This window comes from Heptranchias perlo, chromosome 19 (genome assembly GCF_035084215.1).
Source record: "Heptranchias perlo isolate sHepPer1 chromosome 19, sHepPer1.hap1, whole genome shotgun sequence".
NCBI classification, from domain to species: Eukaryota; Metazoa; Chordata; class Chondrichthyes; order Hexanchiformes; family Hexanchidae; genus Heptranchias; species Heptranchias perlo.
Genome location: NC_090343.1, coordinates 39357558 through 39501736, shown reverse-complemented (window position 1 = coordinate 39501736; position 144179 = coordinate 39357558). Strand labels below are relative to the sequence as shown.

General features: G+C 42.7%; 2 protein-coding genes, 2 long non-coding RNA genes and 1 other non-coding gene across 7 annotated transcripts; 2 read left to right on the top strand and 3 right to left on the bottom strand.

The window, feature by feature from the left end:
- The first annotated feature begins 23450 nt into the window (after nt 1-23450).
- On the top strand, nt 23451-26846 carry LOC137335491 (iroquois-class homeodomain protein irx-1-B-like). Its single transcript, XM_068000834.1, has 2 exons — nt 23451-23759; nt 25291-26846. The coding sequence occupies exons 1-2, from the start codon at nt 23517-23519 to the stop codon at nt 26143-26145; spliced, it is 1098 nt and encodes a 365-aa protein (XP_067856935.1). The 5' UTR covers nt 23451-23516; the 3' UTR covers nt 26146-26846.
- A 40322-nt stretch (nt 26847-67168) lies between these two features.
- LOC137335318 (uncharacterized) lies at nt 67169-78242 on the bottom strand. Of its 3 annotated transcripts, none has more exons than XR_010966391.1 (4): nt 78108-78242; nt 77883-77983; nt 73822-73931; nt 67169-69266 (listed from the first exon to the last, which is right to left on the bottom strand). It is a non-coding gene; the product is annotated as an uncharacterized lncRNA (long non-coding RNA). The 3 variants fall into 3 exon arrangements; XR_010966390.1 differs by having other exon boundaries at nt 78112-78242; XR_010966389.1 differs by lacking the exon at nt 78108-78242 and having other exon boundaries at nt 77883-78051.
- Nucleotides 78243-86181: 7939 nt separating this feature from the next.
- Nucleotides 86182-136223, bottom strand: LOC137335316 (bactericidal permeability-increasing protein-like). Its single transcript, XM_068000633.1, has 16 exons — nt 136151-136223; nt 135491-135638; nt 130601-130709; nt 123880-124008; nt 116988-117140; nt 114613-114676; nt 110275-110335; nt 110089-110180; nt 106249-106425; nt 104110-104169; nt 102048-102215; nt 98826-98893; nt 94833-94875; nt 94504-94567; nt 90709-90785; nt 86182-87238 (listed from the first exon to the last, which is right to left on the bottom strand). Exons 2-16 carry the CDS (start codon nt 135612-135614, stop codon nt 87197-87199), a joined length of 1431 nt encoding a protein of 476 aa, XP_067856734.1. The 5' UTR covers nt 135615-135638; nt 136151-136223; the 3' UTR covers nt 86182-87196.
- Nucleotides 132879-132952, top strand: trnan-guu (transfer RNA asparagine (anticodon GUU)). The gene has a single exon. It is a non-coding gene; the product is annotated as a tRNA-Asn (tRNA).
- Nucleotides 136224-136228: 5 nt separating the features above from the next.
- LOC137335317 (uncharacterized) lies at nt 136229-138981 on the bottom strand. The gene is made up of 3 exons (XR_010966388.1): nt 138887-138981; nt 137589-137706; nt 136229-136340 (listed from the first exon to the last, which is right to left on the bottom strand). It is a non-coding gene; the product is annotated as an uncharacterized lncRNA (long non-coding RNA).
- Nucleotides 138982-144179: the final 5198 nt, after the last annotated feature.

Genomic DNA, 144179 nt, shown 5'->3' with positions numbered 1-144179 from the left:
TGGCCATCGCTACATGCCATTATTCGGAGCCACCCTGCTGTGTCTGTAATGTAAAAGAGACAAATTCAATTGATTATCCCAGCAGCAGCAGCGGTGAGAACTTTACCAGAGTCACAGCAGATATTTATGCACATATAATAATATCTGTACTTTAACAGATAATCTACATGTATTTGTCATATTTTAATGGAATATTATACTATGTAAAAAGTGCTGCAAACAAGAACAGTTGGACTAAGTGGAGTACACATTACAACAGTGACTACACTTCAAAAGTACTTCATTGGCTATAAAGCACTTTGGGATGTCCTGAGGTCGTGAAAGGCGCTATATAAATGCAAGTCTTTCTTTTATATATCATGATGTGGAGATGCCGGTGATGGACTGGGGTTGACAATTGTAAACAATTTTACAACACCAAGTTATAGTCCAACAATTTTATTTTAAAATCCACAAGCTTTCGGAGGCTTCCTCCTTCCTCAGGTGAATGTCAAGAAATCCTTCTTGACGTTCACCTGAGGAAGGAGGAAGCCTCCGAAAGCTTGTGGATTTTAAAATAAAATTGTTGGACTATAACTTGGTGTTGTAAAATTGTTTACAATTTATATATCATGGCAGAGTTAGCTTTATAGCATTGACGGTTAGGGATGGTCAGAGGTTTCTCGGGTCCACCGAGGCATTTACTGGTGCTCCATGAGCCCAATGTGGGAACTATAGGGCTTTACCCCAGTTAGCTAAAAGCGGCTTTTGTAGCCGCCCATTCTATCATCAGTAGTTCCGGACGCATAGGCCTCACAAGCCCCAATGCGTTAGGAGCCAGAGGTGCTAGCACAGGTCTTGCATAGTCTAAAAGCAGACAAAAAAACAAGTGTTGATTCAGAAAAGAAAACTCAACTCTCCAGCTCTTTTTATACTCAAAGCTGGTTAAGTAAGCGGACAATGTAGAGGACGGTGTAGGTATTCAGCATAGCACACACCCAGCTGATCCTGACTTCACATAGCTTCAAAGCCAAGCTCCACACCTTTACCATAAACCAAACCCATTGTCCATTGCCCCTCACTCACAGCATCCTGCTGCTGTGAAGTGTTTGAAGCTGCTAATAACCTGACTGTTGCATTGTCCATGCCTATTCAGCTGGGAGAAGTGCTTAGCAGCTTTGCTTCACATAACAGGCCTTTCATCACCCAGCCTGTTGCTGCAGCACATCAACTAAGTGGTGAATGGCTGGGGCGGGGGAGGGGAGGGACTGATTTGACATCTCCCTTTATCACTGATAATAAAAGCAGTGATTGCTTTTCAGTAGAGTAACCAGTGCAAGCACTGCCTCTATCAGCATCTAATCTGTGCCCAGCCATTAGCCTTGTTTATTGGGATGTTGCTAATTCCAATAAAGCTCCATTACATGGGAATCAGATCAAGTTCAGCTCAACCTGTTGTACTTTTGAGAGTTTTGTCCACTTGACAGATGATAGTGAAAACTAATGCATGTGATGCCAACAGGTCGCACTTATATTATGGATGATTATGGAGCACTGGTTATGAGACGCTCACAGAACTTGTGGAGCCAGTGATATCAATGTGCAGTCTCTATTACCTGAAATATACACAACAACAACTTGCATTTATATAGCGCCTTTAATGTAATAAAACATCCCAAGGCGCTTCACAGGAGCGATTATCAAACAAAAATTTGACACTGAGCCACATAAGGAGATATTTGGACACTTGATCAAAGTGCTAGGTTTTAAGGAGCGTCTTAAAGGAGAGAGAGGCGGAGAGATTTAGGGAGGAAATTCCAGAGTTTAGGGCCTAGGCAGCTGAAGGCACGGCTGCCAATGGTAGGGCGATGGAAATTGGGGATGCGCGCAGCATATTTAAAGGTGGTGTTACATTGGTGTTGGCTAAGATCAGGTAATTCAACACAGGCCAGGGTTTGAACTTGGTTTGGATGTGTGGCTAAGTATAACATGACATGTGGCATTTACCCGCTGACCCTTCAGGGTCGCAGATGGAATATCTTATGCAAGAGGAGAAGAAGAGTTAAGCTTCATCACGGTTTGACTAAAAATACCTCCAGCCCTACATTCCACCTTATTTAGGACTGAACTGCTGCTTGCCTTTTTGCGCAGTGAGAATGTTTTACAGCTGTGCCACATTTGAGGGATGCATGCAACAGATGCTGTGCAGTAAACAGTATAACAGAGTTATTTCAAATACCAGCCAAATAATAAACAAAATCTAACTTCAAACATTGGTTTACAACAACCAGAACTTATTGTCGTATTAAGAGGTTCCAATGGGTACAACGTAGCCGGGTTAGAAAAGATCCTGTTTATTTATTGGCCCTGGGTGAGCCAGAATGCAGAAAAATGTGGCTAGTTTCTTTTACTGTTTCATCTCTTCAGTCCTCTCTGTCTTGTATCAATTTTTGAAAAGCTGCTATGTGTGTATATGCTGCTGGGACATTTGTGTTTTTTTTGTAAAGTAGTAAAGCCAAAATCCAATAATGAATTCCTCGGTTTTCCCAGTGCCTTGGTGAGCAGATGCGTCATGCGGTGTGGTACTGCCAGGCAGACTTGATTCAGGCCTGTGCTGAGATAACTGATCTCAGTAGGAGCTATGGTTGGGAGTGCAAGAATTGGCCTCAGTACCCACCAGGCCAGGCAGGGAAAAGTCAGCCAGTGTTCCCATTGCTGAAAGCTATTCAGTGCCACGCCCCTCCTTTCCCCTCTCCCCCCCCCATCTTTGCTGGTAGTGCTCGTGCGTGCACGTCAGGTTTGACTGTGATGGTTCCCAACGTTCACTTTCTTGTTGAATACTCACTGCCCAAGCTTTCACATATAAGTAACTGCCGTATAAAGGGGTAGTGAATTGTTCGCATTCGCTGTAGAACCAAAACCCAGCATGAATCACTGCCTTCAAGAAAGGAACGGTCAGCAGAAAAAAATGAATGAAAAATTGAACTAATTAAATTAAATCCAGGGTAGCATAAGCATACTTACCCATAATTTCCCATAGGTCATGTTCTGCCATACCAAATGGGGAGCTTCTGACCCCATATCCACTCCATCACCAAGACCGCCTAATTCCACCTCCGTAACATCGCCTGTCTCTACCCCTGCCTCCGCTCATCTGCTGATGAAACCCTCATCCATGCCTTTGTTATTGCTAGACTTGACTATTCCAATGCTCTCCTGACCGGCCTCCTATCTCCCACCCTCCATAAACTTGAGCTCATCCAAAACTCTGCTACCCGTATCCTAACTTGTACCAAGTCCCGTTCACCCATCACCTCTGTGCTCGCTGACCTACATTGGCTCCCGGTCCAGGAACGCCTCGATTTTAAAATTCTCATCCTTGTTTTCAAATCCCTCCATGGCCTCGCCCTTCCCTATCTCTGTAGCCTCCTCCAGCCCTACAACTCTCTGAGATCTCTGCACTCCTCCAATTCTGCTCTCTGGTGCATCCCTGATTTTAATCGCTCCACCATTGGCGGCCGTGCCTTCAGCTGCCTAGCCCCCAAGCTCTGGAATTCCCTCCCTAAACCTCTCTGCCTCTCTACCTCTCTTCCTTTAAGACGCTCCAAAAACCTACCTCTTTGACCAAGCTTTTGGTTACCTGTCCTAATATCTTCTTATGTGGCTTGGCATCAAATTTTGTTTGATAACGCTCCTGTGAAGTGGCTTGGGATATTTTACCACGTTAAAGGCACTATATAAATGGAAGTTGCCGTTGTTGTTATGTTAAACAGAGGCGGTCAGCAGGAAAAGAAAAAGATGAAGGGAAACTCAACCTGGGCTGCATTCAAGAACCTTCCAGTAGCTGGTAAAATAATCTTATTGATAGAGGTCTGGGAATACCAACCTACCCAAGCTCTCAGAGTTCAAGGGTTAAGTTACGAGGAGAGATTACACAAATTGGGGTTATATTCTCTGGAGTTTAGAAGGTTAAGGGGTGATCTGATCGAAGTTTATAAGATATTAAGGGGAACAGATAGGGTGGATAGAGAGAAACTATTTCCACTGGTTGGGGATTCTAGGAGTAGGGGGCACAGTCTAAAAATTAGAGCCAGACCTTTCAGGAGCGAGATTAGAAAACATTTCTACACACAAAGGGTGGTAGAAATTTGGAACTCTCTTCCGCAAACGGCAATTGATACTAGCTCAATTGCTAAATTTAAATGTGAGATAGATAGCTTTTTGGCAATCAAAGGTATTAAGGGATATGGGCCAAAGGCGGGTATATGGAGTTAGATCACAGATCAGCCATGATCTTATCAAATGGCGGAGCAGGCACGAGGGGCTGAATGGCCTACTCCTGTTCCTATGTTCCTATGGTCATAGAAAAAACAGCAAAAAATGTGCAGGGGAGAAAATATGAAAGAGAGAATCTCACCTTCTACCCAAATTGATAGATGTAAATAAACAAACATTAATAATTGTTCTGGTGGTAATTTTAACATCCACTAACACCACATAGATGCTGAGTGACAAGGTAAAAGAGCAGCTAGGCAATAATGATGATGATTTGCAATTCCCACATGGCTTTCCCCCAGTTTTATTTTTTTCCCTAATTTCTCCCTTCCTCTCCCGAAGCCGCTGACTCCTTGCATTGGGGTGATGAGAGGTAAGGGGAGGCAACAACATGTTAAATGACAAAATAAAAAGTGAAATCTGCAAGTGCTGGCAATCTGAAGTCAAAACATAAAGATGCAGCAGGTCAGTCAGCATCTGTAAAGAGAATAGAAAGATTATGAAGTTTTGGTGTGCTTGCCCTTCATCGAGTGTTGAATAACAGTCATTACTGGAGATTCAGAGGCTGAGCACAATAAACTGCTTAAATTAGTTTATTTTATATGAGATGGAGAAGTGATACTCTATATGTTGATTTGCTCCTTGTGAAATAAAACAGCTTAACAATTCATATCAGGCCTTGTCTTACTAAATGTTTCAGTCCACTCTCAGAAAGTTTGGAGAAGTGCATATGAGGGCACATGGACAAGACACGATATACAGTTCAGAGCACAAGGGGATCCTATTGTTATACCAAAGGGTTACACTATTGTTTGATTAGATGTTGGGCAGTATGGGCACACTTGTAAGCACATGAAGCTTAGACCTTTTACAGGAGTGACTAGCAACTCTGTACCCAAGAGAATGAAAGAAAGACTTGCATTTATACAGCACCTTTCATGACCTCAGGACACCCCAAAGTACTTTACAGCCAATTAGGTACTTTTTTGAAGTGTAGTCACTGTTGTAATGTAAAAAATGCCAAATTGGGCGCAGCAAGGTCCCACAATCAGCAATGTGATAATGACCAGATAATCTGTTCTAGTCATGTTGGTTGAGTGATAAATATTGGCTTGGACAGTGGGGAGAACTCCCCTACTATGAGGAACATAGGAACAGGAGCAGGCCATTCAGCCCCTTGTGCCTGCTCCGCCATTTGATAAGATCATGGCTGATCTGTGATCTAACTCCATATACCCACCTTTGGCCCATATCCCTTAATACCTTTGATTGCCAAAAAGCTATCTATCTCACATTTAAATTTAGCAATTGAGCTAGCATCAATTGCCATTTGTGGAAGAGAGTTCCAAACTTCTACCACCCTTTGTGTGTAGAAATGTTTTCTAATCTCGCTCCTGAAAGGTCTGGCTCTAATTTTTAGACTGTGCCCCCTACTCCTAGAATCCCCAACCAGCGGAAATAGTTTCTCTCTATCCACCCTATCCATTCCCCTTAATATCTTATAAACTTCGATCAGATCACCCCTTAACCTTCTAAACTCCAGAGAATATAACCCCAATTTGTGTAATCTCTCCTTGTAACTTAACCCTTGAAGTCCGGGTATCATTCTAGTAAACCTACGCTGCACTCCCTCCAAGGCCAATATGTCCTTCCGGTGCCCAGAACTGCTCACAGTACTCTTCTTCTAAATAGTGCCATGGGATCTTTTCCATCCACCTGAGAGGGCAGATGGGGCCTCGGTTTAACATCTCACCCAAAAGACGGCACCTCCAATAGTGCAGCACTCGCTCAGTACTGTGCTGGAGTGTCAGCCTAGATTTTGTGCTCAAGTCTGTGGCATGGGAGTGAACCCATAACCTTCTAGCTCCGAGGAGAGAGTGCTACCGCTAAGCCACGGCTGACACCTAATCTAATGTCTAAGGCAAGCCACTAAACTTGTAACTGTGGTCTTTCTTTATGTGTGATTCTGGACAGTAGGCACTTTTGCATTTAGAAATTACAACCGACAACAGATGGCCGATTTCCCCCATTGCCGGCTGCAAGAAGTGCTGACTTGTTTTGTTTCACCGGCAATGGAGATTTCCTTTCTCCTGAATGTTAGGGACTACTGCCAGTGTTGCCAACTTTGGAAAATGCTAGAATTTACTATAAAGGATGTGATAACAGGACACTTAGAAAATAATAATAGGATTTGGCAGAGTCAACGTGGATTTATGAAAGGGAAATCATGTTTGACAAACCTATTGGATGTTCTTTGAGGATGTAACTAGTTGAATAGATAAGAGGGAACCAGTGGATGTGGTGTATTTGGATTTTCAGAAGGCTTTCGATAAGGTCCCACACAGGAGGTTGGTGAGCAAAGTTAGAGCACAAGGAATTGGGGTAATATACTGGCATGGATTGAAAATTGGTTAACAGACAGAAAACAGAGAGTAGGAATAAACGGGTCTTTTTCAGGTTGGCAGACTGTGACTAGTGGGGTACCGCAGGGATTGGTACTTGGGCCCCAGCTATTCACAATCTATATCAATGATTTGGATGAGGGGACCAATTGTAAAGTTTTCAAGTTTGCTGATGACACAAAACTAGGTGGGAATGTGAGTTGTGAAGAGGATGCGAAGAGGCTTCAAGGGGATTTAGACAGGTTAAGTGAGTGGGCAAGAACATGGCAGATGGAATATAATGTGGAAAAATGTGAAGTTATCCACTTTGGTAGGAAAAACAGAAATGCAGAGTACTTTTTAAATGGTGAGCGGTTGGGAAATATTGATGATCAAAAGGACCTGGGTGTCCTTGTACATGAGTCACTGAAAGCTAACATACGGGTGCAACAAGCAATTAGGAAGGCAAATGGTATGATGGCCTTTATTACAAGAGGATTTGAGTACAGGAGTAAAGATGTCTTATTGCAATTATATAGGGCCTTGGTGAGACCGCACCTGGAGTATTGTGTACAATTTTGGTCTCCTTACCTAAGAAAGGATATACTTGCCATAGAGGGAGTGCAACAAAGGTTCACCAGACTGATTCCTAGGATGGCAGGATTGTCGTATGAGGGGAGATTGAGTAGACTAGGCCTGTATTCTCTAGAGTTTAGAAGAATGAGAGGTGATCTCATTGAAACACACAAAATTCTTACAGGGCTCGACAGGAATGATTCAGGGAAGATGTTTCCCCTGGCTGGGGAGTCTAGAATCAGGGGTCACAGAATAAGGGGTAGGCTGTTTAAGACTGAGGTGAGGAGAAATTTCTTCACTCAGGCTGGTGATTCTTTGGAATTCTCTACCCTAGAGGGCTGTGGAGGCTCAGTCATTGAGTACATCCAAACAGAGATCGATAGGTTTCAGATATTAAAGGCATCAAGAGATATGGGGATAGTGCAGGATAATGGCATTGAGGTAGAAGATCCGCCATGATCTTGTTGAATGGCGGAGCAGGCTCGAGGTGCCGGATGACCTACTCCTGCTCCTATTTCTTATGTTCTTATGTTCTGCCTAGAGCCTTGTGGAGAATTGCAGTGGGCGGGAGTGTTGTCAGGAGACAGCAGCACTAGGAGGCTGGTACAGTACAGCATTGCTCTCCCGATACCGGTGCTGAAATATAAACATGCTACAATAACAACTTGCATTCAACAACAGCGCCTTTAACATAGTAAAATGTCCCAAGGCGCGTCACAGGAGCGTTATCAAACAAAATATGACACCAAGCCATATAAGAAGATATTAAGACAGGTGACCAAAAGCTTGGTCAAAGAGGTAGGTTTTAAGGAGCGCCTTAAAGGAAGAGAGAGAGGCAGAGAGGTTTAAGGAGGTATTTCCAGAGCTTAGGCAGCTGAAGGCACGGCCGCCAATGGTGGAGCAATTACAATTGGGGGTGGGCAAGAGGCAAGAATTGGAGGAGCGAAGAGATCTTGAAGGGTTGTAGGGCTAGTGGAGGTTACAGAGATAGAGAGGGGCAAGACCACGGAGGGATTTGAAAACAAGGATGAGAATTTTAAAATAGAGGTGTTGCCGGACCAGGAGCCAACATAGATCAGCGAGCACAGGGTTAATGGGTGACCAGAACTTGGTACGAGTTATGATATGGCCACCAGAGTTTTGGGAGGCCAATTGAGTTTGGACATATCGCAACTAAACGAGATTCTATCCTCACCTGATGACCATCCATGCACAATTTGCCAGCAGGGGGCATTAGGTAGTGATCAGGAATAGAAACCTTGGCTGCTGTTTTTTTCCCCCTCTCCCTAGTTCAGGGGGCAGGGACAGCTGAGGTCAATTGTACCAACCTGTGGCTGAGAGCAGGTAACTCAGCTACACACTTCCTTTGCCAACTGAGCTGTGGAGGGAATCTAGTGTCTGAATGAACTGACTAGCAAATCTCAGTAATCAATTTCACAAATCATATACTTCATCCATAAAGCCTGATTTTAAGTTTTGCATTAACTCGAGACAACTCTGATCATCACTGAGGGGGTGAGACTAATTTGTGGGAGTGTGAGCAAGGATCTAGTTGATGAATTTAGAAACAGTAGCTCTTGCATGGGGTTAGGAAAGGGAAAAATCAGCCAGGGTTCCCACTCCCGTGGTGTGCGCAGACATTGGGTGAGGACAGGATTGGGTTCAGCTGGCAGCCTGCCAGCGCTCACCGTCAAACAGGAACAATGGCCACTTGAGTGAGGCATCAGGTGATGCCCGCTGTGGAATGGTAACCTCTTGTGAGGAGGGGAGAGGAAAATAACAGCAAGCTACAGGTGGCAAACTAAACACTATTAAACATTCTCGGAGACTGTAAAGCAGTTACTATGGGATTAATGGGACCATTAGTAAGTGTTTTCATGAAAGTTTCAAGGTTAACAGTTGTTTCAGGCATGCCAAGTCTCGTTGTTGGCGAATCTCACTTTTTTTTTTGAAGGGACAGCTGTTGTCACAATCTCACTAATTCTTAACATTTCTAAATTCTACACTTTCTCTGTTCCCATCAAGTGTTACTTTCTCACGTGATTACCATATGCTTCTACACATTCTTGCTGAGTCACCAATTTGCACCAGGTTTACTAACTGCCACTTTTATTCACTTAAATTGTTAGCCGTGGCTCAGTGGTCGCACTCTTGCTTCTGAGCCTGAAGGTCGTGGGTTCAAGCCCTACCCCAGTGATTTGAGCACATAATCTAGGCTCTCACTCCAGTGCATTACTGAGGGAGTGCTGGACTGTCGGAGGTGCCGACTTTCGGATGAGGTGCTAAACCGAGATCCCGCTGCCCTCTCAGGTGGACGTAAAGGATCCCACAGCAAAAAAAAAAATTGAGAATGTTCTTAAAGGTGGAGAAAGAATAAGGGGAACTGAGGGGTTTAGGGATGGAGTTACAGAGAATGGCCAAGGCAGCTGATAGCTGTACCACCAATATTGCAGAGGAAATTCACAAAAGGTCAGAGTTGGAAAATCAAATGATGTGGGGGGGATGTCAGACTGAAGGAGTTTGCAGAGAGATAGTTTGGAGCAAGGGTGTGGAGAGATTTGAAGATGAAGATTTTTAATTACTACACTGGGGAGCGGGGAACTAATATAGGACAGTGAGGATGGGAGTGATGGCTGAGTGGGAGTGAACATAGCTGAATTTTGGAGTCGTTGGAGGTTATGGAGATGGGGGATGGGAGTCCAGTGGGGAGAAATTGAGTTTAAAATGACAAAAGCATGGATAAGGGTTTCAGTGATAGAGGAATTGAGGTATGGACAGAAGAGGGCAATGTTGCAGAGGTGAGATAAGTGATCTTGGTGATAGAAAGGATTTGGGGTTTGAAGCTTAGTTCTGGGTCAAACAGGATGCCAAAGTTTTGCCTGTTCTGGTTCAATCTGAGGGAGCAGCTAGGTTGGCGGTTTGGAATCATTAGCAAGGGGGTCAAAAATGATGGCTTTGGCCTTCCCAAAGTTCAGCTGGGAAAGTTATGATTAATCAATGATTTGATGTTGGACAGGCAATCTGGACAGCAGAAATAAAAACAGAAGATGCTGGAAACACTAAGAAGGTCAGGCAGCATTTGTGGAGAGAGAAACAGAATTAATGTTTCAGGAACTTTTCCGATGAAAGGTCATTGACCAGAAACGTTAACTCTGTTTCTCTCTCCATAGATGCTGCCTGACCTGCTGAGTTTTTCCAACATTTTCTGTTTTTATTTTAGATTTCCAGTATCCGCAATATTTTGCTTTTGTTTTAGTCTGATAGCAGAGATGTGGCCGCGGAGGTCGGAGAGGTAGGGTTGGATGTCATCCACAAACATATGGAAGCTGAGCCCATGTCTGTACATGTTGCCTCTGGGGGCAGCATGTAATTAGATAGAGGAGTGAGCCCAAGGATAGATCCTTGTGGGTCTCTGGAGGTGATGGTGTGGGAGCAGGAAGAGAAGCCAATGCTGGAGATTCTCTGGGTCTGATCAGACAAGTAGAAGTCGGGAAATTAGGCAAATCTTAACTCGCTGGTCTGACCAAATGTATTGCCTGATATGGTATTAAGCCATACTGAGCAGCACATCAGAAGCTTGACTCGTGTTCTGTGTCAAGACACCCAATTTCAGCTGGCCCTGTGATAAGAAAACCAGTCAGAGTTGTGCATCTGTTTACTCTCCTTGAAAATGCATTTGTATGGACAGCAACAACTTGCATTTATATAGCGCCTTTAATGTAATAAAACATCTGAAGGCACTTCATAGGAGTGCTTTCAAACAGACTTTGACATTGAGCCACATAAGGAGACATTAGAACAGGTGACCAAAAGCTTGTTCAAAGAGGTAGGTTTTAAGGAGTGTCTTAAAGGAGGTAGAGAGGCAGAGAGGTTTAGGGAGGGAATTCCAGAGCTTAGGGCTTAGGGCTTAGGGCTTATGCAGCTGAAGGCACGGCCATCAATGGTTGAGCCATTAAAATCGGGGATGTGCAAGAGACCAGAATTGGAGGAGCGCAAAGATCTCGGAGGGTGGTAGGTTTGGAGGAGCTAACAACGATAGGGAGGGGCAAGACCATGGAGGGATTTGAAAGAAAGGATGAGAATTTTAAAATTGAGGCGTTCCTGAACTGGGAGCCAATATAGATAAGTGAGCACAGGGGTGATGGAAGAACAGGACTTGGGGCAAATTAGGGCACGAGCAGCAGAGTTTTGGATGAGCTCAAGTTTATGGAGGGTGGAAGATGGAAGGCCAGTCAGGAGCGCATTGGAATAGTCAAGTCTGGAGGTAACAACGGCATGGATGAGGGTTTCAGCAGCAGATGAGCTGAGGAAGGGGCGGAGACGGGCGATGTTACGGAGGTGGAAGATTGGGGTTGGCTATGATGCACCTTATGCTAAATTGGTACTTTCCAAGCTCACGTGTGAAGAATGGCTACTTGGTGCGGTATTTCATTTTGAATTCACTAATGTATCTGCCAGTACTAGCCCCCTAACAGATTAATTGAAATATCGATCACTCTTTTAGGTTAGTGTACGCAACTGCAATAACTACACTTCAAAGTAATTGATTGATTGTGTAGCACCTTAGGATATCCCAAGGATGTGATAATAACTATGTAAATACCTACTATTTTGAGTAAAGAAACTGTTTCCAGTAACTGTTTTAAACCTATTTCCCACTATTTTAAATTTATGTCCTCTGGTACTGCTTTTCTGGCTTCATTTTGTTGCATATTCAAAGTTTATCCGATCTCTACCACTTAATTGTGTAGAATGAGGTCATCACAGCCTCCTTTCTGGACTCTCATAAACTTCTTTAATCTTTCCTCATAGCTCATCCCATTCACACTCAGGATCATTCCTGTCGCTGTTCTCTGCACGCTCTCCAGTGCTTGTATATGCTTTTTGTGGCCTGGTGAATAGAATACTGGAGGTTATGCTCTGGTCCGATCAATTCACAGGAAATCACCAGCATAACCTCCAGAGACTTGTACTCTATTGTTCTGGTTCTATATCCCAGCATTCTATTTGCTCTTTTAATTGTTGCAGGCATAGAAAATTATGAGTCTTTTATCATTTCCAGGTTCTTTTCTAAGTCTCCATCTGCCAATTCAATTCCATTCATTGTATACTTATAATGCTCACTCTTACAATGAACATGCAACACTTTGCATTTATCAGTGTTGAATTGTATCTGTTATTTCTCCCTGCCTAAATAATCTCTAAATCTTTGCTGCATCTTCTGTCCCTGCTTCTCTCCCTATTTTGCTGTTGTCGTCTAATCTGACAATTTTATGGTTAGTTTCAATACTTAGGTCATTAATTAGAAGATTAGAAGCAACAGGGGTCCCAGCATCAACCCCCGTGGGACCCCATTCAACACCAGCCTCCCATTCTGGCAGTACTCTTCTCACTAGTACTCTCTGCTTCCTGTTTATTAACCAAATTCTGAACCAGTCCCATGGCCGACTTGGATTGTTTTGGTTTTTAGTTTAATTAGCAGTCTTTCAAGTGGCACTTTTGTCAACAGCTGTCTGAAAGTCCGGATAATAGGGAGTTCTGCAATCTACTTTATCTGTAACATCTTCAAAGAGGTCAAGGAGTTTTCCCTAGGCATGATACTCCCCCTTCTAAATCCATGGTGACTGTTTCTTATTAAGCACCTATTATACAGGAACTCTTCCAGACTACCCTCAAGAATAGTTTCCCTTATTTTACCTGTTATTGATGTAAAGCTAATAGGGCATAAGTTGCCTGGGTCGGATATGTTGGTCTTTTTGAATGTACAAACCTCATTAGCTTGTTCCAAACTAGCAGAAGCTCCCCAGTGCCCAATGATTCCTTTGTGCCTAAAGCTAATGCTCCACAGATTTCTTCCCCGGTCTCGCTCAGAGCCTTAGGATTCATGCCAGTTAGCCCAGGATATTTGTTAGTAACTTTAGGGACAGGAGTAGGCCATTCAGCCCCTCGGGCTTGCTCCCTTATTCAATTAGATCATGGCTGAAGTCCTTGTCAAATAGCTCTTCTTCATTGGCCTGAAAGTCCTGCAGGATATCGGGTGTACTACACAAATTGGACAGTGTATTAGTGTTAACTTCTTCGACGAATATTGCTAGGAAACTTTTGTTTAGTGTTTTAACTGGTTTATGTTCTTCAGTTTCAGAGCCACCATTAAGTTTCTAAATTTTAACTTGCTCCCTAATTACTCTGCAGTTGCCATGTTTGGGACTGTCATCCGAGATAAGCCGTCAGTGTAAGTAGAGTATTAGACTCTGCAAAGAAAAGAAACTTGAAGCCGGCCTGAAAAATTTCACTCCATGCGTCATAATACAGCTCACACAAAATACAACTAAATTCAGGATTTCTGTCCTTGCTCTCAGTACAATGAAGCAGAAAGATAACGTTTACTGTTGACAGTAATTGAGGTTTTGCACCAAAGCTTTATGAATTCATTGCATGGCTATGACTTATCAATCGATAGAAACTGAGACTCGTGGTCAGTTGTTATTGTGAATGTTTTGTACAACTCAATTGCTTTCAAAATGTTTTTGCTTTATGTGATGGTTATTCTAAGCTGGAAATTGTTACGAGCAAATTAAATGGATGGCTGATATTTAAGGGAACAGTATTTTTTTATAAAGACCAAAGCAGCCCTTTATGAGGCAGTAGTTAATGAGTTGAAAGTCATCTGGTTTCTGCTATGGTTCAGTAGGTTAATGCACCATGTGCTGAGCCATACAGGTCAAGGATATCCTAGGTTTCATTTCTGCTCCATGGTAAGTTAGTTAGTCTACGCAACCAAACTACGTCTGGAGATAGAGGATACTGTCTCACGAGGTGACGTCAGCAGGGACATTTAATGCGAAGGTCACCATTTTATTCTGGCCATGAGCAGGCTGAGCTCTTTCTGGCTGGCAGAGTGTATTATTTTTACATGGCTGGCTTGTATGGGCCTCCCTGTCACCATATGCAGCCAGCACAATAAATTTGCAAACTACACGTGCAGTTGTTCATGATTAGTTGAGTAGTTAATTAATTAATTACATGTGTAGTTGAGGCGAATAGCCAGCTCGTATGGTGGGCGCTGAATCTCTGCACGCCTTCAAGGGGGAGTTGAATTGTTTACTGACTGGGACACAGATCGCATCATATAGAAGGTAAGTATCTCTATAGATAACACTTGGTCCATGTGATCTCCTGGACTGAGGGGGCCGGCAAGGAATTTTCCAGAGTATTTTTTCCCTTATTAGCCCTGGGTTTTTTTCTCTGATTTTTTGCCTCTCCCAGGAGATTACATGGCTGCAGGGGTGCGGGGAGGGGATAAGTAGGAAGAGTCTAGTCATGATTCTCCAGCCATCATGAAGTGTGGGGCAGGCTTGATGGACCAGTTGGTCTTTTTCTGCCCATCAATTTCGTATGCTGGTAAAAGCATCTTTGTGTGATCCCTACTGGAAAGCAAAATTGTGCGGATATTGGGTGAGAACAGGTCTGGACTCAGCTGCGATGCCTCCCACAGTTTAACAGCCTGCTGACATTTACTGTTTGGACTCATACTTGGAGCTGGATGCTGTATCAGATGCTGCCAGAAGCAGTGGACCATACTTCAAAGCAGTCACTGCCCTTCGGAGCGAGGGAGAGAAGGTTGCAGATAAAAAGTCCCTCTAGATGAGGTCTGTGTAACTGTATCGCTGTGTGAGTCACCATCTGCAGAAAAGAGGGAGATCAACTGGAAAAAAAGAAGTGGCATTTTAACCAGCTAATTGTTGTGTGGTCCTTTTCTGTCTTTTATTTGTATTAAAATGTGTTAAAGCCGTTTACTTGTCAGACAACAGCCTCATTGAATTAAAAACCTACAATTAGTGTTCAAATGAGATGTGAGGACCAACACAATGAACAGAAATTAGAGGAGCTAGCTGGGGGGTAGGGTGGGGGGAAGGACTTTGGGCAGCCTTGCGTCACACCTTAGGAAAGAACAAGAAAGTGTGAGGAGGAGGAGGGACCAAACACAATTAAATACAGATTTATTAATTATGCACGTTTTCCATTTACTCATTGGCTGGACTAATGCTTCTCTCCACTAAAGCCCCAATTACAGTATGGCAAGTGGATTTGTATTGAATTGGAATCAAAAGAACCCCCCCCCACAAATCTGAAATAAAAACAGAAAACGCTAGAAATATACGGCAGGTTTGTCAGCATCCAAGGATACTGCTGCTAGAGGGAGTGAGAGTGAGGGAGAGGTCCAAATAAGTGAATCTAGAGACCAGGTGGAGATGGAGAAACCAGCTCCACCACCATACTCACGACGGCCAATTCTGCGTGATTGCTGTCCACCTGTCCCCAGTGTTGAGAAGGATGGGCCTTGCCACGCTGTCACGGAACGCTCCATCCAGTTGGACCATTCCGCCCCACCTGTCATTCGTGGAAACGTTTGTGCAGAAAAACACCTTTGACCACAAGGCGATCAGCAAGTGGTCCGCACATAACATCCACGAGACCCTGCGGGAAAAGGAGATGGTGGATCCTGTCGGTTGGTTCCCTGAGCAGACTGTCAATGTCATTTGGCAGAATGCCTCATTGCCAGAGCTTTCAAGAAGCACCAAGACCTGGCTTGGCTGGTGGTGAGAAGGGCCCTTCCCGTCAGATCCTTCATGCACTCCTGGAGTCTCAGCGCCACCGCGCACTGTCTCCGAGGAGGCTGTGGTGAAGACGAGACCGTCACCCATCTCCTTCTGGAATGTGCCTTTGCAAAGAAGATCTGGAGAGAGATGCAGTGGTATCTGTCCAGGTTCATCCCGAGCAGTTCCGTAACACAGGATTCTGTGCTCTATGGGCTGTTCCCGGGGACGCACACTGAGACGGACATCAACTGCTGCTGGAAGACCATCAACTAGGTGAAAGACGCCCTTTGGTCTGCCCGAAACTTGCTGGTCTTCCAGTGCAAGGAGCTGTCCTCGACCGAGTGTTGCAGACTGGCACATTCCAAGGTCCAGGACTACGTGCTCAGGGACGCACTGAGGGTGGGTGCGGCCGCCGCAAAGGCTCTGTGGGGAAAGGCAACCGTTTAGATCCTTCCCGCCACTGTATACCAAGGGGCTGAAATCAGGGAAAAATCCCTTGGGCAGAATGTAAAATTCAAATTGATGTAATGAAATGTAATGTACCTGTAATGAATCACCTGTATTGATTGTGATGCAATGAGGCACCCTAGAGTGTCATGAACTGTAATTATGTCCAATGTATTCATTGAACTGTACTTGATGTAACCTGCAAATAATCTGTATTGTGTAAGTTTGGAATGAGATATGACAACTGTATTGTTTGTCTTGTTGCAAATTTTATGAATAAAGTATATTTTTTGAAAAAAAATTCTGCGTGATTGCTGAGGGAGCAGTTGGCCACTAAGCCAAGTGCCCCGATGTAATTTTTCTCTGCACCAAATACTTTGTGGACGAACGTGCTGTGGGCAGGAAGCAAATCGCACAATCATAGAGTATTTTGTGAAATGACTGAACTTACCTTTGCAGAGCTTAGATTGTATACTCTAGAATTCCCTCCCTAAACCTCTCCACCTCTCCACTTCTCTCTCCTCCTTTAAGACCCTCCTTAAAACCCATCTCTTTGACCAAGCTTTTGGTCACCTCTCCTGATCTTTCTTTGGTTCAGAGTTGGGATTTTTTTGCTCACCGTTCTGTTAAGTATCATAAAGCATTTTTCTATGTTAAAGGGACTAAATCAATGCAAATTGTTGTTGTTGTATGTAGATTTATACCTATTACGCTAGATGATATCTAGCTGTGATCTGGATTAAAATCTCCTTATCTCATTTCATTCCCTGATGACAATCTAACCTGATTTATTTTGCTCATGTTATGAACTGGGACAAATATGAGGTGCTGCATTAAAGAGCATTTCAGCTATGGGAACAGCTGATGATGTTGTGGCCTTTGACCAAATCCCTTGGCCATTTACCTACTTCCACACCTGCTCCTAGTGCTGACTGATGGCGCAAGGCATCTGAAGAGAATAGCACCAGGAAAATCTAGCATTGAAAGAATTTCCTAATAACGGAAATGGAGTCACAGAGTGAAATGGAGCAACTGGTATATTCTTGGGCAACATTGTTAGCAAAGTAAAATCACCTTAGATTTTGTGGCTGCTGGCTTCTGTCACTGACACCAAGGTTTGCCAGGGTTTTCAAGATAGTACTGTGATTTGCCAGAGAGGAGCCTGGCCATTCACATGAAAAACAGCACTACACGTACATGGCATGTGCACACGTAACATGGGAAATGGAGACTTAATAATATAACACTTCAATTTTACTTATTCATCTATCCATATCTATCTATATCTATTTGTCTGTCTGTCGCTCTATCTAGATAAATCTATATATAGAGATATAAATAGATATATATCTCTATATAGAGATATAGAAAAAAAATTAAAGAACAATCCTGGGTTAGGGAGGAAGTGGAGGTCTTCAAGTGGGGGTAAATGTTTAATATTGTGCATGCATTAGGAAAATGATACAGAGATGCGAACTGCAGTTAGATCTTGGTGGGTTGTCCCATTTGGAGTTCTCATGTATTGGATGGCACTGGGGAGACTTTTGGGAGCAGACTCCTGAGGACAGTGGTTTGAAATCATGTCTGAAACAGCAGTATAAGTGGTTACCCCTCATCCTCTCTCTTTCTCTCTCCACCTCTAAAAGCCTTTTTACAACCCATTTCTGTCACTGATCCTAACTCTCCCACCCATTGGTCATTGTCCATATCTTTTTTTTCCCTCTGTGAAACACCTTGGGATTTTTTTTTAATGTTAAAGGTGATCTAAAAATGTAAGTTGCTGATTTGATCACCTGGAAATTCTGAACCATGAAAGAAAATTATTTGGACACATGCCTTGTACACCATGAGCTTAATTTAAATGGTCAATGCAGAAAGACAAGAAATGCCAAAATGCCCTTTGTTCCTTCTCAGAGTGATCCTGAAGGCCTGTGTCCAGACCAAAGTCAACAACCACCAGGATCCCCAGCTATTAATATGAATCAACAGTTGGAATGAATACTCATTGTATCTGCTAATTAATACCTTCAAGATTCCCTCTGGAGCCATGCAAAGCCATAATGCAGCACTTAGGACACTTACCATCATACCCCACCGGTTAGCCCATTGTACGAGATGGTGAAAGATTACACCAAATCCCCAACAGCACAATGGGCCAGCATTTACTGTAGCCAGTGAACGAAATGTGCCCGACATACGTTAGACTTGCCCTTGCCTGTTTAAATTCCATGAGACTTTGCACTGCAAATTGCTGTAAGTGGGAGATCGAAAAGGTGTTGTGCCCGCTACAGGGCATCTAGGACCTGTATGAACAGGGCAAGCAACTGTGTATCTCCTTAACCAATCAGATTGAAGGATTCAGGATTGCACAGAGCAGAGGTGGAACCAGGAAGTGTAAGTTAGAATATTGAATTTCATGTCAAATCAAGTACAGAAAGTGAAATAAAGAGAGGGAAAGAAAGATAGGATTAAGAGAGAGAAAAAAGAAGACCAAAAGAAAAAGTAAAACAACTATGTAATTTAAATTTAAAAAAAATCTCCAACAGCAATTAAAAGTTGAAGGATTGAGACTCCACACTTGTAATAGTTCATTTTCAATGCCAGAGAGGTTGTTTGGCAGTAATTAACACATCACCGTGTTATAAAGGGTACTTAGACTGGAGTGGACAAGCCCTAACTTTTGGTGGCGAGTTTAGTCCATGTCTACCTAAAAGTACAGGAATTTCACGGTGCTCAATGTATTTGAATGGGGAGCAAGACGGCGAGATGTTGTTTTCGTGAAGCTAACGGCGGAGTGGCACATCTCAGTCAGCAACTTCCGTATTTTCACGTTTAACCATGCATCTGCCCTTGCCTGAAGTTGCTGTGTGATTTGCGCATAAATAACGGTGAGTGCCATTAGCGTCACTCTTATTTTGACAGTAGAGTCTGGCCCAATATCATCTGTGAAAAGGAATGCTGCAATATTTTGAGATCTGTCTCGAGCAGACACTCTGAGACCTTCCCTTATGATGCCATCCAACAAATCAATGATAAAGACATTGAATAGGATGGAGCGCACCACATTTGTTGTAGTCCACAGGAATCTTTTCAAATATGATTGATAATAGATTTTCGGTAACACAAAAGCCACTTGTCCTTCCTCTTCTGTTTGCAAAAGTACTTTAAAGTCCACTACCATCATAGTTACCACTAAGTCCTACACAGATATTTCAGTGTGTTGCAATAGTTGCCACACCCTTTTATAATGATATCTTCCGCCCATTCCTCCCATCCTTGCTCTTCCAGTCAAGTCTTGCTAAGTCACCTAATCACTACTTTCTATTTATCTCATATCTTTTTAACCTCAGTGTTATCCTGCACCATGGGCCTTCATAAACAGGAGGTGCCACTGTCTGATGTGCCAGAGTGCCAGAGTGCAGCACTAACTCTGAGCATTGGGAAGGTCAATGGAAATGGTGAAATGTGACTTTTCCTTGTAAATTAGAGAGTAAAGGAGGTGATTGGCATTTAATTGTGGTCTTATCCAGATTTTCAAGAGTGATTTTGAATGACTTAATAAAATGATTTGTGGTGCGCTTTTACAGCTTGTTGATGCTTCAGTCATGTCATGGAATAATGGGAGAAATTGTACTGCAGTTCCCCACATATCAAATGCCTGATTTCAGCTGCACTTCAAGAAAAAATGATGCCCCAAGGAACGGGCAAATCAAAGGGAGAGTTCCCCATCCCCTTTCCCCGACTGCTTTCTTCCATCATTGTAGAATCAACTCAAGGATATCATGTACAGAGGCCTAGCAGCAGTCTCCTTGTGCTCTTTCTTGATTAAGGATCAGCGTGAAGCCTCTGAATGTGCTGGAGTACAGTTCCACAGGCACCAGCAGTCCTCCAGTACCCCGACCGAAAAGGCTATCATTCACGTGTGAACCTGGACAGTGAGTGTCAGCAGCATATTCAACCACAGAGGGCATCACAACTAAGCCGGATCCTGTTCTCATCTGATCTCCACATATGCACTTTTGAACAAAAGCACTAGATAGTGATCAAAAGCAGCAACCTGGCTGCATTTCCCTCCCTATTCAAGGGACACTGGGCCAGTGGAAGTGCCCCAACTGCTTTGCTGGCTGAGATCAGCTAATGTAGCACAGAATGGGACTGCCAGCTCTATGTGGTTTAGTACTATCACTGCTAAATACAGGGCGTTAACCACCTAGGCCATTGGTAGAGTATACTGAGATTTCTAATTTAGGTGACAGTTGAGAGAAGATTTGGGGCAGAGAAAGCCTTTGATAGAAAGCAGGGTTTTTCTTTTTGTGTTTGTCTTCTTAAACTGGTAAATAAAGAATGTTGGAGATGGGATTGGGATTATTGTACTGGATACTCTTACATGAATATAGGAAATCTGTATAACGTGACACAAACAACAGGAGTCCTTAATACCATAGCGAATGTGCACACCGGATCTTATTGTTTAATATGCTATAAGACATCTTTTGATACTTTACATACACATAATTTGCTATTAAAAGGGCTATGCAACCTACTTTGGTGGACCCCAATCCCTGTGTGTTGTAGTGAAGTCTTTATTTTGGAGTAGTTACAGAGAATCTTTCCAAGACCCTTATTCCTTTGTAAAGCCAGCACAGAATTTGATCCCAGAAATTATTGGAATGGCCCCAGATTCGCCCTGGATTGCTGGCAGCCTAATCACAGATCTGGTCTGCTGGCCTTGAGAGCTTCTAGGCATTAGGCAAATGGTGTATGTCTCACCTTCATGGTTTATTGTGTTTGTGTGCAGTCCTGCTGGTGGTAAACTCTACTAACTAATTCATGATACCACTGGAGCTGATAACTGACCAGAAAAGCCCTAGGTTTCATCCCCAGTCTGTGTTGTGTTAGCTGGGGTGGGGGTATGCTGCTACCATTGGCCTCAGTACCTCTGGGCCCGGGAGAGCAAAATGAACTGGGGTTCTTGCTTCTGGTTGTTAACCAATGAGCCATGCCCTCTCAGAGCTCACCTTGTCCATGAGACACATTTCCTGCTCCTTTGGCCCCATTCCCACTAACTGCTGACCACCCAACTTCCCTTCCTAAGGCTCTAAGAGCTGAAACACCAACTTCAGTTGCTCCACAGATGCTGCCAACTTTTTCTGTTTTCGTTTCCAAATTTTCAGCATCTGCGGTATTTCGCTTTTTGGCTGCTCGCCCGTCTCATGGCAGTTTGTGAGATCTTGGACTTGACAACGGTCACTGTGCTTCCAGGTAAGTTGAGTACGTGAAGCACTCTGAGGGTGGGAGACTGATAAGGTGCTATATTATTGCAAGCTTATCTTTCTAATAGCACAATCTGCAATTTTCAACTCAGAATCACCAGAATAAGGAAAATTTAGTTTGTCATGGGCAAAAGCCAGACCTGGAAGTGAACCACTTAAATACACTTTTCCTTCCTGGTCACTAGTTATTATCAGTCCTCAATGAGGAGACTGCATCACAATCAGTGTTCACATTTCAATAAAATACAATGAAAGGACCACTGAGGTGGGAGATGGGTAGTAGAATAGACTCAGGTAGAGAAATTACCCATCCACAGCAAAATAGAAAGGGGGGGGGGATTACACCTTGATTACAGGAAACTCGACAGCAATTCTTAATAACGATTGTCAGGGTGAACGAAGCGTCACAATTCATGGCTCACAATAGAAGAGGCGACGCTGTGGGCAATATTTGTACATTATCGACTCCTTTCACCCAGCGGTGATGGAGTGCAGTTAATAAATCCCAACAGAAAGCCCGGGGGAAAGCTTTTCCAATAATCAAATGCAATGGTTTTTACAGCCCACTCAGGCAAAGAAAATAACTCAGACGCAAAACGTGGAGAGCAACTGCAACTGAGAGATTTCAAACAAATCTCACTTAGTAAAACAATATTAAGTCTAGCCGCTTCTTGTGTCCTGAGCACTTTGCAGTGCTCCCCTCCTCTACTCACGACATCAATCCAGGCTGAAATATTAACGCATAAAGGATGTAATTAATTGTTTTAACATGGAGTCAGACGGATTAATAGTCCCTAACTTTAAATTTGCTGCATTTTAATGGAACTATAATTGATATTATTAATAATAAACGACATTGAAGCAATTCTGCCACATAGTAGGCATTTAATTTTGACTGGCACTGTATTTCATAATTATTCAGTTAAACTCAACGGTGTGAAGTAAGCTGATTCCCTGATCGCCCTTTTTAAACGTCCAACTAAACATTATTCGATTGGAATCGATCTTCTTGATTAGTGATTTATCAAGAGAATACTTATAACCGATTAGCAATGCTACTTGTACACAGTTATCAGAGGGTTTATAGTTAGACATACTTTATCAAAGCTTCTGTTTTAGAATGATTTGCCCTGATAATATTGTAACATACTGACATTAATTTCAGGTTGCGTGTGGAGTTTCACGCGTTTCCCTGAAATCTGACAGCCAGTCCCAGCGAATTCACTCCCCGCTTCGTGCTGTTTAAATGGCTACAAGTTCCACTCGTTGACAGCACTCGTTCACTGTTGTTAGTTTCTGCTCAGAACCGGTCGGATTCTCTGTTCGAAATTCAGTTTCCACTTATTTCAGTAGCGTTTTTATTATTAGATCAGAAAAACGAGGAAAAAATGGTTGATTGGCCACAAAAATTAAAGTCAAAATAATTTGAAAACAAATACAGTAAATTAGGATTACCAAACAATTTGTGTGGCTGAAGTTGGAGGACAATAAATACCTTTAATATATGTCGGTGTCTGGGCCATTTCTTTACATCCAACAGTTTTAACTAGTTCAGGACATTTGCATTTGAAAACACTATGAAAACGCTTCCTTTTTTAAGAGAATATTCCCATTGATTTTACTTTCGTGTTGTCCGATTTAAATCTGTTTAAATGTGCATTCAAATATGAAAGATCAGATTAATTTGCTTCCGAGATTAACATATAGAATTGCCCTTGGCGTTATGTTCTTTAGACCGTGTTTAAAGCCATTGCTTCGTTACATAAAATACGTCCATGTGTGTTTGTAAACTCTGAAGTGATTACAGTATTCTTTGCCTATTGGGAGTTTGGTTTTTCGATGGTTAAAGCTCACTAATCGTATGTAAATATCATTTACAAGGATCCCGTCAATCAGACCAGCGCTCTCCAATGGAGTGGACAGAAGGGGATATATAGAGACAGAAGGTGGATTAGTTTGGCAGTGTTTTTAGGCTGAGTCGCATTATGGCTATGCCTCAGCTGGGATATGGAGACGTGGTCACGGCCGGGAAGGGGTCTGCAATGACCGGTCTGCAGGCTGTGTTTGTGGAGAGACAGGCGGCGATGCTGGGCTCTCCCGGAGCCGCTCTCAGTCTAGGGGTACCCCCGCCTCTCCATGCACTCCTGGCTCGGTACCCCGGCACATATCCGATTCCACAAGGATACAGCCTCCAGCCCTATCCTGATCTCAGGCATCTGTCTCATCTGGTAAGGAAGCACTTTTTGTTTTATTTGTATTTTTAAAAGTTTGAAAATTCCTCGTTTGTTTTTAAAAAAGTAATTTTAAAAGACCGACCCCGGCACTGTATTGGTTTAACCTGCGCTGCTAACAAGACGGTTCACTTTCAGAGTGGAGCAACTCTTTGCTCCTGAGGTAACCCTTTTTCTGTTTAAAGATTCTTCTCTAAACAGATTGCTGTTGACTGACTGCAGCAAGCTCGTCTGTCCACCAGTGAGATTTACTCCACCTCGATTCATTTTTTAAAGTCCAAACCTTGGGTTGTCGGCTGAACTTGATGAATACTTAAAGCACATCTTAGGGTCGCAAGTTTAAAAAAAAAACAAATAACCATGTTAATATGTGAATATGAGGTTAAGTGTTCGCAGAACTGATTTTATTATACCGAATAACTATATCACAATGCTATTTATTATAGTATACAACTATTCAATATAGTAAACAATGATTTAATATACAATACGGTTTAATATAATATACATCAGCATTTAATATAATACACAATACAATTTAATACAATATGCAGTGCAATTTGGAACACCTGCTTTAGTTCTGAACTTACTTTAAATGGAACTTTCACATTTTCAAGATTGAAAAAAGTTTGCTTAAAACGTTGCGTGTTCACTCCTAATTTTAATTACAAGTTCGAATATTACTGCACGTTTTACTCTGTTCGGTTTTAAACTCCTTAACATAGGCATCTCTTTTTTTTTACATATACTGAGGTATGAAGCGATGTTCAGTACAGTGTCAATGCTAGTCTGTAGCAGGGTGTTTACGTGATTAGAAAGCAGAGCGCCTCTGTGGCCTACTATAGGTATTAGACAGCTTTAAAGCAATGTCTGTTAACCTGTGATGATGAACTGTGTTGAGCCTGTTACAAGTTTCAAAAGAGGGTCGCAGCTCAGAGCCGTTTCATAAATAATCTTAGTCTAGAGTATCTCTGCCGAATGTTCGCTGGTAAATTCAAGCGTTTGGCTTCAGACCTGATGTAAGATTCTAAATATGTTTATTTTAATTTCAGCTTGTCAGACTACAAAGCTCGCTCCTGGCTCTGACACTGTATAAGGAGTTGCATTCGTGTATTTATATAATAAATCAAATAGAGATTTGTGGGAACTATTCGGATATAATTTTATGGAAAAGTCCAAATACAACATTCTGAATAAAAATATTATAAAAAAAACGACGCCATTCACTCAATGCCAAGCATTTTGGGATGTTTCTGATTGGCGTGATAAATGCGCTAAATACATAAAAGTTCTTTGTAGAAAAATTGAAATAAATCGTATTATATACTGTTATTAGATACCATTGTGTATTATATTAGTATAGTGTTGTGTATTCTATTAGATAGCATTGTGTATTATTTGATAGTATTGTGTATTCTATTAAAACGTAGATAATGTGTATTGTATACTAAAATATTAAACAATCTTGTGTATTATAAATTTTAGTGCATCTATTATTATATAACCTCAGATTTCCCTCTGATTTCAGGGGTCCCCCTACGATCTGAAGGCTGGATGCGTCTATTCCCAGGCTGGTTTCTCCCCAGCAGGGGCTCTGTATTCTCCTTACCGGCCTGTGCAACACGGGGATCCAGGCCGAGCCAAGAATGCCACCCGGGAGAGCACTAGCACCCTGAAAGCCTGGCTGAACGAACACCTGAAGAATCCCTACCCGACCAAAGGGGAGAAGATCATGCTAGCAATCGTCACCAAGATGACCCTGACCCAGGTCTCCACTTGGTTCGCGAATGCCAGGAGACGACTGAAGAAAGAGAATAAAATGACTTGGGTCCCCAAAACGAAATCCGACGAGGAGGAAAGCGAAAGCGACGACGAAGAAGACAAGAAGGAGGAGGAAGATCTTCAAAAGCACGAGGAGCAAAAGGGCAAAGGCGATGGCAACCAGCTTGGAGGGCACGAAGGCAATGGGGATTTGGGGACATCTTGCCCTGGACATGGAGACAGATCATTAGTCAAAGATGTCACAGACAGTGAAAAGGAACCAGACAAGGATCTGAGGACAAACTTGGAGAGAAATGAGATGAAAAAATCAGAATGGGGAACATCTGAGGAGGAACGCGCTGTAAAAAAGACAGTCAGTACTGAGTCTAAAGACAGTGGTCCAGTACTCAAACCCAAGATCTGGTCCCTGGCGGAAACGGCTACCTCAGACCACGGGAAAAGCAATCGGCCAAGTCTGATCAGTGACCAGTCGGTCCATACTCCTGCAGTCGGCCACTACCAGATCTGGGCCGGTGCCTGCTTTACAGAGGGACAGCTCGTGTTAAACAGCCATTCCAGGATGGAGTCAAAAAAAAGAGACCTTGCAGGTACTGACCAATGAGGAGAGACAAATACTGCCCGCAATCCAATTTACAAAGTGAAAGTTTTGTCGGTTTAACAATTCCCTGATATTCTGCACTTTCATTTGGCTGCTTGGGATATCTCTCGTGGACGATGATGCATTCGTCCTGTTAGTGCTGTGAATGAGAGCGAACCTACAAATGTACTGTTCTCAATACCTGTGGTTTAAATGAAGCGGACTGTGTTTCAAAGGATTAATTTATAGCAATTATCGCGATTTTAATACAAGAATCGAAAATTAATACAACGCCGTACAACTGGCTTTTTATTTTAGAAATGTTCCTTACTCATCGTACGATTAAACCCCAAGCCACAAGCTGGACAGAGTGGACAATTTGGTAAAAATGTGTAAATATTATAAATGTGATCCCAAGCAAATCACTTAAAAAAAAATCTCCTAAATATATATCTATATCTATACACACACACACATGATTACCAGACTGGTCCGTTTACATGCATTAATACTCGGTCTATAGACCCACTGGTTGAATAATATTGTATTGCGGATGTAACTTGTTCACACTTGACACAGTGACCTGGTCAAACGAGCAACAGTATGGAAGAGGAAATAAATTCCCCACGTACACTTGAAGGGTCACCGAAAGACAATGTATGTAATGTTTTCCAAACAGTGTCGTGATGTACTTCGTGGTTTTTTTTAAAGGAATTTTAAATATATATCTCGATGCTTTTTACTTGTTGCTGAATCCCAGTTCCAATGAAATCCATACAGACAGGACCTAATCAGGAGATGTTGACAAGGTAGATATCATTTCACGATGAAAGGGTCTAATTCTACAGCGGGTGTTTGTACTTTTTTTTACTTTCCATGGGTCGGGTGAGAGCTTTTTATGAAAACCCATCTCGATAGCCTTTGATCAGTGTTAAATTACTCCAGCTTGCTCTTTATGAAGCTGTAAGAGCGAGCACTGAAACAATTACCTTATAAAAACTGCGCTCTTGAAAACTATCTCCAGGTGTTTAAACTCCCAAGACTTTTTTTTCAAACACAAGATGAACGGTTCTAATGATCTATTTATCAACACCACAGTTTTAAGGGATGAAAACTAATTTGAGAAGGGACACTAGATTAGGAACATACACATATATGGGAAAATCAATTCAATCTAGTACCCGGGTAATTGAGAATAGCCATGCAGTTTGCATCTTAAAGCTGTGAAATAGAACCAATTATTTCGATGTTGCAGGAGTATACATTCATAGTTGATATTTTAAAAAAATCTTCGCAGAAAAATAAAACTAGCGAGAAGACAATGAAAAGTGTCTTTTATCCATTTGAAGGTAAGTTTCATTAGCTCTATTTGGAGCGCCTCTACCCCGCTCCTAACAACATCTTAAGTATATTTATTGGTGTGTCCTTACATATTTTTAAAAGCTTCTTCAGATTTAATCCTTTTAAGTAACAATTACTGGACAGCTCGTTAACTTCCCCCCCCCCCCACCCCCCCCAAATTCCTTTCCAGCAAAAAACCTGATGATTGTCGCTGGCAAAATTACTCACCATGGTCCAGATTTCATAAACGAATGTGGAGCGAGCATCTTTAACATAAATCAGAGGTTTTCTTATCTTCTGTCATAGTTTATACAGTATGTTTTATATATAAAATGTTCATACAAAAAATAAAACTGTAAATAAACATTGGGATATAAATACTTTATATTTTGCCTAATAAACTAAGCAGGGGTTTCTCCTCAGTTGTGCCGTTTAATTGTGACCATGTCGCCTTCTCTTTGATGGGATCTGTTCATGAGGGAGTTAGACAAAAAGCGACCTCTGGTGGTGACGAGTACTTCAGCAGATAAGTGAATTAGCTGAGGCCACCACCGTTTTAATAACCCAACTGTTTCACTAATGTTCTTTAGGGAAGGAAACCTTCCGTCCTTACCTGGTCTGGTGACTCCAATCCCGTACTAACGTGACTGATTATTAACTGCCCTCTGAAGTGGCCCAGCAAGCCACTTATTTGTATCAAACCACTACTAGCGGTTCAGGAAGAAGGTCCCACCGCCTTCTCAGGGCAATGAGGGATGGGCAATAAATGCCGGCCTTGCCAGTAACACCCACAGACTGAGAATGAATCATTTTTAAAAACTGAAATAAAGCCCTTGAAATTACAGGTGGTATACCAGTGTATGGACAATGCTCTGCAATTCCTCTTTCCCATAGTTTAGCAGAGGCATTGGCCTGTTTAAAATAAATGGATTGAGACCTCTACTGAAATACCCCGGGGAAGAATTTCGGGACCAACCCGCTCAAGCATTTCTATGCTAGTGTCCCACCCTCTTTATTTCACTACCATAGTCTCTCTCTCTCTCTTCCCACCCCCCCCCCCCCCATCCACCCACCCTCCCGGTGGTTTTGTGTTGAGATGCATCACATGGGATAGTGCCAGTCAGGAAGGTGCCAGGTTTGATCTCTAATTCGTGCTGAGCCAATATCGGTTATAGGGTGATGGTCTCAGCATTCCCAAGCTAGAAATGGGATAATCGGTAGGATTCCTACAGTGGGTAACCTCCAGGGGAAGTGTGTAGGTGAGGGGAGGATGTGGTTGCTGTGATTTTAACTATGGTTGAATGAACGTTCAAGCCTAGATGTTACAATACATAATTCTGATAAGAAAATCCAGGCTCTCTGTCTGGGCTCCCCATGAAGAATGGTCACTTGGGTGGGATACCAGAGGGCCGATAGTCTCTGTTGAATCTTTACTCCAGTATGAGTCACCACCTTTGGGAGAGGAAGCAATGGAGTGAAAAATGTATAAAATAAATTGATTCCTTCCTAAAGTGAAAATAATAATAAAACCCTGTATTATCTTTATGTGTCATTTTGTGGAATTCAGTCCATCTAATATTTCTGAGTTAAATTGGAAGCTGATATAAAAAGGGAAAATGATACCTATCTTGCTAATCCTGTCAGCTGAATAATGTATTTTCATAGGTGATTACACATTCCATTGAAAGCCAAGTTAAACAGGTCAATGTCTGCATCAGCCTTATCAGAAATTAATTTAAGTGTTCACAGAACTGAAACGGCACTAATCAAAATCACAAATGGCATCCTCCTCATTCTCCTCAATGTTCCTGCAGCTTTTGACACAACCGGCCACACCATTCCCCCCCCCCCCCCATGCCTCTCCTTTGTTGTCCAACTCAGTGGGACTGTCACATGGTTTCAATCTTGCCTATCCTATCATAGCCATAGCATTTCCAGCATTTCCCGTCCCCATTTCATTACTTCTGGAGTCCCCCAGGAATCTATCCTTGGCCACATCTTGTTCTTCATCTACATGCTGCCACTTGGTGATATCATCCAAAGACATAGGGTCAGCTTCCACATGTGCACTGACGACACTCAGCTCTACCTATCCAATACCTGTCTTGACCCTCCCACTACCTCTGTGCTGTCAGACTGCTTGTTTGATTTTAAGTATTGGTTGAGCTGCAATTTCCTCCAGTTGAAATTGGGAAGACTGAAGCCATGGTCATTATTAGTAACTATCCTGGGTACTGATGTGATTTTTGCCCATTTAAGTAGCTGCTTTATCATGACATTCATGTACATTCTAGTCTACAAGTTGTTCTTATCTCCTTGATAAAATCAGAATGGACTTTTTTTCTGACCATTCCTTGAAGTAACTGTTACATTATCACAAGTCTACATGTAGTATGATCATGCCTCTCTCACTCACAATGATCCCTACAACTAAAACCATTAAGCAGTTCAGCAAACACAACGGTTATAGTGTAAGGTTATCGCCCATCCCTGTTTTGCCCAGTCAGTTTTTTGGTGGTCTGTGCATTTTCTTTACCTAATTTGAAACTCGGTACCAAGAGTCCATTTATTAAGTGTGTGGCCCAATTTTCATCTGGTTTTCAAGGCCACACATAGAGATGAACTTAGATTGAAGAGTCAGAGCCTCCTCAGATTTGAAATTCCATGTAAGCAAGGGAGGAGATTTGAAGGGTACGGCTGCAGTCTCGATTCCCTGTCCAACTGTGCTGCCTATCAGGCAGTTGTCGAGAGATTGGGGTAAGAAGCTGTAAAGCTGTGCAGCTCCGCGTCTCTGAAAGATCAGGTACTGTTGAAAGCACCATTTGGATTAGTGGTGAATAGAGACTGTGTGTATTCTGTTCCCCATCCGCCGCCGCCCCCCCCACCTCCAAAAAAACTGTGGGTGATTAATTTCTTTGTTTAACTGTAATACTCTGGGTGAAGTGAATACTGATTATTTCAGAGTATTATTGCATTCAGCAACAAATAATTAGGTTAATAAAGCAATTTTTCAAAAACCTACATTGCCATAAATACCCTAAATTATATTATAAGGCCATTTAAAAGGTAAATTCAAAACTAAACTGTGGAAACATTATTTCAGTGAACGAGTGCAAAATCAATGGAACAGGCTTAGGGAGATGATGGAAGCAGTTAGTGTTGATTCATCCAAATGCAAATTAGATATCTTTCAGAAAATAACATTTTAGGATACACTGTATGAGTAATTTGAGACATGACCTGTGGTAAATGTAGTGTGCTTGGGAGGAACAGGTGACTTTGGACCTATGGTTCCCAAAGCTCTGCACCATTGGGGTTTTCCTCACCTTAGTCTGTTGTAGAGTAATTGATAGAGATCGATTGCTGTGATTAGTCAACACCTCCATTATTGTATCATGTGACTACCAGGGTGGTAGAAGGTGAACTAGATGGACTTTGGTCTTTTTTTGTCCAGCAATTCCTATGTTCTTGTCTGCACAAGTTACTCAGCATATATTACCTGAACTTCACATTCTGTGGGTTAGTGGATGGTACCAGTGGTTATAATAACTTTCCCTTGTGTACACTTGGAGATTAGTACCAACCTGAGTTAGATGACCATAGGATTGAAGTTTGCTATCTAATAACTAGAGGCATCACGTACAGAGGATGAAATACATCCCAGTGCTTGAGTCCTTATTAAGGGCCTAGGTCATGGGCTTTATTTTGTTGTAGAAAAATTGAGGTAATAATAGTACAGAGAAAAAGAAAAGATTGGGAGAAAAAAAGTAGACAAGGTAAAAAAGAATTAACTCCATGCTGAAGCCTTGCCCTGTTCAAAGTCTCACCTGGTCCGAGTTTGGGCAGGGCAAAATGTGGCAATGCTATTACATTGTCTTTTCACAGTAGGGTTTAAAATCCTCAATTTTAAAATTCTCATTCTTGTGTTCAAATCCCTCCATGGCCTCGTCCCTCCCTATCTCTGTAACCTCCTCCAGCTCTACAACCCTCCGAGATCTCTGTGGTCCTCCAATTCTGACCTCTTTTGCATCCCCGATTTCGTTCTCTCCACCATTGGTAGCCATACCTTCAGCCATCTAAGCCCTAAACTCAGGTATTCCCTCCCTAAACCTCTCCTCCTTTAAGTCACTCCTTAAAACCTATCTCTTTGACCAAGCTTTTAGTCATCTGCTCTAATATCTCTTTATGTGGCTTGGTATCAAATTTTCTCTGATAATCGCTCCTGTGAAGCGACTTGAGACGTTTTACTACGTTAAAGGCATTATATTAATGCAAGTTGTTGTTATAGAGTAAAACACAATGGGGAAGATTTCCTTGTTGCATTCTTTGTAGCAAAATCATAAATCTGTTTTTAAAGAATGGGTTTACAATTTTGATAAATATAAAGTACAGAGGAAATCTTAGAAAGAAAGAATTTGCAAGTTTTGTTGGCATCTTTCACGACCTCAGGATGTCCCAAGGCCCAATGAAATACTTTTGAAGTGGAGTCACTGTTGTAATGTAAGGAAACACCGCAGACAATTTGCACACAGCAAGTTCCCACAAAGAGCAAAGAGATAAATGATCAGATCATCTGTTTTAGTCCTGTTGGTTGAGACATAAATGCTAAGCAGGGATACTGAGAGAATTCCCTTACTCTTCTTTAAATAGTACCACAGGATTATTTGCATCCACCTGAGAGGACGGACAGGGCTCTGGTTTAATGTCTCATTCTAAAGATGGTACCTCCAACAGTAGCATTCCCTCAGTGCTGCAATGAAGTGTCAGCCTGAATTAAGTGCTCAAGTCCTATGAGGCTTGAACCCATAACCTTCTGACTCAGAGGCAAGAGTGCTACCACTGAGACAAGGCTGATACCTAAGCGCCAAGTATCTATCCCCAAATTTGGCTGAAATGTGGCCAAAACACAGTATATCCTGATGGATTAAAACTTTCTGAATTGGTGTTGGCTTAAACAAGGAGTTGGTTTCATGTCAGACCCACCTCGTTATAATTTGAGGCCAAATGCCTCTCCTCCCTTCCTATTCTTCATACTCCGGCAACACCTTTTCATGTAGATTTCCACTTAGATTTAAACTTATAAACAAATGACACACTTGTAGATGTTTGTGTGGACATGCACCAATGTCTCTGCTGGGAACATGGAACATAAGTGGGCCTATTCCACTCAGCCAGGACATGTGGATTCCATATACTGAGCACTGCCTCCACTTAACTGACTGATTGTTTCCAAATTTCTGTCAAATGCATTTGCTGAATTGTATATTTCACTTGTGAGTGAAAAGGTTTTGAATTTGATTGCACATACCTCCATAAAGTCTAATTGAGATTGTAATGCCAACCGTAGGCTCTTGCGGGGTTAGTCAGAACTTCCAAGTTTTATTTGGGGTTCTTCTTTAAGTTTTGGTTTTAAAAATTGCATAATTGAAATTATTTTTAAATTTCAATTATATCTAAAAGAAATGTTGGGGGCACTCTGATGGCTCAGAGTGTGCATGAGACTGAATCATATGGAACAGGACTGTCCAAGCTCAAAACTTGGTCTGTACTGAGTTAGCTGATTCCAGCCAAGACAGCAGTTGGGGTGCTACAATTGTCTTTAGCATCTGTGTCACTCATGGCTCAGTGGTAGCACTCTCACCTCTCCATCAGAAGGTTGTGGGTTCAAGTCCTGCTTCACAAACTTGAGTACAAATTCTAGGCTGGCACTCCAGTGTAGTACTGAGGGAGTGCTGCACTGTTGAAGGTGCTATCTTTCAGATGAGACGTTAAACTGAGGCCCCATCTGCCCTCTCAGGTTGTCATAAAAGATCCCATGATGCTATTTTGAAGAAGAGCAGGGGTGTTCTCCCTGGTGCCCTGGCCAATATTTATCCCTCAACCAACATCACTAAAACAGATTATCTGGTCATTATCTCATTGCTGTTTGTGGGACCTTGCTGTGTGCAAATCGGTTGCCGTGTTTCCTACATTACAACAGTGACTACACTTCAAAAGTATTTCATTTGCTGTAAAGTACTTTGTGATATCCGGAGGTTGTGAAAGATGATATATAAATGCAAGTCTTTCTTTCTTTCTCTGGGCAGGGCCGGGAGGGGTGAGAAGCAAAATCAACTAACATTGACATTGCCAATCACCAACCAGTGATACCCTACTTAAAAGGCCATGTGTGGAAATTGGATGATGACAGAAACAATCTGAGTTGTGATGGCCCTCATAATTGATTAATCTTCCTTAGGGAAGGCATCTGTGGAACCAAACCTGTGCTTTGGTCACTCTGTTGAGGTTCAGAAGAACAAAGTTTCCTTTGGGTTTAAGTCAATCATAACCATGGGTGCCAAGAGTTACTTAATCTGCCAGCCACTCTCTGGTTTGATCCCCCTCACCTGATTTAAACACCATTCTTTTCTATTCTCTTCTGCCTGGTAACAGCTTTCCTCCTTCATCCCTGTAACCATGGGGATACTGATTGCTTCATCTGTTACAACTTTCTCCAGCCAACACATATTTCCTCCAAAATTTAGTGACTGTAGCTAGTACAATTGATATTTGATAAGCTTTTTAGTTAATTATTTTCCTTTAAAAATTGATATGTTCATCAAGGTGAGGGATGTTAGTTTTCACTTGCATTGTGGCCAACACCCCCATTCTTGCCAAGTTCCACTATCTCCGTGCCCCAGAGAATTGCCTTTAAGGTTCTAGTTCTCACTTTCATTTCCTCCATGACCATGCACTTCCTTGCCTTTGCCGCCTCATCCAGCTGTAGGTTCCAATGCACACGCTCTGTTCCTCCAACATTGGCCTACTTTTTGTTCCTCATTCCTTCTGCCTCAGTATCAGCAGCTGGTCTTGCAGTCTCAATGTCCCCACCCTTTAACACACCCTCCTCAGCCTCTGTGTCTTGTCAATTCTCTCTTTGCCTACAAAAGCCTCCAAAAAAACCCTCCCTTTGACTAAAATTTCACCCCTTTCCAATCACTCTCGTTCCTTTCCCTCTTAGTACTTATTCTTCATCACCCATTAAAGTGCTCTGAAATATGTCTCTGTCTATCAATGAGGAGCTATATGAATTGATGTAGTGGTAGGGAATGGAGCATTTTTCACTTCTAGCTGGTGTATTATTAAGTCACACAGACCAGTATGCTTCCCTCTACTCTACCCCGGTAATGTGCCTCAGGTCTAACCTCAGAAGAGCATTGCCTGCCTCCATTCCCATACCAGTCATCCTGTGACTGAGACTGTCAATTAGTATCTAACCAGGGGAAAATTTGTGCTGTGGGCCCATAACCCATAGGAACTGGGAGGAGGTTGCCCAAAGCCATTTCAAATAGGATCCTCACAGCAGCAGAAAGAGGAAATGTTTATCCCATTAGTCTGAACTGGATTTGAACCCAGGTCCCAGAGATGAAAGGACACTGTCCAACCAACTGCACTGTCCAATCCTGTTGAGATACTAGTTTAATCTCTATTTAGTCATGGTGTCTTAAATTAGTTAACAGGACTACTATACCATATGAATATGACTAATAGGCAGCATAACCAATACAGGCTTCTAATAGCCCTGGTTCCACTCCAGAATTCAGAGAATCAGATGTTGGTAGCTTTGGACTGTTGCACTGGTGGCATGTACTAAACTGCATAATGTGGGAAAATCTTACCATGTGTATTGATGATAATCATATCACTGTGTCAGGCTGGGTTGCATATGGAACGGGGGTGAGGGACAAATTCAGAAAAAAGAACTGCTTGCGGATATAGTCCAAATAGTTATAGGGCAAATTGGGTTGAAAGCAAAAAGGAACACTGTTTTCCTCTGTTCTGCTTTGCCAGAGATCGTATTGACTAAATTGCACAACTGATTTCAAGCTGTTCCAATATCTGCCATGCAGTGTAACCAGGGTGTAACCTCTATTACATTTACGGTGCCTTGCAGTGACAGTGCCTGAACTGTATCAGACTGATAGTAATTTGCTGGTCTCCTCTGAAAGTTGGAGCCCCATTCCCCCTATGCAAGGATACAGGAGCTCCAGAGGAAATGAGAGGACTTAGTGTGTTTGGTCCATTTCACAAGTTAATTGACTGCCAAAAAGATGAGGGATGGTGGTGGGGGTGGGTGGGGGGGTGGGAGGTGGGGGGGGGGGGGGGTGGTCAGACTTGCTTCAGTAAGGACATGGGATGGTTTCCAGTGCAGCTGACAGACTGGACACACTGCAGCCCTGAGATACCTGTCCAGGTGGATCTCAGTGTAAATGGAGCAGCCAAACCACAGATGCTTTGTACAATCTATATCGGTGTCAGTCATCATCATTGCCCTCGTGACCATTCTGCATGTATGAGTCTAGATAAGGTGTGTTGACAAATTATTCCACCACAAAATGCGTCACAGTCAAGCCCGATCCTATCCTCACCTGACAGCTACAACTTCTCACTTCCCAGCAGGAGGCCACTGGATCTCAATCAGGAGTGGGAGCCACAAGTGATTTTTTTTCCCCCTCTTCCCTAGTCCAGGAGCAGATGACCAATTTTAGGATTCCAACTGCTGCCCTGGCTGAGATCAGCTAACTCAACACGGACAGACAGTGAACCGAACCTGGTCCGTGTGGCTTGGCTCCACAGTAGGCTTTGCTTTTCCCAACTGAACCATTGGGGGGAAGCTTAATGCCTTTTAAGATTTTTTAAATAGTGTTCCTTTTTTCAGGATCACAGATCATAGAATTACACAGCACAGAAGGAGGCCAATCAGTCCATCGTACTGTGCCGGCTCTTTGAAAGAGCTATCCAATTAGTCCCACTCCCCTGCTCTTTCCCCTATGCCCTGATAGGTTCAGGTGAAGGAGAACTTTCAGCCCATTCATTTGATCACATCTTCCCAGGATACTACCCCATGCTTCCGACCAGAAGCAAGGGCCTTCAGGGCTTTCCTATTCCGAGTTTTAGTCGAATGAGATTCAATGATGGTGAATGGGTTTAGGCTCTAATTAGCGTGCTTATTTCAGACTGCTGGTAATGACAATCTGATTTGGTTTTCATTTTAAGATGTTTAAAAAAAGTAATCCATCTTACTCCTACTGACAATTTGTTGTTTTATATGCTGATACCAAGGTTTTTATTTCTTCTTAACAACTGAACTGATGGGAATTAGAAAAAAAAAGATTAATAGAAGACTCCAGGCTGTAAATAACTGGTTTTGAATGTACAGCAAAGCCTTCTGATATCTAGTATTTATCATTTCATCTGCACCGTTTCAAAGTGATTGTTTCCAATTAATGAGAGTGGGCATTTACAGTTTCATAGAGATTGGCAGCTTCCTATTGTCACATGATGCCATATTGCTTGCGGCTGACTGACCTACGTGGATATCTAGACGACATTATGTTTGAAGTTCTTTTTTAAAGAAGAGCTTTCAGAGTACAGGATGCCAATTAATACACAAGAACAATTCTTTAGCTCAGTTGCTACAAAAGGCACTTTAATGTATTGACACTGCTATCTTCCTATGTATTACAACTAACACTGAGTAAGCACAGTGACATGATTTTCTGATGCTAAAAGACTACTAATGATCTTTCCATAATAGTGAATGACTTCTATCAGTATTTATAAGAGCGCATTTACAGCTGCTTTTATATTAGGTTGATTGAGTGTTGGTGCCGTAGTTTCTTTCATATCAGGTCATCCTGATGACTGACCTTAGTCAATTTGGCAAATTTACTCCGAGCTTGCCATGAGCTGTGCGAGATCTTTGCACTGGAAACCGACAGCACTAATGCCAATAGGCTCAATATGAAAGCAGCAGCAGCTTTAACTGTCATTGACCTACCGACCCAAGCAAAGATTCGAGAGTGAAGACTTAACCAAGTTCTGAAGGGGTGAGGCGTAACCAAATTGGCCTGGGATTCAGGGCTGCTTTAAGCCTCTAAAGAGCTTTGAGTTGTCACAAGCTCTTTTTTGGTGTTGTAATGTTTTATTCAAAATATACCAGTAAACTAAGTAGTGAGATCACAGTGTCAGGTCAGGTGTTAAAATCGTCATGACAGCCACATGGTCAGAAAAATGGTGGTATCTGGTGCTGCTTTACCTCCAGAGGCCCTTTGGACATCCATCTTATGAGGTGGGTCGTGGTGCCTGGTTTACATTATAGGGCTACCCTCTGAGGCAGTGGCGTAATATATATTCCATGTGAAATATCCAGTTTGAAACTTGTTTTTAGGTTTTGGTAAAATGGTGATCCCAGCACTTGAAGGTTTAATTCCAGCCCACAACTTGAATTCCAATGGTTCTGAGCTATTTCCTTCCCTTCACACACAGGAATTGGCATCCAGGAGCAGAAAGGATGTCAATATCCACTCTTCTAATAGCAGCTCGCTACACACTAGCTATGGGATAAGTCATCCCCAATTGGTCTCTTCCAGTCAGGCCACAGTGGGCCTGCAGGAGGCTGCTCGTGGATTCACTTTATAAAAGAACACCTCACCTCAGAGATCGATTAAATGATAATACGGGGGGGGGGGGAGGGCAATGATGGGGGAGGGGGGAGTGTGGGGGGAGGGAGTGAGAGTATTTTTACATTGGAAGCTCTTCTGCCAGAGTTTTATTTCCATTTAAGCGCAAGTTCTTTGCAGCTTGAGAAGGAACAAAGAACATTAGCTTTATAGTTTAGTGATGGAAAATCTCCACTTTAGTAACCCCGCTGAATGCAATGTCCTCTAGACTACATTTAAAAAAAAGAATGCTGTAGAATCATAGAATCATTCAGCACAGAAGGAGGCCATTCGGCCCATCGTGCCTGTGCCGGATCTTTGAACGAGCTATCCAATTGGTCCAATTCCCTTGCTCTTTCCCCATAACCCAGCAGATGGCTGTATCGCCATCAGATCACTAAGATTTGCAATGCAGCCTTGTGATACACTTACAGCCAGCTGTAATTCTATATAACCCTGCACGCAGGGACATAATGAGAGATTAATAATAATAACACACTATTCAAATGGCATCACTCATATTTCTTCTGCCGCGCAGTAAAGGCTAAGTATCTGGCACGCAGCACAACTGGCAGCAAGTGCAGGACCGAGCCCAAGGTGAGAAGGAGCAAAGCTCATTAAATAACATCCATTCCCTACTGTAGTACTCACAATATAGCATTTAATGTATAATTCATGAGCGGATGTACTGTAAAAATATATTGTGCTCACCAGAAGCTGTGCAGACAATCGAACCTCAGTGGTACAGCATTGTTATGAAACTTGGCCTCAGCAAGATATAATCTGACACCTAGCACAAGTTTATTAAGTGCAGGTAACCAGCAGAGGGATGTAGTAATATTAAGTATCCCCCTTCCCATATAGTTACTGGTACTGCATTTTTCTTCCTCCATTTCTCCTGATCTTTCCTGACGGCACTGAATCTTAACCCCTACAGGGGTATGACTCTGTATATGCTGCCCACCCTCTCAACTAAAAAGCAAAATACTCCAGATGCTGGAAACAACAGAAAATGTTGGGAGCACTCAGCAGGTAAGCCAGCCGTGGCTCAGTTGGTAGCACTCTCACCTCAGAGTCCGAAGGTTGTGGGTACATGTCCCATTCCAGAGACTTAAGCACGTATTCTACGCTGACACTACAGTGTAGTACTGAGGGTTGTAAACAATTTTACAACACCAAGTTATAGTCCAGCAATTTTATTTTAAATTCACAAGCTTTCGGAGATTTTCTCCTTCCTCAGGTAAATGTTTCAAGATCTCCTTGAAGCCTACGCATTTATACATATTGAATAATACATGGTGTTTACAGACTGCCCCTGCAACTGCCCGTTGCCAAGGCAATCACCGTGTTCAGACAGAGAGGTGTCATCTGCAGAACCTCCGAATACACATTCAACAAAAAAACAAACAGGGAAAAAAAACAGAGAAAAAAAAACACAGAGAGAGGCAGAAACATCCGGAAGGCAGAGAGAGCCAGCAAATGACCCATTATATTAAAAACAGATAACATTTGTTCGCTGGTGGGGTAACGTGTAGCGTGACATGAACCCAAGATCCCGGTTGAGGCCGTCCTCATGGGTGCGGAACTTGGCTATCAATTTCTGCTCGACGATTTTGCGTTGTCGTGTGTCTCGAAGGCCGCCTTGGAGTACGCTTACCCGAAGGTCGGTGGATGAATGTCCATGACTGCTGAAGTGTTCCCCGACTGGGAGGGAACCCTCCTGTTTGGCGATTGTTGCGCGGTGTCCGTTCATCCGTTGTCGCAGCGTCTGCATGGTCTCGCCAATGTACCATGCTCTGGGGCATCCTTTCCTGCAACGTATGAGGTAGACAACGTTGGCCGAGTCACAGGAGTATGAACCATGCACCTGGTGGGTGGTGTCATCCACTACAGTGGATGACACCACGCTCAGTGGATGACACAACCCTCAGTACTACACTGTAGTGTCATCCCACGTAATCCCCGCGTGGGAGACTTCTACTGCCTCCCAAAGATACACAAAGCCAACACACCCGGACGTCCCATCGTATCAGGCAACGGAACCCTGTGTGAGAACCTCTCTGGATACATCGAGGGCATCCTGAAACCCATCGTGCAGGGAACCCCCAGCTTCTGTCGCGACACTACAGACTTCCTACAAAAACTCAGTACCCACGGACCAGTTGAACCAGGAACACTTCTCACCACGATGGAAGTCTCGGCACTATACACCAGTATCCCCCACGATGACGGCATCGCTGCGACAGCATCAATACTCAACACCAACAACAGCCAATCTCCGGAAGCCATCCTACAACTCATCCGCTTCATCCTGGATCACAATGTCTTCACCTTCGATAACCAGTTCTTTACCCAAACACACGGAACAGCCATGGGGACCAAATTCGCACCCCAATACGCCAACATTTTCATGCACAAGTTCGAGCAGGACTTCTTCACTGCACAAGACCTCCAACCAACACTATACACCAGATACATCGACGACATTTTCTTTCTATGGACCCACGGCAAGGAATCACTAAAGAGACTACACGATAACATCAACAAGTTCCATCCCACCATCAAGCTCACCATGGACTACTCCTCAGAATCAGTTTCTTTCTTGGACACACGAATCTCCATCAAAGACGGGCACCTCAGCACCTCACTCTACCGCAAGCCCACGGACAACCTCACGATGCTCCACTTTTCCAGCTTCCACCCTAACCACGTCAAAGAGGCCATCCCCTATGGACAGGCCCTGCGAATACACAGGGTCTGCTCAGACGAGGAGGAACGCGATGGACACCTACAGACGCTGAAAGACGCCCTAGTAAGAACGGGATATGACGCTCGACTCATCGATCGACAGTTCCGACGGGCCACAGCAAAAAATCGCATAGACCTCCTCAGGAGACTAACACGGGACGCAACCAACAGAGTACCCTTTGTCGTCCAGTACTTCCCCGGAGCGGAGAAACTACGCCATGTTCTCCGCAGCCTTCAACATGTCATCAATGAGGACAAACACCTCGCTATGGCCATCCCCACACCTCCACTACTCGCCTTTAAACAGCCACCCAACCTCAAACAGACCATCGTTCGCAGCAAACTACCCAGCTTTCAAGAGAACAGCGTCCACGACGCCACACAACCCTGCCACGGTAACCTCTGCAAGACATGCCAGATCATCGACACAGATACCACCATCACACGAGATGACACCACCCACCAGGTGCATGGTTCATACTCCTGTGACTCGGCCAACGTTGTCTACCTCATACGTTGCAGGAAAGGATGCCCCAGAGCATGGTACATTGGCGAGACCATGCAGACGCTGCGACAACGGATGAACGGACACCGCGCAACAATCGCCAAACAGGAGGGTTCCCTCCCAGTCGGGGAACACTTCAGCAGTCATGGACATTCATCCACCGACCTTCGGGTAAGCGTACTCCAAGGCGGCCTTCGAGACACACGACAACGCAAAATCGTCGAGCAGAAATTGATAGCCAAGTTCCGCACCCATGAGGACGGCCTCAACCGGGATCTTGGGTTCATGTCACGCTACACGTTACCCCACCAGCGAACAAATGTTATCTGTTTTTAATATAATGGGTCATTTGCTGGCTCTCTCTGCCTTCCGGATGTTTCTGCCTCTCTCTGTGTTTTTTTTTCTCTGTTTTTTTTCCATGTTTGTTTTTTTGTTGAATGTGTATTCGGGGGTTCTGCAGATGACACCTCTCTGTCTGAACACGGTGATTGCCTTGGCAACGGGCAGTTGCAGGGGCAGTCTGTAAACACCATGTATTATTCAATATGTATAAATGCGTAGGCTTCAAGGAGATCTTGAAACATTTACCTGAGGAAGGAGAAAATCTCCGAAAGCTTGTGAATTTAAAATAAAATTGCTGGACTATAACTTGGTGTTGTAAAATTGTTTACAATTGTCAACCCCAGTCCATCACCGGCATCTCCACATAGTACTGAGGGAGCGCTGCACTGTTGGAGGTGCCGTCTTTTGGTTGAGACATTAAATGAGGCTCTGTCTGCCTTTCAGGTGGTCGTAAAGAGTCCCATGTCACTATTTAGAAGAAGAGTAAGGGAGTTCTCCACAGTGTCCTGGCCAACATTTAGCCTTCAACCAACACCTAAGACAGACTATCTGGTCATTATCACATTGCTATTTTTGGGACCTTGCCGTGTGCAAACCAGCCACCGTGTTTTGGGTGCAGACCCTTCTTCAAAGCTAAAAACAATAATAGATGGACAGGCAAATTAATACAATCAGAAAATGCGGATGGGGGAATATATATATAGAAAATCCATGAGTGGAATGATGTAACCTCAGTCAAGTAATGGACACAAACATTAAGTCATTAAAGAGACAAAGGTTGTGCAAATAACCAAGGAATCGAGAGGCCTGGGGAAACGCAAGAAAATAAGAGCAATGGAAAACCTGGGGGTCAGATGTGGAATAAAAACAGGTTTGTAAACGGGATATAGCTAAAGCCTGAAGTTATTTAAGTCAGTATTTAGACCAGAGGGATGCAGGATACCTTGGAGAAAGATGAGATATTGTTCTTGAAGCATGTGTTGAACTTTGTTTGAACAGTGCACGAGGCCAATGACAGAGAGGTCAGTGTGGGAATGGGAGGGGGAGTTAAAGTGGTGATCCACAGATAGCTCAGGACCGCACTCGTACCATTCACTTCACTGTTGAAACTTTAATCTTGCTCTCTTTTAGAATTTAAGATTTAGATCATCCATTTTCTATTTCAGGACACATTTACCTGAAGTCAAAGCCTGATTTAATATAAACAGCGCAACTCAAGTATTAGGGAGGGAGTTTTACGCACTGAACCAAATGGTAACTCTCAGCTCTTAACCAGACAACCGATGGAGGAGCTGGGTGAAATATAGAACTTGTTTCAGTCTCTTGGCTCTATTAGTTACACACTTGGGTAACAGTTTTGGTTAGAAGAATAATTTAAAAAATAATTTTTCAACAGCTAATGAATATTTTTGATGCTGATAAAAAATAAAGAAGGTACTGTGTGGGTTAGCAGCCTGAGGCTAGTCAGAGAGGTCCCATGTAACTGAATCATATCCCCTCAGTCACTGTTAATTACAGGTTGACTTTGTTTCTGTCAGCACCTCTCTAATCTGTCTAATTACATAGATCGTCAGAGACACACACTCTGTTTGTTCGCTTTAGGATACACATCAGGCAAAGACATACGAGACTTCCAGCAATGACCAGGATACATTTCTTATTTATTCAGATATTGTATAGAACAGGATAGATGGTTAAAGTTACGGGCCTTGATAACAGGGTTCCTATGTAAGTTAACTCTTGAACCTTAGCTCTCCCGCCTTGATACTTTCCAATTTTGGCTTCCCCAATTTGCCAGAGATCAACATAGCTCCTATCACTGGCAGGTCAAGGGAATTAATCTCAGGATGTTTAAGTTTATTAACCACTTTCTTTATAGTCGCATATGTTGTGCAGGTCTTTGTCTTGAACAAGGTACTAGTAAATGTTGCAAAGGGTTCTTTTGGCTGCTGATTAGCAACAATAAAGAGGATTGGCAGGGCCACTGGTTTATAGTGACTGAATAAATCAAATTCAATTCTTACCACATGGGATTCTCAGCGCTGCTTTAGGGAACATGTTCAGTGATTCCGTCTGTTTTTCCAGGAATTGGTTAGTGCAGTGAATAACACACTGGCCTTTTAACTCTGGGACTGGGTGAAAGTCTGTTGACTGTAACAATCTGATGTAGAATGAGTTTGGACATTCCCAGTCCAGCACAAAACTGACCAAAGTAAACTACAAAGGAATATTGGTAAGATGGTGGAATGGGCAAAAAAAGTGGCAGATGGAATTCATTATTGGTAAATATGAGGTGGTAGACTTTGTTAAAACAAAATTAAAAATAGTAATTACACTTTAATGGGGGGAATGTTGGATGATATAGAAGAGAGGAGAGATTTGAAGGTTCAGGTTCGCAAGGCAATAAAGGCAGCTCCTTTAAGTGGATAAGACCATAAAAAAAAAGCTAATGGAATACTGGGTTTTATGGCAAGGGGTACAGAATATAAAATTTGAGATTTAATGTTGAATCTATACAAAATCTTAGTAAGACCACAGCTGGAATACTGTGTGCAGTTTTGGGCTCCACACTATAGAAGGATGTTGAGGCAATAGAAAGGATACAGCACAGATTCACTATGATACTGCCTGGTATAAGGAAATATGAAGAAAGAATTGAAAAATTGGGGTTAATTCCATTAGAATAAAGCAGATTAAGGGATGATTTGATAGAGTTGTTAAAAGTTGAGTTGTAAAGGTATGGGACAGAATAGATAGAAACAGGCCATTTCCAGTGATTGAAAGCTCTAGAACAAAGATATAAGATGAAATGTAAGAGATTTAGGACAGGGAGCAGGAGCAACTTTTTCTACATAGAGGGTTGTGAGGCTGTGGAATGTACTTCCAGTTTTTTTTAAAGGGTCATTTTATGAATGATATTTACAGTAAATAACAACAAACTTGTTGCAATCAAAATTGACATACAATTCATTACAAAAACAAAGTCTTCTTCACCTATTATTGTTGCAATGCCAATGGGAACTTTCCGATTAGAAAATTCGGTTTCATTAGACAAACTGAACCAAGTCATTTCAAGGAGTAACGTACCCACATGGTGCGAATCAAGCTTCACACACCCTTATTTTCAATTCCCCCCATGGCCCCTCCCTATCTCTGTAACCTCCTCCAGACCTACAACCTTCCGAGATCTTTGCACTCCTCCAAGTCTGGCCTCTTGCTCATCCCCGATTTTCATCGCTCCACCATTGGCGGCCGTACCTTCAGCTGCCTAGGCCCTAAGCTTTGGAATTCCCTCCCGAAAGCTCTCCGTCTCTCTACCTCTCTCTCCTCCTTTAAGTCGCTCCTCAAAACCTACCTCTTTGACCAGGCTTTTGGTCACCTGTCCTAATATCTCCCTATGTGGCTCGGTGTTTGATAATGCTACTGTGAAGCACCTTGGAACGTTTTACTACATTAAAGGCATTATATAAATGCAAATTGTTATTGTTGTGATGTCAGAACATCTCATTAGTAAACCTCTAGTTCAGGGCACTGTGTTGTAATATAAAATCTTCTATTGCTTATTAACATTAATGAGCTTATTAATAAACATTATACAAATTAAGAATTATTTTAATCAGTCAGAGTGGTGTAAACTGCAGAGCTTGGAGGTTCTGAGGTTCTTTTCATCATGTTAGTATCCTAGTCTGGAAATAATATAATAATAGTGATTGAAGCAGAGAGTGTGTCAACATTTAAAAATAAGTTACATAGGGAGTTGAAGGAAAGGGGAATAATGGGTAAGGGAACAAGGTGGGGACATGGGATTAGGATTACTGCTCATGTGGAGGATAAACACCAACATGGACTGGATGGGCCAAATGGTCTGCTTCCATTTTGTAATTTCCGTGTAATTTGAAATCTCACTCAGGTAGACTGCGGAGTGGGAAATGTCACAGGGTGCATATGTGAGGTTAGGGCTGAGACATACTGCTGGGGCTTTATTCTGAATCTGGCTGTTCCGTTCCCCGGCACGAACACCTCATCTTAATGAGGACAATCGATCTTTTTTAAATCAGTGCCCTCATCTTGACGATGAACCTGTTGTGGTTTAGCTGTGTTGGATTGTGGTATAAAATCACACTTAACATCCCAGAATGAGTAGCCCTGATTAATTAGTGGGATTTCACGCAGTGTGGTGTGATAATGAGCTATGTAAATCAGATTCAGTCCCTGGTCTGGTGGAGTTAGTTATGATGTGGAGATGCCGGTGATGGACTGGGGTTGACAAATGTAAAGAATCTTACAACACCAGGTTATAGTCCAACAATTTTATTTGAAAATCACAAGCTTTCGGAGATTGTCTCCTTCGTCAGGTGAGTGTAGGATTCCTTGAAAGTTTCGCATTTATATTTAGAGAACAATACCTGGTGATTACAGATAATCTTTCCAACTGCCCGTTGTCAAGGCAATCAAGGTGTTCAGACAGAGAGGTGTTACCTACAGGACCACCGAATATACAAACGGCCAGAACAAAAGACAGAGAGAGAGAGGGAGAAACATCCGAAAGGAAGAGAAAGACAGAGAATGACCCGTTGTATTAAAAACAGATAACTTTTATTCGCTGGTGGGGTTACGTGTAGCATGACATGAACCCAAGATCCCGGTTGAGGCCGTCCTCATGGGTGTGGAACTTGGCTATCAATTTCTGCTCGACGATTTTGCGTTGCCGTGTGTCTCGAAGGCCGCCTTGGAGAACGCTTACCCGAAGATCGGTGGCTGAATGTCCTTGAATGCTGAAGTGTTCCCCAACTGGGAGGGAACCCTCCTGTCTGGCGATTGTTGCACGGTGTCCGTTCATCCATTGTCGCAGTGTCTGCATGGTCTCGCCAATGTACCATGCTCCGGGGCATCCTTTCCTGCAACGTATGAGGTGGACAATGTTGGCCGAGTCACAGGAGTATGAACCATGTACCTGGTGGGTGGTGTCCTCTCGTGTGATGGTGGTATCTGTGTCGATGATCTGGCATGTCTTGCAGAGGTTGCCATGGCAGGGTTGTGTGGTGTCGTGGACGCTGTTCTCCTGAAGGCTGGGTAATTTGCTGCGAACGATGGTCTGTTTGAGGTTGGGTGGCTGTTTGAAGGCGAGTAGCGGAGGTGTGGGGATGGCCTTAGCGAGGTGTTCGTCGTCATCGATGACATGTTGAAGGCTGCGGAGAACATGGCGTAGTTTCTCCGCTCCGGGGAAGTACTGGATGACGAAGGGTACTCTGTTGGTTGTGTCCCGTGTTAGTCTTCTGAGGAGGTCTACGCGATTTTTCGCTGTGGCCCGTCGGAACTGTCGATCGACGAGTCGAGCGTCATATCCCGTTCTTACGAGGGCGTCCACGACACCACACAACCCTGCCACGGCAACCTCTGCAAGACATGCCAGATCATCGACACAGATACCACCATCACACGAGAGGACACCACCCACCAGGTACATGATCCATACTCCTGTGACTCGGCCAACGTTGTCTACCTCATACGTTGCAGGAAAGGATGGCCCGGAGCATGGTACATTGGCGAGACCATGCAGACACTGCGACAACGGATGAACGGACACCGCGCAACAATCGCCAGACAGGAGGGTTCCCTCCCAGTCGGGGAACACTTCAGCATTCAAGGACATTCAGCCACCGATCTTTGGGTAAGCGTTCTCCAAGGCGGCCTTCGAGTCACACGACAACGCAAAATCGTCGAGCAGAAATTGATAGCCAAGTTCCGCATCCATGAGGACGGCCTCAACCGGGATCTTGGGTTCATGTCACGCTACACGTAACCCCACCAGCGAATAAAAGTTATCTGTTTTTAACACATCTGGTCATTTTCTGTCTTTCTCTTCCTTTCGGATGTTTCTCTCCCTCTCTCTCTCTCTCTCTGTCTTTTGTTCTGGCCGTTTGTATATTCGGTGGTCCTGTCGGTAACACCTCTCTGTCTGAACACTTTGATTGCCTTGACAACGGGCAGTTGGAAAGATTATCTGTAATCACCAGGTATTGTTCTCTGAATATAAATGCGAAACGTTCAAGGAATCCTACACTCACCTGACGAAGGAGACAATCTCCGAAAGCTTGTGATTTTCAAATAAAATTGTTGGACTATAACCTGGTGTGTAAGATTCTTTACATTGGTGGAGTTAGTTGATCTCGACTGGGCAGTAGTGATGTTACAACCGGTCTCATCCCACCAGGGGCAGGAAGGGAAAAAAACGGCAGAGTTTCTACTTCTGATTATTATACATTGCACCCCCCCGCCCCAGAAGTATTGTTTATATATGCAGATATTGGGTGAGATCTAGGCTGATACTCCAGTGCTACACTGTCAGAGGTGCCGTCTTTCAGGTGAGATTTCCCTTCCCAGGTGGACTTTAAAAAATCCCATGGCACAATTTCGAAGAAGAGCAGGGGAGTTCTCCCCAATGTCCTGACCAATATTTAACCCTATCAGCATATCCGTCTATTCCTTTCTCTCTCATGTACTTATCTAGCTTCCCCTCAAATCAATCTATGCTTTTTGCCTCAACTACTCCATGTGGTAGCAAGTTCCACATTCTAACCACTGGGTAAAGAAGTTTCTCCTGAATTCCTTATTGGATTTATTAGTGACTATCTTATATTTATGGCCCCTAGTTTTGGTCTCCCCCACAAGTGAAAACATCTTCTCTACAATTTCTCTATCGAATCTCTTCACTATTTTAAAGCCCTCTACTAGGTCACCCCTCAGCCTTCTCTTTTCTAGGGAAAAGAGTCGCAGCCTGTTCAGTCTTTCCTGATCATTATAACCGTTCAGTTATAACCTCTCAGTTCTGGTATCATACTTATAAATCTTTTTTTGCACCTTCTTCAGTGCCTCTATATCCTCTATTTTTATAATATGGAGACCAGAACCGAGCACAGTACACTGTGTGGTCTAACCAAGGTTCTATACAAGTTTCAAAACCATCTTCTTTAGAAACCGCTGCAAGATGTGAATGCTTCCTGAAGCAGTTCTGCAATATAAATGCACTGACAGCGATTAGCTTCAGGCATGCAATGTTATGTTCAGTGTGCATTAATATAGTCTTAATGCACATTGGCAGAATAACTGACGAGGAAAGAAACCTTTCAACACAAATAAAGCCTTTGTTTTAACATTTGACGCTTGTTTTCTGGAATTCCCTCCCTAAACCTCTCCACCTCTCTCTCTTCTCCTTTAAGATGCTTCTTAAAACCTAACTCTTTGACCAGGCTTCTGGTCACCTGTCCTAATATCTCCTTATGTGGCTGGGTGTCAAATTGTACTAAGCTAAAGGCTCTGATATAAATGTAAGTTGTTGTTTAGTTCAGACTGTGATCTGTGTTCTGGCTCCCTGCATTCACACTGTCAGAACTGGCTGCCTTATCCTGGCTACAGAACTAGCATGAGCCTATAATTCCGTTGCTGGCATAAGGGACCTGGTTTGAGGAATGTAAGCACCTCTCCAGCAATCTGAACTAAACAAAGCATCTTAACATGGTAAAGTTTCCAGTAAGTACAAAACAACAGAAGAAGAGGAACCTGGATGTAGTAAATAAACTAATAAAAGGGTAACTTGACAAACAATCAGCTGTAGAAGGTACCACACAGTTTACTGCAAAATCTTCCTTCATCACTGACTTTTTGAGTGAAGCTTTTAATTTGAATTGTTTATCTGCAGAATCTACTTTGAAGAGGAATTATCTGTGTCCTGGAGACATTGGCATTTGAAGGGAAAATGTTTCTTTTATCATTCACGGGCTTCTTTTGTACTGGGCCTTAATTCCCTGATTAGACCATTAAGGGATTTGCATAGCTGCAAATAAATCACTAATCCTCTGAAATTAGCAGCGATGAAGCCTGCTTATTGTTCCTTGCAGCTGAAAGGTAATGAATCCATTTAAATTTAACTAATGATCCTATGTACAGAGGGCAAAGAGACAGCACCAAGTTCTTTCAAGTTCCCACAGGTCTATATGAGAAGGATGTAATATTATCCTGATCTAGTTACACAGGTAAATCTGGAGATAAAGAAAAAAAAAGCACTGGATGCTGTTAATTGGAAATAAAAACAGAATACGCTGGATTTGCAGGGCTATGGGGAAAAAGTGGGAGAGTGGGACTAATTGGATAGCTCTTTCAAAGAGCCGGCATAGGCACAATGGAGACTGCTTGCTTCTGTGCTGTAAGATTCTATGATTCTATGATAATGTACTGCAGCTCTGCCAATATCTGGGAAAATGTAAGGAATCTTACAACACCAGGTTATAGTCCAACAGTTTTATTTGAAAATCACAAGCTTTCGGAGGCTTTCTCCTTCGTCAGAGAAGAGAAGGTTGAGGGGAGATTTAATAGAGAAGTTCAAAGTTATGAAAGGATTTGATAGAGTAAATAAGGAGAAATTATTTCCACTGGCAGGAGGGTCGGTAACCAGAGTACACAGATTTAAGATAATTGGTAAAAAATCCAGAGGGGAAAGGAGGAGAATTTTTTTTACGCAGCGAGTTGTTATGATCTGGAATGCACTGCCTGAAAGGGTGGTGGAAGCAGATTCAATAATAACTTTCAAAAGGGAATTGGATAAATACTTGAAGGGAAAAATTTGCAGGGCTACGGGGAAAGAGCAGGGGAGTGGGACTAATTGGATAGTTCTATCAAAGAGCTGGCACAGGCACGATGGGCCGAATAGCCTCCTTCTGTGCTGAATGGCATCCTTCTGTGCTGTATGATTCTATGATTTGTCCTGGTCCCAGCATTGTTACAAAGCAGGACTGCAGAGTTTACTCTTGTTATTCTCCATCTAAAGGGAAAAGATACTGAGCTGGGCACCAGAAAGAAATCCCTGCAAGGTACAAATGGCAGTCATTACCCCCCTCCAGCTTCCTAAAACTATAATATTGGAGGAGGAGGGTGTAGCACAAACCTACAATCTGAAAAAAAAATACAAACCTACGTTCTGTTTGGGTACCAAGTAAGGAGAGGCATCACGGCCAATTTCTGCAGATTTTTCTGCATTCTTTTCACCTCTAAGCTTCTTCAGTGGCTTTGCAAGTTTATCCAGTGAGTGACTAAGTCCCTCAGACCAGAATAGTTCTAGGTTCAAGCTCCAGTTTGTACTTAGTTAGTTGATCTCAGATGGGACAGGGGTGGTAGGGGTGCTGCAATTGGCCACGGTGCCCCTGAGCAAGAGGGAGGAAAATCAGGCAGGGTTCTCGCTCCTTACCGCTGCTGGAAAGGGTGAAAGGACAGCATCAGGCTCAGCTGTGATGTCTCCTGCAGTTGAATATCCTGCTCATGCCCATTGTCAAAGCTCTTGCATTAATAATGGCTACTTGGATGAGGTACCAAAGGATGTCCATGGAACCACAGTGGTAGCACGCACCCCTCCGAGTTAGAAGGTTGTGGGTTCAAGTCCCACTCCAGAGACTTGAGCACAAAATCTGGGCTGACACTCCAGCGCAGTATTGAGGGAGTGCTGCACTGTCGGAGATGCCGTCTTTCAGATGAGACGTTAAATCGGGGCCCTGTCTGCCCTCTCAGGTGGATTTTTTTTTCCCAAAAAATATACTTTATTCATAAAATTTGCAACAATACATACAATACAGTTGTCATATCACATTCCAAATGTACACAATACAGATTATACAATTTGCAGGTTACATCAAGTACAGTTCAATGAACACATTGGACATAATTACAGTTGATGACACTCTAGGGTGCCTCATTGCATCACAATCAATACAGGTGATTCATTACAGATTCATTACAGGTACATTACATTTCATTACATCAATTTGAATTTAACATTTTCCCCTGATTTCAGCCCCTCGGTATACAATGGCGGGAAGGCTCTAAACGGTTGCCTTTCCCCACAGAGCCTTTGTGGCGGCTGCACCCATCCTCAGTGCGTCCCTGAGCACATAGTCCTGGACCTTGGAATGTGCCAGTCTGCAACACTCGGTCGAGGACAGCTCCTTGCACTGGAAGACCAGCAAGTTTCGGGCAGACCAAAGGGCGTCTTTTACTGAGTTGATGGACTTCCAGCAGCAGTTGATGTCCGTCTCGGTGTGCGACCCCGGGAACAGCCCGTAGAGCACAGAATCCTGTGTTACGGAACTGTTCGGGATGAACCTGGACAGATACCACTGCATTAACGATTTGGATATAAATGTAAAAGGTATGATCAGTAAGTTCGCTGATGATACAAAAATTGGTAGGGTGGTAAATAGCGAGGAGGATAGCCTCAGTCTGCAGGACGATATAGATGGGTTGGTCAGATGGGCGGAACAGTGGCAAATGGAATTTAACCCGGAAAAGTGCGAGGTGATGCACTTTGGAGGGACTAACAAGGCAAGGGAATACACAATGAATGGGAAGACCCTAGGCAAGACAGAGGGTCAGAGGGATCTTGGTGTGCAAGTTCACAGATCCCTGAAGGCGGCGGAACAGGTAGATAAGGTGGTAAAGAAGGCATATGGGATACTTGCCTTTATTAGCCGAGGCATAGAATATAAGAGCAAGGAGGTTATGATGGAGCTGTATCAAACACTGGTTAGGCCACAGCTGGAGTACTGTGTGCAGTTCTGGTCGCCGCACTACAGGAAGGATGTGATCGCTTTGGAGAGGGTGCAGAGGAGATTCACCAGGATGTTACCAGGGCTGGAGCGCTTCAGCTATGAAGAGAGACTGGGAAGATTGGGTTTGTTTTCCTTGGAGCAGAGGAGGCTGAGGGGGGACATGATTGAGGTGTACAAAATTATGAGGGGCACCGATAGGATGGATACTAAGGAGCTTTTTCCCTTCGTTGAGGGTTCTATAACAAGGGGGCATAGATTCAAGGTAAAAGGCGGGAGGTTTAGAGGGGATTTGAGAAAGAACTTTTTCACCCAGAGGGTGGTTGGAGTCTGGAACTCACTGCCTGAGAGGGTTGTGGAGGCAGGAACCCTCACAACATTCAAGAAGCACTTGGATGAGCACTTGAAATGCCATAGCATACAAGGCTACGGACCAAATGCTGGAATATGGGATTAGATTAGACTGGGCTTGATGGCCGGCGCGGACACGATGGGCCGAAGGGCCTCTATCCGTGCTGTATAACTCTATGACTCTATGACTCTATCTCTCTCCAGGCCATCTTTGCAAAGGCACATTCCAGAAGGAGATGGCTGACGGTCTCGTCTCCACCACAGCCTCCTCGGGGACAGCGCGCAGTGGCGCTGAGAGTCCGGGAGTGCATGAAGGATCTGACGGGAAGGGCCCTTCTCACCACCAGCCAAGCTAGGTCTTGGTGCTTGTTTGTCTGCCCTCTCGGGTGGATTTAAAAGATCCCATAGCACTATTTCGAAGAAGAGCAGGGGAGTTCTTCCCGGTGTCCTGGTCAATATTTATCCCTCAACCAACATCAGTAAAAAAAGAACAGATTATCTGGTCATTATCACATTGCTGTTTGTGGGAGCTTACTGAACGCAAATTGACTGCTGCATTTCCTACATTACAACAGTGACTACACTTCAAAGGTACTTCATTAGCTGTAAAGAGCTTTGGGACGTCCTAAGATTGTGAAAGGCGTTATATAAATTTAAGTCTTTCTTTTTTCTTTTTCACCTGTACAAGGGAAGCAATACCTTCAGTAAGGAAGATGGCAAGGGAAAAAAACAGATCACTTCGATTTTCATTCAGGCCCCTTCAATTCAGCCCTTGTTTGCCAAGTACAGTATTTAGACACAGTGACAAGTTTCATTCGCTTTCCTTTAAATAGATAATAATTTTGAAAATTTTAGTAAAGATGTGAGTGTGTCATTTTATGTTCCCCTCCCCCACTGTCAGCCCAAAGTTCCTGTGGCTGTAAAGTGACAAGCTCAGGGGTTCCCAGCAGAGGCCTAGGCTGCATTATCTTGACCATCTAGCAAGTAGCAGAGGGATTAGGCCCAGGACCCCCAGGGTTAGCATTTCAGCAGCACTGAATGAGACAGATAGAATGAAAGGGCCACTCCCTTCAGTTTACATGGAAATTCAGTAGCCCACCCCACTAATCTATAGATAATTAGAAATCTCATCTGAGGACAGGGGCCTAACAACAAACCCATCAGCAGCCTAATCCCGCTGTTACCGCCCCCAAACTATATGAAAGAGGTGAGAAACAAAGCCATCAACAGGTAGTAAAACTAGCTGTAATTCTGCAAGCCTCTCAGTACCTCAACAAGGTGACTCAGCTAATGATTTCTTCCCATTTGTATTGGGATCCAGATCACACCATCCCTCTTCTCTAAATCAGTCTCCTAAAAGACTACGGGTGAATTTTCTACCTAAAATATCTAATGCCGGTATTTTGAAGTAGTCTTGATTATAAAAAAAGCAAAGTTTATAGTTATCACTTTCGGATTGAAATGTTAAACGGAGGCCCCGTCTGCCTGCTCAGGTGGTCATAAAAGATCCCACTGAAACATTCGAAGAAGAGCAGCACACTCCTGGTGTCGTGGCTGATATTCAGCTCTCGACCAAAACAGATTGGGGTAGATCTTGACTCTGTGCGATAGTGCAAAACGGGTGATAGCGAGTCGGCAGCCTGTTTTACACTATCGCACAAGGTCAAGATTTACATCACTAGTGTCTGTGGGACCTTGCTGTGCACAAATTGGCGGCTGCATTTGCCTACATTGCAACAGTGACTGCATTTCAAAAATAATTCAGTGGATATCATGCTATACTGATGTTTAGCTGCTTTTATATTTGGCATTAGGAATTAAAGACCTTAGGATTGCAAGAGAGCACACTCCATGGACCAACTCTCTGCTGTCACACCATTCAATCCTTATCCTGATGGAAGAATCAGACCTACACTCGTGTGGGTCAGTAGCCGCTTTAATATTGTCCTAGACCTGTGTTGTTTCTGCTGCGTTTGCCAAGCACGGGAACTTCAATAATTACCTGGAAGCAAATTACTGACAGGGCAGGAAACACTCGGTGGGTCTGGCAGCATCTGTGGAGACAAGTTAACATTTCAGGTGAGGACCCTTAGTCTTCATCTGCAGCATTTTGCTTTTTATTATTATTGCCGGGACTTTCTGTGACTCTCCATTCTATTCGTATATCTAAATGATGTAGCAATCCGCAAAAGAGCAGGCTGCCACCCAAGAGACGATGCTTAATCCATTCACAGCCTGCGGTAATGCTTCCTGCATCTTGATCTCTGAGTCAGCCTGACCATAGAGCAGAAGCTGGCACTGAGCTAGCAAAAACGACATGAAGCAAATCGCCTGCTCTTTTCTGCTAAAAGCAGCTCCCTGGTAATATTGGGCCCCCTTGAGGTAGCTTCAGCCATGACTCCAATACACCCCAGACCTGAACAGCAGCAGACCGAGAACGGGGATAAAAGCAGCAGACCTGCAACAAGAGAAAACTGCAGTGTGACGCCACAGGTGAGGCAGGTAAGTGATTGGTAGTGACTGTGGGCTGAGTTTTAAGTTAACATATAGCATATGACTAAAGTTTAAAAACTAAACTTAATTTAATTAATCTAATGAAATGAGGCAAATAATTTGATTAACACTAAATTAATTAATTAATTAAATAAAATAATGGGAGAACAGGAGATGTGTTGCTGCTGCAATATGTGGGAGCTCGTGGACATTTTTGTCCAGGGCGACTACATCTGCAGTAAGTGTCTGCAGTTTGAGGAAACTCGGCTCCGAATTGAGGGGCTGGAGTCCGGTACCTGGACCTTTTGCTCCAGGAGGCAGCCACACCCCTTAGATTAAATACTTTAGAATTGACATGTGGTCTGGGACAGGAGGATGTGACTGCGAGTGAGGCAGGTACGGGGATCCAGGAGGTAGTATTGAAGGAGCCTCAGTCCCTGCGCTTGTCCAATAGATTTGAGGTTCTTGCAACCCCTGTGGACAAGTGCGGGGACTGCGGGGAGGACGAGCAAACTGACCACAGCACCGTGGTACAGGAAGCCGTTCAAGTGGGGGGAGTAAAAAGGAAGGTGGTTGTAGTAGGCGACAGTACAGTTAGAGGGATAGACACTGTTCTCTGCAGCCAGGAGCATGAGTCCCGAAGGCGATGTTGCCTACCCGGTGCCAGGGTTAAGGACATCTCCTCTGGGCTGGAGAAGAACTTAGAGTGGGAGGGGGAGGATCCAGTTGTCGTGGTCCACGTAGGTACCAACAACATAGGTAGAACTAAAAAAATGGTTCTGCTGAGAGAGTTTGAGCAGCTAGGGACTAAATTAAAAAGCAGAACCACAAAGGTAATAATCTCTGGATTATTAACTGAGCCACGAGCAAATTGGCATAGGGTCAATAGGATCAGGGAGATGAAAACGTGGCTCAAAGATTGGTGTGGGAGAAGTGGGTTTTGATTTGTGGGGCTCTGGCACCAGTACGGGGGAAAGAGAGAGCTGTTCCGTTGGGATGGACTACACCTGAACCATGCTGGGACCAGAGTTCTAGCGAATCAAATAACTTGAGAGGTAGATAGAGCTTTAAACTAAATAAGGGGGGGGGGGGGGGGCGGGGAGGGTCCCGGTGGAGAGAAATCTAGAATGCTAAAGAGAAAAGACAAGGAAGCAGTGCAGGAAAGTGATTGGGGTAAGGATAACCAGATTGTGTCAGGAAGGGACAGAATGTACAAACTCAAGACAACAAATAAGAAAAAATGGTAATATCACAAATAGGGCCATAGTACAAAAAAATGTTAAGATGTCTAAAAATGTTGAAAAGACAAATCTAAAGGCACTGTATCTGAATGCATGAGGCATTCGTAATAAGGTAGACGAATTAACAGCGCAAATAGATGTAAATGGATATGATATAATTGCGATTACGGAGACATGGCTGCAGGGTGACCAAGGCTGGGAGCTGAATATCCAAGGGTATTCGATATTTAGGAAGGACAGGCAGAAAGGAAAAGGAGGTGGAGTGGCGTTGTCAGTAAAGGATGAAATCAGAGCAATAGTGAGAAAGGATATTGGCTCAGAAAATCAAGATGTAGAATCAGTCTGGGTGGAATTAAGAAGCACCAAGGGGCAGAAAATACTGGTGGGAGTTGTCTATAGGCCTCCAAACAGTAGTGGTAATGTAGGAGATGGCATCAAACAGGAAATTAGAGATGCATGTAACAAGGGTACTACAGTAATCATGGGTGACTTTAATATACATATAGACTGGCCCAACCAAATTAGCAATAATACTGTGGAGGATGAATTCCTGGAGTGTGTATGAGATCATTTTGTAGACCAGTATGTTGAGGAGCCAACCAGGGAACAGGCTATCCTAGATTGGGTATTGTACAATGAGAAGGGGTTAATTAATAATCTTGTTGTGCGGGGTCCTTTAAGGAAGAGTGACCATAACATGATAGAATTCTTCATTAAGATGGAAAGTGAAGTAGTCCAATCCGAAACTAGGGTCCTAAATCTAAACAAAGGAAACTACGAAGGTATGAGGAGTGAGTTGGCTATGATACATTGGGGAGCTTCATTAAAAGGCATGACGGTGGATAGGCAATGGCTAACATTTAAGGACCGAATGCATAAATTGCAACAGTTATACATTCCTTTCTGGTGCAAAAACACAAAAGGAAAAGCAGCCCAACCATGGCTAACAAAAGAAATTAAGGATAATATTAGATCCAAAGAGGAGTCATATAAAGTTGCCAGAAAAAGTAGCAAGCCTGAGGATTGGGAGCAGTTTAGAATTCAGCAAAAAAGGACCAAGAGATTGATTAAGAGGGGATTAATAGAGTATGAGAGTAAACTTGCAAGGAACATAAAAGCAGACTGTAAAAGCTTCTACAAGTATGTAAAAAGAAAAAGATTAGTGAAGACAAATGTAGGTCCCTTACAGTCAGAAACGGGTGAATTTATAATGGGGAACAGGGAAATAGCAGAGCAATTAAACAAATACTTTGGTTCTGTCTTCACGGAAGAGGACACAAATAACTTCCCAGAAATGCTAGGGAGCCAAGGGACTTGTGAGAAGGAGGAATTAAAAGGAAATTAGTATTAGTAAAAAAATAGTGCTGGAGAAATTAATGGGACTGAAAGCCGATAAATCCCCAGGGCCTGATAATCTGCATCCCAGAGTATTAAAAGAGGTAGCCATGGAAATAATGGATGCATTGGTTGTCATCTTCCAAAATTCTATCGATAATGGAACAGTTCCTGCAGATTGGAGGGTGGCAAATGTAACCCCACTATTTAAAAAAGGAGGGAGAGGGTAAACAGAGAACTACAGACCGGTTAGCCTAACTTCAGTAGTAGGGAAATTGCTAGAGTCTATTATAAAGGATGTGATAACAGGACACTTAGAAAATATCAACGGGATTAGACAAAGTCAACATGGATTTATGAAAGGGAAATCATGTTTGACAAACCTACTGGAGTTTTTTGAGGATGTAACTGATAGAATAGACAGAATAGAATAGAATAGGGAGAACCAGTGGATGTAGTGTATTAGGATTTTCAGAAGGCCTTTGATAAAGTCCTACCTAAGAGGTTAGAGTGCAAAATTAAAGCACGTGAGATTGGGGGTAATATACTGGCATGGATTGAAAATTGGTTAACAGACAGGAAACAGAGAGTAAGAATAAATGGGTCTTTTTCGGGGTGGCAGGCGGTGACTAGTGTGGTACCACAGGGATCAGTGCTTGGGCCCCAGCTATTCACAATATATATCAATGATTTGGATGAGGGAACCAAATGTAATATCTCCAAGTTTGCTCACGACACAAAACTAAGTGGGATCGTGAATTGTGAGGAGGATGCATAGAGGCTTCAAGGCGATTTAGACAAGTTGAGTGAGTGGGCAAATACATGGCAGATGCAGTATAATGTGGATAAATGTGAAGTTATCCACTTCGGAAGGAAAAACAGAAAGCCAGAGTTTTATTTAAATGGTGATAGGTTGGGGAATGTTGATGTACAAAGGGACCTGGGTGTCTTTGTACACCAGTCACTGAAAGTAAACATGCAGGTGCAGCAAGCAGTTAGGAAGGCAAATGGTGTGTTGGCCTTCATTGCAAGAGGATTTGAGTACAGGAGCAAGGATATCTTACTGCAGTTTTACAGGGCCTTGGTGAGACCACACCTGGAGTAGTGTGTGCAGTTTTCATCTCCTTACCTAAAAAGGATATACTTGCCATAGAGGGAGTGCAGCGAAGGTTCATCAGACTGATCCCTGGGATGGCAGGACTATCATATGAGGAGAGATTGGGTCGACTAGGCCTGTATTCACTCGAGTTAAGAAGAATGAAAGGGGATCTCATTGAAACATATAAAATTCTGACAGGGTTAGACAGACTGGATGCAGGGAGGATGTTTCCCCTGGCTGGGGGGTCCAGAATGAGGGGTCACAGTCTCAGGATACGGGTAGGACATTTAGGACTGAGATGAGGAGAAATTTCTTCACTCAGAGGGTGGTGAACCTGTGGAATTCTCTACCACAGAAGGCTGTGGAGACCAAGTCACTGAATATATTTAAGAAGGAGCTAGATAGATTTCTAGACACAAAAGGCATTAAGGGGTATGGGGAGAGAGCGGGAATATGATATTGAGATAGAGGATCAGCCATGATCATATTGAATGGCGGAGCAGGGTCGAAGGGCCGAGTGGCCTACTCCTGCTGCTATTTTCTATGTTTACATGTTTCTATCCTGATTCAAACGATGTAGAACGGGGGCCTAAAAGAGGAAGCCCCAGATCCTTACTCTTCTGTTTGCTGCAAAGGACACTCCTCCGATATCTGTGGGCCTATTTTTGATGCTGTCCAGTATATTTTGATGTTGTTTACAGAACATCTGTTTAGCGCACCATTTTCCCCCTGACGAATGACTCACTGCTCAAGTGATCCAGGTTGGCAGTGGTTGTTAAATAAAAACTGAAAATGCTGGAAACACTCAGCAGGCCGGGCAGCATCTGTGGAGAGAGAAACACAATTAACGTTTCAGGTCAATGACCAGTTTTGATGAAAGGTCATCGACCTGGAATGCTGGCCTTGATATTAACCCTCCCCCACGACAGAAGGGAGGAGGTCGCAGGGTGGGGGGTTAAATGCTTAAAAAACACGAAACACGACCCCAAGCCGAGGCCTACGAACCTGTTGCCCTTTTGGCAGCGGGGGTTTCGTGCCGTGCGAGTGTCCCGTCTTGGAGAGGCAGACACTTCATTAACATATTAAAGCAGGCTCCCACGGTGCAATTGGGAGCCTGATTTAAATTTAACAGCTGTTGGCCGGGTTTCACAGTGAAAGGGAGGCGGGAGTTGCTGGCTTCACAAGGTAAGTGCTTTTTCCAGCGCTCCTTATGGGCCAGGAGGAGCAGGAGTGCTCCCCCCAGCCCTTCAAGAGCCTTCGGTCTCCCCCATGCCGATCATGCAGCCTCTCTCTTCCCCATGCCTCTCCCTCATCCCCAGCCCTGAACTGCAGCCTGCCCAGCGATCACCTCCCCACAAGCCCCGATCTGCAGCCCGCGATCCCCTACCGATTGCCGGGGACCGTTCCCAAGAGTCCCGGGCTGCAGGGAATGAAAGAGAAAAGCTATGAGCCCCTGCTGTTAAATTCGGCAGGACCTCTGTGTCCCCAGCCTTGCCAGCTTTACCACGCGCTCCCCTGCAACCTCCCCGTCTCACCGTAAATATCAGGGCCGTTAACTCTGTTTCTCCCTCCACAGATGCTGCCTGACTTGCTGAGTGTTTTCAGCATTTTCTGTTTTTATTTCAGTTTATCAGCATCTGCAGTATTTTGCTTTCACCAGTAATTGTTGCCAGTTTTTAATTTTCTGTTTAAAAACTGGGAAGGACAAAAGCAAGAAAAATAGCCCTTAAAACTACACCTCCTGGTACAAATGTGAAGCCAAAAACCCCCTCTTTGAAATGGCTGCAATTTGGTCCTCTCATTGGGACAGGACTTCTGCATGAGTTAATGCCAGTCGGCGGGGGGAGGGGTGAGTTTTGTCTGTCTGAATTCTATTTGCTGTTAAATTCGATCTTTACCTCACTGCTGGCTATTGTCTCTTCTTCCTCTGAAACGAGGAACAGTGCCATTGAGGAGTTAAAATATTCAGAAAGATCCTTCACTACTGAGAATGAGAAAACATTTGCACCTGAATGTGCCAGTATAAAGGGGTGACTGGACACAAATCGCTCGGAACCTGTAAATAGGGTCTAAGTGTGCCAGCACTGCCATCTGCTGGTACACTGACACATTGCTCCTGTAAGCCAGGGTTGAAGATGAAGGGGGGACAGAAAGGCTTTTATATTTCAATCTAAATCATAAAACATAAATTTTGCCCACCAGTTTTCTCCCTTGAAGGTGCTGACTCATGTTGCCATGTGGTTGCACAGGAGGTGGGCAGCTTCCCAGGGAAAAGCAATGTCAGAGGTGGCTTAGTGGTAGCACTTGAACATGAGATCTAGGATTGGAACTCCCAGTGTCGTACTGATGGAGTGCTGCACTGTGGGAGGTACAGTCGTTCGGATGTGACATTAAACGAGGCTCAATCTATCCTCTCAGGTGGATGTAAAAGATCCCATGGTACCATTCAAAGAAGAGCAGGGGTGCTTGTCCTGGCTAATATTTATCCCTCCACCAACATCACTAAAAAACAGATTATGTGGTCGTTATCAAATTGCTATTTGTGGGAGCTGTGTGCAAATTGGCTGCTACATTACAACAGTGACTGCACTTCAAAAGTACTTCATTGGCTGTAACTCGTTTTGGGACATCGTGAGGTTGTGAAAGGTGCTATATAAATGCAAGTCTTTCTTTCTTTCTCAACCAAACGATCTTCTTCATGTGTGAGCCTAGACTATCCGAAACCCCCTGGTTTTAACAGTGCAGTGAGCCTCCCTTTCTGCTGCATCAGCTAAATCTTCACAGTGACTGACCCGGGGACATTATCCTAGTTTGTACAGCTCAGTACAACGCCAAGCAGTGTGTTACCCACAGAGTCACTCGGCAGCTGGTTTTTAGTCTGTTAGCTTGGTTCAGTTAGTAACACTCTTGTTTCTGAGTCAGAGGGTTATAGGTTCAAGCCCCACTCCAGGACTTGAGCACATAATCTTAGGTTGACACTCCAGTGCAGTGCTGAGGGAGTGCTGCATTGTCAGAGTTATATTTTGGATGAGATGTTTAACTGAGGCCCTGTCATTTTTTTTTTATTCATTCATGGGATGTGGGCGTCGCTGGCAAGGCCAGCATTTATTGCCCATCCCTAATTGCCCTAGAGAAGGTGGTGATGAGCTGCCTTCTTGAACCGCTGCAGTCCGTGTGGTGAAGGTTCTCCCACAGTGCTGTTAGGAAGGGAGTTCCAGGATTTTGACCCAGCGCCAATGAAGGAACAGCGATATATTTCCAAATCGGGATGGTGTGTGACTTGGAGGGGAACTTGGAGGTGATGGTGTTCCCATGTACCTGCTGCCCCTGTCCTTCTAGGTGGTAGAGGTCGCGGGTTTGGGAGGTGCTGTTGAAGAAGCCTTGGCGAGTTGCTGCAGTGCATCCTGTGGATGGTACACACTGCAGCCATGGTGGGTGGTGATGGAGGGATTGGATGTTTAAGGTGATGGATTTAAGGTTTGTGGGATCTTGGCATGTGCAAAACTGCTGCTGCTATGTTTGACTACATAACAGCATTCACTGCACTGCAAAGTAATTCTACGTGAAGATTGAAGTGTGATAAGTCGCTAGATAAATGCAATTTTGCAACGTGCTTAAGCAGGATATATTTTATTTACTAAATTCTATTTATTGTTAAACTCGATCTTTTCCTCACTGCTGGCCATTGTTTCTTTTTCCCCTGAAATGATGTTAATTTGATGCCATTTTCACTGATTTGAAGGAACTTGCTTTCATATAGCACCTTTTCACAATCTCAGGACACCCCAAAGTGTTTTACACCCTTTGAAGTACTTCAGAAGTGGAGTCACTGTTGTAATGTAGGGAAATGCCGCAGCCATTATGCGCACAGCAAGTTTCCGCAAACAGACCTGAGATAAATGACCAGATAATCTGTTTTTTTAGTGATGTCGGTTGAGGGATAAATATTGTCCAGGACACCAGGGAGAACTCCCCTGCTCTTCTTTGAAATAGTGCCATGGGATCTTTTACGTCCACCTGTGAGGGCAGAAGGGGCTTCAAATTTGACAAAGATTTCTTACCATTAATATAGTTAAACCTGCCCTCAGACCAGTAGCGACATGCTCTGTTCAAAGAGATTTCCACAAGGCCATAACCGCAACAGGTAAAATAGATCTTTATTATGAAAACAAACAGCAACCTGTTCGTCTCTTTAGTTCTTTACTTTTACCGACACTGTTTTTAAATGCTGCACATCACTACATGTAGGACTTCCAGTGAGGAAACTGTAAACAAAAAACGATTACGGTAATGTTCCTGAGTGATTGACTCCTCCACAATCAGATTCTGTGAAGCTGTGTTTGGGGAGTTTGGCCACAGGCCGAGCTGGGCATCAAACGCCAGAAAAAAATCAATTCCTTTCAAAAGGGAATTAGATATATATTTGAGAAGGAAAGAAATTGCAGGGCTACGGGGAAAGAGCAGTAGAGCGGGATTAATTGGATTGCTCTTTCAAAGGGCCGGCACAGGCATGGTGGGCCGAATGGCCTCCTTTTTGTGCTGTAAGATTCTAACATTCTGTGAATCTGCGATTCTCTGTGTCGATTTTATGCTTGTGTCTTTTCAAACCGCGGCAGAGTTTACAATACGGAAAGGAGGTTTGGAATAAAGACCTTGAACAATCAAAATCACTAAGGATTTTAAGATGAATGATTAAAAGAAATGCCCAGAAAACTGCCATGCACTGCCCAGACTGCCAAGCCTGTGAATATATTCACACAGTGAGCCAGGTCCAATCACTCGCTGCCTGGCTGTGTCAACGTGCTGTTTGGCTTGACTAGCACAGACCACCCCAGAGGTGCATTTAGATTATTTATTGTGTAATGTGAACACAAACATCCACTTGTTTCCGTGCCGGGGAAACGGATGCATGTTTACTGATACAGCTGAGAACTTTGCAGTTTATTCCAAGTAAAAATCCAACTGGGCCTTTCTCAGGTCTGACCTCAGTTTCGGCCTCTGATCTTTTTCTTTCTTTCTTTTCTTTCTGGCTTCAAATCGTTTAAAGTTTCTCCTTTTCTGTTGGTGTAAACACAGGGCAGGAAGCAGAGTTCAGCGGCCTGAAGATAGACTCACAGGGATTGGAAGCGTATTTTGGAAAGCAAGGGGACGATTGTGTCTTAGTGTGTCAGTATGGGAAAGCATTGCGAGAGACTGAATAGGCATCTCCCTAATGATTCAGTGAGTCCATTCACTGCCCAGTGTGGTATTGAACTACACAGGCCAGGGGAGACCCCAGGTTCAATCTTTGGTCTTCACTGTAATAGGAAGGGGAAAATTGAAAGTTCCTGTTTCTGACAGAGATCTGGTGACCTTTGATGTGAAAGATTTATTGATTTGTTTCAGTATTACTGGTTTAATTCCAGTTTATTATTACTGTTAATTCTGTTCACTTGTTTTCTTAAAAAGCAAGTTTGGGTGAGCCCCTCCTTTGGCTCTTCGAAACGCTGCCCTTTTAAGGTGGGGTTAGATGGGCCACCCCTCCTTGAGCTATTATTAGAGCTGCCCCTTTAAGAAGAGACACTTGTATCCTGGTGGGGTTAGATGGACCACCCCACCCTAAGCTGTTATTAGAGCTGCCCCTTTAAGAAGAGACATTTGTATCCTGGTGGGGTTAGATGAGCCACCCCTCCCTAAGCTGTTATTAGAGCTGCCCCTTTAAAGGGAGAAGCGTATCCTGGACCAAATGGCCAATGAAGAAAGGCCAACTTTGAAACTGAAGAACCTGCACTATATGTACTCTGTGAGACAAGAGCTGGAATGGTGTCCTGGACTTTTTACCCCAGGATCACGTGTATGTGAATGAGAGATAGAGAGCGAGAATGATAGAGGTTATGTGCGTAGGTGTGACACAGACTTGTAGAAGCAAATTGTAACTGTGTGTGAGTTTGTGAGTGTGAAAGAAAGAAAAACAAGTGGATCCCACAGAGCAGGCCTCACTATGAAATAGCAGAAGTTTAGTTTGTTTTAAAAAGGGAAAGCATCACCTTTGAAAGCCTAATAGATAGTAGAAGCCAACTACAAAGATAAAAGTGCTACAAAATAGTTTATCTTTGTTTTATTGGAACAGTTATAACCAAAGCCGTTAAAATTCCTGTCCCAGAGCTGGAACACAGGGAGACAACAATCAATAAAGCTTTTGGAAACAAGCACCAGGCATCCAGAAATAAACATGTACATTCAATGAAAAAGAATTGATCTGAAGCAATGACACCCTCTGCTGGTGTGCAGTGCCGAGTTAAAGCAGGGCTTCGTCACTGTATGGCAGCACACAGTACTGAGGGGAATTCTCTCTGTGATATCAACAACTATAAAAGGTACTTACCAGTATATTGCAAAAACAAAAGTCAGAATAATCTGTCACATGAGGCCATACACCTTCAGGCCCTCATTCCCCGTCATTGTGCCTCTTTGACTATGAATTGCAGAGAATCTCAGAGTAACAGTCACCTCGGGACTGAGGTGTATCCATAACTCTGAATTGCCGACAGAATAGTTTGCAGACCTGTCAGTGCTGGACAGATCCCGGGTAATTGGATTAATCAGCCATGAGGCGTTAACTTGTGTCAACATGCACCAGAAACATAAGTAGTTAATGATGGCAAACTGTGCCCGTCGCATTAACAGTGATGGATTGGCCTTGAGTGTAATGTTCAGGCTTGGTTACTAAGACAAAATGGATACATTCAACCTGTGGAGGGGCACAGAGAAGATCTCAATGTCAAAGGATTAAGTTAGAAGGAAAGACTGGAGAAACTGGAGCTCTTTAGCCATGAAAGGAGGTGACTGAGAGAGAACTTTATAAAAGAATACAAATATTAAAAGGCTTAGACAGGACTAATCTGGGCCGCCCTCATTTGTATTTATCTTGTGATCTTGTGGCATGTTGCATCAAGATATTCTCTCTCACCTTTTTCCAATCTTTCCTTTTTATCCTTTTCTTCCTCTCTTATTTTTCTGTATTTCCCTTTCTCTCTTTAGAGTCCCCCTAGCTGTGGAATCTGCAAGTGTTTCTTCTGGCTGGAGAGTGAGGGAAAAGCATAGAAGACCATGGAGAGTGGGGCTAGTCCATCATTCACAGCAGTAGTGAACACCTTCTGCTTAAACTATAGGTCCTGTTTATCAAGATGATAATACAGAATGCAACAGAAACGATTTCTTCCTTCATTATCCTGTAAGAAATTCAGAGTTATGGATATACCTCAGTCCTAAGGTGACTGTTACTCTGAGATTCTCTTTCAGATGAGACGTTAAACCGAGGTTTCGTCTGCCCTCTCAGGTGGGCGTTAAAGATCCCACAGCTCTATTTGAAGACGAGCAAGGGAGTTTTCCCCGGTGTCCTGGCCAATATTTACCCCTCAACCAACATCACCAAAAGACATTATCTGGTCATTATCTCTTGCTGTTTATGGGATTTGGTGTACGCCAATTGACTGCCGTATTTTCTACATTAAAACAGCACCTACACTTCAAAAAGTACATAGGGACGTCCTGAGGTTGTGAAAGGCGATGTATAAATGCAAGTCTTTTTTTCTTTCATTTTCTTTTCTTTCCTTTCTTCAAAAGAGTTGCAACCGTCATTTAAAGACATAGATGTAGAAAAATAATAGCTTCCCAGCTAATTCCCTGGAAACTAGAACATAGCTGACACCTGGGCCAACCCCCTGTTGTGAGTGATCAAAGTGAATACTTTCATGAATTTGAATGGCCAACCTTTACCTTTGCGGAGGAACAGCTAAGGACCTCCTCTGATCTCTGCCATCTCAGTTTGTTGTGTTTTACTTGAGCAAGATGCAGCTATAGCAGTGGAGGTATTTAAATCCACTTTGTTTAAGTTTGTTTGTTTGTTTTATGGGATGTTTAAGGCCTTTAACATTCGAACACAGGCTATTATTATTACATTGTATGATCTGCAAGGAAAAACTACTATAAGATACTTTTGGGGATGAATTCTCAACTGCCGGCTGCCTGTTTCTCACCTGAAAAATGGGAGACCGGCAGAAGTGGGGACCTTGTACACCAATTTTGCTTTTGAATCAATTTTTAGGCAGGTCTCTAAATGGGAGCCTGGAAGTACTGCTCAAAACAGGCGGAAAGCTGTTTAGATATGGAAATCTGGACCCTTCACTGGTTAAAGGAGCCTAATTGCAATTTTCAGGGAGAAATTGGTGCAGCATATGGAGAGCATGCTAGTCCCACCATTTCCAGATGCTGAGAGTCCTTAAGGGGACCACTGGAGACTGCTCTGAAAAGGTCAGTTTTCCTTTTATTAAAGACTGCATATAGTGACACCTCAAGTCCCAGCCAGAATGGAGATGATTGGGTAATTCCCCCGTCAATCACGTCTGGAGACTGCACTGCTATGACTGGGATTGATTTTACACACATAATTGGTATAATTAACTATCCTCCACTGACGACATATTGCTGGAGAAATCACCCTACTTTTATATTGTATATGTGAAATAGAAAAAGAAAAGTACTTCACATGAATTTTATTCAGTTTTCAGAAAAATACCAAGATCATAAAGCGCAAAAGGCAAAGAATTTTTTTTTACATGAAATCCAATATATGAAAAAATCAGAACAAATAATGGGTTTAATTCTGTTAAAATAATGAAAGGTCATAATGAAGAGCTAGCGTGTGAGTTCCATTAAAAAAAGAATGTTCTGGAAAGTTAGACACGGAAAAAGAGGTACATTGAGAAGCATCAATATATCATTCCAATTGCAAGGTTCAAATAAAAACATAAGCGTAGAAATTTCTGTTTGCGATCTGAGTGTGTCAGCATTTAATGCATTTTATATGACACACCTCTCTGCTATTTTAACGGAGGCATTAACTTGCTTAAAATAAATGGATTAGTGCCTCTGTTAAAAAAGGAGACAGAGGAAAGTCATACATTTCTTGAGCAATAGTGCGCTAACAGCTACAACATGACATTTCTAGGCTATAATCAATAGGTAACAGAACAATTCCAAAAACTCAATGGGAATGATGCCAATACATGATAACAGGCAGAATATCCCAGTACAACTAGTGCAACACTGTCTGACTTTTGTTAATTCAAAGTAATGTTTCGGACTAAAAAGAAAAGTGAATGATCAGAGAATATGAATTAAGTGACAATGAATTAAAAGGAGTGGACTGTATAGTTCTGTTTCGCTGCACCAGCTGTTATTTGGCCCAGACAGTAATAGCCTTAGTCAAATATTCAAATTCGCTGTTGGTGGTCAGGATGTTTTAATACCTGGACTGTTTCATGCCACTGACACACAGGGGAGGGTGAGATATTCCAGCAGCAAACATGGGCTGTGTGTTTTTTTAAAACAAAAAAAAAGAATAAAACTGCCATGAATTGACTTTGTTGCTTGGCTTAAGGTAATATCCAAAGGTACATATAGCCTGGAAATGGTGACAATAAATGGGTGACCATCTAACAAGCTCGGATGACATTCCTTTGCCAGCTGTTTTACTGGGGGCATGAGTCCACTTAAAATAAATGGACAGAGGAATGCCACCTGTGGCTCAGTTGGTAGCACTCTCAGTCAGAAGGTCGTGGGTTTAAGTCGCACTCCGGAGACTTGAGCGCAAAATCTAGGCTGTCACTCCGGTGTAATACTAAGGGAGTGCTGCACTGTCAGAGGTGCCATCTTTTGGATGAGCCTTTAAACTGAGTCTGCCCTCTCAGGTGGACATGAAAGATCTCTTGGCACTATTCAAAGAAGAGCAGGGGAGTTCTCTCTGGAGTCCTGGCCAATATTTATCCCTCAACCAACATCACAAAAACAGATGATCTGGTCATTACCTCTTGCTGTTTATGGGATGTTGCGCTTCCTACATTACAACAGTGACTACACTTCAAAAGTACTTAATTGGCTCTAAAGTGCTTTGGGACGTCCTGAGGTTACGAAAGACAGTGTATAAATGCAAGTCTTACTTTCTTTAATAAAATACGACAAGCGTTTGCCCACAAATATTGTACAATGTAGTAATTTTTAGGCTTCTATGATTTAGTGCTCCTGACTCAGGGCTTCCCATGATGGGTACGTATATTGGGGATCCGGGTGCTAAATATCTCCTGCTACACGCTCCCATCCCAACACGGGCTGGGATTTTTCTGTATGACTCAGGTATTCTGGATAAATCCGCTGAACCGTTGGTGTGCTGGTCTCTGGAGTTTAATGGGCGTAGAGTTACATCTGCTGTTATGTTTCAGAACTGTTAGAATCCCTCAAAGTGTACTGGCCTCTATCCCCAGCAATAGCTAATCGCATCCCCCTGAATCGCATCCCCCTGAATCGCATCCCCCTGAATCACCCCCTCCTCCTGAATAATCAAATCCCCCTGAATAATCCTCTCCTCCTGAATGACACATGTCTCCGCCATGGTATGCACCAGAGACCTGGTGGTGGTTATCCTCATGGAACATGTATGGGCTATGCATACAATCAGAACTGAAATTGCTCCTCTGCTTTTTCTTCTTCCCATCGTAGCCTTCAGTCTTCATCTTATTTCTACCTTGCTTTGTTCTTTTTCCTTTCTTGCTGGTGTTGGCTCCCATCTTCTTAATTTTGCTGAATGAGACGGTTAGAAAAAAACAGAAGTATCAACATAATTATTGATTATATTAAGCTGTGAATTATTTTTTCTTTAATTTGAGAAGTGAATGGAATGAAGAGGTGGAGAAGGGAGAATGAGGGAACTGAAAGAGAGAGAGAGGACTAGTGAGGTTGAGGAGGAAAGCTCAAAACCAACTTGGTGGTAGAGTCAAAGGTGCAATTTTAGTTTTCCCAAAGTGTTCCTTGCTCTGAGCCTGTCCAAGAGGATGCCCTGGAGAAGAGGCCCGGATCACTGGTAGTAGTTGTTAGGAGTGGAGGGACAACAGCCTGACAGGACCTGATTGATGATTTTCCTTCTCTCCCAGGGAAGAGGGAAGGGGGCAGAGAGTCATGGCCTCAGCCCAGAACCATGATGTGATGGATGAGGTTGGGAAAGCACGAGGGGTTGAAATTCATTTGTGCATTATTTTTAGCCACTGCTTTGTTATTTTAACAAGTGTTATTTTAACAAGTAATTAATCCCAAAAGGTTAAAGGTTTGGCAAAACAGCAGACAGGAATTTGATGTGATCACATAAACCAGTATGCTAAAAACTAGCACCCATGGGAATTTGCATAGGAACATACAAAACTAACAGGCAGGCAAAGACCATCTGGTCCATCAAGCCTGCCCCACACAGTCGTGATATGCGAAGCATCATGATTAGACAGCCCCTTCCCACAGCAGCCATGTAATCTCCTGGGTGAGGCAACAAAAAAAGATAAAAACCCATAGCCAATTAGGGAAAAAAATCTGGAAAATTCCTCTCAGACCTAGGCGATCAAAAACTAGTCCAGGAGACGACACTGACCATGCTTACATTGCCTGATATCACACCTGCTTTTTATAAGACGTGATCTCCACTCCAGCCAGGAACTGGTCCAGCTCTCTTTTGAAAGTTTGCAGAGAGTCAGCACTCACTGCACAAGCCGGCAGCTTGTTCCAAAGATCTACTATCCTCTGGGAAAAGAAGAATCGCGTAACATCTAACTTATACCAAGCGATTATTATTTATTAAATTGTAATAATCGATCAATAGGAACACAATCTAATCCTTTAACTATTTTGTGTACCTCTATCAAATCACCCCTAAGTCTACACATTTCTAAAGTGAATAGGCTTTTTAAGCCTCACTGAGTATCTAAGGTTTTTTAAGATGGGAATAATTCTCCAGTACAACAGAAACAGCACACACAGGAACTTGATGTGAGCACACAAACCAGTACGCTAGCAACAGCACACATAGGGATTTGATGTGAGCACACAAACCAGTACGCTAGCAACAGCACACAAAGGAATTTGATGTATGTACACAAACCAGTACAACAGAAACAGCACACACAGGAATTTGATGTGAGCACACAAACCAGTACAACAGAAACAGCACACACAGGAACTTGATGTGAGCACACAAACCAGTACAACAGAAACAGCACACACAGGAACTTGATGTGAGCACACAAACCAGTACGCTAGCAACAGCACCCACAGGAATTTCAACCCCTGTGTGAATAATCACAGGAAATGAAAGTGGCTCTGATAGCAACTGAAAGCACTGACTCATGCTGAAATATGAAGGTCTCTCAGCAGGGAACAGTGCTTCATGGGAGCACAGGTTGGAGATAGGGCTGCAATACTGTCGTGGCACTACTTTGACACATCCTCCTTTGGAATGCAGCTCCCTCTGGGAATGTGGGATTGGTGAATTTACCCAGCGTGCTAGCAGTGCTCCAGTACCTAGTCCAAGGGTCCATCTTCACGTGTGAGCCTGGGCAGTGGGGCTATTTGAACGTGTGGTGCAACACAGTCCAGTTGGATCCTGTATTTACCTTATGTGCACACACACACACACACACACACACACATTCCAGCAGGGGTTACAGGATAGTGATTGTGAATGTGAACCCTGACTGTTGTTTCCCCTCCCTTGTCTACGGTCACTGAGGCCACATATGGCACAGCTTGGCTGAGGCTGAGTGACTCAGTATAGATTGAAAATTGAACCTGTGATCATCCTGGTCAGTATGGTTTAGTTCCACCTGGACAATGTCTTTTCCAACCAAGTCAACAGGGGAATCTGACAATTGGGAGGCTTTTTAGTAGATTTCTAAATTAGCCTTCCGATATTCTAGTTTCAGGTTTCACAATAGCATGTTTTAGCATCATGAGCTTGTCACATTTATTTGTTTAAGTCTCTCACTATTCCCTGTTTCAGTTTGTGTTTTGCCTTACACCATTCCCTCATAGATGCTAACCTACAAAATTCAGAAATGCTGTTGAAAATCTTCAGAATGCTGACACAGCCCCCCAAAATTGGGGGGGGGGGTAGCAAGTTCTCTCTGGACAGGTGAACTAAGATGGGCCAAATGGCTTTACTCATCTTGTGATCTTGTGGCAGGATGCCCAAACTTTCAGATCAATGGGCTGGGTAGCAATGGACCACAAAGGCCTGGATTAGGGACTTAATCAACTCTAAGCACAGCTTGAAATTGAGGCCCCCCTTCTGTTCCACCACATTCAAGTCAACTCAAGCATATCTCAGTGATTATGAGTAATCAAGCAGCAAAGTTGTCAGAGCAGTTTCAAAAGTTTAACTGGACCAGCCATATTAATATCATGGCTACAACTGCAAGGTAGGGGCTGGGTACTCTTAATCAGTGGTTCATCTCCTGACCCCACAAAGCTTCTTCACTACCTACAAGGCTCAAGGCAGGAGTGTAATGGAATGCTCAACGCTCACCTGGATGGGTGCAGCCACAACAACACTCAAGAAGCTCAACACCATCCAGGGTAGAGCAGTTTGCTTGATTGGCACCTTGTAAAGTAAGCTCAATATCCACCCCTTCTGCCACCTGTATCCCTTCCCCTGCAGTATGATCTACAGGATGCAGGTACTGTTCAAGTAATTCACCAAAGTTATTCAGTTATACCAAAGTTAGATGGAAATGAAAGTCTAATCCAGTTGTCGGAGCAGTTCCAAGGTGAAACAACCAGATAAAAGATGAAAACTCATTCTTTTGATTTTATCCACTGATACATTTCTGGAAGGATATAAATTGTTTAGAGACCATATCGGGAGAAAAGGAGGTGGGTGTGGCAATATATATAAACTCCAGTATTGAGGAACAAGTGAGAGAGGATATAAAAAAGGAAAGGGCAGACACAGAATCACTTTGTTTAGAATTACTAGATGATAACAAGTGTAAACTATTACTGGGGGTATGATATAGACCCCGGGCCAGGGTGAAAGCTTTGATCTGGAACTGTGGGGTGCAATTTGCAAAGTGACTATTAACGGACCAACTATAGTAGTTGGAGATTTCAACATACCAGAAATTGACTGGGACAACAATGTCTCTACTGGTAAGACAGAGAAGGAATTTCTAGAGTTAATGGAAGACTGTTTTATGTCTCAGTTTGTAAAAAAGCTAACAGGGGGAGAAAACATCCTGGATTTTATTATGAGTAACAAGGACGATCAAATCTCCAACACAAAGGTGGGTGAGGCTTTAAGTAGTAGTGATCATAATGTGATCACATTTGACATTACAAGAATTGGAGAGGTTACTAAAACCCAAACAAAATTGCCAAATTTTAAGAGGACCAACTTTGTGCTTGAGAAGTCTTGTCAGAGTGGGCCTGGAAATTTTAAAATGGCTTGGAGAGTGGGAGAACTATGGAGTTCCTTCAAGGAGCTGATCCTGAATGCAATGGGCCAATCTGTGCCCACGCGAAGCAAAGGTACCAAGGTTAAACGGGACTACCAAGCAACTCATAAAAAAGAAAGAAAAAGTATTTAAGGCCATGAAGGAAAATAGATCAGAATTAAGACAGATTCAATACCATAAGGCATGCCTGGAGTGTAGAAAAGGCATCAAAAAGGCAAAGAATAAATATGAACTGGATATGGCAAGAGAAGTGAAGAATAATAATAATAAAGTTTTTTAGTTAAATTAAGATAAAAAGAAAAACGAGGGATGGAGTAGGGTCACTGAAAGTGGGACCAGGTGAGGGCATGACAATTGATGTTACACAGGCTGCAAAAGTGCTAAATATGTTTTGTGCCTCAGCCTTTACCAAGGAGGAGACAGGTAACTTATTTGATCTGGAAAGGGAACTTGAGGGTGATGCAGAGGTAAGTTGTAACATTATTTACATTACTACCAGCATGGTTGCCAGACAGCTGTGTAACCTTAAGGTAAATAAATCCCAGGGGCCAGATACGATGGATCTGGGGATCCTTAAGGAAATAAGGGAGATAATTGCAAGAACTCTGGCACAAATCTTCTAGAAATCACTGAACACTGGAAAGGTCCCTGGGTACTGGAGAAAGGCAGAAGTTACTCCTATTTCTTTAATTGGTAGCAAAAGTATCCCAGGAAACTACAGACCAGTGAATTTGACATCTACTGTGGGTAAAGTTATAGAAACCCTTATTAAAGATAAGATTGTGGAGCATGTGGATAGGAATAAAATCCTAAAAAGAGTCAATATGGGTTCATGAAAGGGAGGTCTTGTCAATCTAACTTACTGGTTTTCTTTGAGGGTCTGACAAAGGACCTTGATAGGGTTAAGGCAGTGGATGTGTTGTACTTGGATTTCAGTAAGGCCTTTGATGCAGTTCCTCTCGAAAGGCTGGTACTGAAAATAAAGAAAGTGGGAATTAGTGTAAATATTTTACAATTGATACTTAATTGGTTGATCAATAGAACCCAGAGGGTGGTGGTACAGTGATTGTCATCAGCCTGGGAGAACGTTACCAGTGGGGTCCCACAGGGGTCTGTTTTGGGACCTCTTTTGTTTAATATCTTCATAAATGATCTGGAGCTAGGAGTCACAAGCACAATGGTTAAATCTGCAGATGATACAAAGCTAATGAAGGTGGTAGACTCCAAAGCTAAACATGATGAACTACAGGAGGATTTGAATATACTTAGGAATTGGGCAGACAGGTGGCAGATGAAATTCAATGTAGAGAAATGCAAAGTGCTTCACATGGGATCAAAAAATCCAGGAAGGGACTATTACTTAAATGGAAAGAAAATAATGTATAAAGAAAATGAATGATAACGGGGGATTGACAATAAATTGAAGCTAGTGCAACAATGCTCAGTGGCAGTGAGTAAAAGATGTTGGGGTGTATTAAAAGGTCATTATTGGGCCAAAATAGTGAGGTAATCCTGCCACTTTATAAATCATTAGTGCAATCGCATTTAGAATACTGTGTACGGTACAAAAACAATATTGCAGATATTGAAAGGACACAGAAGAGAGCAACCTGTATGATTGAGGGGCAGGAGAAATTGGATTATGGGAGCAATTATGTTAATTCGGCATGTACTCACTGAAAAAGAGAAGGTTGAGAGTTGATATGATTGCTGTTTTTAGGATTCTGTAGTGACTAGATAACGTAGATCATGACAAGCTGTTTCATCTTGACCAGAACAGTAGAACCAGAGAACGAGGTCTGCACTTGAAGGGGGTAAATTCAAAACTAATCTGCGGATGTAGATTAGACATTATTTCAGAGAGCGAGTGGTAAATCTATAGAACAGGATAATTAGGGAGGCGATGGGTGCAGTTAGTGTTGATTCATTCAAATGCAAGTGACATTTCTTTCAGAAAATAATATTTTGGGATACAGTATATGAGTAGTTTGAGACATGACGTGTGGTAAGTGTGGCATGCTTGAGAGGAACAGGTGACTTTGGATCTATAGTTTCCTGGTCTACATGGCCCTGGCACCAATTTGCATGGAGATACGCAGAGTACAATGTGAACTAATGGCTTACTGTGTTCATAGGTTTAATATTTACCTTTAATTCAAAGTCACTTAATTCAAATTATCTGCTAATTTTAAAATTTTCAAGCACAACATTTTGCTGGTTTATTTAAATTGCTTAATTCGAATTATTGGATAATTCACCAGACACAAATAATTTTAATTACATAAATCCAGCTATCGAGCATTATTAAAATTGAGGTTTACCAGTAAAATCTCAGGCTCTGCAATTATACATCGGATATCAGTGAGTATTAGTCTGAAATTCCTCTTTACGTTATTTAGTGGAGGTGTTAACCTATTTATTTTAAGTGGGTTAACACCTCTCCTAAGAGAGAGTGATTTCAGACCAGCGTCCACGACACCACACAACCCTGCCACGGTAACCTCTGCAAGACATGCCAGATCATCGACACAGATACCACCATCACACGAGAGGACACCACCCACCAGGTGCATGGTTCATACTCCTGTGACTCGGCCAACGTTGTCTACCTCATACGTTGCAGGAAAGGATGCCCCGGAGCATGGTACATTGGCGAGACCATGCAGACGCTGCGACAACGGATGAACGGACACCGCGCAACAATCGCCAGACAGGAGGGTTCCCTCCCAGTCGGGGAACACTTCAGCAGTCATGGACATTCATCCACCGACCTTCGGGTAAGCGTACTCCAAGGCGGCCTTCGAGACACACGACAACGCAAAATCGTCGAGCAGAAATTGATAGCCAAGTTCCGCACCCATGAGGACGGCCTCAACCGGGATCTTGGGTTCATGTCACGCTACACGTTACCCCACCAGCGAACAAATGTTATCTGTTTTTAATATAACGGGTCAGTTGCTGTCTTTTCTATGTTTCTACCTCTCTATCTCTGTTTTTTTTTTGTTTGTTGTTTTTTTTTGGTGATTTGTATATTCTGAGACCTTGCAGGTAACACCTGTCTGTCTGCACACTGATTGCCTTGGCAACGGGCAGTTGAAAAAACTGTCTGTAATCACCAAGCATTGTTCTGTGAATTATAAATGCGATTTCATTTCGAGGATTTCATTTCGTTCACCTGAGGAAGGAGGAAGCCTCCGAAAGCTTGTGAATTTAAAATAAAATTGCTGGACTATAACTTGGTGTTGTAAAATTGTTTACAATTGTCAGACCAGTAAGTTAAGTATCCCATGCGTAATAGGGCCTATGTGCTGTAACAACTTGCAAGATCGCAAGATAAACTTGCTGGTCTTCCAGTGCAAGAAGCTGTCCTCGACCGAGTGTTGCAGACTGGCACATTCCAAGGTCCAGGATTACGTGCTCAGGGACGCACTGAGGCTGGGTGCGGCCGCCGCAAAGGCTCTGTGGGGAAAGGCAACCATTTAGAGCCTTCCCGCCATTGTATACCGAGGGGCTGCAATCAGGGAAAAAACCCCCGGGCAGAATGTAAAATTCAAATTGATGTAATGTACCTGTAATGAATCTGTAATGTACCTGTAATGAATCTGTAATCAATAATCTGTATTGAGTGTAATGCAATGAGTCACCCTAGAGTGTCATGAACTGTAATTATGTACAATGTGTTCATTGAACTGCACTTGATGTAACCTGCAAATTGTATAATCTGTATTGTGTATGTTTGGAATGTGATATGACAAGTGTATTGTATGTATTGCTGCAAATTTTATGAATAAAGTATATTTTATGAAAAAAAAAGATCGCAAGATACTTACGGATGAGGAAGGCCATTTGGCCCATTTTATTTCATCCATCCAGAACAATCCTGCACTCCACCCCCCTCCCCCATTGCTGCATCTAATTGTTTCTTAAATTATTCCAGGGTTTTCCTCTCCATCACTCTGCCTAGAGTCCATTCCAGGTGTTGATCACTGTCTGCATGAAGAAGAACTTCCTGATATCAGTTGTAAAGATAGCTTTTACTAGTTTGCACCTCGTCCCCTTGTCCTACTTGCACAGTTTAATTTAAGCCATGATGTGGAGATGCCGGTGATGGACTGGGGTGTACAAATGTAAGGAATCTTACAACACCAGGTTATAGTCCAACAGTTTTATTTGAAAATCACAAGCTCACTCACCTGACGAAGGAGATAATCTCCGAAAGCTTGTGATTTTCAAATAAAACTGTTGGACTATAACCTGGTGTTGTAAGATTCCTTACATTAGTTTAATTTAAAGTAGTGTCTGGATTAACCTTCTCCATACCATTTACTATTTTATTTACCTCCATAAGATATCCAAGTTTTTGCCCTGAATCCCCACACAGTTTTGAGCTTAATCAGTAAACTTCCATGTAGAATTTTATCAAATTCCTTTTGAAAGTCTAAGTACATGTCATAGGGTTCATCACAGTCAATTTGGGTTGTCACTTTCCCAAAGAAATCAAAGCAGGAATTTTCCCGTCTGAAGTTGTGTTGACTGCTGCTTGCTGGGTTGCTGTTATCAAATACATTCATTTAACAATAAGGTTATTCTCTCTCTCTCTCTCTGCTCCAGCCATCCGTTCTACACAATGCAGGGGCCAGTGCTTCATTCCTCAGCAGGTCTGCTTTCAACCTACAAGAGGCTCCAAATTATACTTTGCTCCTGTAACAATCTATTATCTCAGCTTTGAAATTAAGATTTGGGATAATCGCGCACAGACCCTCAAAGCTGGACTGAAAGCGAACGTTCAAAAGCGGCCGCGTTGTAACTCACCACCCACTGCTAACTTTCCAACCCTCTCCTGCCGTTTAGTCACTTGGGGCCTCTTCTGATCTAACACCAAGGCTGCTCCAACTCACAACAAACAATACACATTAACACTTACCTATTGCAGAATTCTCGATCCCCGGTCGATGTTACTTTGATTTCCCTGTGCAGACACTCCACTTGTTGCCAAGTTTACTGTCAACAATATGTATCCGTTTCCTGTGATTGAGGACCAAAGAAGGTACCGTTACCAACAAGGCAAACCCACACACACCCTAAAATGGCAAACAATGCACAGTACGTGTTTAACTGACATCTCAGGGAACCAGTAACATCACCTCACCTACCCAGTATTTACTGTGGGTCAGAAGCAACGACTTGGAGCAACCTCGAATACTCAAATCAATTTCAGTGAGTTGAGAAAATCTCTTTCTCTTAACGCGTCAGTGGCAAACAAAACCTCCTTCATTTACCAACTGGAAGTCAAAATATCAAAGCACCCCCACCCCTATCAGCACCTTATCACCAGCAAAAGTACTAACAACTCCTCCAAATTATTTTTGTAAACAATTTTACAACACCAAGTTATAGTCCAACGATTTTATTTGAAATCTACAAGCTTTCCTTGCTTGTTGTAAAATTGTTTACAATTGTCAACCCCAGTCCATCACCGGCATCTCCACATCAAATTATTTTTAAAGGTGTCTGATGGTACTTTAATTTTTTAAACCTGGTGTCAGTACTTATGTCAGTCTCCCCTCCTTTCCTGAACATACTGATTATTACTGGGGGGCAGCCCTCTGCTACCTTGCACAAGTGGACATTCTTCAACTGTGAACCTAGACAGCCGTTGGCAGCCTATTCAACCGTGGGGGTCATTGCAGCTCAGCTTAGTTGTGCCCTCAGCCATTCTGCGCACCTGTACTCTCCAACAGGGCCATTAAACAGCAGCCATGAGCAGGAACTTTGGCATTAGAATTATCAGAGCCACAGTAATCTCCTGGACTAGTTTCAACCCTCTAAAGGGTCAGAGAGGAATTCCCCAGAATTTTTTTCTCCCCCAAATTGGCCTGGGTTCTTCATCTGTTTTATTGCCTGGCCCAGGAGATCACATGGTTTAGGGTGGGGTGAGGAATGTATATATTGTGATACAATTGTGTGAGACAAGCTGGATGGACCAGATATACATAAAAGGAAATGCTGAACTGGCTGGGGCTCTGTTCTCTACAAAAGAGAAGACTGAGGGGTGACCTGATAGAGGTCTTTAAGATAATGAAAGGGTTTGCTAGGATACATGTAAAGAAAATGTTTCCACTTGTGGGGGCGTCCAAAACTAGAGGTCATTAATATAAAATAGTTGCTAATAAATCCGATAGGGAATTCAGGAGAAGCTTCTTTACCCAAAGAGTGGCAAGAATGTGGAACACGCTACCACAAGGAGTAGTTGAGGTAACTAGCGTAGACGCATTTAAGGGGAAGCTAGATAAGCACACGAGAGGGAAAGGAATAGAAGGTGATGCTGATAGGGTTAGATGAAGGAGGAATGTAGGAGGCTTGTGGAGCATAAATGGCAGCATAGACCAGTTGGACTGAATGGCCTATTTCTGTGCTGTAGACTTGATATAACTCAATGAGGGTCTTTTCCTATCCGTCATTGTTCATGTGTTTGTATTTCACCCTGCAACCTGAGAATGCTGAGGATCACTCAATAAGTCTGCACTGCTCCTTCAGCTAAGATAGAATCATAGAATCATAGAAGTTTACAACATGGAAACAGGCCCTTCGGCCCAACATGTCCATGTCGCCCAGTTTATACCACTAAGCTAGTCCCAATTGCCTGCACTTGGCCCATATCCGTCTATACCCATCTTACCCATGTAACTGTCCAAATGCTTTTTAAAAGACAAAATTGTACCCGCCTCTACTACTGCCTCTGGCAGCTCGTTCCAGACACTCACCACCCTTTGAGTGAAAAAATTCCCCTCTGGACCCTTTTGTATCTCTCCCCTCTCACCTTAAATCTATGTCCCCTCGTTATAGACTCCCCTACCTTTGGGAAAAGATTTTGACTATCTACCTTATCTATGCCCCTCATTATTTTATAGACTTGTATAAGATCACCCCTCAACCTCCTACTCTCCAGGGAAAAAAGTCCCAGTCTATCTAACCTCTCCCTCGAAGTCAAACCATCAAGTCCCGGCAGCATCCTAGTAAATCTTTTCTGCACTCTTTCTAGTTTAATAATATCTTTTCTATAATAGGGTGACCAGAACTGTACACAGTATTCCAAGTGTGGCCTAACTAATGTCTTGTACAACTTCAACAAGACATCCCAACTCCTGTATTCAATGTTCTGACCAATGAAACCAAGCAAGCTGAATGCCTTCTTCACCACCCTATCCACCTGTGACTCCACTTTCAAGGAGCTATGAACCTGTACTCCTAGATTTCTTTGTTCTATAACTCTCCCCAACGCCCTACCATTAACGGAGTAGGTCCTGGCCCGATTTGATCTCCCAAAATGCATCACCTCACATTTATCTAAATTAAACTCCATCTGCCATTCATTGGCCCACTGGCCCAATTTATCAAGATCCCGTTGCAATCCTAGATAACCTTCTTCACTGTCCACGATGCCACCAATCTTGGTGTCATCTGCAAACTTACTAACCATGCCTCCTAAATTCTCATCCAAATCATCAATATAAATAACAAATAACAGCGGACCCAGCACCGATCCCTGAGGCACACCGCTGGTCACAGGCCTCCAATTTGAAAAACAACCCTCTACACCCACCCTCTGTCTTCTGTCGTCAAGCCAATGTTGTATCCAATTGGCTACCTCACCTTCGATCCCGTGAGATTTAACCTTATGTAACAACCTACCATGCGGTACCTTGTCAAAGGCTTTGCTAAAGTCCATGTAGACCACGTCTACTGCACAGCCCTCATCTATCTTCTTGGTTACCCCATCAAAAAACTCAATCAAATTCGTGAGACATGATTTTCCTCTCACAAAACCATGCTGACTGTTCCTAATCAGTCCCTGCCTCTCCAAATGCCCGTAGATCCTGTCTCTCAGAATACCCTCCAACAACTTACCCACTACAGATGTCAGGCTCACTGGTCTGTAGTTCCCAGGCTTTTCCCTGCCGCCCTTCTTAACAAAGGCACAACATTTGCTCCAATCATCAGGCACCTCACCTGTAGCGGTGGATGATTCAAATATCTCTGCTAGGGGACCCGCAATTTCCTCCCTAACCTCCCATAACGTCCTGGGATACATTTCATCAGGTCCCGGAGATTTATCCACCTTGATGCGCGTTAAGACTTCCAGCACCTCCCTCTCTGTAATATGTACACTCCTCAAGACATCACTATTTATTTCCCCAAGTTCCCTAACATCCATGCCTTTCTCAACCGTAAATACCGATGCGAAATATTCATTTAGGATCTCACCCATCTCTTGTGGTTCCGCACATAGATGACCTTGTTGATCCTTCAGAGGCCCTACTCTCTCCCTAGTTACTCTTTTGCCCTTTATGTATTTGTAGAAGCTCTTTGGATTCACCTTTGCCTTATCTGCCAAAGCAATCTCATGTCCCCTTTTTGCCCTCCTGATTTCTCTCTTAACTCTACTCCGGCAATCTCTATACTCTTCAAGGGATCCACTTGATCCCAGCTGCCTATGCATGTCATATGCCTCCTTCTTCTTTCTGACTTGGACCTCAATCTCCCGAGTCATCCAAGGTTCCCTACTTCTACCAGCCTTGCCCTTTACTTTATAAGGAATGTGCTTACCCTGAACCCTGGTTAACACATTTTTGAAGGACTCCCACTTACCAGTCGTCCCTTTGCCTGCCAACAGACTCTCCCAATCAACTTCTGAAAGTTCCTGTCTAATACCATCAAAATTGGCCTTTCCCCAATTTAGAATTTTAACTTTTGGGCCAGACCTATCCTTCTCCATAGCTATCTTAAAACTAATGGAATTTGATCACTGGTCCCAAACTGATCCCTCACTAACACTTCTGTCACCTGCCCTTCCTTATTTCCCAAGAGGAGGTCAAGTTTTGCCCCCTCTCTAGTCGGGCCATCCACATACTGAATGAGAAATTCCTCCTGAATACACTCAACAAATTTCTCTCCATCCAAGCCCCTAATGCTATGGCTGTCCCAGTCAATGTTGGGAAAGTTGAAGTCCCCTACTATTACCACCCTATTTTTCTTGCAGCTGTCTGTAATCTCCTTACATATTTGCTCCTCAATTTCCCGTTGACTATTTGGGGGTCTGTAGTACAATCCTATCAACGTGATCTCTCCCTTCTTATTTTTCAGTTCTACCCATATCGACTCCGTGGGCGAACCCTCGGATATATCCTCTCTCACTACTGCCGTGATGTTCTCCCTAATCAAGAACGCAACTCCCCCTCCTCTCTTACCTCCTGCTCTATCTTTCCTATAGCATCTGTACCCTAGAATATTTAGCTGCCAGTCCTGCCCCTCCCTTAGCCATGTTTCAGTAATAGCTATAACATCCCAGTCCCATGTACCCATCCATGCCCTGAGTTCATCTGCCTTGCCCATCAGACTTCTTGCATTGAAATAAATGCAGTTTAATCTAGACTTCCCTTGGTCTTTGCCGTGCTTTCTCAGACCATTTGTCCGGTCATGTTCTGTACACTCTCCCTTATTGCCTTTTGTTTCTGTCACCACTTTACTTCCCACTGACTTCCTGCATTGATTCCCATCCCCCTGCCACTTTAGTTTAAACCCTCCCCAACAGCACTAGCAAACACTCCCCCTAGGACATTGGTTCCAGTCCTGCCCAGATGCAGACCGTCCAATTTGTACTGGTCCCACCTCCCCCAGAACCGGTTTCAATGTTCCAGGAATTTGAATCCCTCCCTCTTGCACCATCTCTCAAGCACATATTCATCCTAGCTATCCTGTCATTCCTACTCTGACTAGCCCGTGGCACTGGTAGCAATCCTGAGATTACTACCTTTGAGGTCCTACTTTTTAGTTTAACTCCTAACTCCCTAAATTCAGCTTGTAGGACCTCATCCCGTTTTTTGCCTATATCCTTGGTACCTATATGCACCACGACAACTGGCTGTTCACCCTCCCCCTCCAGAATGTTCTGCAGCCGCTCCGAGACATCCCTGACCCTTGCACCAGGGAGGCAACATACCATCCTGGAGTCTCGGTTGCGTCCGCAGAAACGCCTGTCTATTCCCCTTACAATCGAGTCCTCTATCACTATAGCTCTGCCACTCTTTTTCCTGCCCTCCTGTGCAGCAGAGCCAGCCACGGTGCCATGAACCTGGCCGCTGCCACCTTCCCCTGGTGAGCCATCTCCCACAACAGTATCCAAAACGGTATACCTGTTTGAGAGGTGGATGGCCACAGGGGACCCCTGCACTACCTGCCTGCACCTCTTACTCTGCCTGGTGGTCACCCATTCACTTCCTGCCTGTACTGCCTTTACCTGCGGTGTGACCAACTCGCTAAACGTGCTATCCACGAGTTTCTCTGCATCGCGAATGCTCCACAGTGAGTCCACCCGCAGCTCCAGCTCCGAGATACGATCGGTCAGTAGCTGCAGGTGGACACACTTCCTGCACACATGGTCGGCAGGGACACTGGTAGTGTCCATGACTTCCCACATCTTGCAGGAGGGGCATATCACGGGTGCGAGGTCTGCTGCCATGATTTGCCTTAGCTTAGTTACCCCTTTTAAATTATGTTGAAATTTGAAAATGTTCACTTAAAAAAAAACCTACTGCTATAAAAGCTGTTTAGTTTCCCAGCTCTTATTTTAAACCAATGCCCTAATTTAGAGAAGAAAAAAAAACAATAATACTCACCAACCAATCACTTACCTGCTGTCCTGTGACGTCACTCCTTGGTTTTCTGTTGTTGTTTTTGATCCGTTCAGGTCCGCCGCCGCTCTGGTCTCAGCCATGATCTAATTGAATGGCAGAACAGGCTCAAGGGGCTGAATGGCCTACTCCTGTTCCTATATTCCTATGATCACTGGCAAAGAACCCTGCAGGAAGACTGAAGAGGGCTGTGAACTTTTTTCATTCTCTTTCGCCCACCCAGGGATGAATATTTTGAGTATAGAAGATTAAGGGGGGGATCTAATTGAGGTGTTTAAGATGATTAAATGATTTGATAGGGAAGATAGAGAGAAACTATTTTCTCTGGTGGGAGAGTCCAGAACAAGGGGGCATAACCTTAAAATTAGAGCTAGGCCGTTCAAGGGTGATATCAGGAAGCACTTCTTCACACAAAGGGTAGTGGAAATCTAGAACTCTCTCCCCCCAAAAAACTGTTGAGGCTGGGTCAATTGAAAATGTAAAAACTGAGATTAATAGATTTCTGTTAGGTAAAGGTGTTAAGGGTTATGGAACCAAGATGGTTAAATGGAGTTGAGATACAGATCAGCTACAATCTAATTGAATATCGGAACAGGCTCGAGCAGCTGAATGGCCTACACCTGTTCCTCTGTTCCTAAATTTATCAAAACCATTTTTTCTTACTCATTGGTTTCATGGTACACTTGAGCCAACTACACTATCACAACTTGAATTGTGAGAGAGGTCAGTTTTTAGGTCTATAGGTGCTGGGTTTCAGTGTTGGAACCCGTGCTACACCCCATCCAGGAATGTAATGCATTTTAGACCAGGTGAACAGGTTTTTCAGCAAGTGAGTCCATAGGTTGAAGCCTTCTGGTATAGCGCTGGCACGAAAACTGACTTGTTGCCAGGCAGGTTCTTTCTTGTTTCCGCGCATAATTTATGAAGCCGTAATATTTTGATTGCTTGCGGTTGCTGGCGGAGCACTACATTGACACCTCCAGGTTTCTTGGCATGACTGTGCTCACACTGGGAGCAGTGCAGATCAGAGGGTTGAGGCTACTAGCTTGGTCCTGAGTTCTGGGAACTAGTTATGTTCGAGATTTGGGGAAATGGGGGGGCGGGGGGGTGGAAGGTCCTCTATAACTAATGGTAAGCATGTTGTTTCTGAAATTCTTTGCCATTTGTAGATGAAACACACAGGAGTGCAAATCCTGACACTGGAGGGTTTTTCAGCAGGAATGGTGCACTGAACGTTTGGCTTTGAACGTATTTAAATAATAAACATTGAGCTCCTGTCTGCACGGAATGGCTGCCCATAGGAGCTCGCAGGCTTACAACCAGAAAATTAAAGTGCTGCTGTAGCTGTTTAAAGGGTTGCAGCCATGTCAGTAGTTTTATTTTGCTGGCAGATTGTGTCACAGTGTTGGTGTTTATTCTTTGTCAGCTGTGGCTCAGTGTGTAGCACTCTTGCCTCTGAGTCAGAAGGTTGTGGGTTTAAGCCCACACCCCAGAGATTTGAGCACAAAATCTAGGCTGACACTTCAGTGCAGTGCTGAGGGAATGTTGCACTGGCAGAGGTGCTGTCTTTCTGATTAGACATTAAACTGAGGACCTATCTGCATCGTCTACCCTCTCAGGTGGACGTAAAAGATCCTACGGCATTCTTTTGACGAAGAACAGGGAAGTTATCCCTGGTGTCCTGGCCAATATTTATCTCTCAACCAATAACACTAAAAAACATATTATCTGGTCATTATCACATTGCTTTTTGTGGGATCTTGCTGTGTGCAAATTGGCTGTTGTGTTTCCTACATTACAACAGTGACTACACTTCAAATAGTACTTTATTGGCTGTAAAGCGCTTTGGGACAGTCCTGAGGTCATGAAAGACGCTATATAAATGCAAGAAATTATTATTATTAATGCAAAGATATATATTGAAGCCAATAAATACTCTGAATCAATTCATATTGAGTAAAAGAGTCAAATATTCATGCTATTTGTAACCAATGAAGGATTCCTGAAAGTATACGGGCATATTTATGTATCGTGCCTTTGAGATACTGATGCTTGGAGTGAGACAAGTGGTTGGCACTCAAGGGCACCCGACCCAGAATAGAATCATCCAAATTGCTGGCAGAGTGATCGCTCTCTCAGATGAGACATTAAACCGAGGCCCTGTCTACCCTCTGAATGTAAAAGATCGCTCGGCACTATTTCACACATTTTTCCCTCAATAAAGACTGCCAAAAACAGATTAACATTTACCTCATTTGCTGTTTATGGATTATTGCTGGACACAAAGTGGCTGCTGCTTTTGCTTACATAACAACAGTGACTACACTTCAAAAGTAATTCATTGGATGTGAAGCTCTTTGGAATGTCCTGAGGATGTGTAAGGCACTATAAGTGCAAGTACTTTCTTTCTTTAAATGGAAACTATTTCTGGTTATAGTATAATAAAGTAGAGAATATGGCATTAGAGAAATATCCAGTCAACTTTTCTTGTGGGTGATACATTTATATTGTCTTACTAGCTATGACATATCCTTTATTTATTAATAAAACTTTATTTCAAAAAGAGATTAACTACACATAGACAAATTATTTACAAATCCAAATATTTGACAATTAATAATCAAAAAACACATTTTTTTCATCCTTTATTTATAACACATAGGGTAGATTTTATTACCAACTGTAAGTCACTTCCTAATGGTTATGAACTGGTGAACAACTGCCTGAAAGGTAGTAATCTCATTTGAATAATTATTCAGAGCACCAGGGCAGCCTTTGGCAGGTCTAGGGAGGACACTAGTGGTGGGTGAGGAAAATTGCATGAAGTGAAATTTAAAGGGATAGGGATTATTAAAGGTGAGTGTCACAATGGGGGATAAAAAAAATCAGAAAGCCTTTGGAGTGTCTTAAAAAGCATCTCAACCCATTACTGGTTTTTGCTGAGGCTGAAGGAGATTAAGAATTGGGAGGCAAAAAATGCAGGAATGGGAACCCTAGGTGCAGGCATGAGTCTGCAGACCAGTAAGCGAGCAGCCCAGCACCCAAAACCCTTCTTCGATTGCTGCTGAATTTGAGGTTCTGCAAGAGGGGTTAGCCTCTGTGCTAGTCAATGATATGATCCCCATAGGTCAGCGTTGGAGCATGCTTTTAAAGAATTGCAGTTAAGTTTGAGCCTACAGCTGACCGTTTGTGCCAGAGCTATGCTATATGGTTGCTGCAGTGGTCATTGTACATTGTACATCTGGAATTAGTTAAGTTAGTGAACCCGGGATTGAATCTGGTACCTTCCAGCTCTGCATTCCTCATCTACTTATTGTGTACATCTGCTGAGCTAACAGGGAAGCTCTGATTAATATTTGTAAACATTAGTACAAAGAGACTAATTTCTAGGTCTAGTATCACAATAGTGCAAAGTTATTTTAATTTGTGTTGTCATTCAGATGAAGCACGTAAGAGTACAATAAGATACATGTAGATATGTGTTAATTACAGATGAATTTGATAGTTTTTCTGCAGTTTGGTGTTACGTATTGGGGTAAATTTGCTTTCAGTTTCCATACTGAATATTAGTAGCAATCACTATTAAACCCTGAAAGAGAAACAGATGAATTATTAGATCAGAGTTATTTTCACATCTTCATACCTCACACTGTTACATGCTGAATGCAGTTGTAGACTTTGAGGGTATCATCTGTTGTGGTGCCTGATATATTTTTTCCCGTCATTTCCCTCACCCACCTTTCAAAAACAAAAAGGATAGGTGGGGCAAACTGTTGCCAGGTCTCTACTAATATTATTTTTAACAGCCCATTAGGAGTTGCTTGAGAACGACATGGGCCACCTTCCGAATTTCTTCTAGTCCCTGTGTGGAAGCACCTCACCTCCATTGTGACAGCATTTTTTCAGTCATGGTGAAACTGGGAATTGAATGTTTGGCACGACGCAGATACCACCATTCTGTGAACATCATTTCGTCCCGTACATCTTTAAGCAACATTATTTAGGTTGATGCGAAATATAACCTTTTAAAGAAGTAATTTAAAATCACAAAAAACATTTAAATGCCCATGATTGTCCATTTTGAAATTCACTTTTTCACAATGTTAACTGAACGTAAGGGTAGGGTTGTTCACTCTGGTTGGAGGTATTCCTGGAGGTTTCATCAAATGACCTTCCGTCTCCCACTGCCCCACCTCCACCATTGGTCTACCAACACATCCATCGTCACAGCGCACCACCTTTCCAAGCCAATTGAGAAGTGAACAGACTCTTCATTACTCGACTTGTGTAAGGCAAGGGTTAAAACCCCTTGAACATTATGAATTTAAAACCTACTGGACTTTTGGACATTCAAGGGTTAACTGTACCCCTTTGGACATTACATCGGGATTAAGGAAAGGGTTAACATTGCCCTTTTGGGCATTAGGACATCAGTTTAAAACTGGACATTTGGACATCAGTATAAATCCAAAACTGCAAATGTGCAGAGATTTCAACAAGCTTTGGATTGCAAAATAGCTGATAAGATACCATGCAAAGTAGATAAAAACTACTGAGGCAGTTATTTTGAAGGCCACTGCAGGCAGGTCGCCATGGCAGCACTGATAATAGAGGCCGACCACATTCAGACTGTCTGGAAAACACATGAGACCATTGCACCTGGTTGTAACTGATGTAACTGTCAATCAGTGAGGCCTGTTCGTGGTTGTGGCACAGCAACAATGGGAGATTGGACAAAATGACACTTTCCCAAATATTCAATGCCCCATTGGGCAAAAACAACATAAAAAGACGGCAATCGTGGTAAATTCAACACTGCAGTCAGGTTGGAGCCTAACAAAGCTCGCCTAGAGGGAGGACTTCCAACAACAACAAAGGAAAAAACTTCAAGAGCTCTGAGAAGCGATCACTCTCTTATGCCTTGATGAAAAGAAATCCTTGGTTTTAAGATGATATATATTACTTGATTTGCTTGCTGCCTGTTTAAGTGTATAACGGGTAGAGTAAGGTTATATGCATTGCATGATTTGCTTCATGCTTGTGTGAACTTTTTAAATCATTGAATAATTTCTTTTGATTAATGAAATTACTGAGTGTTCTTTGACTGACCATTGTCCAGGTACAAGAATCGGTGGAAATCAGGTTTATCCGACACTGGATGATTCTCAACTTCAGTCAAATAGCCCTTTTTCCCACCTCCAATTTTTTTTTATAACTAATAAGCGAAAGTGTTCAAAGAATTTTTAAAAAAAGCACCCAGTTTTTTTAATGTCCCATTGATTTTTTTCCAGGATTGCTCGCAGCAGTGCCCTGGAGATCAATCTTCAATTCCTGGAGATTCCAGGACAATCCTGGAGGGTTGGCAACCCTACGTAAGGGCTGATTTTAGGAATGTGTATTACCGGCAGAGAGCCTCACACGTTGATTGCGTGTGAAGAAAGGAAATCATGGCCAAGGCTCCCTGTCAGTGGTGTCCATTCATAAAATCAGTCCCTTCACTAATGGCAACCACCTGTTAATAGAGCAGAAGAGATTTACTATAAAACGACATGGATGATTCCACGAGTGTGTGCTCCCAGCAAGAAGCAGCACTTGCAGGGAGCGCTGGCCAGGAAATCGTTTGTCCACAGGCCCTGATTTTTGCTCCAATAATTTGAATGGACAGAAAACCAGGCCTCACCCGGTGCTTCCACGGCAGCTGCTCCTCACTGGCAGCACCTGATCGGGGAACCAGCCCTTCCTAATGAATGTCTTGTACAAAGGCAAGATTGAAAATAAACTGCCTTCGCTTGTGCTGAAACTCATTGAATATGCTGTGTTTCTGTCTGTCCTGTAGTGAAAAGGAATCTCGTTAACAGATGTTTAAGGATTCTTGTTCTTATCTGAAATAGATTAGACACAACTTCTTTCAGCAATTTTTTTTAAGAACAAGAAAATGTTGACTTTAATCTCAAATCATATGCTACATTTTGAATCGCAAGATGAGCACAATTTTATTTATATTGTTATTTAATTATTTTTGAATAAGGCACACGGTCATTAAGCAAAATATGCGAACACATAAAGGACGTATAACAGCATATAAATTTACAAACTATCGGCTAATGTGATAGTAATTTTAATTACTCTGTTAATCAGTCATTGTATCTTAAAACTCTGTTTCATGTGGTGACCTCAGGTTGAATTATATTTTAAACACAATTTAAAATTGTTGATGATTCCCAGAATACTATATATAAAATGTTAATTTGTACTCTACTGTGATGTACATAATTTTACAACACCAAGTTATAGTCCAACAAATTTATTTTAAATTCCACAAGTTTTCGGAGGCTTCCTCCTTCCTCAGGTGAACGGTGTGGAAATGACATTTTCGAATCCTTCGCATTTGAAAATCACAGAACAATGCCTGGTGATTACTGCCCGTTGCCAAGGCAATCACAATAAGCAGACAGAAAGGTGTCACCTAAAAGGCCACCGAATATACAAACCCCCCAAAAAAAAGAGAGAGAGAGAAGGAAGACAGTCAATGACCCGTTATATTAAAAACAGATAACATTTGTTCGCTGGTGGGGTTACGTGTAGTGTGACATGAACCCAAGATCCCGGTTGAGGCCGTCCTCATGGGTGCGGAACTTGGCTATCAACAAATGTTATCTGTTTTTAATATAACGGGTCGTTGACTGTCTTCCTTCTCTCTCTCTCTTTTTTTTTTGGGGGGTTTGTATATTCGGTGGCCTTTTAGGTGACACCTTTCTGTCTGCTCACTGTGATTGCCTTGGCAACGGGCAGTAATCACCAGGCATTGTTCTGTGATTTTCAAATGCGAAGGATTCGAAAATGTCATTTCCACACCGTTCACCTGAGGAAGGAGGAAGCCTCCGAAAGCTTGTGGAATTTAAAATAAATTTGTTGGACTATAACTTGGTGTTGTAAAATTGTTTACAATTGTCAACCCCAGTCCATCACCGGCATCTCCACATCGTGATGTACATAGACACCTGCTAATTTACACAAGCAGGTCTTCAGTTTGAGTAAATTAGAATGTAAATCTTTTACCTGGTCAATTTTAAGGACTGGATTCATGAGTGATACCTTGTCCACGGTTGGTATGACAAATCCCTTTTTCAGCATTGCTAGAAAACATTTAGAATAAGAAACAAGAGGATATATTACATTTGATATAACCAGAGGGTGATGTTTTTGTTAAAAATGTTTTTTTTTTATAAAATTGTTTGCCCCTTTGACGATATAATTGACAATGTTTTACTTCTGAGAAACAAACTTCCTGCCTTTCAGTTTAATACCTGCAAAAATGATAAAATTAAGTAGTTCAGAAAGGAATGACGATGAAGAACAGGCCCTGAGGAACATTTCTCTATTTGGTTACTATGTGCAATCATGTTCTGGGTGAATTTACTCCATATTTTCCAGGTTTTCTGCAGCTGTTTCACTGAAGTTACAGCAGACATGTAAGAAAATCCCCGCAGAAATTCGTGTGTGTTCACTCTACATAAAGAACATTGCGACCGACGGCTGGATAAAACATGAGGCCAAAGCAAAGTATTTGAATTAGTTCCAGCAAAGAACTGACGCACTTCATCCATTAGGAAATAGTTCAATTATATTCACCATTTACAATTTAAATTGTATTTTATGAATGTTATAATCATACTGGGATTAGCACCCACTCACTAACTGATTAGACTGCTAAAGTCACAATAATAACTAACACAATAGAACCGTAGAAAATTAAACATTTTAAATTTCTTGATATATATTAATGACTTGGACTTGGGCGTACAGGACATAATTTCCAAATTTGCAGATGACACAAAACTTGGAAGTGTAGTGAACAGTGAAGAGGATAGTGATAGACTTCAAGAGGATATAGACAGGCTGGTGAAATGGATGGGATGGATGGCAGATGAAATTTAATGCAGAAAAATGCAAAGTGATACATTTCGTTAGGAAGAACGAGGAGAGGCAATATAAACTAGAGGGCACAATTCTAAAAGGGGTACAGGAACAGAGAGATCTGGGGGCATATGTGCACAAATCATTGAAAGGGCAGGGCTGGTTGAGAAAGTGGTTAAAAAAAGCGTACGAGATCCTGGGCTTTATAAATAGAGGCATAAAGTACAAAAGCAAAGAAGTCATGATGAACCTTTATGAAAAACTGGTTCAGCAACAACTGGAGTATTGTGTCCAGTTCTGGGCACCACACTTTAGGAAAGATGTGAAGGCCTTAGAGCGGGTGCAGGAAAGATTTACTAGAATGATTCCAGAGATGAGGGACTTTAGTTACGTGGATAGACTGGAGAAGCTGGGGTTGTTCTCCTTGGAACAGAGACGGTTGAGAGGAGATTTGAATGAGGTATTTAAAATCATGAACGGCCTAGACAGAGTAGATAGAGAGAAACTGTTCCCATTGGTGGAAGGATCAAGAACCAGAGGACATAGATTTAAGGTGATTGGTAAAAGAACCAAAGGTGACAAGAGGAAAAACTTTTTTACACAGCGAGTGGTTATGATCTGGAATGCACTGTCTGGGGGGTGGTGGAGGCAGATTCAATCATGGCCTTCAAAAGGGAACTGGATAAGTACTTGAAAGGAAAAATTTGCAGGGCCACGGGGATAGGGCGGGAGAGTGGGACTAGGTGGATTGCTCTTGCATAGAGCTGGCTTGATGGGCCGAATGGCCTCCTTCCGTGTTGTAACCTTTTTATGATTCTATTATTCTAAATTTCAATATTTTGGATTTCGTTCAACAGTGCTAATGCAGTTTACAAAGTGTTAAAGGTTGCGTGAAGAATTATTTGGGTGAGGACGGCGGCTTTATGTGATCTATACAGCGGGATAAGCTCCTTAGGTCCTATACAACATGATATAATAGTACTTCTGTATTGCTAGTGTCTCTCGTGGTGGGCTTTGTAAGGCTATCATTTTTCAGAATGGGATGTACTGCAGAGAGAAAGTGGGAGATGCCAGCCTTGATTTTTCAATCGGATCTGCTCATTTTATGGGTGTAAATTGACTGAACTAATTACTCCAGATCTCCATCCACTTTACACATCGTGCATATTTTGGGTGGCGAGGGAAATATATGCAGGAAGCACCCACCTAAAACTGGTAGGAGATTCATTTTAATAATGTTGTGGCATGTAAGATATCGAGGGGTAAAATTTCTGTGGGGTTCTCTTGATCTCCCACTGAAACTGAGGATCAATGGGAAACCCGGAGAAATGGTATGGGAAGACTATCACCTCCACGTTCCTCTCCAAGTCACACACCATCCTGACTTGGACATGTATTGCCATTTCATTGTCACAGGGTTAATATCCTGGAATTCCCTACCTAACACCACATCATCACTACAAGGACTGCAGTGGTTCAAGAAGTAGGCCCACCACCACCTTCTCAGAGCAAGTAGGGATAAGCAATAAATATGGCCTTACCAGCCATGCCCACAACCCGAGAAGGTAAATTTTAAAAAGTCGCTCCTTCCTGATACGTGCGGAGATTTATGTAACTGTGGTACTTACCAACTTGTAGCGGTTAAATGGCTAAGGAAAACACTGTGGCCTAGAAAATCTGTGTGAGGGGGAGGGGTACTGGGATGTGCCTGCCCGTCCCAGTGCCTCCACTGCTGACCCCTCCGAAGTTCACTTGGTCAGAAGGAGGAGCCATGAGTAGCATGCAAGGGAACATTTTCAGCTATTTATTTATTATCCAGGAACCATTCCAAAAGCACTAAGTGGACAGTCTCTGAGGAGATCACTTGTTAAGTGCTTTCCAAATTCTTATAGTAGAAATATGCACACTTGCAACAGATTAACCTCAGGCTCACTATGAACAACACCCCAGGAAATCTGTTAGCGTTTTAAAAAACAATAATTCATCGCCATCTGGTAATTTCCTTCATGTTTTGTATCTAAATTACTAATTAATAACTATTAATGCTCCTGCACACCTATGGCACCACAGATACTGGACTACTTGAATAAAAAATATGGCCTGCAATGAGACACTGGCCCAGAAATTGATGGAGTGGGGCATCTGTGCGCCATTAGTTAGTTGTTGCTCCCTTCAGCTCGAAAATCTTTTGCCCTGTAAGTTGCTGGAAGTGCGAGCTGATAACGGCATGGCGAGGGCAATGGGGCATCTGGGACCTCAGTGAACGATGGGACCAACAGTGTATCTCCTTAAACAATGAGAATTAAGGATTGAGAAAGAAACAGAAGAACGACGGAGAAGGAGGGTGAATTAGAGTCAAATCAGGTACAGAAAGAGAAATAAAGAGAGGGAAAGAAAGATTGGATTAAGAAAGAGAAAGAAAAAAAAAGAGACAGAAAGGAAAAATAAGAAAAATATTTAAAAATGTAACATTTAAAATTAAGATAATCTCTAACAAAAATTTACTACAAGCAGGAATGAGACTCAATAGTTTAAATAGTTCCCTTTCTGGGTTCAAGAGGTTGATTGGCATTGCATTAACAATAATCACGTTGTTAAAAGGGTATTGATGCTGTTAAGTACCACTTCTAATTTTCTGCGGTGAGTTTAATTCAAGTTTAATGTGCAAATCCAGCAAGTTCTTAAAAATAACTGGGAAGCTATGAGTGAGATGCCATTTGTGCGAAGCAAATGGCGGAGTGGCATAAATTGACCAGCAAGTTATGACGATTCTCAACTCATGGCGTCTTTCTTCTTCACCTGAACTTGCTGGCCGATTTGCGCATTAATAATGGTGTGCGTCGTTAACGCGCCATTATTTTTCCAGCAAGATTTGGGCCATCATGACTGTACAAATACAATTTAAACAGTGGGATTTTCATATTCAGACAGACGTACCATTTATCTTTGGAATCACCATCTTCTGTAATCCCATCTTCAGAACCAATTCTATTGTCTTTGTCTTTGTAAGATAAGAGTAAATTATAGAGAAAATTAATTTAACAAAACCTTCTGCTTATGATGAGCTTTTTATGTTCCTGAGCAATTTCTCTTAAGACTGAGCAACTCTCAGGACTAAAATGATGAATACAATCAGGAGTCACTCCTAGCAGTGAGCATTTCTTTATAATAAAAGCAGTACTTTGCAGCAGTTACATTTTATTGTGAAAAATTAACACAGTCAGTTTAAAGTGACTATGGACATAAGAGAAGAAAATAGGACTTACTGGAATGGGCCCCACTTTAGATTCTTCCTTAGCTACGTCCAGGCTAATTCAAAAGTTAGAAAGATATTTTTAATGATTCACTTTTATGCAGATAAACCACACAAGTTGCATAAATGGATGAATTGCAACAATGAAGGGAGGACCCTGGCACGACATGCTGGGACAGCAATGCCCTGCAAAATGGAATGGTTAGATGTAGGTTTGTGACTGAAGTGTTATATATGGTGAGTTCCTGATTTCTCGATGGGATCTTTTGGGGACAAAAGCTCTCAGTGGAAGTGGGCTGCTTCCCTATAGGGAGGGACATCTTAGTGGCATCTTCTAGAGCTGCATTGACAGCAGCCTAGAGACAAATTTCCTGCTTACTTTCTCCCTTCAGGAACTGAAGGCTAAACTAAGGAAGGGAAGGAGAATAGACTTCTTAAATATGGGGAGTAACATACCTAGAGATCATGGTAGTGGAACCTGGCTGTTATAAACTGTTTAGTTACAATTCTCTCTTTTATGTCCCCTACGATCTGGAGTACACCTTTCCCACCCAATACCAAAAGAGTAAAGTAGCGTAGTGTTTATGCTATTGGACTAACAATCCTGAAGAACATAGCTGCCAGACTGGGCTTGCAGCAGCTGGTGAGAGAACCAACGTGAGGGAAAAACCTACTTGACCTCATCCTCACCAATCTGACAGCAATTGGCAGAAGTGGCCACCGAACAAGTCTTGTGGAGACGAAGTCCTGCCTTCACACTGAGGACACCCTCCATCATGTTATGTGGTACTACCACTCTGCTAGATCTGTTCAACCATGAGGCATTGTGGGCCATCAGCAGCAGCATAATTGCATTCAACCACAATCTGTAACCTCATGGCCCGGCATATCCCTCACTCCTCCATCGTCATCATTCCTGGCGACCAACCCTGGTTCAATGAGGAGCATAGAAGAGCATGTCAGGAGCAGCAGTAGGTGTACCTGAAAATGAGGTGTCAACCTGGTGAAGCTACAACATGGGACTACATGCCGGCCAAACAGCAGAAGAAGCATGCTATAGACAGAACTATGCGATCCCACAACCAACGGATCAGATCAAAGCTCTGCAGGCCTGCCACATCCAGTCATGAATGGAGGTGGACAATTAAAAACAAATGACCCGAGGAGGAAGGTCCATGGACATCCCCATTCTCAATGATGGCAGAGCCCAGCACGTGAGTGCAAAAGACAAGGCTGAAGAGTTCGCAACCATCTTCAGCCAAAAGTGCTGAGTGGATGATGCATCTCAGCCTCCTCCTGAGGTCCCCAAATAACAGATACCAGTCTTCAGCTAATTCGATTCCCGGCACGTGACATCAAGAAACGGCTGAGTGCACTGGACACAGCAAAGGCTATGGGTGCTGACAACATCCTGGCTGTAGTATTGAAGACATGTGCTCCAGAACTAGCTGTGCCTCTAGCTAAGCTGTTCTAGTAAAGCTACAACACTGGCATTTACCTAACAATGTGGAAAATTGCCAAGGTATGGCCTGTCCACAAAAGGCAGGACAAATCCAATCCGGCCAATTACTGTCCTATCAGTCCATTCTCAATCATCAGCAAAGTGTTGGAAGGTGTCGTCGACAGTGCGATCAAGCAGCACTTACTCACCAATAACCTGCTCACTGATGCTCAGTTTGGGTTCTGTCAGGGCCACTCATCTCCAGACCTCATTACAGCCTTGGTCCAAACATGGACACAAGAGCTGAATTCCAGAGGTGAGGTGAGTGACTGCACTTGACATCAAGGCAGCATTCGACTGAGTGTGGCATCAAGGAGCCCTAGTAAAATTGAAGTCAATGGGGATCAGGGTGTAAACTCTCCAGTGGCTGGAGTCATACCTGGCACAAAGGAAGATGGTTGTGGTTGTTGGAGGCCAATCATCTCAGCCCCAGGACGTCACTGCAGGAATTCCTCATGGCAGCGTCCTAAGCCCAACCATCTTCAGCTGCTTCACCAATGACCTTCCCTCCATCATAAGGTCAGAAGTGGGGCTGCTCGCTGAAGATTGCACAATATTCAGCTCCATTTGTAATTCTTCAGATAATGAAGCAGTCCATGTTTGCATACAGCAAGACCTGGACAACAATCAGGCTTGGGCTGATAAGTGGCAAGTAACATTCGTGCCACGCAAGTGCCACTCAATGACCATCCCCAACAAGAGAGAATCTAACCACCTCCCCTTGGCATTCAATGGCATTACCATTGTCAAGTCCTCCACCATCAACATCCTGGGGCTCGCCACTGACCAGCAATTCAACTGGACCAGCCACACAAATTCCGTGGCTTCTAGAGCAGGTCAGAGGCTGGGTAATCTATGGCGAGTGATTCTTTCGTCGTTGCTGAGTCAAAATCCTGGAACTCCTTACCTAACAGCTTTGTGGGAGCACCTTCACTACATGGACTGCAGCAGCTCAAGAAACATAGGAAACATAAGAAATAGGAGCAGGAGCAGGCCAAAAGGCCCCTCGAGCCTGCTCCGTCATTCAATAAGATCATGGCTGATCTTCGACCTCAACTCCGCTTTCCCGCCCGATCCCCATATCCCTTGATTCCCCCAGAGTCCAAAAATCTATCTATCTCGGCCTTGAATATACTCAACGACTCAGCATCCACAGTCCTCTGGGATATAGAATTCCAAAGAATTCATAACCTTCTGAGTGAAGAAATTGCTCCTCATCTCAGTCCTAAATGGCTGACTATGCCCCCTAGTTCTAGACTCTCTAGCCAGGGGAAACAACCTCTCACAAGGTGCAGAAAATAATCAATAAGGCTAATGGAATGCTGGCCTTTATATCTAGAGGACTAGAGTACAAGGGGGCAGAAGTTATGCTGCAGCTATACAAAACCCTGGTTAGACCGCACCTGGAGTACTGCGAGCAGTTCTGGGCACCGCACCTTCGGAAGGACATATTGGCCTTGGAGGGAGTGCAGCGTAGGTTTACTAGAATGATACCCGGACTTCAAGGGTTAAGTTACGAGGAGAGATTACACAAATTGGGGTTGTATTCTCTGGAGTTTCGAAGGTTAAGGGGTGATCTGATCGAAGTTTATAAGATATTAAGGGGAACAGATAGGGTGGATAGAGAGAAACTATTTCCGCTGGTTGGGGATTTTAGGAGTAGGGGGCACAGTCTAAAAATTAGAGCCAGACCTTTCAGGAGCAAGATTAGAAAACATTTCTACACACAAAGGGTGGTAGAAGTTTGGAACTCTCTTCCGCAAACAGCAATTGATACTAGCTCAATTGCTAAATTTAAATCTGAGATAGATAGCTTTTTGGCAATCAAAGATATTAAGGGATATGGGCCAAAGGCAGGTATATGGAGTTAGATCACAGATCAGCCATGATCTTATCAAATGGTGGAGCAGGCACGAGGGGCTGAATGGCCTACTCCTGTTCCTATGTTCCTATATTTACCCTGTCAAGCCCCCTCAGAATCTTATGTGTTTCAATGAGAAGGCAGCTCACCACCTCTCAAGGGCAACTAAGGATGGACAATAAATGTTGGCCTTGTTAACAATGCCCATATCCCAAGAATGAATAGAAAGAACCTCAAAAACAATCCTTGAGATATTCTAGTTTATTATTTTTAAGCAATTTATATTCAACAAATTGGATATTTAGAGAGTTTCTCGTGTGATTCAAAGATCCCCTGGTGGCAACCACAGACATATATATCTTTGATTGATGTGAAAATTCTGTTCATTCAGATAAATTGAAGCAGAATTTTTTTTAAAAACAGACAGACCTTTGAAATTAAAATTCAAAATTTCCAATTTTTCTGAAAATGTGTTGCACCATTCAGAGGCATTTCTAATCTTGTAGCATTGCTGTATGTCAATTGTCAACAATTGTAGATTATTTTCTGAGCTGAGCTAAATACTATAGTTTTGTGGCCTAAAATAGTAAAGCTAGGATCTACTTATAAAGAAAGAAAATATTTTTGTCTGACTTAACTCTTACCTATTCAAAGAAACTGAGCCACACAGTTTCAGGTCTGAAGTGAACATCTGTGCACGCACATTGGCTGTCTGTGATCAACACACAATTTATTATAACAATAACATATTAATTCTGCTCACAAGAAAACAATTTGAATTCCCCAGTCTTTATCTTTCTGTATTGAACACATTTTTTTTTAAACTGCACTCGTTTCTAGCTATGATCTTATTTTCAATTTAAAACAATGGGCCAAACTTTGCTGAATATTGCCCATCTCGCCTGTATTTCATTTCCAGAATATGAGGTGGAAAGATCACTGCTGAGGTTAAAATGACAATGCTAAGGCTCATGCTTTCCTAAAGACATGTCTTCTGAAAGTGATTTATTACAGCGAACCACTACTTTGAATAATACACTTTGTGCCTCGTAAATAGCCTCGAATGGTTCCAATGAGATCTTTTGCGTCCACCTGAGAGGCCAGGCACCTTGGTTTAAGGTCTCATCTGAAAGACACCACCTCTGTCAGTGCATTTATCTAGCATCTTTCATGACTTCAGGACATTGCAAAGTGCCTCACGGCCAATTTTTGAAGCATAATCACTGTTGTAATGTAGGAAATGCGGCAGCCAAACTGCAAAGCAAGGTCCCACAAACAGTAATGTGATAATGACCAGATAATCTGCTTTTTAGTGATGCTGGTTGAGGGATAAATAATGGCCAGGACACTGGGAGAACTCCAATGCTCTTCTTCGAATGGTTCCAATGAGATCTTTTGCATCCACCTGAGAGGCCAGGCGCCTCGGTTTAAGGTCTCATCCGAAAGACACCACCTCTGACAGTGTAGGACTCCCTCAGTACTGCACTGGAATGTCAGCCTAGATTTTGTGCTCAAGTCTCTGGAGTGGGACTTGAACCCACAACCTTCTGATTTAGTGGTGAGAGAGCTACCATTCAGCGATGGCTAACACCTAATGGAATAGATTGATGATTATTGTGCTGAACTTAGCGACTTATGTCTCAAATAAGGTCAGACAAGTCTCCACATTTTGACAACTCTTAACTATAAGTAAAACGAGCTGGGATATTTTCCGATGAACAGGCATCTGCACTTAAATTTACTACCAGTTTGACAATCCTACTTTGAGAGGTCATGTTATTTATCTGGCATCCTTATACATTGTTTCCTATGGCAGAGTAAAATATTAGTGATATTGATTAAACAAACAGCAACATTGGCACTGGGGGTGGACTATTTGTGAGCACTTCAATACAGTTTGCTATTTCTTCAATAAATGTTTACTGCACTTCCAGAGAAGGGAAACATTGATTAGGTTTACATGATGTCAAAGAATCCGAATGGAGTTAGCCTATCATTTTTATTATTTTTATTAATGCCACAAGGGAATTCTTCCTGGTATTTCACCAGACTTTAGCAACATCTTAGGAACATTTTAACATAGTTATTGTCCTTCACCCCTCAACACTTTTTGTTGCAGTATTTATGGAAAATCCACAAGAGGTAAATTAACAAATATATTTCAATAGAAAATCTTACACACAAATTGAAGAAAAAGGTGGATAATTTTAAATGCTTAATTTTGAAATGTCTAGCGACATTGTGCAGCTAATAGAATATACAAAATAAAGTCAAAACCGTGCAGCATAAAGGTCATTGGGAGTTCAGGCAAATTGCATGAGAAATGTCAGCACAACTGTTCACCTCATCTGACTTCTTTTTTTTCGTTCATGGGATGTGGGTGTCGCTGGCAAGGCCGGCATTTATTGCCCATCCCTAATTGCCCTTGAGAAGGTGGTGGTGAGCCGCCTTCTTGAACCGCTGCAGTCCGTGTGATGAAGGTTCTCCCACAGTGCTGTTAGGGAGGGACGTATCCACTGATTTTGCTACTGTATTCAAACTGGAAAAATGCCCTACTGATGTTATCCTTCACCTTAATAAGCACTTTCAACACATAACGAATCCCCACCCTTGACGACGATGACAACGATGACAACAACAACAACAACTTGCATTGATATAGCATCTTTAAAGTAGAAAGACGTACCAAGGTGCTTCACAGAGCCAAAAGGGAAATAGATATAAAACCAAAGAAGGAGAGATTAGGAGAGGTGACCGTAAGCTTGGTCAGAGGTGGGTTTTAAGGAAGCACTTAAAGGAGGAGTTAGAGGTGGAGAGATGGAGGGGGTTAGGGAGGGAATTCCAAACACTGAGACCCAGGTGGTTGAAGGCATCGTTGCCAATGGTGGGCGAAGGTTGTGGGGGAGTAGGGGGAGGGGGATGCTCAAGAGGCCGGAATCAGAAGAATGGCGAGTACAGGGCGGTGGTTGTACAGCTGGAAGAAGTTACAGAGAAAGGCAGGGCAAGGCCATGCAGGGATTTAAACAGTCGGAGAAAAATTTTAAATTTGAGACATTGGGGGACGAGGAACCAATATAGGTCAGTGAGGTCAGGGGTGATGGGTGAGCGTAATTAGGTGTGTGATAGGTGACAGAGTTTTAGATGAGCTAAAGTTTATGGAGGGTGGAGGATAAGATGGCAACAAGGACAGCACTGGAGTAATTGAAACTGGAAACAACAAAGGCATGGATAGCGGTTTTAGCAGCAGATGGGCTGAGGTGGGGAATTTTATGGATATAGAAGTAGATGGTCTTTTTGATGGAGAGGATATGGGATTGGGAGCTCCTCACACTTCTTGTTAGAGGTAAATGCAGAGATGGCAGAGGAAAAGGGTTTAAAGAGGCAATTAATAGTAGAGAAAAGGAGCCTGGGATTATCTTTGCCTTCTAGGATGATCCTAAAGTAGTGGATCATTTTGATAAAGGAGAGTGAGGCCTGGTAGATTGTGATGTGGTCAAGCCAGATCTGATAATAATGGCTATTAGTTTGAAGCAAAATAGTGAGAAGACCTACCCTAAAATTATCCTTATGCTTCAAATGTACTTAAGATTGTCTATTTAAAACATCATAGCTCAAAATCACAAGGAAACTAAAATAAACTTTGTTGGTGTTTTTTGGTTTCAAAGAGGGTCCAAATCAGAATTGAAAGACAAGTGTCTGTACACACATGGACATTAATAAAAATCTTTTGATTTATCACTTTACTTGTATCTTGGATAGTACACAGTGTATTCTTTTTTTCCGATCCATTTCCTTCAACCTTAGACTTTCCTCTTTTATTCATTCTTCTTTTAACAGAAAGGTTGAATAAAGATGGCAATACTTACAATACCCAGCACAAATAGCTCTGCCAAGGATTTGTTTGGTAGGATTGCAAATACTTCGGCTGCAGTGAACACATCGGCAATTAAGTTACCCGGAACGAGCTTCACAAACGGTTGCTTCGTAGCACTCATTGCAATTTTCATCAGCATGTTGGGGTACTGTTTTGCAACCTGGAAGGAGCCAAGGACATTTTATAATGGACTAACAAGAGACAGTGGTAGAGTTTATTGCAATGTCTATTTTTTCAGCATCCCAAAAGAAAGTGTAAAAGAACAAACTAATTCACTTTCTTCCTTTTTGAAACTTTCTCAGAGAGTCCCGACTGCATACTGTCTGCACATTGATGTTACAGTGTTGTACTTTTGTGCAGAATATGCAGATCTGTATGTCTAAAAAAATGAATTCTAATAATTGTCTGATTTTACTGCTGTAATTGGGCCAATATGGCCACTAAATCTGAGATGTTGTTGGTGGTGAGTGCTAATTAGATCTGAGATACAACCATTTATAAAAACGCCACTAAGACAATCCCAAGGATTTAACCTTGTTCAGGGCTGCATTCCAAAGTAAACAATGAAGGAAAGGAAGAAGCTGTATTTACATAGTGTCTTATTATATTTCTTAGAAGCATTCCAAAGTGTGTCACATACAATTAAATGTTGCTAAGGAGATGAACATAGCAGCCATTTTGTATACGGTGGGATCGATATTGACTTTTGAGCGTAGCGTGCCTGGTGGAGCATGTTGGTTGATCTCCCATACCCGTGGTGAAGGGATGGCCAGTATTTTGATGCACAGGCCTCATTAAGATGAGGCCAGAGAGCTGGGGAGGGTCAAATGAGCGTCCCGATACAGCTTGCTGGATTGGGGCTTCACAATATTGAGCCACCCCAGCTGCCAGCAAGGAAAGTTCGGGGGGTGGAGGGTGGGGATCAAATGAGCGGAGGGTGAGGGTCTCAGGATGGCAGCGGCCTAGATTATTTTTGTGGGGTCTGGAGGAGCAATTCCAACTTACATTGGCTGGGCCTCTTTGGCTCTATCGCCCATGGAACTGGACGGAGTGTGCATGGCCTCCACACCGATCAGTTCCAACCTAAAATGGCAATCAGGGTCCTGGAAGGTTACCGACACTGTTTTGAGGCTGTTACAGTTCTGTTAACACCAGGTGATAGAAGTGAAAATTGACGCCAGCAAGTTCCCACAAACAACAGTGAGATGAATGACCAGATATTTGGTGGTATTAGTTGAGGGAAAAAGCTGGCCGGGACATTGGGAGAATTCCCTGCTGTTTTTGAATAGAGACCCTTAGTTTCCACCAGGAGGGGCAGCAGTCTTATCCAAACGATTGCACATCCAAAATTGCAGCATTCTCTCAACTAGATTATATGCTCAAATTTTTGAGTGGGGATTGGAACCTACAACCACCTGACTCATAGGTAAGAGTGCTACAAACTGAGCCAAGCTGCTACTATCCTTTCTATTGTTGTTTTTATAAATTGTTGGATTTTTAATGTTCATTTATATAAATTTTACAGTGTTAAATTTCTGAAATGTTGCAACTTGACCATTGCTGACAAATTGCTTTCTGGCAAGGACAAACGTTAACCAACTAATTTCAGATAGATGCTTACTAATAATATTTTAGTGGTCTTTACAGTGATAAATGGAACCACGGTATGGTGCTAAACATGGAAGAAAGACGTCTGAAAGCTCAACCAGTGTATTGGAAAACGATGGTGAGAGGCAACAGCCCATGTTTATATTTTTAAGATGCAAGCTTTTGCTAGCTTTCCATGTTTATATTTTTAAGGTGCAAGCTTTTGCTAGTTTTCCATGTGCGAGGGAGGAATGAGGGACAAAAAAGGAGAAAACAACTTTAAAAAATGGAAGACTATTTGTAATATATAAACTATTTGGAAAATGCAGTTTGTATTCTTGTATTTTGCAAAACATTCCTACATCTGGAAAAATGTTAATATAATGTAAATGTTAGTATAATTTGAATAGATACGAACCCAAATATCTTACATAACTGGTCACGTAAATCAAACTGATATTCAGTACCTCAGGCATCAGAAGTTTCAGACTGGATGTGTTGAGTCGAATTGATATGTCCTTTGGAATCTGAAATAAGAAGGAAAAATATGACATCCATATGAAATGTGGACACTGCCTGAGAATTCTTGAGGTATTCTTCCTGCTATACAACCTAATCAGCATTCCAAAATCAGAATTTTAGCTACTAATCATCCTGATGGATGAAATGCTTTTTTAAAAACTAGATTTGTATCAAAGAATAAGAGTAAGTCCTATTGCAGTGATGCAGCATCAAGATATCGCTGCTCTTGGCACATTACTTCCATCCGTTAGCTTGATGTTACATCACTTCAACAGGCTTTACTCTGGATTTGAGACTCACCTAGGATTGGGGAAGAAGGATTTCTGCATGTGTCCTCAATATGATATGCTGAACTCTAGTTTAATATATTCTCGGGTACCATTATAAAAATATCCTTGAATGCTTCCATCTTGTCAATGCAGATTTTTTTTTATTCGTTCATGGGATGTGGGCGTCGCTGGCAAGGCCAGCATTTATTGCCCATCCCTAATTGCCCTTGAGAAGGTGGTGGTGAGCCGCCTTCTTGAACTGCTGCAGTCCGTGTGGTGAAGGTTCTCCCACAGTGCTGTTAGGAAGGGAGTTCCAGGATTTTGATCCAGTGACGATGAAGGAACGGCAATATATTTCCAAGTCAGGATGGTGTGTGACTTGGAGGGGAACGTGCAGGTGGTGGTGTTCCCATGTGCCTGCTGCCCTTGTCCTTCTAGGTGGTAGAGGTCAGATACCCTTAACTATTCTTTTGTATAAACTGTAATGACTGTTAGATATTTGTGCTGTCGTACTACATAAAAGCTAGTGAGGAGTGAACAGAGAAGATCTGAAATGAAATATAGCATTATAAATATGTTTATTGTCTGATCAATACTCTTTGTATGTGTTTCTGTTTGTGAGCAGACGCTGTTCATTATGCTAAGAAGAGGATCACAGAGCAGAGGTTATTCAACTAAAGAAGAACATTACAGTTAAATTGTACAAGTTGCTGTTTAACTTCCTTCAAGTGGTGATTTTTGTTCAGTGTTCTGCAGTTTATAGTGGCCCCGGTTTCACTGCAGTGGCGGAGCACGAGCAGCTCTGAGCAAATTCCGGGCCCATGGCTTTCATGTCACATTGACTAGAGGAAGAAAGTCCGACATTGCACCAAATTCTAGCTGGTGACATGAGATCACCTGGAGTTGGGTTTCACACTGGCTGCAGTACGACCTCAACTGGTATAAAAAATATCTTTCCAAAGTTTATTTTTAAAGTTTAAAATGACCCCAGACACTGCTCTTTGAGTTTTTAATGTTATTAAAGAGCTGACAGGACAGTCAGCACTTCACTAACTTAAAATATTGAACCAACAGTCTGAGTGGCGATCCATACATATGTTTAACTATTCTTGTGCAAAGTTTCATCTTCCCTGAGAACACAGCATTGCAGAACCATCAGTTTAACTCAGTATTGCCAGGTTCAATCAGGTACTTGCAGTAAGAGAAATGATGAAAGATACAGATAATCTGCAATGCAGATGAAAATTAAATGCAAAGTAGTACTATCAGACAGATCACCTGCATTTGCCTTGCTATGTGAGCCTTGTTGTGATTGTTCTGAACAGGAGAGCATTGAAAAGGCACTGAAGAAAATGTTGGCCAGTTTATTAATAAGTAGTCTCAGTTTGGCATGTTTGCACTTTTTTAAGAGTGGTTAGAGTTTAACTTATTGACTTGGATTCTTATCTATTAATGATGCACCAGGTAATGCACTGATGACAACCATCCCTTTGTCAAGTTAGATATTAAAGGCTCCTTGGTTCAAATTTTAGTGAACAGGGTTCAGAGTTGTCCATGTTATCGCCATGCATTCCTCGGGCAAACGTGTAGGGACATGTGTGCTAAACTATTGTCAGTGCCACTGATAAGGCAGCAGATGGTTCCAACTAACTACTTAGTCAAGAACTGGCAAAATGCACCTAAATTGGGAAAGCACATTCCAATGATAGGATTGGCCTGGGACTTCAACTTGTACTGCCTTGTTGGGAGTGACATGCTCAATCACCAAAGGTTTTCTTTTCAATCAGTGTACTTTAAAAAGAATAGTTCACTTACCATGTCATCTGTGATGTTGATTTGCAAAGCTCCAGCTGCAAAATATGCAAATCCTCCTGTGTTAGCAAAGTACTCAGACAGTCCAAGAAGCAACATATGGTCAGTGGTGTTTGGGAGGTTAAATGATGGCGCAGCAAACGGAGACTCCACATGGTGCTGAATGTCATACAGTTCACCCTGAAGGACATCACAGAAGATTCTCAGTAATTCCAGAATTGATTGACTATAAATTCAACGACAGAATAAGCAGAGAGATGAAAAAATGAGCAGGATAGCATGTACCAAATAACTGGGTCCCCAAGGACAATGTTGCAATGAAGGTGGTTGTAACTTGACGCACAAAAATATTTTACGAAGTAACATGAAATTATTTCATATTATTCAACATATTTTGCAGTATATTTTAAAAACTTCATGTTTCTCATCACCAAAGATATAGCTGTGTTATGCAATGTATATTTACATTCTGTTGCACTGATACTTGTATAATTATAAAATACTAGTTGATCTCCCATGGTATTGCACGTGGGGTAAGGGGTAATTTTGACTTCAGACGATAATGTAAAACACGCGTTCGGCCACCCGTTAAACACCTCTCCCAATTTTCGTTTCCATTGACTTTGATATTGCGCATTTTACACTATCACTCAAAGTCAAAATTACCCCTGGGGAGTTTTCAAGTGTAATTTTCAAGTCAAGCTAGTTTAGAGGGCAGGGGGATGACTGGACCAAGATGGGGAGGTGGTGGGGGGGGGGGGTGCAAGAGGTAGAAATTGTGCAGGGATTAAAGGTGGGAGAGGGTGAGAAAGGCAAAGAAGAGAGTGGGGACAGGAGGAGGGCAAAGTTTTGGTGGGGGTTGAGAGGAAGGAGGGATGAGATGGGGAAGGGGTGAAGATGGGAGGTGGAGAAAGGGGGAAGTGACGGAGACAAGGGAGAGGGGGAAGGGATGGAGAGGAGGAGGGAGGATGGGGTCAGTAATGCAACAAATTTGTAATAATTTATGGAGGACAGCCATCCAATGCCATTTAGAACCAGCGGCCACAAGATGGGTGGAGGAGAGACTCCACAGGGCCAAGAATTTACCATTTTAAGTACAATTAGGCTTTTTCCTAAATGGCTTATGGGCTAGAAGATTTAAACTTCAAGTAGGATTGCCTGCTCCCAATTTTCTGGAGTACTTACCACAACACAAGAAGTAGATCAAGATAGGATATAAACGAAGGAAGTGAGTCATGTAATAGTAACAAATTAAACTGCAATTGTCGATTACATTGCAACCAACAGACGTAGCTGATACTGCATGTTCACAATTTAAAAATAGATTTTGCCAATGACGGAGTTTGACAAGAGAGTTTTTAATGTATTTTGAAGTGAAATGTTACAGCCTATTTAGCATTTTTAATATGTAATAGATATTCAATAGAAGTGTAAAAGATGTTTCACCAAGAATTTTGGAAGAACCATGAGTAAGAAACATGGAAGGATGTTTATTTTTCTTAGACTCCTTGAGGAACTGTTGCAGTATTATAGATTCCACCGTGTGATGTTAACATTACTCCCCAGGAGATTCTGTTCTTTTTAACTTCAACATTAAATTCTGACAACATGAAATCTCACCAAAGTTTTGCGTAACCTCACAAAACTTTTCTTGCTTCATACTTTCTACAGAAATTAAATTAAAACATAAAAGATGGGCGGGGGTTTGTTGCAAGGATGTAAGTACAATTGAGGAATTAACATGTTACAGACCATGATAGCAATGATTGAATGGTTCATACAGTATTCAGAAACCCAACATTGTAGTATTGCAACACATTCCCAATTATTTTTTATACGTACAATGGCCTTTCTTTTTGCCCTTAACTTGTTGAACTTCTCATTTCAATTTTGCCATTCAAATCCTGTTACCACTAACAAATTTTACATTAACATTGGCATAATGGTTATATAGTTTAGCCAGGTGATTCACATTACACAACTTGAAGAGGGGGATGCAGTTCTACTAAGCAATGATACAACATGTTTTATAGCACCTGGGAAAAATTGCAGAATACCATAAGTTATGTAAAATGAAAGAATATTAATCATTTGTCAATGACTGATGCAGTGCAGTCCTCTTAAGACCAATTCTTAAATGCCAAGAAGAAGTTGATTTTAAACAGGACTTGATCTTAAGCAGCCTGTCTAAGATATTTGCTATAATAATGGAAACAAAGAGAAAAGGTGAGAAATCTTTCTGCCACTAGATGTCATCAGTTTCCTCAGTAAACTGTGCACTATGATGTAAACCAGGCACATTATTTCCAAGAATCAAACAATACAAAAAAAATTTAATTTCAATACCATTTTCAGTTGTATAGTACTTAAATTGCAACACAATTGCCCACTACTTTTCTATATGTAGCACTTCTGGATGTTTATTGTCCTACCAACTTTTGCCACTTTTGGCCACTTTGGAAGACTTTCCCTGTAAGGAGATATACAACATATGTCCTTGTAGGCAAAGCTTTTCCAAAGTGCCCAAAAAGCAGCTGGTGGCTATAACAAGGCACTGTACTGTCTCTTCAAACTATTTATTTTAATAAAAAGCTCCTGTAAATGCAGCCTTTAACATTTCTAGTCAATTGATACAAACACAAAACATTGCTTCTTGCCTTGGTAATGTTTCAGTCAGTGGAAGTGTTCTGGGCATCATGGCCCCAAAATTGCATGGGTCATTGTCCCAGCACTAACGCGGGATTATGCCTGCCGGTGTCCTCCAACACTGACCCTGCTGGAGTATGTGGGATCAGTGAGAGGGCACCTCATTGATATGGGGTCTGCAGGTGCCCATGACATCATGGGCACATCTTGGGTGCCCACCAAACTGCCTGAAACCCTAGCAACTATTACCATCTGGGAGTGGTTTCCCAATTCCTCCCCACCCCCCCAACCGGAAATATGATTTCTGTTCTTTTTTCAACCCCCATCGTAATGAAATTTTAAAAAATTGAACCTTAACTTTGGTGGTTGAGGCTCCTTCCCTGGCCTAGATTTCCCCAGTGAGCCTCAGTTGTAGCCCCCTAGGGATCAGTATGACACATCTTACAGGGTGTACTGGCTCTGAACCTTATGTCGGGTCCCACTGATGAAGTCCCCATCCCCGGCCACCAACTTTGCGTCACTGGTCTTGTGAGGAGTGGCTGGAGGCTCCACCACTTTCAAGGCCAAGTGAGAACTCCCAGTGTAGGCCAGGACTTGAAATATCTGGGCCCTGACCTATTTCTGGGCCTTTCCATTGCATTCCAAGGCCTCACCCTGCCATATCTCTGTAAGCTCCTCCAGCCCTACAACCCTCCGAGAACTCTGCGTTCCTCCAACTCCAGCCTCGTTTGCATCCCTCACTTCCTTCACCTCACCATTGGCGGCTGTACCTTCAGTCGTCCAGGCCCTAAGTTCTGGAATTCCTTCCCTAAGGAGGGCTAAGTAGTTTCGGCCTCCATAATTATTTTTAAAATGTCGTGGTTCTATAATAGAATTTTTAAGAATTTTGCTTTGTCCAGGTTACGCCTGTGGAGTACTTTTGCCCTTCAGAAAGCGTTCAAATCACTGAACTATGCAAGTACATTGCAAGTTGAGAAAAATTTTTAACAATGATTTTTCCATAAGCACTGGTGATTTCATTACATTTCCTTGACTTATTGATGGCTATTTTATATGATGTAGAAACCCTACAGAAAAATACTTTTTAATATAAACGCCACTGTGTTTGGAAATGTAAATTTAGGGAAACTGAACCAGATGCAAGAAAATAACTTCCTATTCCTATTTAGGGACTTTTTTCAGGAGTGGCAACTCTACCTTAATAGGAAGGCCAATGGAATCAGTTGTGATCTTCGGCTCTCCAATCAAAGAATAATCAAGTTCTACGTATTGGTCCAGTTTCCGTGAAACTATGAAACAAAACAATACAAACTGTAAAATCCGCAGAATACACTAGCACAAAAAATGAATGTTTCCTGCTGATTATCCTATGGGTGTACTTACTACTCAGTGTCTGGATATAGGTTTCAAGCTTTTCAATCACATTTCCAAACTCAGAACACAGCTGTACAATAAATACAATGAATAATTAAAACAATAAGGAGAAAGGTGTAAGGAGAAATTCATCAACATTTCTCCCTTAGCTTCTCTTCACAACTCAATCAATCTTTTTATAAATAATAAACAACTCAATAAATAATGATTTGTCAATGCATGCTCTCAGCCCGAGAAATCACATGTGTTCTCCTTGTATCCTCAATACTCGCACTAAGTCCCATTCACCCATCACCCCTGTGCTCGCTGACCTACATTGGCTCCCGGTCCATCAACGCCTCAATTTTAAAATCCTCATTCTCGTGTTCAAATTCTTCCAAGACCTCACCCTGCCATATCTCTGTAAGCTCCTCCAGCCCTACAACCCTCTGAGAACTCTGCGTTCCTCCAACTCCAGCCTCGTTTGCATCCCTCACTTCCTTCACCTCACCATTGGCGGCTGTACCTTCAGTCGTCCAGGCCCTAAGTTCTGGAATTCCTTCCCTAAGCTTCCCTGCCTCTCCATCTCTCCCTCCTCCTTTAAGGGGTCGGCCATTTAAGACTGAGATGAGGAGGAATTTCTTCACTTAGAGGGTTGTGAATCTTTGGAATTCTCTACTCCAGAGGGCTGTGGATGCTGAGTCGCTGAATATGTTCAAGGCTGAGATTGATAGATTTTTGGACTCTAGGGGAATCAAGGGTTATGGGGATTGGGCGGGGAAGTGGAGTCAAGAACATAAGAAATAGGAACAGGAGTAGGCCATCCGGCCCCTCGAGACTGTTCCGCCATTCAACAAGATCGTGGCTGATCTTCTACCTCAACGCCATTTTCCTGCACTATCCCCATATCCCTTGATGGCTTTAGTATTTAGAAATCTATCAATCTCTGTTTTGAATGTACTAAATGATTGAGCCTCCACAGCCCTCTGGGGTAGAGAATTCCAAAGATTCACCACTCTCTGAGTGAAGACATTTCTCCTCATCTCAGTCTTAAATGGCCTAACCCTTATTCTGAGACTGTGACCCCTGGTTCTAGACACCCCAGCCAGGGGAAACATCCTCCCTGCATCTACCCTGTCGAACCCTGTAAGAATTTTGTATGTTTCAATGAGATCACCTCTCATTCTTCTAAACTCTGGAGAATACAGGCCTAGTCTACTCAATCTATCCTCATACGACAATCCCCCCATCCCAGGGATCAGTCTGGTGAACCTTCATTGCACCCCCTCTATGGCAAGTATATCCTTTCTTAGGTAAGGAGACCAAAATTGTACACAATACTCTAGGTGCAGTCTCATCAAGGCCCTATATAATTGCAGTAAGACATCTTTACTCCTGTAGTCAAATCTTCTTGTAATAAAAGCCAACATACCATTTGCCTTCCTAATTGCTTGCTGCACCCGCATGTTAGCTTTCAGTGACTCATGTACAAGGACACTCAGGTCCCTTTGAACATCAACATTTCCCAATCTCTAACCATTTAAAAAATACTCTGCATTTCTGTTTTTCCTACCAAAGTGGATAACTTCACATTTTTCCACATTACATTCCATCTGCCATGTTCTTGCCCACTCACTTAGCCTGTCTATATCCCCCTGAAGCCTCTATGCATCCTCCTCACAACTCACATTCCCACCTAGTTTTGTGTCATCAGCAAACTTGGAAATATTTCATTTGGTCCCCTCATCCAAATCATTGATATAGATTGTGAATAGCTGGGGCCCAAGTACCAATCCCTGCGGTACCCCACTAGTCACAGTCTGCCGACCTGAAAAAGACCAGTTTATTCCTACTCTGTTTTCTGTCTGTTAACCAATTCTCAATCCATGCCAGTATATTACCCCCAATTCCATGTGCTCTAACTTTGTTCACCAAACTCTTGTGTGGGACCTTATCGAAAGCCTTCTGAAAATCCAAATACACCACATCCACTGGTTCCCCCTTATCTATTCTACTAGTTACATCTTCAAAGAACTCCAATAGGTTTGTCAAACATGATTTCCCTTTCATAAATCCATGTTGACTCTGCCAAATCCTATTATTATTTTCTAACTGTCCTGTTACCACATCCTTTATAATAGATTCTAGCATTTTCCCTACTGCTGATGTCAGGTCTGTAGTTGAGGTCAAAGATCAGCTATGATCTTATTGAATGTCGGAGCAGGCTCGAGGGGTTGTATGGCCTACTGCTGCTGCTCCTATTTCTTGTGTTCTTATGTTCTAAGATGCTGCTTAAAAGCTACCTCTTTGACCAAGCTTTCAGTCATCTTTCCTAATGTCTTCTTTGGCTCGGTGTCAATTTTTGTCTGATTACGCACCTGTGAAGTGCTTTAGGACATTTTACTACGTTAAAGGCGCTATATTAATGCAAGTTGTTGTTGTTGCTCTCCATGATTTTCTATGTATGGACAGTAAATTGTGGGGAGCAGGCCCATGATTTCCTGAAATCACTCCTGGGCGAGGGTCCACACCAGGAGGATGCATTGGGAAAATTAGCCTTCTGGAGTCATTTGTGCCTTTTTCTGTCCTTCCCTCTGCCTTGGTATTTCTTAAATATAGTGATTAGAGTTGGACACATCACTCTACACATGGTTACACTAATACTTTATAGACTGCACATATTACTTTCTTGGGCTTATATGCTATGACCTAATAACAATCTTCAATATTCACTGGGTGTTGAAAATTGCTGCCATTAACTGTGTTAAGGCTTTCAGATTTTGGCCAAGTATTACACCTAGATATCTTTATTGACTCAACTTCTTTATTGCCATAACTTTTAATGTTATCTTTAGCTTTTTAAAAATTGATTCTCAGGATGTGAGCATCATTGGCGAGACCATCATTTATTAACCACCCCTCGTTGCCATAAGAAGTGGTCAGGGTCGTCTTCTTTAACTGCTGCAATCCGCGTTTGTAGCACTTTGATACAACTGAGCAGCCTGCTGGCCACTTCAGAGGGCTGTTAATAGTCAACCATGTTGGTGTGGAATTGGAGACACATATAGTCCATATCGAGTAAGGGCAGCAGGTTTCTTTCCCTAAAGGACATTAATGAACCAATTGGGCTTTTAAGGCAGTCTAACAGCCTCATGGTCACTTTCACAGCTTTTCATTTCCAGCTTTTTTTAAGCATGGTGGGATTTGAACTCACGTTCTCTGGATTATTTGTCCAGGCCGCTGGATTACTATCCAATAACATAAACATTAAGTTACTGTACCGGTATCAGTATACATAATCTCATATTTCTCAATAACAAGGCAATTTGCCTACACAATTATTAAGTCTTACCAGATCCTTCTGAATTTTACAACTTCAATCATCTGCACACCCAATATCCTTCCATCTGATTATCCATTAACATTTTCATGGAAGTTGAGCTGAATTAGGAGAGAAGGGATGGTTGAGGTGACCAGCAATCCTGGTGAGGACAGAACCTCTGGGGGTGAAATTGGTCTTCGGCGGTAGAGTGAAACGTACTTATAGTGAATCGACAGCCCACTTTACATGGCGTCCAATTTCCTCTTCCATTGAAGTCAATCGAAAAGGGAATTGAGCGTGGTGTAAAACGAGCTGTCGATTCGCTATGGGCGTGTTTTGTGCTACTGGCAAAGACCAATTTTACCCCCAACCTCAGTCTCTGATGCACTTTTTACTTGTTCAAGTGAATGAATATCAATCTCCTTCTTGTAGGTGGTGTATAGGAGTTGCCAGTAATTAGTTTTCTTCCTATGATGCCACAGATTTTCATTCAGACTGATTTGGATCTCCCTCTACCCAGAGTTAAATCTGGTTAACTGTGGGCTAGCACCAGAAAATGACCATTATAAAGCTACCAGATTGTTATAAAAACCCAACTGGTTCATGAATGACCTTCAGTGATGGGATCCTGCCACCCCTACACAGCCTGGCCTACATGTGACTCCAGTCCCACACTATGTGGGTGACTGTTAATGCCCTCAGGGCAACAAATACTGCCTTGCCAGTGTCACTAACATCCCAGGAACAAATAAAAAAGTCTGTATTATTATTAACTTTTAGACTTTCCCTTACTAACAATGTCCTCCTTTTACTCCTTGCCCTCCCACTGGCTTATTTCTTCTAACCTTTCTAAGCATTTTAAACTCAGATGGTATTAAAACCTCTGGTCTTAACCAACCCTCTGTTAGTTCAATTATACACATCTTCTTATTGCACACATAAGCCTATGAGTAACTACCACAGGCTCCCTTCCATTTTACACACCACTTTTTGCTCTTGAGTTGATTAGAACTTTGGACCTAAAGGTAAAAAGAATAATAGCTTACCTTCTGGGGAACAACTTGTCTAATTTTATTTCTCACTTCAGCAAGGAACATATTGTAAAACCAGCTTTGAAAAGAAAAATAAAGTTATCAGAAGTACAGTAATGTGATGCAAGGCGGTAAGATTCTTAGTTACTAATCCATGCTTTGCTTCTGAAAATTGATTTCCACTTCATGGAATTGGAACCATGTTTTTAGATTTTTATAGTTGTAAAATTATGGTTATCCTCCACTGACTTGGTAAGTAAATTCATCACCCAGTGTTGTACTGAGCCGGACAGACAAGGCAGGTCCCCAGATAAGTTAGCTGACTTCAGCTAAAGTAAATAGTGGGGACATTACAATTACCAAATTGTTTTTGTTGTTGTTGGACTAGGAAGGTGGGAAGAAATGGGAATCAGGAATTCTGCTCCCGATTCCAATCCAGTCACTTCTGGTGTAAAGTGCACACTGTGGATGGTGTACAAGAACAGGACTCGATTTGACTGCAATCCCACTCATGGATGAAAAAACCTGCTTATATGTGAATAACTGCTACTTGGGTGAGGTACTAGAGGGCTGTCAGCGACTATGGAACCAAACTACAACATGAGTCAGCACCTTCAGGGTAGGAGTCAACTCAACCACCTTTCCAAATTTAGCTATTTTCTTCCCTTCCAAATCTCTCTGCATTACATACTCTGATCTAATGTGTATGGAGGGAACATGATCTTATGTTCTTCTTGACTCAGGTGCCCATTATAGAAACTGCCTGATTTTTCTTCCATTGAAGTCAATGGAATGGAAAACCAGGTGAGGGGTATAATAGGCGGCCAATCTGCATCCACCAGTTTTATGCTCGCACCGGAAATGGAAATTACCAAACCGTGTGAAGAAATCTACATTTCTGTTGTTACAAGCTGTTATTGTTGTTCTGGAATGTGTGGGCCTCTTCCTCATCGGTGCTTTATAGCCTTGAGTGCCCTGTTTCGCTCTGTGAAACTGAAATTTTATGGGAATTTTTATATTATTATATGTGTTTCACAATGTGTATCCCTTCCGTGTTTCACAATGTGCAAATCTTGGGTGTTTCACAATGTGTATACTTTGGGTGTTTCATGATGTGTATACTTTGGGTGTTTCATGATGTGTATACTTTGGGTGTTTCATGATGTGTATACCTTCTGTGTATCACAATGTGTAAGAATATGGTTTAAAATAAGCGTGGTCAAGTATACCGTCTTGCATAGCGTCCACAAGTTTAGCAAGAGGGCGATGTTGAGGGGGGCATGGATCTGGATCTCTGTGAGAACAAGGACAGCTTACAAAGCTGAACAGCAGGGATGATGAGGCTGACATCCCAACATTGAAAGACTGCTTAAACAAGTAAGAGTTTTGGAGACATACTAAAGTCAGGAGGTGGTCTACACCAAGATAAGTGATGTGGTAACCAAGGAACCAACACTCCACAGACCTGATAGCATATAGAAATTGTTGAGACAACGAGAATTAGGGAGCAAAACAGGGCACTCAAGGCTATAAAGCACCAATGAGGAAGAGGCCCACACATTCCAAAACAACAATAACAGCTTGTAACAACAGAAATGCAGCCTGAGGTGATTAGTTATCCAACGTAAAACAGCTCATCTTGAGTTGCTAATGTGGCGTTAGCCTGGCAGGATAATTTACAACCAGGAGATAAGGCTAGCGATGCGTACGTGCAGAACAAAGCAGCCGATTAGTATAAAGATATGGCATGCTTCCTCCCAAATGTTAGTGCTGTTGGGACAGTCGAAAGTCCAAAGCCAAGAGGCAGCCTACGGAGGTCAAGTCTGATCATCTTGAGTCCGCCAGAAACTAGGTTGAATTATTTGCTTGTCATTTAATGTAATGTTGAAGACAGCTGTAATGCAATTCTGTTGTAAGTCAATATTAAAACTTGTTGTTGAATAACCACTCACACTCGATTCGGACAGAAGTTATTGATGAAGGACTAACAATCCTTTGTTGTGACAGTAACGGGAAAATCCTCGTACACAATGTGTATACCTTCCGTGTATCACTATGTGTATACTTTCCATGTATCACAATGTGTATACCTTCCGTGTTTCACAATGTGTATACTTTCCATGTTTCACAATGTGTATACTTTCCGTGTTTTTCAATGTGTATACTTTCTGTGTTTTTCAATGTGTATACTTTCCATGTTTCACAATGTGTATACTTTCTGTGTTTTTCAATGTGTATACTTTCCATGTTTCACAATGTGTATACTTTCCGTTTTTCACAATGTGTATACTTTCCATTTTTCACAATGTGCATACCTTGGGTGTTTCACAAAGTGTTTACCTTGGGTGTTTCACATTGCATATACCTTCCATGTTGCACAATGAGCATACCTGCTCCCTCCATGAAGCTGAAGGTCTAAACGGTTTAATCTTGCGCCACAGCCATTGTAGCTCAGCACAGGTCGGAAGTGGTTCTGTGAAATGTTGACAATGAATGCAGCTGAAAGATCATTGATGTTCAGATCAAAGGTTCCTCCATCTTTTCTATTGAAAGGTAATGCACATGAAACAATTACTCACACACCTGCCACAGTCACGTATAAATTAATCAGCCCTCATCAGCACAAAATTTTCTTCCAAATTGCTACTTGTACCATTAATCAAAGAATCATCAGGCATCAATACAAAGTAGATGATGACTCTGGCACATATAATGATGAAAATTTTAGCTTACATAATGCTGTTTACACTGAAATGATTACCTGACTTGTTAGGTGTTGTCACAATCTTTTGTCTACCCTTCTGAACTCAAATCTCCCTTGCAGCATTTGTCTCTATGCACCTATGTACATAGGTTTGATGATAATAGGTACATAATACTCCAGTCGACAACCAATTCAAGTCCTTCTTACTTGTAAAATTAAGTCCAGGTTCTGCCATATAATGTGTAATATTATAATATGGATTCTGTGGCAGATATGAGGCAGGAAAATAAATTTCAAGAACTTAGCCCTCTTTTAATTTTTAAAAATTAGAGCACAATCAGATGTAGACGATGTAGCCACTGTCACATAATTAATTAGGCAAGTTATCACAATGTGAAAATATAATAATGAGATAAACAAAAAGTTTAGAGACTTTATAATAAAAAGGATTGCCCCCAAATCCCTACCTCGAGAGTTCCCATTCTTAGTCCTGGTATTGGTGAGGTATCACATTAGGGCTAGCACCATGGGCTTTGCCACATGTTGGGGTAGAAAATACAAAGGTCAGTTGCCCTAAACTGTTTCTGTGCACCTATTAATGGCCACAACAAAAGCAGCACTGGCAGAACCAGGCCATGATTCACCTTGTTGGGTACACTGTTTCAGTTATGTGAATCTTGTTGGAATGGCTATTCATTGCAATAGACCACTGTAAGATGTTGCTATGTAACATTAAAATGATTGTTTTAATGTTACATAAAAGAATATTTGGTGTATAATTATAACCATGGAGCATAAATCCACCGGTGAGACCTCACCTGCAGTACTGTGTCCTGTTTTGGTCCCCATACTTGTAAAAAAAATATACAAGCACTTAAAGGAACTCTGAACAAAGTGCCGAGGATGACATTGGGGTCTTAAATCAGCAATTAAGTGCTGCAAAATAAACTCAAACTGTTTTCACTGTAAACAGAAAGGGCAGGGGAGGCATGATCCGAGTCTCTTAGCTCATGGAGGGAATGTGGAGAGGTTCTTTTTGTGGAACTACACTTGCACTCATACAGTGCCTTTAACATGGAAAAATATTGCAAGGTGCTTCACGGACATTGTAATTAGAAGTAAATGCACACTGAGCCAAAGGGCTAAAGTATGTGACATCAGTGAAAGACATGATTTAAAGAGCAGTGTATTCACACTCACAGTGGTTAACATGGAAGGCAGTCATCTGGCCGTGAGTGGAGACTCCACTGAAGCATTTATAAAAGATAAGCACAGGGAGTAAATGGAATAGGCATTGTGACAATTCAGGAGGAAGATGAGCACAAGAAAAATCAGGGATGAGAAAAGGCCATACAGCTCATCGAAGTTCATCTCTCTGATACATTAACTCTCACATCACATCTCTGATTGTATTTTGAATAACTCCAATGTTTTTGCCTCCATTATCTTGCTTGGTAGATTATTTCAAACATCTATCATTCTTTGAATTAAATTTTTCCTGATATCAGTCATAAATTAAAATTAGTAAAAAGTAAATTTATATTTTCTGGTCCCACTTTCTTGGTGCACGTGTGGTGATAATCTGTACCATTTAATAGTTGTGTTCTTCAATGAGGTCCTCCCTAACCCTCTTTTATCCAGATTGTAAGGCTCACGTTTCTCCAACCTTTCTGCGTAGTTCATTCCCTTTATATTTAGGACCTCTACCACCGAGAAGGACAAGAGCAGCAGGCACATGGGAACAACACCACCTGCACGTTCCCCTCCAAGTCACACACCATCCCGACTTGGAAATATATCGCCGGTCCTTCATCGTCGCTGGGTCAAAATCCTGGAACTCCCTTCCTAACAGCACAGTGGGAGGACCATCACCATACGGACTGCAGCGGTTCAAGAAGGTGACTCACCACCACCTTCTCAAGGGCGATTAGGGATGGGCAATAAATGCCGGCCTCGCCAGCGACGCCCACATCCCATGAACGAATAAGAAAAAAGTGTCATTGTTCTTTTCTGTACCCTTTCTTAATCAAGTATTTTTTTGTTGTGCATGGTTTGCATGAATCTGATACAAGGAGCTGAATATAAGAATGGTCGAGGGGAAGAATCTCCTTTACTCGCCTTATATTCTTATACAAAATCGTAAACTAAATTTTTAAAAACTGCGGTACTGATTATGACAGCTGATAGCAAATTTGAAAGGTACAGTGTCACAATTGTATATTGGAGCATTTCTCAACTTCTGCTTGGTTGTGTTTATTACGTCTCATACAGCGAAAAGGTGCAAATAGTCGTATCAGTCAATGAGACCAGAATCGCTTTACAGCCCCATACTTAATATTTGCACCAGTAAGGGAGATACTGTGGCAGGGTAAAAAAAATTGTCACTGGAGTATAATATGGGAAGATGTGAAGTCATCCACTTTGGGAGGAAAAATAAAAAAGCAAAATATTATTTGAATGGAGAAATACTACAAAATGCTGCGGTACAGAGGGATCTGGTGTCCTCGTACATGAAACACAAAAAGTCAACATAGAGGTGCAACAGGTAATAACATAAGAACATAAGAAATAGGAGCAGGAGTAGGCCAATCGGCCCCTCGAGCCTGCTCCGCCATTCAATAAGATCATGGCTGATCTGATCCTAACCTCAAATCTAAATTCATGTCCAATTTCCTGCCCACTCCCCATAACCCCTAATTCCCATTACTTCTAGGAAACTGTCGATTTCTGTTTTAAATTTATTTAATGATGTAGCTTCCACAGCTTCCTGGGGCAGCAAATTCCACAGACCTACTACCCTCTGAGTGAAGAAGTTTCTCCTCATCTCAGTTTTGAAAGAGCAGCCCCATATTCTAAGATTATGCCCCCTCGTTCTAGTTTCACCCATCCTTGGGAACATCCTTACCGCATCCACCCGATCAAGTCCCTTCACAATCTTATATGTTTCAATAAGATCGCCTCTCATTCTTCTGAACTCCAATGAGTAGAGTCCCAATCTACTCAACCTCTCCTCATCCCCGGGATTAACCGAGTGAACCTTCTTTGTACTGCCTCGAGAGCAAGTATGTCTTTTCTTAAGTATGGACACCAAAACTGTATGCAGTATTCTAGGTGCGGTCTCACCAATACCCTATATAACTGCAGCAATACCTCCCTGTTTTTATATTCTATCCCCCTAGCAAAAAAAGCCAACATTCCGTTGGCCTTCTTGATCACCTGCTGCACCTGCATACTAACCTTTTGATTTTCTTGCACTAGGACCCCCAGATCCCTTTGTACTGCAGTACTTCCCAGTTTCTCGCCATTAAGATAATAACTTGCTCTCTGATGTTTCCTGCCAAAGTGCATAACCTCATATTTTCCAATATTGTATTGCATCTGCCAAATCTCTGCCCACTCACCAGCCTGTCTATATCCCCTTGTAGGTTTTTTATGTCCTCCTCACTCTCTACTTTCCCTCCCATCTTTGTATCATCTGCAAACTTTGATATGTTACCATCGGTCCCCTCCTCCAAATCGTTAATATAGATTGTAAAGAGTTGGGGACCCAGCACCAACCCCTGCGGAACACCACTGGCTACTGGTTGCCAGTCCGAGAATGAACCATTTATCCCAACTCTCTGCTTCCTGTTAGATAACCAATCCTCCACCCATGACAGAATATTACCCCCAGTCCAGTGATTCTTTATCTTGAGCAATAATCTTTTATGTGGCACCTTGTCGAATGCCTTCTGGAAGTCTAAATACACTACGTCCACTGGTTCCCCTTTATCCACCCTGTACATTATGTCCTCAAAGAACTCAAGCAAATTTGTCAGACATGACTACCCCTTCGTAAAGCCATGCTGACTTTGTCCTATTAAATTATGTTGATCCAAATGTTCCGCTACTGTCTCCTTAATAATAGACTCCAAAACTTTACCCACCACAGATGTTAGGCCAACTGGTCTATAATTTCCAGCCTTATGCCTACTACCCTTTTTAAATAAGGGTGTTACATTAGCAGTTTTCCAATCTGCTGGGACCTTTGCCAAGTCCAGAGAATTTTGGAAAATTATTACCAAAGCATCCACAATCCCTACTGCCACTTCCCTCAAGACCCTCGGATGTAAGCCATCAGGTCCAGGGGATTTATCCGCCTTGAGTCCCATTAATTTACTGAGTACCAATTCCTTAGTGATTTTAATCGTATTTAGCTCCTCCCCCCCTAGAGCCCTCTGTTTGTCCAGTGTTGGGATATTCTTAGTGTCCTCTACCGTAAAGACTGAAACAAAATATTTGTTCAGCATTTTTGCCATCTCCATGTTTCCCACCATTAATTTCCCGGTCTCATCCTCTAAGAGACCTACGTTTGCCTTAGCCACCCTTTTTCTTTTTATATAACTGTAGAAACTCTTGCTATCTGTTTTTATATTTTTTGCTAATTTATTTTCATAATCTATCTTCCCTTTCTTAATCAATCCTTTAGTTACTTTTTGCTGTCTTTTGAAGACTTCCCAATCTTCTATCCTCCCACTAAGTTTAGCTACCTTATATGTCCTTGTTTTTAGTCGGATACTATCCTTAATTTCTTTACTTAGCCACGGATGGCTGTCATTTCTTTTACACCCTTTTTTCCTCAGTGGAATATATTTTTTTTGAAAGTTGTAAAATAACTCCTTGAATGAACATCACTGTTCATGTACCGTCTTACCCTTTAATCTATTTTCCCAGTCCACTTTAATCAATTCCGCTCTTATACCATCATAGTCTCCTTTATTCAAACTCAGTATGCTTGTTTGAGAACCAACCTTCTCACCCTCTAATTGGATATGGAATGTAACCATGTTACAATCCGGAAGGCAAACGGAATATCGTCCTTTATTTCTAGGGGGATGGAGTACAAAAGCAGGGAAGTCATGCTACAACTGTACAGGATGCTGGTGAGACCACACCTGGAGTACTGTGTACAGTTCTGGTGCCCTTATTTAAGGAAGGACATACTTGCATTGGAGGCAGTTCAGAGAAGGTTCACTGGGTTGATTCCGGGTATGGAAGGGTTGCCTTATGAGGAAAGATTGAACAGGTTGGGTCTATACTCATTGGAGTTTAGAAGAATGAGAGGAGACCTTATTGAAACATACAAGATTCTGAGGGGACTCAATAGGGTAGATGCTGAGAGGATGTTACCCCTCATGGGGGAATCTAAAACTAGGAGGCATAGTCTCAGAATAAAGGGTCGCCCGTTTAAGACGGGAATGAGGAGGAATTTCTTCTTCCAGAGGGTCGTGAATCTTTGGAATTCTTTACCCCAAAAAGCTGTGAAGGCTGAGTCATTGAATACATTCAAGGCTGAGTTAGACAAATTTTTGATCAGCAAGGGAGTCAAAGGATATGGGGAAAGGGCAGGAAAGTGGAGTTGAGGTAAAAATCAGATCAGCCATAATTTCATTAAATGGCGGAGCAGGCTCGAGGGGCCGAATGGCCTACTCCTGCTCCTATGTCTTATGCTCTTATGGTCTTATAATTTTGATTATAATATCATTATATGCATATGGCTTTTGTTGTATTTAAAAATATTTTGATTTGAAGTTTATTTTTGCAGGTTAAATTCTTTTAATTCCATTTTAAATTTTAAAAAAGCAGACAACTTGTTGCAACAGCAGTTCAGTCTTCAGTGAAATTAGGTAATCTGATTAAGTTTAAAGGTGTTGAATTTAATGTTCTCTGTTGAAACAGAGCGTGCCTCCAAATGGTCCTAATGAAAGAAAGAACTTGCAATTTTATAGCGCCTTTCATGACTTCAGGACGTCCCAAAGTGCATTACAGCTAATGAAGTGCTTTTTAAGTGTAGTCACTGTAGTAACGTATGAAATGTGGCAGTCAATTTTTGCACAGCAAGGTCACACAAACAGGAATGACCAGATAATCTGTTCTTTTATTTGTGATGTTGGCTGAGGGATAAATATTGGCCAGGACACTGGGGAAAACTGCCCTGCTCTTCTTCGAATAGTGCCGTGCAATCTTTTAAGTCAACCTGAGAGGGCAGATGGGGCCTCGGTTTATCGTCTCATCCAAAAAAACGGCACCTTTGTCAGTGCAGCACTCCCTCAGCACTGCTCTGGAGCATCAACCTAGATTTTGTACTCGTGAACCTGTAACCTTCGGCTTCAGAGGTGAGAGTGCTATCACTGAGCCACGGCTGACACTTGTAAGCACAATGTCCCATTATTGCACGTGGCATTCTAAATTTTACGATGTACTCCAAGCTTTTGCTCTGTGTGTTACTTTTAACAAATCTGGAAACACGATGTTTGCAAATATATCTATAGATTTGTTAAAACAAATGCACGGAGGCACACATCAGGAAAGGTCTTTGTTTTGGAATTATAACAGTTGGGGTATACAGCAATCCTGAAATGCTAATTTGTTTTTCAAACTTGTTAGTCAGAAAGGTTAACACCTCATTGTGTTTTGACCGTACATATTGTACTGCTATCCATAGTGAACATTTGGAGCTTGTCATTTGACATTTAACAGAATATTGTACACTAAATCCTTGAACAACAGGTTATCAGGAACATAGGACAAAAACGTACATCAATCCAAATTTCACATGCCACTTTCCGTCAATGCCAATGTAGGCATTGTCCACTGAAAATCTGACACCCGTGTTGGAGACGAATCCTACGTCAGACTTAGGCAATCCAAAAGTCTTAATGTGCATCCTGCAAATAAAAGCAAACATTAGCTTTATACATTCATAAACAAAGATTGATTCCTGGGATGAGAGGGTTGTCATATGAGGAGAGATTGAGTAGAATGGGTTTATATTCTCTGGAGTTTAGAAGAATGAGAAGTGATCTCATTGAAACATATAAGATTCTGAGGGGGCTTGACAGGGTAGATGCTGAGAGGAAGTTTCCCCTGGCTGGAGAGTCTAGAACTAGGGATCATAGTCTCAGGATAAGGGGTCGGCCATTTAAGACTGAGATGAGGAGGAATTTCTTACTCAGAGGGTTGTGAATCTTTGGAATTCTCTACCCCAGAGGTCTGTGGATGCTCAATCATTGAGTACATTCAAGGCTGAGATCGATAGATTTTTGGACTCTAGGAGAATCAAAGGATATGAGGATCGGGCGGGAAAGTGGAGTTGAGGTCAAAGATCAGCCATGATCTTATTGAATAGCGGAGCAGGCTCGAGGGGCCGTATGGCCTACTCCTGTTCCTATTTCTTATGTTCTTAGGATGGAGAAATATAATTTTTAGATTATTTTCAAAATTAACTGAAGTAGGTCATTAAAATATTACCATAAATCCAATGTACAAGTCACACCGTCAACAAAATTTCAATACCCTTGAAATATAGATTGTGACTTGTACTTCTTAGTGAAACAGCAGCCATTAAAAAGGGGACGAGACCTTCACACCATTACAATGTAACCTGGAGACTGTAGTGTAAATTAAGAACACCGCATTGGTGATGGCATATTGCAGGCACTCTTTCATGAGTATGAAAGACTCACAACTGATAAGCATTACAACTGGTGAGACAGTCTCCGGCAGTAGTGAAAAAATGCCTACAACTCACCTTAAGTTGCACGATATTCTGTTTATCTGTGGGCACACAACTGCCATAGAAACTTAAATGTAAGAAGCTCCAGTCTATTTGAAGCTATTGATAAGCCACCTATATGTTTTTAATTTGATTTTAATACGTTGTTAGCGCTAGAGAATAAATCCAGTACACTTTATTATCTGTTTATACCAAGATTCAGAAACATAAAGGTAATGGTAAAAGGGTATTGCAAGTATTTCCTGTCTATTTCTTGGCAACAGAATGACACCCAATGTCTGATATAGCAGCATTTAGATATTAAATAATGAAAAATCATTCTTTTTTTGGGAGAGAACAATGGGGTAAATGTTTGCTATCACTGCATGGGCAGTAATCTGGTGGAGCAGATCGCCAGCCTATTATAGGACCCATCCGGTTTTCATTCCATTGATTTCAGCTGGGGATTCAGCTGGACTGTGCCCAACACTGTGAGGTGAATAAATGATTTGAAGGTCATTTCCCCAACACGGAAATGGACTTCAAATAATTTATTCACCTAACAGTGTTAGGAACGTTCCAAATGATTGTTTTGCCTCCAGTACTTTCCTGTGGTGGCTGTGTATGGTTTGTGTCTAATCTAGTACTACTTAGTGCTACCCCAGTAGGAGGAGGAGGAAGTAGGATGGCAGGTCCCTTGATCTCAAAGGATGGCTCTTGGGATAGTAGTGGCCTCGTACCTCCTTGTGTAAACTCACAAGATGGCCCTGCAACTGACGGCATCACATCCGAGAGTAGTGACGGCTTGGATTTGCACGGGTCACTTGTGTGGGTTGGCTGGGTGGCATGGATGTTGTATCAACCTTGAGAGGCTGCTCCCTGGTCTGTGCCTACTCCCCTCGTGCTCCTGCTGCTGGGTACTGCCTCAGCAAATCCTGTGATCTGTGCTGGAGCAGACTACAGCACTGCAATGAAGTTGCTGAAGCCCACATTAGGGCACTGTCCAGAGCACAAGGTTTCCGTAGCATCAGTTAGGATATTTTCGAGAGAATTTACAGCTGTGCTTAGGATAACTGTTAAGGAGGCTCCACTGCAGATGGCCATAGAGGAGTTACATGTTCCACAATGGACTCCTGTTCTCAAAAGCTGTCAAACATTACTGAACAGATATGATTAGTGAACTCCTCTACAGCAGATGTCATATCTTGCAGAGTTCATCCAATATTCTCAAGTTATCAGTGCCCGGAAAGCAACATTCTGGGAAGAAAGATTTTGTGCAATATAATTGGTAGGATAATAAAAGTAGAAAATAAACAATTAGAAAGCAGAAAAATAAGAGAGTACAAACATTTATCCAATGGAAAGACCATTGACACTACAGTCAAGACATAGCCTAGGACATGATTTTCACTTGGAGCCAGGAACTTAGCGGGTGGGTAGATGATTGTGTGGGAAACCCAGAAGTAAAGTGAGCACGTTGGAATCTGCGATTGCAACTCAATTGAAGGCACTTAATTTTACGTCCGGGTTTTACGTCTCCAAGCTGCGCAGCGGGCGGACTGCGCACTCAGATGATGCTTTTTAAAGGGCCAATACAAAAATGGATTTTGGAGGAGAAAGGAAGAAATAAAGATAGGGATGGACATAGAGGACCCAGGTTTCTCTGATGCATCACTTGAAGTACTGTCGGGTGCTGTGAGAAGAAGGAGGGAGTCATCTACCCAAGTGATTGGAGGAAGAAACCTGGCTCTGCCACTAAGAAGGTGTGGCTGGAAGTGGCAGAAGAGGTGAGCAGCAGGAGCATGGTGCCCAGGTCTTGGCTGCAGTGCAGGAAGCGTTTTAATGACCTAACCAGGTCAGGAAAAGTGAGCACATTTACTGATTCACTCACATCGTGTGTTGTGCAACGCCTGCCCCCGCCCCCCCCACCCCCCTCACACTGTGTTGGCTCACCTACTCCATCACATCACTCCTCACACCCACTTAAGTTTCAGCATCAACCATCCATCACTTTCTATGCACTCCGTCACCTCCCCATTTATGCACCCACCACTGCCACTCAGCCCAATCCTGATGCAATATGATGCATCTATCTGATAGTCAGCCTCACCCAAAGCAATGCATGCATCGGGTGAATATGGCACCTTCAGTCACTGACAGGTCTGTTCTTTCTTCCCTTGTAGGAAAAGAGAGCACAAAATGCAAGGGAGAGGATGAGGACTGGAGGTGGACCACCACAGGTAGTGCAGCTGACAGATGTGGAGGAGGAGGCAATGGAGTTAAGTGAGACAGCTGCATACCTATCCATCAGAGATAGAGAGACTGAGAACCCGCAGATGGCTGATGACAGAACTTTAATATCTTTCATACACATGATGACTTTATTTCATCAATCACTGAACTCTGACAGACCTCAGTATGGTGATTGGCAAGATTATCACTTTGCCGATGAATATTTAATATTGCTTTCTGTTGTCTTCCAGGGTCTTCACATGCTCAAGAAGAATGTGACGAGATGGAAGACACCGATTCCTCAGAGGACCTCATTCCTTCTGAGGGTTCACCATAACAGAACATCCATCCATGCACCAGCGCAGATACTGGCACTTCGGTGGGTCCTGTTAGCCAGAGAGTTGGGTTGTCACCTGGTGATTCACCACTCACAGAGCAGACACTGGTGGCAGGGGCAGCTGTGGAGAGTCCGCGTCAGAGGGCGTAGTCCTCTCCAAGCTCTGCTCAGCTGGACACAGATGCTGAACCCTGGGGGCCATAGTTGAGGAGGAAATTGATTGAGGTACAGCTGCACTTATGTGAGGTACAGGAAAAAGTGCTACTCACACACTTGACCATAGTGGAGAGGATGGAGGAGTCCAACTCCAACACTAGTGGATTGTTGTCGCAGGTAAATGCGAGAATGTCTGCAATGGAGAGAGTGGCCACCTCCATTGAGCTTCAAGCAAGGCTCTCAAATGAGTCCATGCAGGCTATGACTATGGCCATGCAGATCTTGGATGTCAACATGTCTGCCGCCTTAAACAGGATGGCAGATACCTTATCCATGGCCTTACCAGGCATCACTGCTCTTCACCAAGCTGCTCTGCAGCAGAGTGGTGGGAATGGTGTGGTGCTGGCCTGGGAGAAGGATGATGGCAAAAGTGGACATGGATGCGGGAACTCCACTCAAAGTGCTCCACGTCTCACTCGTTGTCCCCCCACCCCCCCCACCAACTAGTGCCTGTAATGCTGCCTCCTCTCCAGATGGCCGAGTCTGCCACTGCATAGGTGCAGGTGGAGCAGTCACGGGCTCCAAAACCCAGAGGTCACAGGCCAAGTGCATCTCAGCAGTCAGGGCAGGAATCTGAGCAACCTTCCACTACCTCTGCTGAAGCCACAGGGAATGCACCACGTGGAATCGGTAGGAAGCATAAGTTAAAGCAATTGTAGTTCACCAAGTGTATGCACAAGGGTGTTTGAAGGAATGTTATGTTGTTCATTCTTCTTGTTTTTATATTGACACATCACATTTATTGATTATTACTGCTACTTCATCTTGCCCATTATTGCATCCTGAGTGTGAAGACGCCATTTTATTTGCTTCATCGTAAATGCCAATACTTGGCCATACCCATTGGGCGAATGTGCAATGGTTGTATCTGTGGTTGAAGGACTGTTTTTGTGTAAAGGGAGGGAAGGGGGAGTTGGCGGTAGGGTGGTGGTGGTTGTGACAGGCAGACTGAGTATCTCAATTTCTTTATTTTGCAACTCTCATTATGAGAACCTGTGATATGAGGGCATTGCTGGCATTATGGGCAGCATTGAGCGTGGATGGTCTGGCGATGGGCGCCCCATCTTCATTGTCCTCCTCATCCTCCATATCCTCCTCCTCCTTATCGTTGTCCTGCTCATCCTCTTCCTCTTCTTCAATGTTGCCTCTAGCAGAGGATGCTTGATGAGCGCCTTCATCCTCCTCCACCTGTAAACCTCCCTGCTGTGCTATGTTGTGCAGGACGCAGCACACGACGATTATTCTGAACACCCTCGATGGTGGGTATTGAAGGACTCCTCGGAACAATCTTCAACATCCTTATTGTTTGCTCAATGACACACCTGGTGGTGATATATTGCTGGAGCGCCTCGTTGGTGGGGTTCCTCACAGGTGTCATGAGCCACGTCTGCAGGGGGTATCCCTTGTCTCCGAGGAGCCAGCCATTAAGTCTGTCTCCTGTCTGGAAGTATGGAATGTTGGACTTGCGCAGTATGAAGGAATCATGAGAGCTGCCAGGGAATCTGGTGCACACCGGCAGAAACCTCTTCCCGTGGTTGCACACCAGCTGTGCATTGATGGAGTGACAGCTCTTTCAGTTTATGAAGACTCCTGGCTCATGTGCTGGTCCTCGGATTGCCATGCGTGTGCAATCGATTGTACCCTGCACTCATGGGAAGCCAGCCAGAGAGACGAAACCCACTGCCCGCTCATTCTGGATGATGTCATCGTGGGGGAAGTTCATGTAACTGGATGCCCTGGCAAATAACCCATCCGTCATCTGTCTTATACACTTATAAGCAGACGATTGAGACACCATGGAGATGTCACTGGTCGCGCCCTGGAAGGACCCAGAGGCGAAGAAATTGAGGACGGTGGTGACTTTTACTGCGACGGGCAATGCGTGACCACCAGGTCCAGCCGGGTGCAGCTCTCCTCAAGGTGGCTGCAGATGTCTGCGACCACCTGCTGACTCAATCTCAGCCTGCGTAGGCACTGCTCCTCAGAGAGTTCCAGGAAGCTCAGCCTCCGCCTGTAGACCCTGTCACGTGGGTAGTGCCTCCTGCGACCTCGGCCCCTCTGATGGTTCCCTCTCTACTGTTCTCCAGATCCTTGTTGCAAACCTCTGTTTTGTGCACCAGCAGATCCCAACACAGCACAACGTGACTGACATAGATGTTCATTTTCCTCCTCCTCAGATGTCCTCTTGAATACATTCATTGCACCTCCCCATCCTGACCTTGTCAGTTTGAGAGGCTGCAAAGTCTTTCTAAACTGTCTCAACAAAGAACTCTCAGTCTCAATTCTAGAAGAACTCTCAGCCAAACATTTGCCTGAGGCGAAATGAGAGACCAGCTGCAATACCTGAGATTTTATTGAGATGTGTCAATCACAGGTTTAAAGGACCAAATGAATTTCTGCATGAATCTCGCCTCCTTTTCACTGGTGAGATTGAGAAGCCATGGGAAACCAATGCAGGTGAGGTTAAAGTTGTTTCAGACTTCGAATCCACAACAAATTAACTACCTCAACTATTTCAGTGAGGTAAATTGCCCCTTTAACAATCCGCTCGATGGCATTAAGTGGGGACGAGACTTCCGGGTTTCAGATACGTGCGCATTCAAACACACTGGGTTAAACCCTGAAGTGGGCGCGTTGGAGCTGGGTTGCGGCCCCGCTTCAAAATGCTGCCATTATAACCTCGTACCCGTCCCCAACCCACCCATTATTTGGGGTTAAGATTACCCTCCTCACAATGGTCATGGCAGACATGCAATTTTTCATTACAAAGATAGGTTTTTATTTCCTTGTTGTTTTATCGTACTTTCCAATATATGGTTTGAAAGGAACTGTAGTGGTAAACTTCAATCAGTCAGCATTTCATCATTTCCTGCAGTATAGTCACTTTGTGACCTTACAATGGAACTCAAGCTCAGCAGTGCTATAGTACGGTGGGAGCTGTTGATACAATAAAAACGTGTTTACCTCTTGTCATACATACCCTGTGACACGATATTCTATCCACCCAAGCAAGTCTATTGTCCCACTTATTTCTGGCAGTTGAAATTCTTCAATCTTCTTCTCAGCAACAGCAATGGCAATTTGTCTGGCTAATCATTTTAAAACAGGAATACAATACATAAAAAGTGTTAAACCTCTGTAAAAACATTTTAAAGTAAACTTCTTGCTTGCTACCGGCAGAAGCTAATAAAACCTTTTATCTAACATCAGAAAGTTGCCATGTAAAATGTGAATGAGTGCAGCAAAGGCTGCCGGCCATAAGGCTAGTCAGAAGCCAGCATCAGCAGCATTTCTAGAGAACATAGGTGGAAAATTTCAATAACGGACCCTGCGCAGGCAGGACGCAAGTTTGGAGCCAAGGGAGCACTTACCTGCTCGTGGAATCAATGCAATTCACACTTTCCACCACCAGAGGGAGCTCAATCTCTTACAAGGAGGATGTTTCTTAGAAATCTCTTAAAGGTAGCTGGTACCTGTTATTTGCTGAAAATAACAGTCTACTGTTTGCATGGAGTGTGAACAGAGATCGGACATCGTACATGTAAAACACAGATGCAGATCCCATCCTTATGTTCACACATTGATGTTAAAACATTGAATAAAGGTTGCGCACTACTAAATCCCACAACCTCCAATCTGCACACCAGACCTCACCAATCTGCTGATCTGAGTTTGTACCAGGCCTGCGAGAGTGCATGCATCAAGGTTCTCTGCTGATGCACTAGAGACCTTGGGTGCAAGAGGAGGACAGAGGGAGGGACATCCTATATCCGCGGGGGGGGGGGGGGGTGGCGGAGAGTTCAAGAGGCCCTCCAGACAAATACTCAAAAGACAGTGGGAGGCAGCGGGGGACGAAGTCAATGTCGGGCGCACAGCATCATGAACATGGATACAGTGCAGGAAGAAGTTCAATGCTTTGACATGAGTGGTCAAGGTGAGTGAGGTCAACTGTTAAGTAGCATCTCCCACCAACTACACCACGTACTACAACCCCCATCACCCACATACCAACAAACTCTTTCCATCAGTACTCAACTATTCCCATCAGATGCTTCCTCTCACCCTTACACATTACCACTGTTTCAAGCCGCCCACCCACAACTCACAGGCCACACACACTGGCAGCTATTCAAACATGACAGGCACATCACCCAGGCACACGTCCCGTTTTCTTGCAGGAGAAGGTGGCGCATAACAAGAGGCAGCAAGTGGCCTTGGCATTTAGCCCCTTAAGCCTGTTCCACAATTCAATCAGATCATGGTGGACATGTGACCTAACTCCATATACCCATCTTAGCCCCATATCCCTTAATACCCTTGGTTCACAGAAATCTATCAATCTCAGATTTAACATTTACAAGTGAGCTCGCATCAACTGCCGTCTGTAGAAGAGTGTTCCAAATGTCTCCCACCCTTTGCGTGTAGAAGCATTTCCTAACTTCACTCCTGTACGTCCTGGCTTTAAGTGTTAGGCTATGTCCCCTAGTCCTAGTATTCAAGTGTGGGAGACCTCCAGCAACAGTTACAAATGTCTCGGCAGCCAGAGGCAATAATCCAGCCACTAACCTGTAAATCCTGCATGGACCCTTTAAATAGCGCTGGTGGGGGGTCCTCCAGGCACTCTAAGACACGTTTAGATGGTTGGGGTTAAGACTGTGCATTGAGTTGAGCTTTAAGTCCCAAAATGGTGTCTATCAATTTAAATCAGCGTTGCACCCTGATTGACGCCATTTTCTCCTTACTTTACATTATTCCAGCATTCGTTACCGGCGCCTGCGCTAACTCCTATACCAAGATGGTGTCTAGCGCACGTCACGCAGGAAATGCTCGTGCGCATTCAAAACGCCATCTTGGATGTCAGAGAGGCTGTGTAGCGCCGAAACAACGGGCGCTACACGGCCCAATTTAGCGCCCATAAACTCTAACAGAGAGCCTGGAAAAATTAGAAATCTGCACATATTAATAATAATAGAAACTTTCTGGGAGTATGTTCAAGGGGTATCACCGGGTGACATTTTCAAATCTCTTAAACTCCATTCTCACTATTTATCAACTATCTGAATCATTTTACTGTGTTATAGACACATGTTATTTTCTCCTTAATTTGTCAATCATATGCAGTTTTCCCATATGAACCTGAACAGTTCATGAATCTTTTTTACTGGAACCAATCAATATTTTAGGTAAAGGGAAATTTCCAAGTTTTAACGACCAGTATTTGTTTCATAAGCAAATGCTAACAAGTGCATCAACAATTTGTCTCTGTAGCGCAATCGGTTAGCGCGTTCGGCTGTTAACCGAAAGGTTGGTGGTTCGAGCCCACCCAGGGACGATAGAGGAAAGTTTTTTTTTTGGGTAATATTCTGGCATGGGTGGAGGATTGGTTATCGAACAGGAAGCAGAGAGTTGGGATAAATGGTTCATTTTCGGACTGGCAACCAGTAACCAGTGGTGTTCCACAGGGGTCGGTGCTGGGTCCCCAACTCTTTACAATCTATATTAACGATTTGGAGGAGGGGACCGAGTGCAACATATCAAAATTTGCAGATGATACAAAGATGGGAGGGAAAGTAGAGAGTGAGGAGGACATAAAAAACCTGCAAGGGGATATAGACAGGCTGGGTGAGTGGGCGGAGATTTGGCAGATGCAATATAATATTGGAAAATGTGAGGTTATGCACTTTGGCAGGAAAAATCAGAGAGCAAGTTATTTTCTTAATGGCGAGAGACTGGAAAGTACTGCAGTACAAAGGGATCTGGGGGTCCTAGTGCAAGAAAATCAAAAAGTTGGTATGCAGGTGCAGCAGGTGATCAAGAAAGCCAACGGAATGTTGGCTTTTATTGCTAGGGGGATAGAATATAAAAACAAGGAGGTATTGCTGCAGTTATATAAGGTATTGGTGAGACCGCACCTGGAATACTGCATACAGTTTTGGTCTCCATACTTAAGAAAAGACATACTTGCTCTCGAGGCAGTACAAAGAAGGTTCACTCGGTTAATCCCGGGGATGAGGGGGCGGACATATGAGGAGAGGTTGAGTAGATTGGGACTCTACTCATTGGAGTTCAGAAGAATGAGAGGCGATCTTATTGAAACATATAAGATTGTGAAGGGTCTTCATCGGGTGGATGCAGTAAGGATGTTCCCAAAGATGGGTGAAACTAGAACTAGGGGGCATAATCTTAGAATAAGGGGCTGCTCTTTCAAAACTGAGATGAGGAGAAACTTCTTCACTCAGAGGGTGGTAGGTCTGTGGAATTTGCTGCCCCAGGAAGCTGTGGAAGCTACATCATTAGATAAATTTAAAACAGAAATAGACAGTTTCCTAGAAGTAAAGGGAATTAGGGGTTATGGGGAGCGGGCAGGAAATTGGACATGAAGCTGAGTTCGGATCGGTCAATGCCCTGTGGGTGGCGGAGAGGGCCCAGGGGCTGTGTGGCCGGGTCCTGCTCCGACTTCTTGTGTTCTTTAGATTTGTGGTTGGGATCAGATCAGCCATGATCTTATTGAATGGCGGAGCAGGCTCGAGGGGCCGATTGGCCTACTCCTGCTCCAATTTCTTATGTTCTTATGTTCTTATGTTCTTATGAGGTTAAGGCAAAACTAGTTTGTGGACAGTATGATATTCCATACTGTGCTATTAAAATAACGTAATTTTCATACAATGTTTCTTATATCTCGGTGCCAAAAAAAAATGAATTCTAACATTGGGTTTTATCGATCGTCCTTGACGACGTTCGTGTATGTTTGTGTAGTGAAACTACTTCAAATAAAGCCTCTGTATGGACAGTGCTGAAGACTGTGGGTCAGGACAATATTCTATAGCTGTGGCTTTTCATTATATTATGCCTGTGTCTTGCTTTTGAGGTACTGAGTCCATTACCAAGCACTGCCCTGTCTCATTTGCTTCGGTGACCTGATATGCAGCATCTATCAAGCCCAGTTCTGGCCATTCACGCTGTAAAATTCCCTCACAGTAACTGGCCCCTCATAAGCTTCAGTAACCTTCTCTTCAGGATCATAATTCTTTCTTTTAATTTCCTGATCAATGTACATTTATTGCATCTATTCCTTCAATTTATCATATATGTCTCTATCACGTTTAAGCATCCCTCAGTACCCACACCTCATCAACCTCATTTTGTGAAAGTACCAATCTGATTTGCTGACCTAGAGTGTCTTAAAATCTACAGCATGGGTGCTTTCGGATGAGGCATTAAATTGAGGCCCCATCTGCCCTCTCAGGTGGATGTAAGAGATCCCATGGCACTATTTCGAAGAACAGCAGGGAAGTTTTCCTGGTGTCCTGGCCAATATTTATCCCTCAACAAAATCACTAAAAAATAGATTATCTAGTCATGATCACATTGCTGATTGTGGGACCTTGCTGTGCGCAAATTGGCTGCTATGTTTCCTACATTACAATAGTGATTACACTTCAAAAATACTTAATTGGCTGTAAAGCACTTTGGGACATCCTGAGGTCATGAAAGGCGCTATATAAATGCAAGTCTTTCTTTCTTTCTTAAATAGACCATCGTCCCTTTTGACTAGAGCCTGAATTTTGACACTACAAACTTATGGTGCATTCAGCTTATCCTCCGCAGATCTCTTGAGACTTGTTCTTTCTCTTGTTCATTTGATGAGGTGAAAATATTTCATCTATTTTACTTTACAATTCTAAAGTAAGTTTGAAATGGGTAGGCCACAATCTCTTCCCATTTTATAATGCAGAAATTACACACACAGAATGGTTCTTTAGAACTTAGATTAAAACAATTACTAATTTCAGAATTCTGCTATGACTCAAAGCGAAAGACCATTTGATACTTTGAGATTTTTTTAAGGAAGTATCCACAGTATACGTACCATATTCTAAAGCTTTCTGTGTAATTCTACCTTGTATTCCTGGATTGGGAGCAGAATCTCCAAGCGTAGTTACAATCAGAACAAGAGTAATACAGACTGACAGGTACATTTTTGTTTCAAACATTCAATTTGAATCAGCAGGATACAGCTGCAAAATATTATATTAAGCAACAATTATTCATGTTATTACATTAGATGCTATTTAAGTTTTATGCAGTTCACACATATATCAGTAATGTTAACAAAAAGATCAGGATCACATTGTCAAAAGGAATGATATTTCTTGCTTGGTAACCTCCAATACTAGTGGTCCAAACAATTACCTGCAGTATCTGATTAGCATTTGGCATCATTTCTTATGTAATTGGATAACTATGGTTTGCAGGATTTGTTGTTGTTGGTTCCAGGTGTTTTACTGAGATAATGTGATTTTCAAAATACAGTAACAGCAAAAAGTCAAAGGTCAATTTCAGAGCAAACATGCTTGCTACAATACGCAGCAAACTTTTTGAAGGGATTAAACTTGTTAGGATCTATATTATATACAGTAAAAGTGCACAAATGTTGTACTGTTTACTTTCACATACTACAGTTTTAAAATAAATACATTGCAAAAAACAAACTAAGGATTGCAAGATATTTTAACCATGATGAGCTTACCTCTCTGCAGTGACAGTACCTGCAGGGATACTGACTGAGTGTAGCCAATCGTTAATGTGGTCAAAATGTACTTCTCCAAAGTATTTCTGTTTCGTTCTAGCAGAAACAGGAAGTGGTGTCAGATCAACAACAGAACGCATCCGAACGTGTTAACTACGTTATGTTTAACCCAGTATCTCCAAAACAGGAGCTGTGATGAGAGAAACAAATGAATGCAAATTAATTAAGAAGAACTGAGACATTTGTGAATGAGCAGTGACTATAAAAGAAACATTTAGGTGTCACTTGTAGCTCAGTGGGTAGCACTCTCGCCTCTAAATCAGAAGACTGTGTGTTCAAGTCTCACCTCACTCCAGCAACTTGAGCACATAATCAGGCTGACGCACCACTGCAGTATTGAGGGAGTGCTGCACTGTTGGAGGTGCCGTCTTTCGAATGAGACATTAAACCAAAATCCTGTGTGCCCTCTCAGGTGGACGTAAAAGATCCCATGGCACAATTTGAAGAAGAGCAGGGGAGTGCTTCCTGGTGTCCTGGCCAATATTTATCCCTTAACCAACACTGTAAACAGATTAGCTGGTCATTTATCTTATTGCTGCATATGTTTGTGGGACCTTGCTGTGCACAAATTGGCTGCCGTGTTTCCTACAACAGTGACTACACCGCAAAAGAAAGTACTTAATTGGCTGTAAAGTGCTTTGGGACGTCCTGAGTTCGTGAAAGGCACTATATAAATGCAAGTCTTTATCTTTATCAATCCACTTGATTCATCTTTTAATTGATCTTAATATAATTATGCTACACACACTTCTTTTCTAAGGACTGACAACAGCTGGAAAGTGGCCACACACAGTCCTCAACATTGAGTGCACGTACAGGACATTTCAATGTTTAGAGTTCCCTTTCCTTCCATTCCGGCAGATATATATAAACGGAACCTTGCTCTTGACAAGTTTCTAAGAACTTAGATGCTATGGCGCACAGGCATACACCCTACTTATCAAACTTGCTAGACAAATGTCAAATATAATGATAAGCCACAGCTCTGGAATATTGACCTGATCTACAGTCATCAGCAATGTGCATATATAGACTTCATTTGAAGAAGTTTCGCCACACAAACGTATACAATATCAAGGGTGATGTGCAAAACTCAGTGTTTGAACTCATATTTAAATATTTGGCAATGAGGAAGAAGAAACATCAAGTTCAAGGACAAACAACATGCTGTGGAGGCCATTCCTACCAATCAGCATTGTTTAAGTGCATTAACAGGTCTGTAGACTGGCAATAGGTTCAAAGGTAGGTTTCTCTCAAAAGTCTGAACAGATTCCGCAAAAAGGGTTGCCCTAGACACAGATATTATAGTGAAGTCTTGCATTTTTTGAGTCACAATCACATTCACAGTCATCAGAGACTGCTACATAAATACTTGTACTTTGAGTTGAGGTGCTAATCATGCATTGTCTTCAGACTTCTCATGTGCATTGGGGTTCAGGATTAGCGCACAGTCATCAGATCAAGAAGCAGTCACAAGCGAGATGCATCTCAACGCCCTAGAATTGAAGGAAGCTGATTAAAAGGAGTGAGGAGCAATGGAATATTGGCAGCACATTACATTGGCAGCACATTACAGGCAGAGAAGAGCACAGTTTTCATGCAGTATGTATGAACATTATCAGGACATAAGAAAGATCAGGGATAAGAAAAGCCATTTGGTTCATCAAAATTCATCCTCAAATACATTATAGTGCAGTATCTCTCCTCATTAATTGTATTTTGACCAACCATAATATTTCTGCTTCTTTTACTTTGCTTGGTTACATTTGCCTGATGTCTGTTCTACGTTTACTTGTCACTAATTTCCTCCAGTCCCACTTTGCTCCTTAACAACTTTGTTCTAGAGAGATTGATGTCGGTAATAGTTGTAAAGCTTATGCTTCTCTTATCTTTCCTAATGGCTGCTCTGTCCCCATTACAATTAGGATTTGTTTTATTGCTCATTTCTGTATATTTTCTAAGAAAGAACTTGCAATAATATAGTGCCTTTCATAACCTCAGGACGTCCCAAACTGATTTACGGCCAATGAAGTACTTTTGAAATGTAGTCATTGTTGTAATGTTTTAATTTAGTTAAAGAGTGGATTTTATTGTCCTGGCATTAAAGCAGTAAGACTGGAGTGCGGTGAGCTTTGCACTTGCCAAAGTTGCACTGAACTGTCCTTGTTGGATTTTATGACATCAGCCTCATTAAGTATGCACAGCTGGCTTTTGGCCCAGATTAGGTGTGCTGGTGGGAGCCTGCTGTCTCGCTCAGGCACGAGTGTAATTTTAGTGGAAACTTTCACCACTGGGTCTGTGCTTGTCCCCACCATTTCAGGCATGTCCTGCCATACCATGGATGGGCGAATGTATTCAAGCGCTATGCAACTGACGTAAATATATCATACAGCATAGCCTCTGTCATTTGTGCCCTAGCAACGCTTGATACAAGAAACACCTATGTATTTCTTGTAGAAAGCGTTGCGATGTGTGGCAAAGGGGGCATTTAAAATTTAAAGGCTATGAGCCATGCTTTGGGCTTCCAACAACTGTTAAGGCCAATGACCTTTTTAGGTTGGTTTGGTTGATGATGGATTGATTTCAGTTCTACTATTTATTCATTTTTATTACATGCAACTTCAGTATCCCTCCATTTTCTAAAACTGACAAAGCCATCTCCATACACTTACTCACCGCTTTTCTTATTCACATTCACCCGACACCTCGAAAGCCCACTACCATCTCATTCTGTCCCTGGTGTTGGGTCCACTTTTGTCTTCAGCATAATTTGATGGCCAGGACTTGGGCATAGGGAACACAATTTCAAAATCTGTTGACAACACAAAGATAGGGGATTTGGCAAACAGCGGGTAGGTCCATAAAAGCCCTCAGGAAGATGTAAAATGCGAAATACTGCAGATGCTGGAAATCTGAAATTAAAACAGAAACTGCTGGAAACACTCAGCAGGTCAGACAGCATCTGTGGAGAGAGAAAGGTAAAGTTAATGGGCCTGATATTAGGAGGGAGGCGGGTTGGCAGCAGGGGGGTTGACTGGGCGCGTGGGTAACGCACCCAGTGAAATCGGGGTGCTCCGCACGCAATCGCAGCTTGATTAAAGGTACTTACCTTTTCTTCCGGGTTTTGTGCTCGAAAGCTGCGCAGCGGGCGAACTGCGCAGGCGCAGCATAGGCTGTCAGCTGGAGGAGCCCTATTTAAAGGGGCAGTCCTCCACTGACTGATGCTGCAGAAAATAGGCAAAATTACAGCATGGAGCAGCCCAGGAGGAAGGCTGCTCCCAGGTTTAATGATGCCTCACTCCAGGTCCTACTGGATGGGGTGAGGAGGAGGGGGAGGACAGAGATCTTCTCCCCAGCGGGCAGAAGGAAGTGGCCTGCCTCTGCCACCGAGAAGGCCTGGCTCGAGGTGGCAGAGGAGGTCACCTGCACCACCAACATATCGCCCACCTGCATACAGTGCAGGAGGCGCTCCAATGACCTCAGTAGGTCAGCCAAAGTGAGTACACTTAATCATTCCCCTACACTCCATCTGCCACATCACCGCCCCCACCCCACATCTCCTTCTGCACTGCCAACACTACTCTATCACATAACTCCTCACACCCACTCAAAGCTCATCTTCTCTTACCTGCACTTACTCACCTCGCCAGTACTCATCCCACCACTACCACTCAACCCAATCCTCATACAATCTCATGGCTCTATCTCATACTCACCCACTCATGCATCTCTTTCACGGTCAGCCACAGGGCATGCATCACATATGTGCAGTAGGAAGCGTAAGGTAAACGTGTCGTGAGCATGAAGGGGATGCACAAGGGTGTTTGAGGGTTTGTCATGGTTTTTACTTATATTGAATTTCTGATCAACACACATTACATATTATATTGTCACCACTACTGCCACGTCTTTGCGAATCTTGTCTGGTTTGTGCAATAATGCCCTTTCCTTAGGATCACTGTGAAGACCCACACCTGATGCCACCCATTGTGTCACTGCAGAGTGGGTGTAGGTGTATTTGCAGGGCTATTTTGTGCAGACAACTGAGAGATGTCGGCGATGTCCCCTGTGGCACCCTGGAAGGATGCGGAGGAGAAGCTGTTGAGGGCAGTGGTGACTTTGACAGCGACAGGTAAGAAGATGGTGCTCGGTCCAGCCAGGAGCAGCTCGGCATAAAGGAGGCTGCAGATGTCCACGACTACATGTCGAGTGACTCTGAGCCTCCATGTGCACTGCTACTCAGAGAGGTCCAGGAAGCTGAGCCTCGGTCTGTGGACCCTGTGGCGAGGGTAGTGCCCTCTGCGACGCATCTCTCTCTGTGGTTGCCCTCCCTTCTGCTGTGTAGGTGGATGTGTCGCAGCACTGTGTTGTGAAGCTCCACGTGTCAGAGGTGGACCGCGTGGCCGGCGAGGCTGGTGATGCTGTTCGTCCTCCGAGGAGGCCATGACTGCAGCTATGGCGGCCCCCATCCGGAAGATGTATATCTGAGGGGGTCCGCAAGGTAGGCAAATGTGTACTGGGGTAAGTGTGCAAGTTGGTGAATTTTATTGTTAGGAGGAGGGTGGTGGAGGCCAAACTTTGTCCAAAGTGACAGAGTGGCCTCCTGCAATGAGTGAGGGTCTCCCCCCCAACCTGTCAAATGGACCAGTACGGGAAACAGTTCCAGTTGACTTGAAAATCCCACCCCTCCTAAAATATCATGTTAATCAGGTCTGTAAACTACCTGAAGTACCTAAATAATTACCTTAAGTGGCATCCCGCCAGCTTTAATTGCTGGCTGGAGTCCCACATGCGGGGGCTGCACGCGCATGTAAGCGCGTCACTGGGGAACCCGGAAGAGGGCGGGTTGGAGCCGGGCTCCGGACCCACCCAGGGAATCCCCGATTTTCAGAGCCCCCCCGCCACGAATGCACCCGCTCAGGGGTGCAAAAATCGAGCCCAATGTTTCAGGTCGTAGCAAAACAGAATTTTCCCTTTTGGTTCCTCCAGTATTTATGATCATCTGTCACAGCTTCTATCAACTTTCTCAGCTGTCTGATTCGGTGGTTTGCACCTTTAGCTTTCAGCTTGACCTCCGAATGAATTTTTTTACCCCACATCCAGTTTGTTTCTAAGACTGCATTTTCCCACCAAAGAACATTGCCTGCATATAACCCACTTCTATCTCTCTCCCACTGAAATCCTAAACCAATCATCTCATCATGGATCAACTTCTTCAATGTCCTTACTACTAGCCTCTCCTCTCCACAAACTACAATTGATCCAAAACTCCATGGCTTAAGTCCTTTTCTGCATCAGATCATGCACTCTCATTTCACCTTTCCTTGCCCAGCTCTATTGGCTCCTTGTTCTCCAGTGTATTGATTTTGATGTCCTTGTCCTCACTTACAAATCCTTCCATGGCCTTGCCTCTTTCTATCTGTATGATCTCCTCACCCAACGTTTATTCTCTACACCTGAGTCTGGCTCACTATTTGTTCTTTTTCCCTTCCACTTTCCTTTGATGGCTGATCTTTCAATCACTATGCCCCTGCCCTCTAGAATTCCCTCCTTAAATCATTCTACCTGGCCTCTGCTCTCACTTCCTTCAAAAGCCCTTTAAAAACAAATCTCTTTGATCCTGCTCTGCTCCAGCTGCTCATTAAGTGCATGGAGACATTCTCCTATGTGAAGGGTACTATGCTAATGCAAGCTTATTTCATTGATTTGTGTAAACTTGTGTATGCTGTCTGAATATTACAAATGTTGCTCTTGTTGTATAATATTGTTAATTTTTGTTCACTCCACTTTTTGAGCAGTTCTCAGTTCAAGAGTCAATGCATTCTGGCACAAATTTTCAATTTTGCCCAAGTTTACTTGGTGGGTGTGAACAAAACAGTAGGTGGAGCTTTTTCATTCAGACGCACAGGGAAAGGAATTGGCCTTGTCGTTAGGTGCACCAACACCACAAATACACTCAACAAGAACATGTTTACAATTTCACTATACCTAGAACCATGCACAATTCTTTCTCCTGGTTACATTATAGTGTGAGTAATGGAACTTTATCAGTAGTAATACCTGGCTCTGCTTTAGTTATTGGCTGGATACAGTCTTTAAACTTAATTTGAAAAAAACCTCACATCTAAATACTGATATGAATCTAACCGTAGCAGTACTACAAATAAGTGGAAAATACATTGCTCATATTTGATAGTCACCAGATATTTCAGTAAACCAACAGTTTTTAATTTCATTTCTAGAACAACAACCATTAAAAAACAGAAGTGAGAAAGTTAACAAAAAAAAGGTTAAAATAAATGTTCCAATAATTTCAGTTCTTCTTTTAGAGCAGTAAGAGTGGTGAGATTTTAATTATGCTGAGTCTTTCCTCAAATTGATGTTCCTTCCTGTAATTTTGAATTCATGCACTCTCATTTCACCTTTCCTTGCCCAGCTCTATTGGCTCCTTGTTCTCCAGTGTATTGATTTTGATGTCCTTGTCCTCACTTACAAATCCTTCCATGGCCTTGCCTCTTTCTATCTGTATGATCTCCTCACCCAACGTGTATTCTCTACACCTGAGTCTGGCTTACTATTTGTTCTTTTTCCCTTCCACTTTCCTTTGGTGGCTGATCTTTCAATCACTATGCCCCTGCCCTCTAGAATTCCCTCCTTAAATCATTCTACCTCGCCTCTGCTCTCACTTCCTTCAAAAGCCCTTTAAAAACGAATCTTTTTGATCCTGCTCTGCTCCATCTGCTCATTAAGTGCATGGAGACATTCTCCTATGTGAAGGGTACTATGCTAATGTAAGCTAATTTAATTTACACACGATTTAGACAATCTTTAATGTACAGAATTGGGTGAGGAATGGTCCACAGTACCAATACTAACAGGTCTGTAGCCTCTTCCCTTCAGTGCAATGTTCACAGGGGCAATAAGGAAGAGATAATAGAGGAATAGGCAACTGAAAGTTTTTTTTATCATACCTACCAAATGCCAGGGAGGTTGAATTGTTGTCAGCCTGAGATTACAGAACTGTGTTTGAGAGGGTGTTGGTTCCCAGTCATATTTCCTGGAGTTAGCCCTTAATCCATATTGATAATACCTTTGAAATTTGTTCCTTCTTGCTGCCTTAAAAATTATGCCAAACGCTACCCAATGCAGCATGTACAAATTTTCATTCTGGTTCTAGCTATATATGAGACTTCAAATCATCCTCTTATTCTTCTCTTTGACTTAGTCTTTTTTGCCACAATACCTCATGTATGACTTATATAATATTTGGACATTATCATTGATTTGTGTAAACTTGCCACAGCTGTCTGAATATTACAAATGTTGCTCTTGTTGTATAATATTGTTAATTTTTGTTCACTCCACTTTTTGAGCAGTTCTCAAAAAAACCTCACATCTAAATACTGATATGAATCTAACCTTAGCAGTACTACAAATAAGTGGAAAATACATTGCTAGTATTTGATGGTTTACTGAAATATGTAGCGACTAAGTTTTTAATTTCATATCTGGAATGACAACCATTAAAAAACAGAAGTCAGAAAGTTAACAAAAAAAGGTAAAAATAAATGTTCCAATAATTTCAGTTCTTCTTTTAGTGCAGTAAGAGTGGTGAGATTTTAATTATGCTGAGTCTTTCCTCAAATTGATGTTCCTTCCTGTAATTTTTAATTCTAAAGTCTTGCAAATCATTATTACTTTTGGTCCTGTTCTTCATTACAGTATCAAACCTTAAAATACAATTTTTTTATTCCCTATTTCCAGATTAGTAATTAGCTCATTCCAATTCCACTCTCCTTTTCCCACCCTCATTACAATTCCCGCCTCTCTGCAGTAAGTCTCCTTTTGTCGTTCTGACTCCTCAGACAAATCTCTGACTTCCCTCCTCCACCACATTAACCTGCAAAGTATTTGCTTCCTTGCGCCCAATGCCTTCCCCGTGCATTGACCTCAGCTCGCAGCACACAGA

Bases quoted from the DNA above. Each gene is read 5' to 3' on its own strand.
- LOC137335491 (XM_068000834.1), top strand. From the start codon at position 23,517: ATGGCTATGCCTCAGCTGGGATATGGAGACGTGGTCACGGCCGGGAAG. The intron at 23,760-25,290 runs GTAAGGAAGCAC...CTCTGATTTCAG, and splicing joins TCAGGCATCTGTCTCATCTG to GGGTCCCCCTACGATCTGAA.
- LOC137335316 (XM_068000633.1), bottom strand. From the start codon at position 135,614: ATGTTTGAAACAAAAATGTACCTGTCAGTCTGTATTACTCTTGTTCTG. The intron at 124,009-130,600 runs GTATGTATGACA...TTTTATTTGCAG, and splicing joins ATAGAATATCGTGTCACAGG to GATGCACATTAAGACTTTTG. The intron at 90,786-94,503 runs GTACGTCTGTCT...AATGTTTTCTAG, and splicing joins GGTGATTCCAAAGATAAATG to CAATGCTGAAAAAGGGATTT.